Raw genomic sequence first — 144179 nt, 5'->3', positions numbered from 1 at the left:
GCTTTTGGCATAATTCGGTTGCTTCCATGCCCAAATTCGTATGTTCATTCATTTTTGATTAATTCATTTTCAATTCTTGTAAAAAAACACAAATATATCCAAACTTACATTTTTGTATACCATAAAAAGACGCATAAACACAAATAATATAAAGGAGCCAGCAAAGACCACTGCCCTTTTACAGGCTGAGATTCACGGCTCTGGGAATGATTTTTGAAGAGGGGATGTTGGTTTTGAGGAGAAAAAATGACAACTAAAACAACCACATAAAATATAAGGTTTTTCCTACGAAATGAAGGTGATTTTGGTGAATGTATACTTTTTTATAGCATACCCATCCTGATTTAATTAATACTAGGGTGCTGCACATGATGTATAACATATTGAGCACTGGAGACGGCGGAACATTAGGCTCGGACAAAGGAAATGGAGGGGCACCTTTCGTCTGCGAAACAAAAGGTGCCCCTCCACCTCTCATTGTATGAGCCTAACGTTCCACCGCTTCTGTTGAGCACCTCCTAGATAAATTCAGGGGGTGCTTCAGGTTCCCCAACAATCCCCGCTTCGCAGGGTTCATGTTTGGCTCTAATACCATGATAAATTATACAAATTATAGAGAGAGAGAGAGAGAGAGAGAAAAGGGGAGGGGAAGGGGGTGGGTAGGTAGGTGTAATAATTTCGCGTAAAATTGATACATTATATACCCAAGATTTCTTCATGATATATGTTTTTTATTTTCGTTTAAATCAAGTATTGAATCCCAAGTGATCTATCAAAATATTTCACTGATTTTCGTGAATTCTGATATTTTAATAGTGGAATTTACAAGTAATTAGCATGTCCCTTGTGATGTGAATGGGCATCCCATGTAATTTTCAACATATCATGTAAAAAATTCTTGGATGACAAAAGTATTGGACATAATAAATGATCCAACTTGTCGTTTACTGCATTTGAAATGTAATAAGTGTATTATTGAAATGTGTAAACGAAAAAAAATGTTCAAAGCGATTATTTGGATAAGACTTCGTATGAAATATATTAATATTGTTAAATAATTAGTCTACCCATACAAAGAGTTGCTTTGAATTAAAAGAGAAAGAACAATCATGCAGAACACTGAAAATATCAACGTGGGATATAAATAAGAAAGTTAGGACATTTTAAATTGCTTAATTGCTTAATTTCACGAAAATGGTATATTTACATCCTGGTTGGTATGAAAATGGGGAGAATTAAGATTTCATCCACTCTTTACTTTAAAAAAAAATCATTACATGGAATATTAAATATTGAAATTTTCTCCCCATTCACATGTGAAACAAAGTTTTATTCCTCCCTGAATCATTGTTTTAACATTATGTGGATCAAACAAGAGAGTCCTTACCGTCAACTCTGTAAACTCTGAATTATTTTACAATTGAAACAATAAAAAAAACCCAAAGAAATAATGTGTGAGGGACATCATCAACTCATATTTGCATACCACTGAGTTATGTATACAATTGTTTTGTGAAAAATAATCGAAATTTTAAAATGTCATAACTTTCTTATTTCATATCCGATTTTGATGAAATTTTTTAGTATTTATGCTTTTTTATGTTTCTGTATATATTCAAATCAGCTTTTTTTTCTGGGGTGAACTTAACCTAATTTCATTATTTATATTCATACAGAACGATGAGACTAATCTGCTGCCTCCTGGCGGTCACTGTGGCCTTTGCCTCCGCGCAGACTGTGCCCAATTTCAAAAATGGGCGAAAGGTCATAGTTCACCTGTTTGAATGGAAGTGGACGGACATCGCCGCTGAATGTGAACGGTAGGTTAATCATACCCAAGTCTCAAGCTGGAGGCCGGCTTGTTGGGCGCTGCTGCATGCACGACCTTTGGACGAAGGAAAGGTACTCCTAATTAAATAAACAATTATAATGGGGGCCATACCAACGCGTAAAGTACGTACACGCACGCAGAAAAATCTCAAAAGAACGCGCTGTAACTTTATAAACCTATTGATATCAACATGCACACCCCTCCAACCACTGTGGATATTACAATGTGGCCACCAATGGCAAAATATTCCCAGGATGCCACACTGTGCCCATCAACTGAATGCTCTTCTAAAATTCGAAACATATTTTATACAGTATATAGTTCCGATGTGCAGTGGCGTAGCTACGGGGGGGCCTGGGGGGGCACGTGCCCCCCCTGAGATTTGGTGTGCCCCCCAGAAAAAATTGGCAGAGCAAAAAAAAAGAAAAGAAAAAAGGGAGAAAGCAGAAAGAAAGAGGAAAAGAAGAAAAAAGACAGAAGAAAAAAGAAGAGGAGGAAGACGAGTGAATGAAATAATGTGAGGGGAAGACTTGCAATAAAAAAAATATTTTCATGTTACTATATAGAATTTTTGCTGGCGCTTCGCGCCATAATTGCCTGTTCGATGGGATTCATATCTTGCTCAATAGGCTGATGTGGAGCAAGTTTTGAAGTCAATATGCAAAACATATTTTAGCTCGGACATCGAGCTTTCATTATTTTTTTTCATTTACAAATTTAAGTGCTCTGTAAAATGTCCGTTTTATGGTCTACATATCAGCATTTTAAGCTCACGCTGCGTGGTCACATTGTTTGATTTGCCAAGTTTATATTGTCTACGTGTATTCCATAATGTTCCATTAAACAAATGTATTCAGAATGCCCAGATTTTAGGTCTAAATATAAAACATGCGCGATAGCCTGCATGTTCTTTATATTTTCCAGTTTTACATCAGAATATCAATAATTGTCTGCTCACGCTTCACGATCGCATTATTAATGATACCCAATTGACTATATCCTATTTATGACTTACAAAATATGAATAGAGTGTCCTGCTTTTAGGTCTAAAATCTCAATTTTCTTCCTATTGCGCTTCGCGCTCGCATCAATTGTTTAGTTACATACCTATCCCATTAATTAATACAAAACGTGTTTAGAATGACCTTTTTTTAGGTCGGAATGTCAAAAAATTTGCTCGCGCTTCGCGCTCGCATTATTGAAATATATACCGTCTTCGTGGTTAACTGTAAGCAGTCCTTAACAGGTCTCTTTTCGATAATGCTAGAACTGTTGATAAAAATTCTGTTCGTGCTTGGGGGTACATACGAATCTTGTTCAGGATTACATATAACATTGCCCAGAAAATTAGATTTTCAGGAAATATACATTAAAGTAAAAAAAATCGCTCGCGCTTCGCGCTCGCACTTTTATAAGGCTTATGAGATTATTTTATGTTTATGTTCTGTTATAAGAATAAGAATAAGAAGTGAATTATATTTGTGAAGATAATTTCTGGCCTGGTCCCCTATTGGCGAAAGTCAGATCCTCCCTTGTGGACACATAGACACACACCGGAAAATGGCCGGTGCTCCCCCCTGAAAAATCAAGGAACCCCCAGTGCCCCCCGGGAAAAAATTCCTAGCTACGCCACTGCCGATGTGGCCAAACTATGAAAATGTCTTCCACTCTGATGAACTTGAACTTTCACTTGACCTTAGAATGGGAATGATTAAACTCTAATGTGTACTAAGAAAAAAATATTCACAGTTGTCACACTATAAATGTTTCCACTGTTACTAAACTTACGAATCTAATGTGGACAAATATCGAGGGATTTTCGACATTGCGCATTTTTTAAAGTGTTCCCTCATTGTGATTTATATGGGGATGATATCTAAAATTCTTAATAACATCGTTCTGATGAGGCTAAATTGTGGGTGATTTTTCACAGTAAGAAAAAACATATTAGTATTGTCACATTGTGGGAATATTACCACTGTGACTAAACTGGGGATAGCTACTTTCTTACGTTGACGAAATGTTTTCATTGAAGGAATTTTTTAAAAAGTATATAAAGTGTTGCCTTATTGTGTGAATCAGTGGCGTAATTACGCCCTCGGTTGACATATATTGGAATATGTGAATATATTAAGTACGCTGTGAAATGCTCAAATTCAACAGTTTGAAGATATTTTGATACTGTTGACACCTCGACAGTGTAACTGTTCATAGTGTGTTCACACGGTCGACTAAGTGAATTCACATTGTTGAAATGCTCAAATTTATCAATGTGACAGTGATTTTACATTGTGTTCCACACTGTGGCTCACACTGAGTCATTTCCAGTAGGGATAGCACATTGTGAATAATATGATATGAGCTCGTATCACTCTTGGTATTTTCATCATTATACCAGTGTTGTAGTCAAGGCTCAAACCTCCAAGGCCAAGGCCAAGGCTTTAATACCCAAGGCCAAGGCTTCAATACCCAAGGCTGAGGCCAAGGCATGGAAACCCAAGGCCAAGGCCAAGGCCTGAAAACCTCAAGGCCCAGGCCAAGGCCAAGGCATTTCAATTGTTAAATATATAGAATAAGACAACAGTGCTTAGGCAGTAGACATGACACACAGGACCAAATGTATAAAAGGTGTGAGTGAGCGAATTGAGCGAGCAAAATTTTTGACCCTAGTACATTTAAAACGAAAATAATTTCATGATAGATCATGTACATGTAGACATAAAATTGAAATAAATATAAAGTTACCTTTGTACATTTAATTATTTTTCTAGGCTATTCACATTGCAATACTTATTTTTACCAAGGTGATCTGATCTTGGCATGCCCATTCTCAACATAGGCCTATGTCTTTTTTCCTCTCCCTGGGACAGGGGAGGCAGAGTGTTTTTTTTTTGGGGGGGGGGTCAAAACCAAAAATGCAATTACAGTATATGTCAAAATGAGAATTTTGGTGCAAACAGATATTTTCAAAATGAGATTTTCGACTGTGTTAAGAAGTTGTGTGTTTTGTGGAAATTAAGTTCAGCAAAGCCCTTTTTAAGTGATTTCTAATTGATAAGACAGATATTTTGATTTAGGCTTTAATTTCCGCTATAGAAAGCATAGCGACCAAGCGGTTTTGAAAAAAAAATCAATTTTGAAGTTGTAAAACTCGATTTTTTTTTCAATTATGGTGCTAATCACTGTTAAAAGGGCATCCTTGCGAGATAGATGTAATAAGAAATTAAATTTAAATATTCCGAGCTGTTTTTGTAATCAAGAAAAAGGTGTGCATCATACTAAACAAATTAACGCGAGCGCAAAACACGAGCTGAAATTTTTACTGACCAGAAAAGGAAGCTGTTCTGGACTGCATTTAGTCAAGTGACTTATAAATAGGATATTAGGATACATAAGTCACCAATCAAATAATGCGAGCGCAAAGCGCGACCTCAATTCCGACCTGAAAACTGGACATTCTAAGCATTTTTTGTGTAAATGGAATGTGTTTTTCTGAGAGCACAATCCAAAATTTCTTGATTTTGGAACCTAAAATTTTGCTCTGTATGCCATGCTTGGCCCCTCAAAATTTTTGGCTCATCATGCCATTGATGCCATAGCCCATTTGGAAATGACAAAATTGAAGTTTGTGTTCAAGTTTACTGAATCTTTTCAGAATATCATTAAGACTTAAAAAAATCTTGTTTGTCAAAGAAAATAATACAAGAAAAACCCTAATGGAATAGAAATCAACCTTGTTATCATTCTTTAGAGTGAGCTATTTTAAATGTATGAAAATTGTCAAAATTGCAGTCAGATCTGTCAGAATTATTTCTGTCATAAAATCACTATAATCAGTGGCGTACCGTGGGTCACGGCATGGAGGGGGGCACCAGCAAAAATTTTGAGTCACCTAGTGAGCGCGCAAAGCGCGCCCAGTTGCCAGGTATACTGACCTAATAGAGATATTTTAAGGACAGTGCCAATAAACTGATATGTATCTCACTGGTCAAATAATGCGAGCGCGAAGCGTGAGCTTAAAATTTTTGATATTCAGCCCTAAAAAGGGACATTACAATCAATCTTTTGTAATCATGATACGTACCTGTCTCGCTAAATAATGCGAGCGCGAAGTGCGAGCTGGAATTTTTGTAAATATTGACCCCAAACAGGAAGATTTTAAGGAATATATTTTAGGAATCTATTAAGATTATACACATATCACCATAGTCATCTAATGGGAGTGCCAATAAGCGCTTGCTGATTTTGTTAGAATTACATATATACATGCACATAAAGCACTTGTAATCATGTTTAACATACCCATGTCACTAATCAAATCTTGCGAGCGCGAAGCGCGAGCTGAAAATTTAGGAAATTCAGACCTGAATAGGGGCATCATTTTAAGGCTTGTTTGTAGGAATTCACGAAGACCTTACGTAGTTTACTATAAACCAAATGATGCGAGCGCGAAGCGTGAGCTGAAAATTTTTGATATTCAGATCAGAAAACAGAAAAAGGGACATTTTACGGACTCATTCTAGGAATTGATGGAGAGCAGACATATTTCACCAATCCACTACTGCGAACGTAAGCACGGACAGAAAATGTTTTATATTAAAAATGGGGCAATCACTTAAAGTATTCATGAAAAAGAAGCATACTATTGTACATGTAAAACAATAACTCGAAGTGCGAGGAAATATATTTGGTAGTTTGGTGTATATTGACTTGAAAACGGGAGGTTTTAGTACAACAGGATTATATATCTCGGTAAACAGACAATGCGAGCACCAGGAACAATGAAGACATATGCCCTGAGGAAATTATGTTTCATAAAGTTATGAAAAATATGTTTCTTATTTAAGGTAACATAACATAATTATAACATTATAATGAACAATAATGTCTCCTTTCCCACTACGTTTCTCTTCCTTTCTCCCTCTTTTTCTCCTCCCCTTTTTTTAGTCAGCTGATGGGGGGGGGGGGGGCACGTGCCCCCCGTAGTTACGTCTCTGACTATAATCCTAATCATAATTATTATCATTATTATTGATATTGTCATTATCCTTATTAGTCATGATTACAACATATTACCAATAAATGATATTAATTTTCATCACTTCTCTTTGTTACATAATTATGTGGTGATAATTGCAATTGATGGCACTGCAAAGTACACTTACTGCTGATGCTACTGCTGACTGGTAGTATTTAGTGTCAGTAGATATACAGAACAATTGAAACATTTATAATTACTTATATAAAACAAATGACAGTACAAAATACAAAATGCCTTGAAAAAGCCTTGAAAATGCCTTGAAATTTCAAGGCTCAAAATCCTCAAGGCCAAGGCTTTGAAAAAATAGGCCTTAAGGCGCCTTTAGGCCAAGGCCGACCATCAAGGCACTACAACACTGCATTATACCATTGTTATCATTATCATCATTGTTTATTTTCATGAAAACAATCATTATTGATACATTCAATTTTGTTATTTATTACGGTTTTCCCAATATCAATGTTTTATTTTGGTCTCAGTTATCTTGGAATGTATGGCTTTGCTGGGGTACAGATTTCTCCTCCCAATCAGCACAACGAAGTCTGGACACCATGGCGCCCATGGTACGAGCGTTACCAACCCATTGGGTATGGTTTGGACAGCCGAAGCGGGAGCGAGTCAGAGTTTGCGGACATGGTTCGACGATGTCGAGATGTCGATGTCCTAATCTACGTCGATGCCGTCATCAATCACATGGCAGCATGTAAGTATTGTGGTTCACGCCCACTTGGTTTACAACTAGTTTGCCTATAACGTTGGCTAATCCCTCTTTGTCTCCTATCAGTTTGGTCTAATTACTACTTGGTCTAACCCAGAGATACCGTGGAATGTCCAGTGGAATATGGAGTAGAGTCCGTGGAATTTAAGACCACGTGGTTTAAACGCCGACCAATAAACGACCCCCGTTACCCTTTAATGAACTCACCCCTCCACACCTGACCTCACTTCACACTTAACTTTACTGTCAACAATACTATGCTTACGGACCCTACGGTAACTATATATTCTATGCTTCGTTACATATTGACTTACCATTTACCTTGCATGTATAATTTATTATTTTTTATAGACTATAATCACTTATCTCCGTTATATATTGCATTGCATTGTATTTACCATTGTTATTAGTAGATCTATATTTTGTATTTTATATATTGGTTTAGATCCTGATGAAGGGCATGTGCCCGAAAGCTTGATGAAGACGGGTATTGACCTTTCTAAGGCCCTCTTCATACTACTGATCTGAAATATATATATATATATATGTGTCTATACATGTATCATTATTTTGTACTTTATTATAAATGTAAAAAATAAATTTAATATTGTGTTTGGTTAATTTGCTGATTTCGGTGTAACATTACAATTTTATCATATTTTTTCACTTGCGGAATTATGGGGGGGAACAACATGCTTACCACCCATATATTTTCATTGGTGGGGCGATCGCCCGAACCTTCCCCTCCCCTCCCCAGGATCGACGCCTCTGGTTAGGCCTAAAGTAGGGCAGAATTAAACGTTGTACTATATTGTAATATATGTGTTGGATTATTTAAATAATAAATGATGTCATTTTTCTTTTCTTGCAGTTGATTATTACTTCCCGCTCGTTCCTTACCACAGTACTGACTTCAACGTTCCAAGTGGTAATTGCAAGACCGGAAACGACATGAACTATGGGGACGCAGACAGCGTAAGAAACTGCGACTTGGTTGGTCTGAACGACCTCCGTTTCGGAGCCCAATGCGACTATTATACCAACAACAAAGTTATCGAGTATCTTAACAAGATGATCGATTATGGTGTTGCCGGTTTCAGGATCGATGCTGCCAAGCACATGTGGCCCGGTGACCTGTGGGATATTGTTGGAGGGTGAGTTAAGCTCGGCGAATAACACATGACGTCGGCTTTCCGCAAGAAGGGACTTATAGGGCGCACGTGCGCAAAACCTACATTTCTCGAGTAAACGCAAATAATGTTTTGACCTTATATTTGTGCTTTTAGCAGCCAGTGTATTATTTTCTGTATTAATTCTCACACTTTCTTATAAAACAAGATTTTTCTTCTTAATTGATATTAATTTAAACCACTCTAAACGCTTTGCAATCTTAAGAATGAATACTGTACGGCCTTTTCCGGGAAGAAAAATCCGCAATGCACTGATCAAGTTCCCGGAAAAAAGTCGCTGGCGTGAATGCGTAATCCAGTTCCCGGAAAAGGGACGCATCTATGTGGGTAAAGCACGTTGGAATATTTATGCTTATTACGGCATATTGACATCACATTCAGGTTCGAGAATATAGGACCAGAAGAAAGTTCATGACATGCTTTTTCCATCTCAGCAATAAATAAATTATATAAAATGTCGATATGTTCCTTCTTGCGGGAAGCCAACGACGATTCGTTCCGACAAGATTATCAAGGAAATTGCAATATTTTTTGTCGGAATATTTACTAAATATTCCCACAAAAAAACTTAACAATCAGATTTTAGAATAGTAGTAGGACTTCTGACATTGGAATTCCAGTCTATATATTTCGAGCCTCTCTGTAGGAACGAACAAAATTCCATTCCAAATCGTAATGACACACGTTACCCTTGCCTGCGACCTGAAGTCAATTTAGACTTTCCCCCAACCAAAGGGCTACCAGCAGAGCAGAATTATGATTTTTGTCCTTCTGTCCATGCTGATTGCTGGTCAATATATAGTATTTGCCCTAATAGAGTCATCAACGAGACCTTGGGCATTATCCACAATGTCCTCAAGAATGCATCACGATTTAACTGGAATATCTGGTTGTCTATATACTTACTTGGTTAGGTATTACATTATTAACTATTGGGTTTGTTGTAAATTGACATGATTATAACATTGTTGTTAACTTGATTCGACTAAATATTAACTGGAAATTACTTGTTTGTTTGTTTGCATTTATTTCTGCGTTCAAAAACACAATACAAAATTATTTATAATAACAAAATACAAAATAATTCACAATATAAACAATGTGGTCATATTACATAATAAATACAAATAAGGATGTGAGGATAAATTAATCTTTTATAAATGTAAACATATATATATATATACATATATATATATATATATATATATATATATATATATATATATATATAATGTAATAAATGAACGCAGGAGACCGCCATCGTGAGCGGTTAGGCTTGAATTGATGGCGGCCTCATAAAAGAATTACTTGAATTGACGAAGTGTAGGTTGTCAATTACTTGATTTGACGAACAGTCGAGTTAAGTACTCGACTTTACGAATTATTAGGTTGTTCACAACTTGACATGACTATTGGGTAATTATTTACTTGACTTGACTATTAGGCTGTTGTTTACGTGATTCGATCAGCTATTGTCAATTATTTGACTTGACTAACGATGAGGCTACATAATTTGACGAACCATTAAGATTTCAAGAAAACATTAATTCACTTAAAGAACTCCAAGGCCGTTCATTATTTGATTTGACTAACAGTCGGGTTGAGGTTGCTGATTACTTGATTTGATGAACTATTTGGTTGTCAATAACAAAATCTACTTCACGTAACGAACTTTTATTTTAGGTCGTCGATTATTTGACTTTAGTTGACTAACAATGAAGTTGTTGATTACTTGACGAAATGCTGGATTATAAAAAATACATGACTTGACTACGTATAAGATTATCAATTACTTGAACCGACTATTGAATTATCAACTACTTATCTCGACTAGCCGTTAGGTTGTCAAGTACTCGAATCCCTGGCGTGGGGATGCCCTTCCCAACACAAAAAACCCCATCACCATTAGAAAACTGAACAATGGAGTAAAGGAAAGAAAAAGGTTAATGCATGTTTTTTCTATAATGTAAAAATCAATTTAAGCAAAAGGAATTTCATTTTTGAGAGGCCTTTCAGAAAATTTTGTTACACTCGGCATATTGTGTTCCCTTACCATTTTTGGTACATTACGCCATAGACCTGACTTGTATAACCTGAAGGTGAATATTCAGACAGAGAAATTTATTCAGTGCCCTTATAAAGTTTGATAAGTCTCTTTTGGAATCAGTTTATATATATGAACTCGTGCTGACACTTTCAAGATAATTATCTGTGATTGAAAAATCATTAGTTAGATCATCTCCGGTGGAATTATTTGTTACACATGTAGTGCATGGAACAAAACTGTTTTTCTGGTCGCTTAAGTTTTTACCTTTTCAAAGCAGAAATAACATTAATGATGGTTTTCGGACGCAATTTTTGAGGCCTTCATTAAAATAATATGTGATATCAGAGACACAGGTGGCAAATTGGGACCTCACAGCTGAGATGATTTAATGCGTCGAATCAATGATGCCTGCTATCATATGTTCGAATTATATATTTTGTTATTACGTCCCTTATCTTTGTGTGATTTCCACAGACTTAAGAACACATGGGATGGCAGCAGACCCTATGTATACCAGGAGGTTATTGATCGCTCAGGAAGCGAGGCTGTTTCAAGCAATGAGTACACCGGCATCGGCGATGTCACCGAATTCAAATATTGCGATAAGATAGTAGGCATCGGTCGTGGCAACAATTTGGCCAAGTATTTTAGTAACTTCGGAGAAGCGTGGGGTATGATGAACACCGATTGCGCCTTCGTATTCGTTGATAACCATGACAACCAGCGCAGCCACGGAGGCGGTGGCGACATCCTAACCTACAAGGAGTCGACACCCTACAAGAAAGCCCTGGCTTTTGGTATGGCGTGGGATTACGGCACCTTCCGCATCATGAGCAGTTTTGAATTTTCCGACCCCGACTCAAGCCCACCGGCTAACAAGGACGGATCTACCCAGTCACCCTACATCAATCCTGATAGTACATGCAGCGGGGGCTGGGTCTGTGAACATCGCTGGCGACAAATCCGCAACATGGCGTGCTTCCGTAATGCAGCTGGTTGGGAGCCTGTGCAGAACTTTGTGGACAACGGTAACAACGCAATCGCCTTCTCCCGAGGAAGCCGCGCCTACTTTGCGCTCAACAACGAGGGGTACACAGTAACCGGAGACGTTTACACCGGTCTTCCTGCTGGCGAGTATTGTGACGTCATTTCCGGTGACCCAACGAATTGGGGTTGCTCCGGAAAGACTGTCACTGTGAAAAGCAACGGTAGGGCCTGGCTTAGCGTCGACCCAGGCGAAGATTCAATGGTTGCATTTCACATCGGGGCTAAGGCCGGAAGCGGTAGTGGATGCAGGTGGTAGAATCAGGTTTCATCAGGGGAGTATTCCATGAAAGGACTTGTCAGACATTTTATCCGACAAGTCCAGAGCTCCATAACACAAAGGTTTGCAATCAATCGCTAAATTCCAATGACCAATCAAGATCATCGTTGCATGCGTACTCTGTTTGAAGTACTGACCGGGACCCAATCAGTGCGGTTCTTTCGTATTTGCAATTCATCGCTAACCATTGTGTTACGGAACCCTGGTTTATCTGGCAGTTACCATAGTAGCTAGTGGTTCTCAGTGAATTGAATGCAGGTAAAGTTGTCAGATCTGACAACCTGTCGGGTGAAAATGTTGATGAAACACTCCCCTGAATGCTACTCTTTGATTCGATCGCTTTCACCTCAGCAATCCACATTGTACCAATCATAAAAAGGGTTGTTTAATTGCAAAGCAGTTGAGTTACTGTAAGATTAACAAAAAATCATGCAAATTGCCAGGAAATGAAAGAAAACTAAATTGAAAATGATATAATATACTTGGCTGATTGGGAACAAACACATGCATATCTGAAGAAGGATTGAAGAAGTACCGAAAATGACTTTCACCTTTTTTTAATTTGGCTAGCTTTCGAGTGGGATTCGTGGTCTATCATTTCCATAGGGTTATACATCAAACCATACATCAAACTATAAACCAAAAAATGATGTGATTAAGAATACTTGGAATATGAATAGACAGTTATTCTTAGCGAATGCAAATATGTACCAGTAAAATCTTTTCTGATTTAAATGTAAGAAATGTATATCATTATCACACAGATGTCAATGCTACCAATACTAGCAAAACAATTGAATACTTAGGAATGTTAAAGAGCTATTGCGCATTCTTTTCCGTATTTTGTTTAATCATTCTAGTGTCTCTTATTTCAAATCCAATGAGCATGTGCTCCTTATCAGGACTGCCCTTGGCATCGGATATACAATACTTGTTAGTATAGGATGACGGCATCCTGTCGATGATAATGCTATAATTGCTAGGACATTAATGTGGTATAACCAGTTGTGGTAGCTCATTCAATATCTTTGGTCTTAGATAAAAAAAGACCGAACACCACATTCACTGATCATAGGTCATGCTGTACAATTGAGGAGGGGGTTTGGGAGTATAAGTTTTCATTAGTTTCGTCGTTCAATTTAAACATTAATATCTAAAAATACGTAATAACTTACTTTATTGAGAATTTATTGTTGTAACCCACAAGAATCTGCTCGATCAAATAAATCTGATAATTGATTACCCTTGCAATTGCCGTTTGTTGTGAGTTTCTTGCGTTCTACATTAATGAACACTACAACTGTTTGAAAAGAAGCATTCGACAATATATAGCTTTACAGTACATTCATTTACACCGATCTAGCTGTATACTAACCAATGACGATGAGCTTAGAAGTGCTGAGTCCTATACCCTTCCCCCACCCGTAGATCTGCTACTGTTCAGCTATCATCAGTGATCCTCGTCAGCAGGAGAAGAGGTTCTGGAGTTTGATACTTGTACCTCTAGATATTTTGTTACCTGTACATAAAGGTCATTAACTTAAATTTGCTATGTAATGCATCGATCGATACCATATTTTCAACCAAAAACTACTTTTGATAACAATTTTCTAAGTAAAAAAAAAGATGCGTGATTGCCTCATAATCAGGTTTCATTGTCAGATTTCATCAAGGGTTCTTGCCCAATCTGAACTTTCTTTATATTACCTATATTGAGATGAATGCAATATAAATTTAATTGTTTTGGAAAATTTTGTGCTGAAATCTGCAAACATGAGTTAGCCTCTGTCAGAAATATTTCTAATTCAATTGGGGCAAAACGGACCCATTGTTGGTATACCGAGGCCAAAGTCGTCCTTACCCCTAAATGACCTTCTGGACATAACACACGCCGCACAGTGGGCCAGAATGAACCCAAAGTGCGACAAAACCCTTTTTTCACATATTTATACGATTAAATTTGGTAGATAGGGGTAATTTCACCCGTAGAATTCAATAAAAGTATTTTCAAATATCGATGACGTCATTAAAATACTGTTTTCTGATTGGCTGTTAACATTTGAGAAGAAATTACATGTTTCTAATTTTACAATAATTTTCAAATTTTCAGAAACTAGTTTTAGAGAAATTTCAGCAATAAGGAAGCATATTAGCAAACAGCAAACACATAAACAGGCAAACAAACAAAAAAAAGTCTGTGCTCGGGGTACAAACAATTCAATTTGTGACTTGAGTATCGCTTAACCCTAAAAAGACTGGGGGCTGATTCAGCCCCCCCTCGACATTTTTCGCGATAAATCCGCCGCGCAAAATTTTTTGACCGCGTCGCTCACTGACTTTTTACTTTCAAGTCTCGGGCAACTTTTGAGACCAAAATTGTGACCCCCGGGTACTCGGTTCCGAAATTACGCAACATTTTGTAAGTGCATGCAGACCCCAAATTACTCAAAAACGTGAATTTGTGTGCAAATCCAATGCAAATAGTGTTTTCAGCCAAAATTCATGAATGTATCATTATTTTTCCTTTTACTGCTTAAAATCAATTAATTAAGCCCCTGACAATTTACATTGAAAAAACAATAAAAAAAAACAAAAAATCGAAAAACAAAGAAATACATAAGAAATTTAGAAAACAATAGAAAACATAAGAAAATAAATGTGATGTTGAAATTTTTTAAAAATAAATTTGATCAGGTGCCTATCTAGAGTATGTGAAACAAAAATAAGCAATTCAGGGGCATTATTTTATTAATTAGAGCAAACTTATGGTTTTACGAATAAATCAGCATCATTAATGAGACATGAGATTTTTTGAAGAATTTGATGTTATAGTTTTGTAGGTAATGCCAAGGGTAATGCGTGTGCCAATTTTCGTCGCGATCGCGCGATCGACGGCCGAGATCATAAGGGGGGGGGGGGGGCTGATTCAGCCCCCCCCCCCGTCTTCTTAGGCGTCGAAATAGCCCAGTCTATTTAGGGTTAAAGAGGGCGCCCTACCATGAATCCGGAATTGTAAAATTTAAAGTGATATTGTAAAAAAATGCAAAGGGGTATTTTTATTCAATGGGTACAATGATTAACCACACCTACATGAATTAAAATGGATTGATGCCAGTATTGGACAGTGAAATCTTTAAAATAATTATCCCAATGATAAATAATAGAGGCCGGGTCCTCTGCAGGTTAATCGGTACAAGGCCTACCTATATATTTCACCAAGAACAGCGTATACAAAGTTATTCCGAAACAGAGTCTCTCTCTGTTATCTCAACAACCATTATGTCTTTGGTGAGAGGATCTTTTAGCATACATGTACTTTGAACATCAGGAGGAAGAGGCTGTGCTTGTTGTACTCTTAAAAATTTGCTACTAATCACAATGTCACTTGTTACCATTAGTCTGTGGAATACATATAAAGTCAATAAGAGTCATAGACCAATCAATCCTTGAAATGATAATATGCACTTCCTTCTTGATTGATTTTAACAATAATTTATAGCAAATTTAGAATGAGCCAAGAGATAAACGAATTCATACGTGTATGTGAAGTTACAAACCCTTCATTTTTTTTTTTTTGGGGGGGGGATAAATACTAATAATGATAATGCAACTTTATACATGTATAGATCCCACGTATCTGTCATTTTCATTTTTTGGCAGAAAACTGAGTGAAACCAATCACATCCCTAGTCATGTGTGTTATAGCGATATACAGTAGGACTTGCTTTATGATAGCGATATACAGTAGGACTTGGTTTATGAACAACAAAACAAATTAATAATCTTACCCGGGAATCTTACCTTAAGAATTAATCTTCTCAGAATGACAGCATATATGAAACACGGGATGGAACAGTTTGACATCAAAATGAAGTTGTTTTACATGTATTACTATATAGTTAGTGGAAGTGGAAATGACAGCTTGTCTTAACGTATGTTTAACGAAAATATTCTAGGAAGATACCAGTCTAAAGAACCAGACACCTGAGCCAGACACCCCCCCCCCCCCTCTCTCTCTCTCCCACCACGCGACGGTGAGTTTCACAGAGATACGGTCTTATACGGTCCCGAAGGGAGCGGGGAGTTTGTTTAATGTCACCCGCAACGTTCGGCACGCGCATAATGGGACACTAACTTGGAACGACTTTTTGTGATAAATACGGCGAACATGTGGTTGGAAAATTGGATATATCTCCAGAAAATGCACGTATCTGCAGCTAAATTTGGTATCATTGTAAAGCATGAACTATAACAAAGACCGTCATGGTATTTATAGCGCAGCAATCGGCAGCAATTTGTAAAAGAAATGCTCATGAAAAAAAAAATTGCTAAAACCCCCCATTGTCAAATGGTTTCGTCCAAAATTACCTCTGAAGGGATCATCATTTTATCTTGAAAGTTTATGATCACTTAAAGCAATCATTCATCACAAAGTACCGTGAATTAGAAATAAATTAAGCTATCCGTTTTGTTGAAACAGTGAAATATCTAAAACGTGTCATTTTCACATGCGGTAGCCGTAAAGGGTCATTTTTCCGGTAATATTGAATAAAATGGGCAACTAATAATCAATTTCATGGAGAAATATTGTATGGAGACATCCTACAGGTTCTTATCTTTGCTTAGAACATGAAAAATACAAGATTTGTTTCATGACCAAAAACCAGTTTTGGCGCACTTTTGCTCTCTCCTGGCCCACTGTGCGCCGGTGCAGTCAGTCGGCAAGCCCCTGTGTTAATGAGCAAATGGGCAAGATTTATCCAAGTCCTCTCGTGGCTGAATTCATGTTCCTGCAAAATCTCGTGAATTGTGAGACTTTCTTTCTCAAAGAATTTAACCACTTTCTCCTGGAGTAAAATTGATTATTTTTGTACCATTGGGCAGAGTAAATGTTACTCTTTCATATTGGTTATTTCTTTTGAATAAAATATTTTGATAAATAAGTGAATTTTTTACCAGAAAAGATGCATCAAACAGATTTTTCTTCCTCTGTTTTCACTTGCAAATTGTGCAACATTTTGTGTTTTAGGTACCAACATTATTTATATCATCAGAAAGCTCAAACTCTATACTTTCTTACAATGTCACTCTTGATATGTGGCATCTTTTAGATGGGTCAGCAGCCAGCTTTTTCCATCAAGATGCAAGACGAGATTTCTAAAATTTCTGAGTACCATAAAATCCAGAGTTCTGATTGGCTGAATAATGTTTTCACAACAACAGGCGCGGGTGATTTGAAGAGATTACCACATGGTGAGTGTGACCTTGTAGAGGCCCAGTGTGGGAACATTGGAATTTGCGTGGGTGTGTGGTCTCTGTGACCAATCAGAGTGCAGTATTCTTGTTTTTGAGCTGCTAAATGTACTTGGCCTATGAAAAGCTGACTGCTGACCCATCTAAGATACATCTTCTTATACAAATTATATCATATTAAAGCGTAGATCTTCAGCTTTATTATGATCTAAAAATTATTTGTGCTCAAACAGAAATCAAGTGTGAAAACAACAACATTTGTTGCATGAAAAAAATCATTTTGTTTCATGTTTTATATCAAAAGTTTTCCCTATATTACAACACTTTTTAAAAATTCCAAACACATGACCTGAAAGAATTATTCTTCTTTACAAAGATACCAAAAACATGAAATTTGGTTAATATTTAGAGCAGCAATGGCAGAATAAAAAGAGGTGTTTTGGTTCGCACCAAGCTCATTAATAATGCAAAAACCCTATAGTCATGAATATCACTTGGATAAAATAAGCTACTTTTTCAGGGCTTGCCGACTGACTGAGTGACCCTACCGAAACATAGGTAATTCATATATAACTCGATAATCTATGCTTTATAACAAACTCGCTCAAAATAACAGAAATGGAAATAGCAGTTTCTAAAAAAAATAACCCTAAGGTCTATACACCCTAAACAACATCAGGTACCCTTCATTTTGTGTTCACCACTGAACAAACGACATATTTTCTCTCCTGAAAATGCAACTTTTGTCAGGTCCTTATTTTTGAAGACGAATTATGCAAAAATTTCATATAGGCACTGTGCAGGCGATTCACGGAGATAACGGGTTGGATTTCTCTAACCCCCACTTTCCCCTATGTCGACATGGCGAGACAAGGTACCTCGCCAAGTTGACATATGATATTTCATATGTTGACATTGCAAGATACCACATCTCGTCATTTTAGCATAATAACGTTTTATGTCTACTTGGCCAGATAAATTTAAAAAGAAGAGGATAGGGTAATTTTTTTTATTGCTTCTCAAATTAGAAAGAAAAGCTAAGATGTATTTGTTGAAAAGTGATGAATTAAAACAGCAATCTTAAGTCCTTGATTTTTTGGACGAAACTGCCATTCCGGTACACCATTTTTCAAAATAGACCTCCTCGTTATTTGTTATTTGACAGGCATTATCAATATATTTACCTTGTTCTTGAATCCTCTGTACATCGCTTAGTTCAAACTCACCTATAATAAACAATAGTAATAGTTACATTTATGTAGCGCTTTATACATTCGTTTCCAAGCGCTTTACATTGTAATTATTATTACCCTAGTCATAGGATCCATCGCTGTTCCTCGCATAAAATGCAATATCTGCACTTCCTGGGGAGCATCCTGGCCAGGCAACCGTTTATCGGTGCACACGTGCCAATCTAATCACATTGACGTTCACGACATACCGGTACCCATTTAACACCTGGGTGGAAAGTGACAAACGTGGATAACTAAGTGCCTAAAGTCAAAGGACATTAGCGGCATGGGCATGATTCGAACCCTTGGTTTAAGAGTCAAGTGACAGAACCACTAGACCAAGACACCTTTGCATGTGCGTCATCAGACTTTAAATGTCAGGAAAATGCAATGTATGATCTGGGGCCCATACCACAAAGTTTTTTTTTACAATTGATTTCATTGACTACAGTGAACCAATTTATCGTTAAAGGGGAATCCAGCCTTGGCCATAGAATGTTGTGTTGGGAAGGAGAAAAATGAATTAAACAGAATGGTGAAAGTTTGAAAGAAATCGGACAAGCAATAAGAAAATTATAGCTGCTTTAAAATTGAGATCACTAATAACATGTATATTTCAAATTGGCAACTGGGTAAGTAAATTATGACAAGGGGCAAGGACAACTTTCCCATAGGCCATGTACTTTATTATCAGGGATTTGTGGTTTTCTCCTAAGTACCCATTCCCCTGGGGTAGTAATCTAAATATATCCCAGGTAGTATATTGTTTAATGTCCTCATGAAAGAAAAATGTAATTTGAAATAAGACTTTTGGGGAAAATGACATTTTAGCCATAATATGTATTGGAGTACATGGAAGAGTAGTCCTTGTAGTCTGGTCTGTTAGCGTCAAAAATGCCCTACTTGTGGACACGGTGGACAAAAGCATGATTTTTTCTCCAGACCTTTGTTTATGTATAAGAATTAAGAATGGGGTATGCTCCAAAAAATCTGGCTGCAGGAACAGTGAAAAAATGGGTGAAAATGTCAGAATTTATGAGTTCAGATTTGTCTGATATATAGACTAGCGCTAGTGCAAAACTCAATGGCAGTGCATTATTTTGCATTGGATTAGTTCTTGAATTCAGACCCTTTTTGAACAGATCTTCTGTTTGTCCTCGCATCTCAAAACACCAAATATTTAAAGCAGATGCTAAACAAGCCGAAGGGTGACGGTGGAGGGGGTTGAATGTTGGTGTGTATGTACATATTTTGGTCTTGGGGGAAAGATGTGCAAGACACAGTTTTTGCATGTGTTGGAAATTGTGTTGCCATGGTAACAGGGGATCATTGCAAAAATAAGGTAAAAATCTTGCAGTTGGAACTACTTCCTCTGTTTTCATCCGATTCTCATGAAATTTGGCACACACATTGGTCTTGAGGTGAAGATGTCTAAGACACACTTTTGTGTGTCTTTCAGAAATCTTGTTGCCATGGTAACAACATATTATATGGTGAAAATTGGGGAAAAAACTTTACAATTCAAACTGTTTCATCAGTTTTCAATCAATTTTCATGAAATTTGGCACACACATTGGTATTGAAGTAAATATACAAGGCACTTCTTGTGTGTGTTTCCAAAATTGTGTTGCCATGGGAACAACATATTATATGGCAAAATTTAGGTAAAAACCTTTCAATTTGAACTACTTCATTAGTTTTTTTTTTGTTGTTTTGAACCAATTCTCATGAAATAATTATGGCTCACACATTGGCCTTGAGGCAAAGATGTGCAAGAACCTTTTGTCAGAGAGTGCATTGCCTTGGTAACCACATTTAGCCAGAAATATGGGGAAAACTCATTGTGGATCAGTCTACTTCTCAGTTTTCAGCCTGTGCTCATAAAAGTTGACACAAATATTCACTTTTGGTAAAGATTCATATTCAGTATTAAAAGGGAATCAAGCCTTGGTCATAATGTTGTGTGCATGGAAAAGGATAAAAATAAGAATGGTGAAAGTTTTAAAGAAATCGGACAAGCAAAATAAAGTTATGGCTGCTTTAAAATTAAGATCCCTAAGGCTACTAGTATGTAGAATTCAAATTAGCAACTGGGTAAGTAAATTATGACAAGGGGTGAGGCCGCAAGGACAACTTTCTCACAAGACTAGTACTTAGTTATCAGGATTTTTGGTTTTCTCCTAAATCCCTATTCCATTGGGGCCGTAATATAAACCCGGTAGTATGTTTATATCCTCATGAAAGAAAGATATAATTTGAAGTAAAACTTAAAAAAAAAAGAAATTTTAGCTAAATTATTATTCCAGTACATGGAAGAGTGGTCCTTGCCTTCTTACATCACTATGACATCCAAATGCGGTCAATTTGAAGTCTTCATGGGTATAGTGATTACCAATGTTTATAACTTTAATATGTTCACAACTTTGTTACGGTTTGTCCCATATTGTTCTAAACTTTGACCTATAAACTTGTCTGATTTTTCATTTATATTATATGACCTTTATAACGTCATATAATAGCGCAGGGTATTAATCACCTTCAATAATATTTATAGGCTTTTTTTTTTGGGGGGGGGGGCGGAGAAGGTCCTTAAAACTGACAACATAAAAATATAGAAGGTTAAAGGCCATGACCATGAGGAACTTATACACTCTTAAAAAAACAACCCTTACATTTTTTATTGGGGGGGGGGGGGCTTTAGAAAATTGCCACATAAAGAGTAAAAGGAAATTATAACGACTAGGAACTTAACCCACCCCCCCAAAAAAAAGGGGGGAATCCTTTACACTTCAGCATATTAATTTAAAGCCTCAAACTTTCTGCTTTGAAAAAAAAATGTTTCCGGTGTCCAATTAATCAATGTTTTATTTGAAGCATGAAGCAGGGGCTGTCACAGAAATATACTGAAAAAATTAAATGAAAGAAAATATAAGGCTAAAATCTATTGTGCACATAGGTATATTTTTGATATGGTACATGTATGTTACTGAGTCATGGATTTGCAAGTGAATTTCTAAAACAAGTGCAGAGATTTTTGTATATATTTATATTTCTATGATTAGTTGCATGATTACACTTTAAAATATGTCAGAAAAAATATACTTAGAGAGAGACAGGAAACAGGAGATGGCATGGTGAAACTCAAAATCAAGAGTGATGTGAAAGTTAAAAAGAAAGAGTAGGAACGGAATATGAATATGAATAAAAGACTGAGTAGGAGAATATAAATAAACAATGGTTAATTGGGTACTGTAAACAATTTTTTTTATCAAATCAGAATGCATTAAACTTCAAATGAATGGTCTGAAGTACAAAGGACTCTTCTTACCTTTGAAGGGGGGGGGGGCATTTTCTGCTAAAAAGTATACCAGCCCCCTATTTTGCGGGGGGTTAAGTTCCTAGTCATAATCCTTTAACTGTCATTTTTATGAGGTCACTTTCTAAAGACCCCCCCCAAAAAAGAGTAATGTCTAGCTTTGAAAATGCATTGACCCCTGAGGGACAAAGGTGTAGACTGGTTTGAGCATGGGGAAGTAGAACTAAAAGTGGTATGGGGAGGGGTGCACATCTTGGGGAGGTGGAACTAAGGTTTGGAAAATCAGCTGTTGAAAGTAGAAGGGGTACACATTTTGTTTTGCTTGCCAGTGTTGGAACTCCTCTACTTCAGCGAAAGGTTTCATGTTCACCCAGTGTACCTCCAGCCTATATGCCCTGAAGGGGATGCGTTTTTTAAGAGTGTTTATCATTTTTATGTTTCTTATGGCCACTGCCTTTAACCTTCTTTGATGTCAGATTTAAAGGACTAATCCTGCCCCTTCCCCCCAAACCCAGAAATATTAATGAATAATGAAGGTGATTAATACCCCCACATTTTAATGCAGAGAAGACATTTAGAATTTAATATGAATCTTTACCCTAAGATGAATATTTCTTCCAATTTTTATGAGCACTGACTAATAACAGGGGAAGAAGTTTGATCCACAATAAGTTTTCCTACATTTCTGGTTATCATATGTGGCTACCCTGGTAATGCACTCTCTGACAAATGCAAAAAAAAGGTTCTTGCACATCTTTACCCCAAGGCCAATGTGTGAGTCAAATTTCATGAGAATTGGTTCAAAACTGATGAAGTAGTTCAAATTGCAAGTTTTTTACCTAAATTTTGCCATATGATATTTTGTTACCATGACAACACAGTTTCTGAAACACACACAAAAAGTGCCTAGTACATCTTTACTTCAATACCAATGTGTGTGCCAAATTTCATGAGAATTGATTGAAAACTGATGAAGCAGTTTGAATTGTAAGTTTTTTTTCCCGATTTTCACCATATAATATGTTGTTACCATGGCAACAAGATTTCTGAAAGACACACAAAAGTGTGTCTTAGACACCTTCACCTCAAGACCAATGTGTGTGCCAAATTTCATGAGAATTGGTTAAAAACAGAGGAAGTGGTTCTAACTGCAAGATTTTTACATTATTTTTGCAATAATACGCTGTTACCATGGCAACACAATTTCCAACACATGCAAAAAATGTGTCTTGCACACCTTTCCCTAAGACCAAAATATGTACATACACACCAACATTCAACCCCTCCACCGTCACCCTTCGGCTTGGTTAGCATCTTCATTCAGATATTTGGTGCATTGAGATGCGAGGACAAACAGAAGATCTGTTCAAAAAGGGTCTGAATTCAAGAACTAATCCAATGCAAAATAATGCACTGCTATTGAATTTTGCACTAGCGCTAGTCTATATATCAGACAAATCTGAACTCATAAATTCTGACATTTTCACCCATTTTTTCACTGTTCCTGCAGCCAGATTTTTTGGAGCATACCCCATTCTTAATTCTTATACATAAACAAAGGTCTGGAGAAAAAATCATGCTTTTGTCCACCGTGTCCACATAATTTCGCTAACTGACCAGACTATTGCCTTACATCACTATGACATCACATAAGCGGCCAATTTGAAGTCTCCATGGGTATAGTGATTACCAATATTTACAACTTTTAGAAATTCATAACTTTCTTGTTATTTGTCCAATATTGTTCAAACTTTCACCTACCAACTTGTCTGATTTTTCTTTTTCTTATAAAAACAAGTTTTTATTTGGGTTGGATTCCCCTTTAAGCGTGTGATCAATGTGTAAACTTTGTGTTACGGGACAAGCCACCGCAGTTTAACGACTGGTCTGTTTTTGTTCAAAACACTGAGTAAGAACCAACCACAGTTGTTCATTCATGTTTCATCGCGAAACTTAAATGTTCTAGGGCCCCGGATAGGTGTGTATGTGTGTGAGGGTATGTGTGTGTGTATGGTGTGTATATCATGTGTATTGGGACACTCGAATAAACTGCCAGTAGAGGATTTATATACAAACTTAACATTTAAAAGGATGACACCCAGCGAACCAAGGATGGTATTATTATAGGAGTACAGAAAGAAACATCGATTCCCACGTAGTGCACCTCGGCTGTATAGAATTCAAGTAATACCCGATATCCTGCATGCTAAAGTGATCGATTATGCGAGAACATTACTTTAAAAACAAACCATAAAACAATAGTATTACCATAGAAACACACATGATAACTTGGAACACAATGACATTAACTTTTAAAACCATACTAAATTTACCACTGGGAATTTACAGGGATTAGTAGTACATCTAAAACAACACCAACAGATTGATGTCAGCAAGGTAAAACAGTCAAAAACCACAATAAACTTTCAATGGGTTCACTGTTACAAAATAATAATATTAACATTACGGCAAAATGTATCTCATAATTATATTTTCATCATGAAAAATTTTGAATGTCAAAATTTTTGAGGGGGGATATTAAGCATCGGGCACAATTTTTGAAGAGTTGCAAGAGAGCGTAGTGAGCTAGCAATTTAAAGAGGGGATACCAAAAAGTCATTTGGCGGGGGGTATCTGAATTTCAAAAGGAAAACCACATTTTTTAAAACTTCAATATCTGCTCTTTAGTTTGATACGTCAATTACAGAAAATTGTCAAGAAATAAAAAAATACTGGTTATTTGAAATAAGGCTTGAATGCCAATAATTTCATAAAATGAAGAGGTTTTACAGGCTAGCGTTCAAACTCAGGCACTCGACACTCCGTTTTGTTGACGATCAGCCATGCATTAAGACTTTTGTTAACCATGCGATAGCTTCTGTGGGAAACCGATGAAAACACGTTTATTTAATGATATTATGGAAATACAAGCATTGTTTCGAGGGAACGTAACTTTCTTACTTCTTGACCATTGTTTGTGATTAAGGTATCAAATAAAATAGCAGGTATTTAACTTTTTAGGCGTGTGATTTTCTTTTTGAAATTCAGATCCTTTCTTCAAATTGTTTTTGCTCACTCATGCGTGAATAAGGAATAATCTAAGTAATATCAAATGAAAGAGGAGATTCTAAGCTTTACATTGGTAGGTCATTTGTCTATTGTATTTGTGATTAAGTTATGATAAATCATCGTTTAATTCCGGTTTCGTTTTTTTTGCTGGGACGCACTCTATAATATAAATATTTTGACATGAAGAACGGCTCTCCATATTTCAATGCAACATGAATGAAAGAGCGCCCTCGTCTGTTAGTGGAGAATAAACCGTGACACAAATAAAACAATCTTCACCCTCACTAATGCTACTTTCACATCAAGGTACGGTTTCTGGGTATGGTCGCTGCGACCGTACCCAGCGACCGATGAAATCATGATGTGAAAGCATTTCTTCGTACTCAGCGTCAGATTGTAAAAAAAAAGAAGAAAAAAAAACTATCCATCGCTAATAACGGTCTGAGAGGTACTTTAGCGACTGATCACATCCGATGAGAGCTTGATGTGAAAGCACATCGTACTCAGCGGCCGATCGAAATGCAATGACCACCCATTCATGCCCACGCGCTATCTCTACTTCCGCTTCCGGCTCTGGGCCAGACCAAATTTTGACGGCGGTGTGAAAGCACGTCGTGGAAGCGTCGTGGTGTAGCGGTTCTGACTCTCGCCTTGTAATCAGAGGGTCGTGTGTTCGAATCCCACCATGGCCTATTGTCCTTTGGCAAGGCGTTAATCCACACTTTGCCACTCTCCACCCAGGTGTTAAATGGGAACCCGGTAGGATGTGAAAGCCTATATGTAGTATGCCTAGCAATTGAGTCTCGGAACTCTTGTTGGAATGCTACCCAGGGAGTGGAGAATGGGGAATACATTGTATGCGGGCATGCAAGGATCCGATGACCGGGGTAATATGTCTGTAAAGTGCTTAGAGACGTCGTTCCGATGTATTAAGCGCTATATAAATGCGGATTATTATTATTATAATTATTATGATTGGAGCGTTGTGGCCCAGTGGATTAGTCTCCAGACTTCAGAACTTAGGGTCATGGGTTCAAATCCCACATCGTTTTCAACTTTGAAACAAAAAGTACTTTTTAGAGGGAAAAATACAAATTTCAGCTCCAAAATGGTGTGAAATAGAAAAGTGCTTTTTACACGCGCACGTCTTTAAATGAAATAAGTAGATAAGAATAACATTGTTAGCCCAGGTATGGATCTTCATTCTTGTAGTTTTTTACATGGTGGATGCATAAGAAATGTGTGGATGCGACATTATCGCATTAGGTTAGGACTGGGGTAAGTTGAGCAAACCAACATGGGGCAAGTTGAGCCATGGTAATTCTTATGGTAATGTTTATATATAAAAAAGAGAAACCTTAAAAATCCATCGATATGCAGGCAGAAAATAGCAAATTTACCTGACTCTTCTTTTCCTTTTAGAGGATGTTGGTATATATAGAGAATAAGCAAGTGAAAAGACTTTAAATAAAAAAATGACAAGGTGGTTCTTCCCCATGCATTTTGTACATAGTTGTTTGTGGCTCAACCTACCCCATAGATGGGGCAAGTCGAGCAATTTGACATCTCTTTTTTCAATGGTGACAGTAACTTTCAGTGTGTGGAAGACATTTATATATAGGTGAAAAATATATCAGAAGAATTAGTTTTGAAGGCAAGGTAATTATTTCTTCAAGATCATTAATGATATCAATTCTAACATGCAAAAAGCAAAAAGTGTCACAACTTACCCCACCTTCCCCTACCAATCGACCGTATCTTGATGTAAAAGCAGTATAAGTTGCTTTTGGATATGGGGCCGCCGGAATTTTTTTCAGTCATATTTTGCCTCATGTGCTAAGCTGTAATTCTAACAAAACCAGCAAGCGCTTTTCACGCTGAAGAAATCAACCAGTCGCACTTGCTCTCTATGTAATCTGCTGACGAGAATGTGGAACATTTTACGTGGCAGTGTCCCAACCTCGACCATCTCCGTCAAGTGTTTATTGGCAAAGTTAAGGACTGCCTTGTGGACTTCCCATCATGTGTCGATCTATATGTCAATGCCAACCCACAGGACTTTACTCAGGCTACCCTTGTACCATTTCACTCTTGTTTGCCCAAAGAAGTGCACAATAATATACTTCTATTATCTCTCTTTTTCCTCCACAAAATTGACGTATTCCGTTCTGATAGTGTTCAAACTTCCTAAGCCAGATTGACAGTGTATATGGAACAAATCTGTTTTCCTTGGACCCTAGGAATCTCCATAATAGTGGAGGGATCAGCTATAAAGAGAGAGAGAGAGAGCTCGCATTAGATTACTATGATGAGATACGTATGCTCTTCATGAATTCCTAAAAAATGGTCCTTAAAATGTCCTGTTTGGGGTCAATATATATCCAAAAATTTCAGCTCCCGCTTCGCGCTCGCATTGCTTGTTTAGTGAGACATGTATGTATCATGATAACAAATATTTGATTATAAAGTCATTTTTACGTCTGAATATGAAACAATTTCAGCTCGCACTTGGCGCTCGCATTACTTGATCAGTGAGACACATATAAGTTTAATGGCACAGTCCTTAAAATATCTCTGTAAGTTAGGTATTAAAACCTGGCAATTTTACGCGCATCGCGCGCCCACTAAGTGTCTCGAAATTTTTGCTGGTGCCCCTCCCCAATGCCGTGACCCAAGGTATCTAAATAAACCTTGCGAAGCGCAAGCTGAAAATTTGTGCTAACCTGACCTAAAATTTGACATTCCAAACACTTTGATGGTGCCCTTCCCCAATGCCGTGACCCATGGTACGCAACTAGGTCTGTACATTACATTGGCGGCGGAAGCATACAAATTTAGGGGAGGGGGGAGGGGGACAGAACAAATATTTTCACCTGTATTTTCCCAGTCGGTTGATAAAAGCTGTTTAAAAAACATATTTTTTTGTTTAAGGGGTAAAGTCTGTAGTTTTAAGCACATCTTAATTTTTCTTACAAACATGATGAGCTATTCAACAAAACAGGCGCATTTACCGGATTTTGCACCCCGTGTGCAATTGTGTACTTTTGGAGAAAAAATGCACCCCTCATGAACAGGATAGTATGTCAATAAACCTTTCATGCAAGCGCAAAGCACACCCTGTAAACTTTTTGATAACCTGACCTAAATTTTGACATTCTAAGCACTTTGGATCATCGAACAGGATGGGTATCTAACGATTTATGCGACCGCGTAGCGCAAGCTGAATTTTCTTTATATTCCAACACAAAACTGGAGATTGATTAAAGCACTATTGTGACGACGAACAAGATGGGTATCTATCTACACAATTGATGTGAAAATGTTTGATATTCTGACCTAAAATTTAGACATTCTAAGCACTTTTGATAATCATGAACAGAATGGGTATCTAAACTAAAAATTTTATGCGAGCGCGTAGAACGAGTTGATCATTTTTCATATTCTAAATCACCCCATAGAGAATCTACAATTACGATAGTTAACCTGTTCTCATCATAGGCGGCGGAAGCGGGGGGGACGGGGGGGACGTGTCCCCCCTAAATTTGAGGAGGAGGGGACGGTCCCCCCTAAATTTGTAGTTGATGATGACCTTTTTTTTTTTTTTTTTTTTTTTTTTTGCTTGTCAATTTATTTTCCTACGCGTCCCCCCTAAAATTTTTAGGTTGAGAACCTTTTTTTTTTTTTTTTTTGCTTGTCAAATTTTTTTCTTGGGTTGTCCCCTCCTAAAATTTTTGGCTTCCGCCGCCAATGGTTCTCATTACCTCGCAACACTCCATCTCCATAGATTTTGGGGAAACGGAACACGCCCGGGTCTCTCCATAAATTACGCCATATATCATATATAGAAAAACCGCTCGCATCAAGGATGGTTGTATTCATCAACGGATGAAACTGATAGAGACAAGGGACAAATTTGTAAATCAAACAAAATAGTTAAAGTTATATTTCCGAGCTGAAATGTGTTTTGTGTAGGTTGGCATCAAAACTTGATATTTAAGGTCGATATTGAGCAAGATAATTATGTAAAACACCTAACAAGCAATGCGAGCTCGAAGCCCTAGCGAATTCTATTTTATGGTGACATGAACTTTTTTTTATTTCCAAGTCTTCCCCTCATCTTTTTTATTCACACGTCTTAATTCCTCCTCTTATTTTTCCTTTTCTTCTTCCTCATCTCTTTTCCCTTCTTTTCTTGATTTCCTTTTTTTCCTTCGCCAATAGGGGGGCCCGGACCCCTCGGCCCCTGGATCCGCCTATGTTGCAACATTTGCACGTGCGCTAGCGAGCAATTGTGAATGCGACTTGCTCGTGCACTGGTGTTAAATGGTCGCTTTTGTTGTCCGACAGCCTTTCTGCGATCTTATGAGATATATACCAATTGATGCCTGTTGCAGCCTGCCGTGCGACCAAAAGGTCGAATACCAATTGTGAACGGGGCTTTATATAGGTTTGGTTGTATGGAAACCAACCGAAATTACAAAAAACGCAGTCTCCCGGGTCATTAAATAGATAAATTTACATTTCGGTGTAGCGCAGCCATCGATTTCTTTTTTCGCCATGTGCAGTCATGCAGTCAACATTAGCTTAATTAAATTCTCGACATGTTCGCTTGATTGGTAATGACATTGCACCAGACGTCTCTGTAATAGCTACCATAAAGAGAAGAAATGATTATCATATCAGCCACAATTGAGACATTGATAACTCCATGTTTTCGTGCGTTCTAGTTGTAGGTCCTACGCTAAATCTAACCTATGAGCAGATAACAATGATAATGATAATAATAATAATAGTAATGATAATAATAGTAATCAATAACATTATTATTATATACGCCCATCTCACTCAGAAAATAAGTGTATAATCCTATTAACAATATTAATAGCAATAATTAATAATAATAATAATGATGATAGTTAATAAAGATAATAACAATAATGATAATAATAATAATAATGATAATAAATATAATAATAATAATAATAATAATAATAATAGAGGGCGCAAATCCTTACTGAACGGACGTGTTAAAAAGTTGCTCCCGTATTTACCCATCATTTAACTGTTTATCTCACGATTTGTGGAAGGAAATTTCATCAGCAGATGCAATACAACACCAGAAACCCGATGGAGTACCGTGATTAGCATTTAGAGAATAATTAGGACATATATCCGTAAGTTTCATGATGTTTTTTTATCGAGATTTCAGAGAATAACAATAATGATAATAATAATAATAATGATAATAAATATAATAATAATAATAATAATAATAATAGAGGGCGCAAATCCTTACTGAACGGACGTGTTAAAAAGTTGCTCCCGTATTTACCCATCATTTTACTGTTTATCTCACGATTTGTGGAAGGAAATTTATATCAGCAGATGCAATACAACACCAGGAACCCGATGGAGTACCGTGATTAGCATTTAGAGAATAATTAGGACATATATCCGTAAGTTTCATGATGTTTTTTTTATCGAGATTTCAGAGAAAGTTGTTATTCGAGAAGCGCGCACGATAACAAGTAGATGATACTACGCTGGCTTGATGGCAACCATTATTACGCGCTACTTTGAGTGACGTAGAACAATGAAAGGAGGTGATTATGATGGTGGAGAACCGAGATACTTTGGGAGATAAAGGGTCCAGCTGAACAAACTTTTTACACTCTAATTGTAAAGTTCCAGGGTAACGCCAACTCTTTTCCCCGAACCAGGGATACGGCACATATCACTCATGCAAATGATGAATACAGATTTGAATACAAACGTTAACGGCGAAAACGAGAGTACTAGCTTGCATAGTTCGCTCGCGCCCGGTATGGATTATGTGGAGGCTCAGGCAGGATCCAGTCGTCAATCTTCTACTGGACCAAAAACTTCAACAAGAAGAGAATGGAGCAGAAGAGACAATATGAATGTCATGGAATGTTATTATGAGAGCAGACCTGACCAGGAAAGAGTCTTTTCCCAACCCCAACATCAGAGCAAAGACTTGCAGATCAGGTACGTGTGATCCAAAAGAATGAGTTACTGACTGAAGTTGAGAGGGAAGGGATCAGAAGAAATGTCTATGAACCTGTGAGAGATGAGCAGGAGGAAGTACTCAGACCGGGAAGAGAAGAGCAGACAGAAGCAACAGCTCAATTTCAAAGAGAATTGGATCCAACCACTAACAGATTTGATGAAGAGCAGGAAGAGATAAAGATGATATTATTGGAGATAAAAGAGGGGTTAACACAAGGAGAGCGCCCCATCCCTCCTAATCTGAAGAGAATACCAAGAGAGAAACTTCTGATAGAAACTCAGAAAGTCAACGATATTATGAAGTTTATCAGTTCAGACAGTATTGGGGATACTAATGATCTCATATATGCTGGAGCAGTTCTGGTAACAGAGAGGTTAGGTGTAAGAAAACAGGAGAACACAAGGAAGCACTGCCTACCACCATGGAAAAGGAGACTCGATAATCGGATAAAGGGATGGAGGACAGACCTATCAAGACTGAGAGAGATAAACCTTGGCAAAGCAGATATCAATGAATTTAAGTACCTTGAGGAGAAGTACAGTATAAGAAGGAAAGGAAGACCGTCGTGGAGGAACTAAAACAAAGAATAACAAGCACTACAGCAAAAGTAAAGAGGTACACCGATCGAGTGTCACAGTATAGACAGAATTCCTTGTTTGAGAACAACCAGAAGAGGTTCTACCAAGAAATAAATGGAAATATGAAAGACGAAGTTCCACCACCAGATCCAGCTGCAGCAGTTGCCTTCTGGAGCAACATTTGGAGCCAACCACACAATCACAACCGAGAAGCTATGTGGTTGAAAACAACGAAGAATGTGTAACTATAGTTGCACAGGATGATCTGACCATCAACAAAAGCAAGCTAGAAAAGATCATTCGGAAAATGGCGCCATGGAAAACTGCCGGTCCAGACGGTGTGCAAGCTTTCTGGGTTAAAAGGTTCACAAATCTTCATGAAAGGCTGAGCATGCAAATGAGCGAGATTGTCGTGAATGGTAACCCCCCTGATTGGATGACAAAAGGAAGAACGGTTCTCATCCCAAAGGATCCTACCAAAGGCAACATTCCGTCAAACTACCGTCCAATTACCTGCTTGCCGATTCTCTGGAAGTTACTGACTGGCATAATATCAGAAGAAATATATCACCACCTGGACGATCAAGACATACTACCATGGGAACAGAAGGGATGTAGAAAAGGAAGTAGAGGAACATAAGAACAACTATGCATCGACAAAGGAATTATGAAAGACAGCAAGAAAAGAAATACGAACCTCGCAATGGCATGGATTGACTACAAGAAAGCATACGACATGGTTCCGCAATCTTGGATCATCGAGTCTATGGAAATGTTGGGGGTAGCAGACAATATCAGAAGGTTCCTCATTACAAGTATGGCGAGATGGAGAACTAAGTTAGAAAGTAATGGTGAAGTGCTTGGAGAGGTGGGTATCAAGAGAGGAATCTTTCAGGGAGATAGTCTATCTCAATTGATGTTTGTGATGGCAATGACACCATTAACTAAGGTGCTCAGAAGATCCAGGCTATGATACGAGTTCAAGAGCAAGGCAAAAATCAACCATCTATTATACATGGACGATTCGAAGCTGTTTGGTAAGACAAAAAGTGACTTGGAGTCTGTCATCAACACTGTGCGGATCTTCAGCGAAGACATCGGTATGCAGTTTGGGTTAGATAAATGTGCAATGATTACTCTCAAGAGAGGTAAGCCAGCCAATGACAACAGCTTCCAAATGCCGAACGGACAAGAGATCAGATCAATCGAAAACGGTTGTAGCTATAAATATCTGGGAATACTAGAGGCAGATCAGTTAAAACATCAAGAAATAAAAAAGAAGATTGAGGCAGAGTATATCAGGAGAATTAGGAAGGTGCCGGGAAGGTGCTCAAATCCAAACTGAATGATGGAAACATGGTGAAGGCTGTTAGCAGTAGCGCTAGTGAGATATGCTGCTGGCATAGTTGAATGGAACAAGCTTGAACTCGAACACTTGGACAGGAAGACAAGGATGCTGCTAACTATGCATGGGATGTTTCACCCAAAGTCTGATGTAGATAGACTTTATGTGTCAAGAGAGAAGGGAGGACGTGGTCTGGCTGGAATAGAGGAGACTGTAAGATATGAGGAACAAAGCCTATACTGCTATATTGAAGGCCAGATGGATACTATCATGACTGCAGTCAAAGAGTCGATGAGGAAAGGAAAGGAAATGACAGCGAAACAGATGAAGGCTGATCAAAGGAAAATGAGACTGGAAGGATGGAAAGAGAAGGTGATGCACGGACAGCATTTAAGACAGACAGAGGAGTTTGCTGGACCAGAGAGTTGGCAGTGGCTGAAACGAGGAAGTTTAAAGAAGGAGACGGAAAGTATGCTAGTTGCTGCTCAGGACCAAGCAATTAGAACAAATTACCGAAGAGCCAAAGTTGAAAAGGAGCATACATCTCCCTCATGTAAAATGTGTCATGACAAAGACGAAACGGTGTCTCATCTGGTGAGTGAATGCAGCAAAATGGCACAGACTGAGTACAAAGGAAGGCACGACAGAGTAGCAGCTGCAGTTCATTGGGGTCTGGCCAAGAAGTACCATTTACCCCATGCAGAAAAATGGTACGAAAATCGGGCAGAGCCTGTAGTAGAGAACGACGATGTAAAACTTTTATGGGATTTTAATATCCAGACAGACAAGGTTATTGAAGCTAGACGACCAGACATCGTTCTCTTAAGGAAGAAGGATAAGGAATGTCTCATCATAGATAATGCGATTCCGGGAGACTGCAGAGCTTGGCGTAAAGAGGAAGAAAAGATCCAGAAGTATAACGATCTGGCATGGGAGCTGAGAAGGATATGGAAGGTGAAGACGAAGGTGGTACCAATAGTCATCGGAGCCCTAGGAACAGTGACATCAAGACACAGAAGCTTTCTGGCTGTTCTAGGAGTCGAGGTGTCCTTTGAAACGATACAGAAGGCAAGCTTGCTTGTAACAGCTCATATCCTACGGAAGGTCTTGAATTAGAAAAGAGAAGTGAACAATGAGAAGAGGACCCATTTGATAGAATATAGAACAATAACCCTAGATTTCTGGAAGAAGTCCGGTTGCTGTTTAATATACCAACAGAACATCAAGTTGTGGACAATGGAAATAATAATAATAACAATAATTGCGCTATCTATCTAGATATAATCTATTCCGAGGCGCATTATTATTTCCACCAGCTTTAGCGCAAGCAGCCTTTTATCGCTCAGTGCATTTCAAGGAATGAATCCTGCCGGGTACCCATTCACCTCACCTGGGTTGGGTGCAGCACAATGTGGGTAAATTTTCTTGCTCATGTATTAAATCCTTTACAGGAAAGGCCATCTTTTAATTGATTGTTTGAGGTCTAGGGTCCACCTGCAAAAGAGGGGTGATGGGCAAAACTCAAGGGTCGCACGTGTCCCGAGTCCTTTAATGCTCAGATCGGACAGGTTTCACGACAACTTTCGTTTGATTTTTTGTGTTGCGATTGAATACATCACTTTCTGCAACATGACCACCTGGTTCCAACTACTATACACGCCCATCTCACTCAGAAAGTATGTGCATAATCCTATCACGATTAAAAAGCCAGACAATACCCACGAAAAAGCACACGAATGGAAGAGCACATTATTGTATCAATCCATTATGCTATTGAAATGAAACATGTTGACGAATAAATATAAATTTGATTGAAAATGCGCTTGTTAATTTGCGCTGAGATCAAGAGAATTAATATACAAGAGGCATTTGAATCTTTATTAATAATATGGATGGTAACATCAATGAACAACATTCAGCTGTATCTGTTTATTCTTTATTTATCTATTAATCTATTTTCTTTTTATTTATTCTTTGATTGATAATTCATTCCTATTAATTAATTCATTTATATATCAAAACTTTCCCTTTTTCATTATGAATTAATTTTTGTTTTTGGCTTGTTTATCAATCTATTTATTTATCTATTCATTTAATTTTGTAAAATTGTATTTGATTTGTATTATTTTATATTACTTTGTATTATGCTTTTAATGGAAATGGAATAAGGAATTGAGTTGAATTGAAATTGAATGTTTGCATTGATTTAGATATGCCTTTTAAGGAATTTCTTAATTTCTTTATTGATTCATTTATTGATAAGGTTATTATTACCAATGAAATAGCATTGTTGAAAAATACCTCATTCACGGGCAAAAATGCCATGCTGCGTATCGAACCAAGGAGTTTCACGTGTTTAATCACGGATACACACTTGACCACTACCACTAGACCAATGGATTTATATACACCATCCAAAACATCACCCACGCACACCAATATCCACCCACTCACACGCAAACATCGACCACTCTATTTACCTTCTAACACACCATCCAATACACAATTCTTTATTTCATTTATTTTTATATTTCTCATTGACATTCCAATTGACATTAAAAAGCAGCAACAATAATGCATAACTATTAAAGTATAAACAACTGAGAAGTAGGCCTATACAATCAGTCGAGTGACAAGGTAAAAGCTTAATTTAAGTCAGTGAAATATGATGGGATCTACAAACTGTAGGCCACGGTTGGATAAGTTGTAATTAAAGGGATGCTCCAGGCTGAAAATATTTATATCTGAATAAATAAAGTAAAATTCACAGAGCAAAATGTCGAAAAATTCATCAAAATCGGAACACAAATAACAAAGTTATTGAATTTCAAAGTTTAGCAATATTTTGTGAAAAAAGGTTATATGCACGTCATCATAAATATTCACTAGGTAGGCTGATGATGCCACATACCCACTTTCCTTTTTCTTATGTTATTACATGAAATAATAATTTTTCATTATTTCATACATGTGTGAATAATGTATCCCTTATAACATGTATAATGAAACAAGTTGCAGCAATGAATATCTTAGCATTCAATCAGTTGTCAATCATTTTTGTTTAGGTCTTGAGGAAAAAAATGAATAAACCTAATTTCATATAATAAAACACAAAAGAACAAGTAGGGATAAGACATCATCAATATGCTCATTCAATGTTCTTGAAAACATGAATAGAACTGTTTCATCGGAAAATGCAAATCTTTAAAATGTGATAACTTCGTTATTCCTTGTCCGATTTTGTTCAAATTTTCAGTGTTTTCTTTGTCTGATTTTTCTTTATCTGTTCAAATCATATTTACGTCAGCCTACATTATCCCTTTAATTGAGGAAAACGGATAATCTATGACCTCAAATAAGTTATACAGAATTTATACTGAATTTTCATTTAAATACAGAACAAACGAAAGAAAAATGTTTTAAGATATAAAATTGACCGATAGGCAGTGGCGTAGCTACGGGGGGCCTTGGGGGCACGTGCCCCCCTGAGATCTGGTGTGCCCCCCAGGTGCCCCCCCCCCCAGAAAAAAATTAGCAGAGCAAAAAAAAAAGAGAAAAAGGAGAAAGAAGAAAAGAAAAAAGGAAAACAAGAAGAAAGACAGAAGAAAAAAAAAAAAGAGAAGGAAGACTTGCAATTGAAGGAAACCTTCGATAACGAGCTTTGCTTTCCAGAAGGTTCCTATTTCATTTCAAAATGTTATATTATATTTGGCTTTACTTTGTAACTTTGTTAAAATTTTGGAATGAATAAATTCGTTATCAATCAATCAATCAAATTAAAAAACAAATCTTTCATGTTACTACATAAAATTTTTGCTTGCGCTTCGCGCCAGAATTACTTGTTCGATGAGATTCATATCTTGTTCAATAGGCTGTTATGGAGCAAGTTTTTGAAGTCAATATACAAAACATATTTTAGCTCGGACATCGAGCTTTCATTATTTTTTTTCATTAACAAATTTAAGTGGTCTGTAAAATGTCCGTTTTATGGTCTACATATCAGCATTTTAAGCTCACGCTGCGTGGTCATATTGTTTGATTTGCCAAGTTCATATTGTCTACGTGTATTCCATAATGTTCCTTTAAACAAATGTATTCAGAATGCCCACATTGATTATAGGTCTAAATCTAAAACATGCGCGATAGCCTGCATATTTTTTATGTAAAATGTACTTACATTATCCAGTTTCACATCAGAATATCAACAATTGTCTGCTCATGCTTCACGATCGCATTATTAATGAAACCCAATTGATTATATCCTATTTATGATTTACAAAATATGAATAGAGTGTCCCGCTTTTAGGTCTAAAATCTCAATTTTCTTCCTCTCGCACTTCGCGCTCGCATCATTTGTTTAGTTACATACCTATCCCATTTATTAATACAAAAATTAGAATGACCAATTTTTAGGTCTGAATGTCAAAAAAATTGCTTGCGCTTCGCGCTCGCATTATTGAAATATATTGGCGTTTGCAGTAACCATCTAGTTACATACAAATCTTGTTCAGGATCACACATAACATTGCCCAGAAAATTAAATTTTCAGGAAAAAAAATACATGAAAGTAAAAACAAAAATCGCTCGCGCTTCGCGCTCGCACTTTTCATAAGGCTTATGAGATTATTTCATGTTTATGTTGTTTTATATAAGAATAAAAGTAAGAAGTGACTGATCAGGGAAAATATAGGTGAAGATAATTTCGGGCCCCGTCCCCTATTGGCGAAAGTCGGATCCGCCCTTGTGACACAAACACACACACCGGAAAAATGGCCGGTGCCCCCCCCTGAAAAAGCAAGGACCCCCCCCAGTGCCCCCGGGAAAAAAATCCTAGCTACGCCACTGCGGGATAGGCCTACCCACCGACACACACTCACCTGTCTTCATATCCCAACACATACTAGCTCTCACAAACACACCAACCGACACGCACACATCTATCAGCAAACACACGCCTACTTGTACACTCTAACCCACTCATCTCACAGAGCAAACACAACACCAGTCCTGCCCATTGACATGCTCAATCCATCTGCACCACTCAAAACTAAACTATTGATGCGAGCGGAAAAAATCGAGATATACACCTAAAGATGAGACGCTCTATTTAAAATAATGATATGCAACATCTATATAGCGCTTTGTACAAATGTTTCTAAGCGCTGCATACTATTACCCTGGCTTTAACTCGGCTATCCTGATCGGGCACATCAAGCATTCAAGGAATTCCTTCCCACCGGGTACCATTTACTACACCTGGGTTGAGAGTGGCAAGTGTAGATAAACACCTTGTCAAAGGACGTTAGTGCTGCGGTGGGATTTGAACCCCGGACCTTGTGGTTCAAAGTCCGAAGACTTATCCACTGAGCCACAACCCTCTATTTATGGTTTGTATCATGAAAAGGATGAGTAACTGGAAATCTTCCTACATTAATAATGCGACCGCAAAGCGCGAGCAGAAATATTTTGATATTGTGATCTGAAACTGGATAATGATTTAAATAAAGAAAAAGCTGCGGATCTGAATAAACATGCGCGCACATGTTTCAGATTTCGACCTAGATTCTGGGCATAATAAAATACTTTTTTATCATGAAAATCGTTAATTCGAGCGCAAAAGCGCGAACTTAAAATATTTGATATTCCAATCTGAAAAGGGGTGAATTTAAGCTTTGTATTACAAGTACCTTATAGGAAAATTGTGAGGTGGATATGGATCATAGTTGAAAAAGACCTGATATGTTTCATAATTATTATTTTGATATTTGACATAGGACCGGGACAATCTAAGAACATTATGTCATGATATAAGAAAATGATGAATATCTTCCTATTTCTCTTACTTATATAGCGCAAGATGAAACTTGTCGATATTCCATTCTGAAAAAGGGACGATTTGATTATCAAGTTAATATCTTATTTCTCACTCTAATAAGCCTAATATAAGAGAGCAAAATCTGTTGATATTATGGCCTGAAAACTGGACATTTAAAGCATTTTTGTAATTATGAATAAGGTGCATGTGTTAAAGTGATTGGTTAACATTGGTTTGACTTTAAAAAAATCTGAGCAAGAAGGTCACACTTGTCACCTGTGTCTGTGATTATGTTCCAAAAATGAAGCCCAGAAAAAATTGCGTTCAAAAATGATTATTTAGTGCTTCAAAAATTGAAATATAAAGTGACCGGAAACACCATCTTAATTTCATCCAATACACTTATGTGTACTGTTTAGGTGTCTATAAGACGCCTAATTACAAAATCGGGGTTTTCCTTGTAGTTTTAGCTTTTTATTCTCAATAATGGTTGTTTTCAGGGTTTATTAGTTCTTACACATGCACTTGTACACATGTTTAATCTTGGTTTGAGAATTTTTTAAATCGGCTGCTCACAAAGTTAAACAATACCTTTAATATATTTTCATTAATCAATGCGAGCGCAAAATCGCGAGTCGAAATATTGATAAACTTTCATGAAATGGGGATTTGAGTAGTTTGTTATAGATTTTATATTGAGATATAGATAACTCACCAATCAAAATGTGAGCATGCAGCGCTAGCTAATACGTTTTGACAATCTGACCTGAATAGCGTTATTTTGAGAACTTTATGGAATACAGGAAAGTAATAGGTATATAGGCGTGAGCAGAAAATATTAATATTTAGACCATAATACAGAACTTTTTAAATAGCAATTTAAAAAAAATCAATCTGTAAATCAAAGAAAATAATGAAAGTTCGATTTCCGAGCTGAAAATAATTTATGTTTCATATATTGACTTCAAGATTTGATATTTTTCACCTAAAAAGCAATGCGAGCGCGAGTTGCCAGCGAAGATATAGTGACATGAAAGTTTTTTTAAAGATTATTTTCCAAGTCTCCCCCTCATCTTATTTTATTCACTCGTCATCCTCCTATGTTCCCTTTCTTGTTTTCTTCTCTCTTTTCCTTTCGTCTTCTTTTTTTCTCTTGGCCCCTTATTTCTATTTTTGTTGCTCCGCCAATAGGGAAGGGGCGGGGCCCCTCGGGCCCCCACCTGGATCCGCCTATGCCACACACAGAGACTCACATTCATCTTAACAATATGTACACTCACCATTCACTTTCCTCTCACACACAGACATGTTAATCTTCATTGCCTACTCTTCATCTCTTTAAAATACATCTTGGTCATATTGGAAATTAAACGCTGTTAAATCAATTATTAAATTAAGACCGTTTCCACGTTTCATCATCTTACCTTTGCTCATTTCTGTAATGAAACCCTTATGAGCAAAAGATACCTCTGACCTGACCAACCCCGATCATATAGCAACAGTCTTGTGTCCTTTCAAGAATGAGTTGTATTAGTGCGGAGATGCGATGTTCGAAGTATTTGAGTGGTAAATATTTGATCGTTCATGAGCGACAGAAATATCATGTACATCATGAAAACATATCCATCATCATCCCATCCAGCTACTATGTTGAACATGTTCAGGTGCCTTTAACCTGAAAGAATAGTGAACATTAATTGACTATAAGTTGTGGCGGCCGTTTGAAATTCAAGATGGTGGCCATCGATATAAAGAAGAATGACATACAAATTATAATAATAATAATTAGTTTAGTAGTTTAGTATAGTTTATTCAAACCAAAATCAAACACATTCATAGTAATGGTATAAAGCAAGACATCGAATATTTGATTAGGTTTGGGAACCCAGTGAAGCACAGCTTGTTAAAAGGGCCCCTGTAGCGATGAATAACATATCTACAATAAGTATAACTAACGTACAATGATGAACAATGTTATAACTTATAACTAACTACAAACAACCCCCCCCCTTCAGCTATACACACATACACGCACACACACATCACACCCCCACACACACACACTCACACGCACGCATGGACATATCATTCATGGCTAACTCCTCTTGACTCATGTACATGTAGTACCTGATTGCAATCTGTCAAAAAGGCGTTTTTTACATAACATTTTAAATCGAGATAGAGTCGAGCTTTTAATTATATCATTGGGTAAACTATTCCATTCTTTAACACAGGCTATTTTAAATGATTTCAAAGCAGTTTGGCTTCTTACTTCTTATTAAGCGTTTTTTTTAAAGTTACAAATATGTATTGAAGTGTTAAAAAAAATCTGTATTCTTTTTTTTTTTACAAAAATTACTTCCATACACAATGCTCACAAAGGTTATTCAGTACATACTGGTCAAAATGTGTGTTTTTTTTTTCAAATTCAAAATGGCTGCCCAACTCGTGGTCGAAAAAATGGTGGTGGTGGTTGTGATTTTTTAACCTGATTGCTAAGAAATGAATGCTTGTAAGCAAGCAAGTAGAGGACCGACGCATCGGTCCTTCGGAGAGGACCTTAAGCCGTCGCGACGCCTTAAGGCCCTCTCCGAAGGACCTGGTACTGAGGATTAATGCCTTACCATAGGGCACTAGCGCACCAAGTGGGAATCAAACCCAGGTCACCGGAATACGAACCCCCGCTCTACCGACTGAGCAATCGCGCCTCCTACTAATGTACGTCTACCCGCAATAAACCAATGGAACAATTTTTTGGCGGATTCAACATCCTCAATTAATTGTGCATTTGTTAACATAACGTGTTTTTATAAAACAGGACTCTGAGTTGTATTTCATCGCATCCGACATACACAGTAAAAAAGTTGTTAAATTATTTTTTCATACAACGTTGTCAATACATGTACATGAACCCAAATATATATATCAGAATCGTAAAAAACGAATTAAAATTGTAATTTTTCAATTTAAACATTATTTTACTGTGTACAATATACAATGATAGGCCACCATGTTGCAATGTCATATTTTATACGACAAGCAAGATTCCGATACATCATCATCGAGTGATCGATCGCTATTATACCGTTGCTATGAAGGAAGGGGTTTTGACCATGAAATTGACCCGCAATAAACCAGTTACTTCATTGTATCAATACAATATCTAATTTCCTCTCACCGACGACCGCCTTTTTTTTTTACAAAGGAGAAGGTGAGATGGAGAGAGAGAGAGAGAGAGGAGAGGGCCGAAGAGAAATGCACATGTGAAACAGAAAAAGAGGCATAATTCATCGAATAAATACAATATAAGTTGAGGGAAGAGACAGTATAGCTTGATTATAGGTACACGTTTATTAAAATGTTAGTGATATTTTGATAAAATAGAGAGAGAACTACGTTTGTAAAAATAACGAGATAGATATAAATAGATAAATATAGAGAAAGAATGATACAGAGAATGTGTGTATGCAAATACTTGCATATTAATACATGGGTGAATAGAATAGATAGATGAAGAGATATACAGAGACGAAAAAGGTAGAAATAGATAGAAAGATTTTTTTAAACAAGTGCACACCTAGTTACCATAAAAATAGTATTTCCATTTATTTGATTTGAAAACAGGATAAAAGAGCATTGTAGAATAAATGCCTTGCTCATGGACATAGGTGCTGCGGCCGGGGATCGAACCCCGGACTTTCCATGTATTACCAGGCAGCTTAGACCACTCGGTCAGGGCAATTAGATAGATCGATCAATAGATAGATAGATAGATAGGTAGAAAGACAGGAAGAAAGATAGATAGATAGACAGATAGACTATAAATGCATATATTGGTACATTACGTATAGGTGAGATAGAGAATTATTTGGTTGCATAAAGGAGATATAATTATGTTCGACACACATGCTGCGCACGAGGACTTGCCCAAAGGCTAATAGAAGATGTAAATACATGAAATAAGGGGCTTCTTCATTTTTAAATATTTTAAGAGCAATACCTGATATCTTTTTTTAATACTTTTGATAGAATAGTAAAATAACAGCAATGATACATTTTATCTTTAATAACATACACAAGAAATGGTTCCCTCATTTGCATGTTTAATGGGTATGTTTAATGGGTATATCATGGTTTTGTAATAAATAGGCGAAATTTGGAAGTACTGAAGATATATCTTTACTTTCGTACGTCAAATTCTGTATAATGTACTACAGTATGTTGGATTTATTTTCATTTTGTATGCCGATCAACATGTTTTGGAGAAGGACTTGGCATTTATACATGTTATCTGCAAAATACTAAAAAGAGGATATTTTAGGCTCGTTATTTCTTTTCATATTTATATAGTGCTGCCTCAAAACTGCAAAATGGATTCTAATGAATATTAGATCTGTAAAGTTGCTTTTAATTAAAAAAATGATTCAGTATGTTGATCTGGTACTCTCTACTAGAAAAACGACTTATCTTTCGATTTTAATGTATAAAATATAAAAATATATAGTCAATTGTCATGCAATTTTTTCCAATTTGTTTAATCTCACTTTCGACAAAACAAAGTAAAGTGGTCGTATATAATTACAATGAAAATTGCAAACGAAACTTATACAAACAATATGAATTTAGGCAGGTAGAATGCATGATGTTTTTCCATAAATATTACATATCAGCAAATTATCATAATCATTATAAAGATCTGAGAAAATGGCGGGATCCACAAAAAAAAGCAGATGTTTGTAGAGTGTGGACCCCCTCTAAATGATTACTGTAGAGTTACCTACGAAGACAGGCAAACAGGTTACAGAAGAGATACAACCTGAATAACAAAGAAAATAAAGAATGAAAATACACAAGAGGGATATGAAAACGAAAAGGAAAAGAGATAAAGGAAGATAATATAAGAGCAGGATTTCAACGCTGAAAAAAAGAAAATGTTAAGTTAAGGATGCATGAAATAGTGAATTTAATGGTGTGATTATTCATAATTAAGGGAATTATGACCTGCATGTTGAAAAAAATATTTTAAAGTTGTTTTCTTAAAAAACTGATGGATGGGCTGTTAATAATCTCTTCACAGAGGGAGTTCCTCGGACCATCACCTAACAGGCTACCCTGCGGGACTCCGCAATTTATATTTCACATAATTTTGATGTGTAGTCATTCAATATTACGTACTAACGTCTAGTGGATAAGTAACTCCCGAACCACTCCAAGGCCTTCCCACGCATCCCATAATGAGCGAGTTTACGTAATAATATATTGTGATTGATTGTGTCGAGGGCCTTGGAGAAGTCCAGAAAGATCCCAACCATATGTGAAGAGTTTTCGAGAGCATGCGTCACTTTGTAAATAAAATTTAATAAGGCATGTTTGTGTTAATGCAATTTAGGAATGATTAAAAGGGTCTACGCCCCCTTTCCTGTGTATGAATTACAATCATTAAACTGGCGAACACAATAGATGCATAGCGACGTCAAGCTTATGAGTGGTATTCCGTTGCTAAGGACTCTTCATCATTCAATATGAAATACGGGATGGGGAAAATTAATTCCTAGATATTGTGCGTGCAATTGATATATACACCAGCGCATCGCTCGCACATGGTATTGACAAAAAACGTCAAATAACTGTGTATCATTTCGATGCAGTATACCAACTCCTACGGTTTAACAGGAGAAACACTTTAATTCTATATGAATTTCATTTCATTGCACGCGTTACAATGGATATTTAATTAATGCCGCTGTGGTGTACGTGACAAGTGCCTTGTCAGTTAGGTTTTAGATTTTATTTTTGTTGGAATATATTCATCTAACTAACTGAGGACGTTTTCATTTTATTCAAGGATTTAATGAAATAGAGTATCCAGACGTTAAGATTTATTAAGATCATGAATTCTATCGTCCAATCGTAAGTACGAACATTCTAATATTATTTTTGAATAACATAAACTCCTCAAAAGTTTGGAAATCTGACTTTGATCGATAATCCCTCCTCGGGTTTAGTAAATATTGATGTGTGATTCATAGCAATGAATGGATCATTTAATTGTCTTTAAAATGATACCTTATATGATTATGGTTCACATGAACTTGCAGCGCCTTGAAATGTAGGGCAAGGTCAAAATTCAAAAGTTGCAAAATGACACAATGTTGAAAGACACTGTTCTATTTTGTCCGTGGTGATGATTGAGTTTCTCAGCATTTTCATTTGTTTTCATGCACCTTAACATCAATATTAACATGGAATAAATAACACCTCTGCGCAAGCAAACGCATAAACAAGCAAACATGCATGGCATTTCAACCATGGGCATTTCAAACCGTTTTACTTTAAAATACAAATGTCATATTAGGTAATTTTATTTATTGAATTGTGTTCCTTAAATATAAGATTATGTTATATATATTTTATTATGTCTTGCAGTATTTTCGACCTTGTTATGTTGTGAAACGGAAAACAATAAATCAAATCAAATCAAATCAACCATGACTCAAACCATGTTATCTCATAGAACCATCACTGCATTAACCACATCAAAACATCAAAAATGAATAAGCAGGGGCTTGATTTCATTAGATTTTCATCTCTTTTGACACAAAGAAACATGTTCTTTATTGACCCTTCATTACTATTTCTGATCGTATTTGCAGCTTTTTTAATTCGGACCTCATCCAACATTTGTTAATCCTGCTCATTTCGTGATGGCATGATCACAATAACAAGCATGTATCATTTTAAACAGAATTGAATGATCTTTTGAATGATATCAAATATATATAGTGTAACATTGGGAGTTGGAAGAAATTACCGGCCAAACTCAGATTTCAAAACTTTTTTTTGTGGGGTTTAGTTTTAATACAATGCAGAGAGAAATCTAATAATCGATTCAAAATAAAGATCACATGAACGCAGGCAAGTGTATAACAAAGCAGTACAAAAAATCTCTCAATTCATTCAAAGTTGACACAATTGCAGTCTAAGTTACTATGGGGGTTCTGGTAATAGTTTAACAATACATATCATCAGCAATTATATAGGGTATATTCTACCCAAAATGATACGATGACAATTCAAATTAATGATTTAGTTGATGTTTTGATATTTCTTTAAAGTCTATTTTTTTACTACATTTATTCACTTCTAATAGGTCTACTCAGTAGACTTGTCTATGGTACGAAAATTGTGACCAAATTAAGGGCATTTGCCAATTTGACTTACTGGTACTTATCTTCAGAGTTTGATGAATTATTCTTTAATTATAAAGCCAAAGATCTTATTTTTGTATAAGATTAAGATTTCCTGTATTATGAGGATAGGCAGTGGCGTACCATGGGTCACGGCATGGGGGGGGGGGCACCAGCAAAAAAATTGACTCACTTAGTGAGCGCGCGAAGCGCGCTGTCGCCAGGTATATTAACCTAATAAAAACATTTCAAGGACACTGTCATTTTACGAATATGTATCTCACTGATCAAATAATGCGAGCGCGAAGCGCGAGCTGAAAATGTTTGATATTCAGACCTAAAAAGTGACATTATAACAAACTTTTGTAATCATGATACGTACCTGTCTCGCTAAACAAACAATAAGAGTGCGAAGCGCGAGTTGAAATATTTGTATGGATTGACCCCAAACGGGGACATTTTAAGGACTATATTTTAGGAATCCATTAAGAATATAAATCTCTCACCATAGTCATATAATGCGACTGCCAAGTGCTTGCTGATTTTGCTAGAATTACATCTAAACACATGAAGCACTTGTTGCAGTCATTGTAATCATGATTATCATACGCATCTCACTAATCAAATACTGCGAGCGCGAAGCACGTGCTAAAAATTTAGGAAGTTCAGAAGAGAGAATTATGAATGCACAAAGACCATACGTATTTCACTAACCAAATGATGAGAGCGCGAAGCGCGAGCTGAAAATGTTTTATATTCAGATCAGAATAAGAGGACATTTTAAGGACTGATTTTAGGAATACGTGAAGAGCAGACATATCTCACCAATCCACTCATGCGAACGTAAGCACTGATAGGAAATGTTTTATATGAGACCTTAAAATGGGACAATCACTCTAAGAAGTCATGAAAAAGAAACATATGTCACTACATAAAACAATTATCACTCGAAGTGCGAGGAAGTATATTTGGTGTACTCAGTCACTTCGCTCAATTAAAGTGCATGACACATTTAACCTACACCTTAAGACTTATTTGTTCAAACTTTAATACCTTCACAACTACATCTATATACACTGTATAATTATGTACATTTTCTAAGAAACAATTTTGTTTTGTATGCATTTAAAGTACACTCTCTGACATCACACGCTGGTCTGACTGGCTTCCTATGGGGGCTGGTGCCCTTGTTTGCTAGAGCTCCTGTGAGTACTGAGCTGACCGGGCTTGCCCCTTAAATTGTCAATGTACGGTGCAGCAAACACAAGGGCACCAGGCCCCACCAGGATGTAGCTGGTAACTTCAGTGGTGGTGATGCAGGATGGTACTTGTAGTGATTTAAGATTTCTATTTATATCTAAGTAGCTGTTTGTAATGCACGTGTATAAAATTTTGTATCCAAAGGAACTGTTGCTGCGCTAGCGCCATGAGCATCTCTGGACGGTGTGTACGCTCAATAAGACATCACTATTTTTACATTGACTTCAAAACGGGAGTTTTTAGTACAACAGGATTACATATCTCATTTAACAGACAATTCGAGCACCAGGAACAATGAAGACATATGACCTGAACAAATGATGTTTCATAAAGTTGTGAAAAGATGTTTTTTATGTAATATAACATAATATAATTACAATATAATATAAAATTATAATGAACAATATCTTCTTTCCCACTATACGTTTCATTTCCTTCCTCCCTCTTTTTTTCCCTTTCCCTGTTTCCCCCTAGGCGATGGGGGGGGGCACGTGCCCTCCCATGCCCCCCCGTAGTTACACCACTGAGGATAGGTATCGATCTGTTAAGTATTATGACAAAAATCTATTGAACGCGGCTATTGACTGAATAAATAATTGCCTGAGTTCAGTATGTTCCATTTACATTTTGGTGCTAATTTTGGTCTGATAAAATGACCGAAGTTTAAAAAGCAATGAAAGGAAGATCGTGAAAGACAATTTTTTTAAGGAGCAAATTAAAATAAAAAGAATATAATCACAACAGCAAAAAAGGGAAACATGCTGATGTTATCATTTTCAGTAATTTTAAAGTAATATAAGGATTCATCAAAAGAATGTTTGGTCATTGGCGGCGGAAGCGGGGGGGACGTGTCCCCCCCTAAATTTGAGGAGGGGGGGACGGTCCCCCCTAAATTTGTTGTTGATGACCTTTTTTTTTTTTTTTTTTTTTTTTTTTTTTTTTTTTTTTGCTTGTCAATTTATTTTCGTACGTCCCCTCAAAATTTTTGGGAACCTTTTTTTTTTTCTTGTAAAAAAATTTTGGGTTGTCCCCTCCTAAAATTTTTGGCTTCCGCCGCCAATGATGTTTGGTCCTTCGGGGCTGGGTAAGGATTGAAAAATAGTATAATCGAAAATTTATGTAAATCATTTCCTCTTAAGTATCAACAAATGACAATTTACAAATATCAAAAATAGAATAAAATAAATTGTGACAGGGGCGACGATAGTGAAGATGATGATTAGAGAGGGGAAAGAAAGAGGAATAAAGAGAAAGAGAGTGAGAGAGAGAAAGAGAGAGGGTAAGGGGGACAGATGAACAGATATAGAGAGAGTAAGAGGGAGAGAGGGAGAGAGAAGGAGAGAAGGAATATCAGAATATTACAACAGGTAGGAGGTTGATTACTTTGACGTCAATGTATTGTACACAATTAATATTTAAATTGTGAAAGTCGAAGATATTAGAAAAGGTCTTCACATCAAATATCATAATAAATCTCCTCAAAACTGGTATCAATACATGTATTATGATGACGTCACGTTCTTAGCAATCTAGCGTTGATGAAAGGGATCGTGCCAAATAGCAGAGGCAGGGGCGACTGTTCTTCTTCCATATAAAATTTTTCAATCAGTGAAATGAAAAAAGATGAAAAAGCGAGGGAGAAAAAGAGTTAGAAACGGAAGAAAGAAGGGAGAAGAATAACCAAAATAGGTCTTGTAACTCTATAATTCAATTTAGAAAATAATGACGGCATATTTAGGCCGTCTTCCACCCTAATGCAAATATCCCTTTGTATACTGTAACTGCTTGATGGTACATAACGTCTCATTCTCCCTTTTCACTTTACAGTGACAGACGAATAAAGTGGTTGGGTATAGTCTTTGTTACTGTTGTTATTGAAAAAATTGAAGAAAAAATATAAATCGCCCCCAGGGACCTGGGAACGATTTTTTCAGTGGGGGTGCTGAAAGCTCTCCTCAACGGTGGGGGGGGGACACAATTGAGTTCTCCATAATTACACACACACCTCTAAGGGCGCACACACACGCACACACACACATATAGATTGAATAGTTGAATACTATATACATGTATATATAATTATGACAATGACAGTTACTTCTTAGATTTCTTCTTATAAAAGAACATAGATACATAATTAGAGAACTCGAGCGCAAAGCGCGAGCTTTTTTTTGGGGGGGGGGAATTTATGTATTTTGTCCTGAAAATTGAACATTTTGAGCAATGTTTGTGATCCTGAACAAGATGCGTATGTAAAGGCTGCGAACAAGCATTTTTTTTCAAAAACGCTCTGGTCGGATCGAAAGGGAGGTGTTATAAGGACTGTTTGCAGTTACCCATTAAGACGATACATATATCAACAATCAAATAATGCGAGCGCGAAGCGCGAGCTGAAAATTTTGACATTCCGACCTAAATACTGGTCATTTTAAGCAATTTTTGTAATCATAATCAGGATAGGTATATAACTATACATTTGATGCGAGCGCGAAGCACAAGTGGAAACAAAATTGAGATTTCAGACAAAAAAAACACGAGACATTCTAAGCTCTTTTCTAATTATGAAGAGGATAGGTATATGACTATACAACTGATGCGAGCGCGAACTTCGCGAGCAGAAATAAAAATGAGATTTCAGGCCTATAAAAGGGACATCTTAAGCATGTTTCTAATCATGAACAGGATAGGTATACAACTATACAATTGATGCGAAGCGCGAGCGGAAACAAAATTGAGATTTCAGACAAAAAAAGAGACATTCTAAGCACGTTCCTAATCATTCAGAGGATAGGAATATAACTATACAATAGATGGGAGCGTAAAGCGCGAGCGGAAACAAAATTGAGATTTTAGACCAAAAAAGAGACATTCTAAGCAATTTCCTAATTATTAAGAGGATAGGAATATAACTATACAATAGATGGGATCGTGAAGCGCGAGCGGAAACAAAATTGAGATTTCAGACCCCAAAAAAATTCTAAGCACTTTTCTAATCATGGAGAGGATAGGTAAGTAACTATAAAATTAATGCGAGCGCGAAGCGCGAGCGGAAACAAAATTGATATTTCAGACCAAAAACGAGACATTCTAAGCACTTTTCTAATCATGAAGAGGATAGGTATATAACTACACAATTGATGCGAGCGCAAAGCGCGAGCGGAAATAAAATGAGATTTCAGACCTATAAAAGGGACATCTTATAAGCACTTTTCTAATCATGAACAGAATAGGTATATAACTATATACAATTGATGAATTGATAAGAATAAAGATTTGATCAAAATCCGACAAGGAAATCAAAGTTATTGCATTTTAAAGATTAGCATTATTCCGTTGAAACAGTTTTAAGTATGTCTTCATTAATATCCAATGAGCAAACTGATGATGTCATATCCCCACTTGTTCTTCTGTATTTCATTATATAGAATTAGGTTTATTCAATATTTTCCCTTCAAGAACCAAAAACAGTTGAATTGACAACTGATTCAGTCAATTAGGTATTCTTTGCTGCAACTTATTTCATTATAAGGGAGACATATCATTCACACTGGTTTGAAAAAATTGAAACAATGTTGATTCCATGTAATAACACAAGAAACAGGATAGTGGGAATGTGACATCTTCAACCCACATGGGCGGAAATCCCAGAGGGGACAGGGGGACACAATATCAAATGTCCCCCTCCTATTTTTGGTCTTTCATTATGGAGAAAAATGCATCACTTCACAATCGAAATAATACATGTATTTTTGACTAAATGACCTTACATTTTGGGTGAAAACCTTTTTTTTAGGGGGGGGGGGCTTGTCAAATTTTGTTAGGGTTAAAATGACCTAACATTTACCTTTGGGGACAGATTTCCGCCCATATCAACCCACCTATTAAATATTCATGATGACATGCATATCACCATTTTCATAAAATATTGCTGAAATTTAGAATTGAATAACTGAACTATTTGTTATCAGATTTTCATTTATTTATTTTGATAAAGTGTATTTGATATAAATATTTTCAGCCTGGAGTACCCCCAAAAGCTGCGTATCTGAATAAACATGCGTGCGCGTGTTTAGAGTAGACCTAGTATAGTATCTGGGCATTCTAAATACATTTTTTATCATAAAGATAAATAATGCAAGCGCAAATTGCGAGCAGAAAATATTTGATATTCCGATCTGAAAAAGGGTGAATTTAAACACAATTTTAACTACTGTGTCGGAAAATTCTGAAGGGGGTGGGTCTACAAAACGTCGTTCATTTTCATTACATTTCTGTCATTTATCATACCTACCACTAGCTGTCCAGGAGGTGCTGCCTATGGAAAATGACATGCAGCACCCCCAAATTTGGGGGGTACTTCACCCCCAGCCCCCCTCCCTGCAACCCTGCTTCCCAGAACCATGGGGGCAGGGTGAAAAAGACTGAAATTTGATTTCTATGTCTGACTGTAATTGTTTATACAAAACACGGGCGTTCGGGCGCAAACACTTAATTCGACATAAAACCGGGAAGTTTCAAGTCCAGCCACACCCATGTGTCCCTCCCTGCTATTGATTAGTGTGTAAACCAAAGGGTGTAAACTATGGTTATACGTATCGCGCGCAACCACGTCTGTATCGGGGTGCCGGAGCTTGATTGAGTCGCGTTATAGGTATGATAGGAGCGATGTTATTGGAATATGTGAAAGACTATGTAAATGATTTGCGATTTTTGGATGTGATAACTATGTACATTATAACATATCAAAAATATACAGGGGGAACCTGATTTCGTGGGGGTGCTGCCTATGGAAAATAATACACGCAGCACCCCCAGGAAAATTTCTGGGGGTGCTTCAGCACCCCCAGCACCCCCGCTTCCCAGGTCCCTGATCGCCCCCCCCCCCTGTATTAACATCACAAAGATCTCGATTGGGAGTTTTAGTGACTTTATTTTGTACAGCTTCTCCATCATAGACTATACAGTGCGTATCAAAAAAACGGGACAGTTTTGAAAAGTCTGTAAAAAAAATTATTTCAAATTATTATATCTATATTTTGCTCTGAGATCTTATTTTTGAAATGCCATTTAAAAAAAATAAATTTTATTCATGCTTGAGCGAACACGTGACGTTTTTGTCGGGGGGGGGGGGGGGGGGTTCAAAAGGAGGCTTGCGCCAAAATGGCAGAAATGAGAAATTTGATGATTAGACTTTTGGCTAGTCAGCAGACTTCCTCTTAATCTTTTCATTATCTTTGCCATAATTTTCGAATTATGCTGTCAAATTTCATTTACAAATTTATTTATTTACCTGAATTATTTTATTTTTAATAAAAAGAAGACTTTTTGTCAACCCAAGTTAGAAGATTTGCATTATTAATTGGGAGGATTTGTAATTATTCAAATCCTTTTATCATGTGAAACAAAATATGTTATGGTACCTTTAAAAGACATGAATCCTATTTTCAAGGGTTATTGAATCCTTCACCAAGTTTAATTGTGTGCTTGACAGGACAAACAGGAAAGGATTCATGTCTTTCAATGGCAATGGTGTATTGAGTCAATTTTGAAGGAGCAAGATATGGCAGATCGGGTAAAATGTAATAAAAAGTTGTGAAGCGAGCAAGCAAACGTTTCAACTTTTTTATTAAAATATCAAATTTTGTGATTGTGACATAATAGTCAGAAAATGATATCATATTCATTTTCTATGTTTTCTTTTATTTTCCTTTCCACTTTTTTTCTTGGTCATGATTTTTTTTTTTTTTTTTTTTTTTGGGGGGGGAGCACCCCGAGCCCCCACCCATCAGTATGCCACTGTTCAAAGGCACCATAACCTTTGTAGCAACGCAATGAAAGGATTTGAAAAAAAAAACACGCTCTCCCATACTTCGGTTTAAAAAAATGTTCTTGCCTAAAGAAGGAATGTTCAAATTAGCTAAAAGAGAACATATTAAAAAGAACAAGACCAGAAATATTCAAGCAAATAAGTAAATTTTGACCGCATAATTCGAAAATTATGGCAAAGATAATGAAAAGGTTAAGAGGAAGTCCGCTGATTAGCAAGAAGTCCGATCATCATATTCATCATTTTATAACATTCTGTCGCAAGCATCCTTTTTGACCGCAGACAAAAACATTCTGTGTTCGCTTAAGCATGAACGAAACGAAATTATTTTAATGGCATTTGAAGGATAAGACCTCAGAGCACCTATTTGCACCAAAATATAGAGATCATAATTTGAAACAATAATTTTATAGACTTTTCAAATCTTTCCCGTTTTTTTTATACGCACTGTATATATAATAATGTACGCGGAAAACAACAAATTTTAAAAAATATTATAATGCATTAGTTATTTTATTCATTGCATATCTTCGTATCAATGTTACAATGTACTTTTAGATTACACCCTGTACTATCACACCTTATAAGTAATTGAACAGAAATTCCTGCTGGTTTTTCTCTCTTTTTATCTCACTTTGCTCCTGCAATTCTTTCCCAGTTTGTAAATCTCGCTTTATACCAAATCTCAAAATTATTCAGAATGAAGACTAAATTTTTCAATTTTGTCTTTGTTTGTTTCATTTGTTTCCAATACAGTTTACAAGATTTTGCCGATCAAGGAACATGTGGCGAGAATTCATCCAAGGAACGTTGCAGGCATAGATGACCAACTGCGACATACATCAGCGTCATAATAGACGATGGCGGGCAAACCGCTAAACGCGAACGAACGTGAACTGGTGCGCGCCGTCGGGAACGAAGACGTTGATGCCGTTCGTCGGCTCATCGAAGAAGATGGCGTCAACGTCAACATTCAGGATTCTTTACAACGGACACCGATCATCCGAGCGTGTTTCGGTAGTGACAGGTCAAGCCGGGAGGAGATAGGCAAGATCCTCCTGGACAATGGAGCCGATGTTAACTTGGCGGACCGACACGGTAGAACAGCTTTGATGACTGCTTGCATGGAAGATGAAAAAGAGGACATGGTCGATCTTATCCTCTCAGCGAACAAAGTCGATGCTAACCGTATGGATGAAAATGGCAACACCGCCCTCATGCATGCCGTCATGATCGAAAATGTCGAGGCTGTTCGGGTGTTTTTCACTCCAGAAAACAAGAATAAGGTCAACACTGATATGAAAAACTTCGAGGATAAGACCCCACTCCTCGTGGCCGCTAAGCAGCAGAATACCGAAATTTGTGAGATTCTTGTACGTGAAGGCAATGCCCGTCATGATTCTATACCAAGCTTCTTCAAGCAACATCTACCTGAGGAGTGCCATGACGAAGACACAAAGAAACCACAAGATAAATGGGAAGATTTATTCAAGGGTTACCGCGACAATTCAATGGAGCCAAACATCATGCAGAGGTCTTCTGGTAAATGGAAGGAAAAGTCGAAAAAGAAACCGAAGGGACCAAAAAAGAAAGTAGAAAAGCCACCTGAAGAAGAGGCCGAGGAGAAACCTGATGATGAAAAAGTCGATGAGTCACCTGGAAAGAATGTCAATGATGAAATCAAAGATTCAGTGGAGAAGAAGGAAGAAGCTCTGAATCATTCCGATGCCTCGGAATCCCAGCCTAAAAAAGAAACCTCTATGGACAATCAACTTTTCCTGAAGATAGACCCTGAACGGAAAGAACGAAGTAACTCCCGCCGTGGGTCTGGCGGAGAGGAGATTGCTCAAGAAGCAAAGAAAGAACAAAAAGCCATCGCATCAACAGTGGTAGCTAGAACTGCCACATCGGCAAAGACATCGCGTCGCGAAGCCACAGATTCCCCTTCTCGAAAGAAGAATGAGGTAGTCGACGTGAAATCATCGGAAAAGATAGAATCTTCGTCTAAAGTAGAAAAGAAATCAATCGAAAAGAATGAATCAGCCAAAATATCAAATAAAGAACATTCTCAATCAAAGACAAAAGAAGATATAACAAAAAATACAACAGCAATAAAACAAGAGGAAGTACAAAATAGGTCAGAGATCAAAGAAAATGAAGTTTACGAAGTATCAACTACTGAAAATGTAAACTCCCAAACAGATGCAAAGGAGCAAGGTAAAAACATTGCTACCGTAATCAAAGCGGAGAAAAAATTCAAAAAGAAGAAAGAGAAGAAAAGTGATGTAGAAGACATATCGAATAAGAAAACAGAAGAAAAGAAAGCCAATGTAGAAGTCATATCAACAACCGAAAATGTCGTTACTGAAAGTAGAAATGAAGAACAAAAGAAAAATATAGCCACTGTTATCAAAGCAGATAAAAAGTTTAAGAAAGGGAAAAAGATGAAAGAAGAGACAACCGATTCCAATACCACAACCTCGACTGTCAAAGGAGAAAGTCAGACAAAAACGTCTCCGAAGAAAGTTGTTGAGAAAACGGAGAAATATGAACAGCGAGAAGAGATTGGGCCTGCAATACTTACATCTACCGTAACCCAGGTTCATCAAGAACAAGCCAGTGTTACCAACCAGAGAGTCATTCATACAGAAGAACGCAAGCTTATCACAGAACAGAGGAAAGAGCTTGTACCAGAACCCGAGGAAGCATCTGCTGAAAGGAAAAGGTCATCAAAGAAAGAAGAGCATGATACTATGAAAGCAGTTGAAACTATAAAACAACAGAAAACAGAGAAAGTCGTCAAAGAGGAAGTTCATAAGGAGGTCATTGAGAAAGAATCCGTTCCTGCAAGGGTCCAAGAAACAAAAGTTCTTAAGGATTCACCGAGGCACAAAGACTCGACGCATACAATAGCATCATCGGAAAGAGTACTCGAGTCTCGTCAGTCAAAGAAAGTACACGACACCACCAAATCAACGGTTTCTCTACAGAGTAACTCGTCCTCGACGAAAAAGAAGACGAGTCCTACATCATCCATAGTGGATGTATCACGACCACCAACGGTAAAAAGCACAAGGTCAACGCAGTCCTTCTCGAGCAGAGCAACAAGTGAAGGTGATAACGTGTCAATAGCAACCACGGAATCATCCGTCAGGAGGGGGGTGTGGATCCGTCCTCCTCCAGACATGATCAAACTTCAAGAAGAGGCCGATGAAGCCTCTTTAAAATCTGGAAAGAAAAAGAAAAAGAAAGTGAAAATCAAGAAGGAAGACCGGCCGGTCTACGAGACAAAGTCAGGTCGGATTATCCGTCCAAATGTGTGTGGGGATCCGCAATACACGAATATCCAAGCGGCAAGGTTGAAAGTTGTAGCTGAAGAGGAGCCGAAGTATCACAAAGAAGCAGATGGCGGCAGGCTTGCTGGTCCATCATATGAGGATGTTCCTCGGAAAACAAAACGTAAGCCAAACTCCAAATCTGGAACACCAAACAAGAGCTAATTCATCAGTAACCATTTATACCGGTATTCTTATCATACACATGAAAAAAAATATTCTACTCTAAGCGTCGTAAAATAAGCCATGACATAGACATGAGAGAGCTCTTTCCCAAATGGTTTATTATTGTGTAATATATTTTACCAGACATTGAGGTCAGTGGTAAAGCGTTCGCCTAATCAACAGAAGGTTGTGGGTTCGATTCCCGGTCGAGTCTTACCGAACACTTATTCATAATGTAGTGAAGGACTTTATTACTTTAATATTGGATAATAGAAATAATAAACTATTATCTTAATTAAACCCATGTTTTCATAACTAAATTGGATACCCCAAGATATAATTGAACAATATTCTTACTTGTTAAATTCTTTTTTGTTATGCATGATTTTGCGAGATTATGAAAAATTAGGTGACACTTTATTTACAACACGGGTCCATTTCTAGCAATTAAATGAATAAAATCTGTGAGCATAAGTTGGCTTCATTTTTAAAAAGGAGGTAAGGGTAGATATGAACTCCCCACCCAACACGTGCCCATACACATTTAGGCCTATATCTATCTCTTTATTTATTGATTGATTAATTAGTTAAATGAGTATTTGATTAATCAACCAATCAATCAATGTCTTGCTTCCACGGGGCTTTTGTAGATTTATGTGAGTGAAACACTAATCAAAATCAATTAAAACTCGATTCATGTGAGAGATCACAGGATCACAGAGAAGCATACAATACAAATCCTTTGAAGAAGGTCTGGTGAAAGAACGTGTCATGCATAGCGTGATATAATTAGTCAAATAGCCATTTTGCACTGTACAGCTTGCGCATGGTCCATGTTGAATCAAAGGCGGTGCCACAGGGTGGGGGCAGGGAGTAGTTGCCCCAATATATTTTTAGGTAACTAGTAAAACAAGGGGGAGATGAGAAAGAAGGAAAAGGATGGAAAAGGGGAAGATCATAAAACAGAGTATTTTGGGTCGTTTAGACCCATACTACTCCTTTTTTTAAATGACGTCCAGTTCAAGTTATGTCGCCCCCTTCCCGGTCCCATATGAAAAATCCTTGCGCCGCCAATGCGCCAGTCTGTTCGCCCTTACTGATTCCAATCACCTTCAGGCGAGTTTGAACCAATGTAAGAACTAAGGCGCATGGCGAAAGGTCCTTCACCTACAGTGCCAAGGCCCCCAACCATTTGGAACCCCCTCCCCGGTACTCTCCGATCACAAAATAATCCTGGAATTTTCAAATCACAACTTAAACATTTCTCTTTATTGGAGCATTCAAATAGGCCTCTCCCAATACTTATTCCTTACATGTATGTAACTGATTAATGTAGATGTTGTATAAGTGTTATTCTAAGTAATTCCTAATTTTGTATAATTTTTATTTCTGTAAAGCGCATCGAGAGTCCTTTCAGGTCTGAAATGCGCTATGTACAGACTGCATTATTATTATTATTATTATTATATGCCTAGATATCGTGTATTGTGTATCATCATTTTAAACATAAAATCAATGAAACAATATCAGGTGTGAAAAGATGAAAAAACATGAAAAATATTCAGAAATCAGAATTAAAATTTGTAATAAAACAGAGAAAACACAAAAATATTGCTTAAGTGAATAAATTTAAATTATTTGCGATCGTGGTAATTTTAATCGAGGGAATGGACTCCTATAGCATACATTAATTCATTCTTTTTTTAGAAACTCACCAAATGAAATTAACACGTAGCAAGGCCGTGTGTCATGCTTACATGATTTGATTAAACGATTAAATTACTAAAATGAGAAACCACCAGACTAAGAATTAATCCACATTCATTGTGATCTTGAATGACAGACTGAACGTTGCCATGACGACTGACAAAGCGTTCATCTAAGCTATTGAAACTCTGTATTGTCATACCTCATTGGAGATACCTGCATACAAAGTAATAATGCTGAATATTTTAAGAATATTATTCATTTTGCAATGAAAAGCGATTGCTGTAGTATAAATGAGAACGGCAATTAAATTTTGAAAAATTCACATGAATATGTTTGATTATATGGTATATCTTGGCTATTTCAAGTTTATGTAGCATTTGTATTGGATGGCAAAATTTGAATTACAAAAAATATGGTCTACATGTTTATTGTCACAAGCGGTATTGATATTAAACAAAAATGCTTGTTTGATTTTCACCTTTTATTCAAATTATTTTATTCTTATTTCACATCCGATAGGCCTTTTGAGGGTATTTTTTTAGTGCTGGACTTTTCATATTTAGTTCAAATCAATAGTAATTCGCTGATAGAAAAACGATTATTTTGTTCAGTAGTCATACAACCATGAATATTTTCAATTTTCAATTCAATTCAATTTCAATTCAATTTATTGACCATTAAAAAGACATCAAAAATATTTACAAAAATAACATGATACAACAAATTCAAAATATAACAGGTTACAAGTTTCTTAACGGTCAGGGCCCCTAAGAAGCAAGACTGCTTATACCCGGGGCCCTACAAATATACAAATAATATAACTGATAAAAAAGGTTATAAACAAATACACACACACTTTCACACATCATCACACAATGCAAAAACACGGGAGATAGAACAGAATAGAAGATAAGACGAGATAAAAAAAGAAAATAAAATACTATTACAGGGTGGGATTTGAATTCTTTAAATAATTGAACAAAACTTACTTTGAAAGTAACTTGAAACGTGAGAGTGTTGTGCTGTTTTTTATATCAGAATTGAGAGAATTCCATTCTTTCACCCCGATATATCTGATGGAATTGCGAATAAAATTAATTTTAGAAAAAGGAATACGATAGTTGTTTTGATGTCTAGTAGAGTAATTATGAATTTGAATGAAACATTTGTGAAAAATTTTCTGGAATTTTCTGGTTAGTTATTTTTCAGAAATTGTTTTAAATAGAAATTCATTAATTCTCACTTTAATCATTTCAAACGTTGTCTATTATACTATTCTTGAAGTTATCTTTCTATGCACATGAGTAGTTTATACAATGTATGTGCTTGTTATGTAAAGTTCGTGCAATTACTCAAACTCTCGGCTGTCCTAACAATTAATTAATCTGGGTCCCGTAACACAAACGTTAGCGACTGATCGTACGTTTGATTTCTACGATTGATTGTACATTGTAGTCAATGCAATCAATCGTAGAAAAATATTCTACGTCCGAAGCTTTGTGTTACGGGACCTAGGTCTCCTGGGGCCCGTTGCAGAAAGAGTTGCGTTTAAACGCAAGTAAAAAAAATCAATCGCAAGTCCCAAATGCGCGCTGTTGATTGGTTGAAAATCAAGTTGCGCTTGATTTTTAGAGTTGCGATTGATTGCAACTCTTTCTGCAACGGGCCCCAGCTCAGCTAAAGAATGACAAACTGTTGTAATATATTCTCTTCTCGCATTTTTCTTGCGTGACAAGAGAGTTACGTTTTAATTTCTGTATGTATTATCTAAATAATTCGAGGTCCGTCCAGTAAGATACTGTACCATTCGATGGTATCAATGTGCCCAATTAATATGTAACCAAAAGGAAAATATATTGATAAAAAGTTATGCCTTCTGTATATACAGTAGAACGGAAATGCTGAATGTAATCATATAGATACGATGTAAAAAAAGTGTGCATGGTCTTCTTTAAAGGACAAGTCCACCCCAACAAAAACTTGATTTGAATAAAAAGAGAAAAATTCAACAAGCATAACACTGAAAATTCCATCAAAATCGGATGTAAAATAAGAAAGTTATGGCATTTTAAAATTTCGCTTATTTTCAACAAAATAGTTATATGAACGAGCCAGTTACATCCAAATGAGAGAGTTGATGACATCACTCACTCACTATTTCTTTTGTAATTTATTATATGAAATGTGAAATATTTTCATTTTCTCGTCATTGTCGTGTGAAATGAAGTTTCATTCGTCACTGAACACATGGAATTCCATTATTTTAACATTTTGTGCTTCAGGCAAGGAGGTCCTAATCGTCAAATTCGTAAAAAATGAAATATTGTATAATTCAAACAATAAAAAAAGAAAAGAAATAGTGAGTGAGTGACATCATCGACTCTCTCATTTGGATGTAACTGGCTCGTTCATATAACTATTTTGTTGAAAATAAGCGAAACTTTACGAGGAAAAAGAATATCCTGCATTTTTTCTTCCAACTTTTGAAATAAATGAAAGGTATATTGATAAACGTATCACAGTATAAAATGAATACTAGCTCCGTCTTTCCCTAGTTATGCATTTTTTCATATTTAGTGAATCAATGTTTATATTTCAAGTTATTATAAACGATTAATGATTTGTTCAAATCCGATTAGTAAGGTTTATATCTCTACATCTTATTATTTTGGTGGTATGAAAACGGGTCTCCTTAATAATTGTTTTATTTGCAAGAGTCGATCGATTATATATTTTATAGTGGGATTAATAATTAAAGATTGGGGCTCTATAAATTACATTGTAATCTTTGTTATTATTATCATTATTGTAATATGTCAAAATTTTAAACATTATTAATATGATTTCATCAAACATAGTGTAGGGTCTATAGAGACTGAAATATATATCAAATTTTAAATTCTTTCGCCTTAAGAATGCATAATGATATACAGAGAAGCACTGTTTATTGTATTTTCTTTTCTCATACGATTTAATTATGAAATAATTTAATTTCTCGTTGTTCTAGTTTAGCAAAGCTTATTTACATACAACTTTAGTGAGTTCGAATAATACAAGTATAGCTGTAGCAGAGTAATGATTTGAATATAAATAAATTTCCCGTATATATTACTCCAGAGCGGCTTGGCTGATATTACACAATGTGTTGAAATTATACAAGTGCACTTATGTATGAAAGACGCCCCCCACCCCGGAGATTTTTTTCCGAAAAATACAAGAGTTTGTGATTCGACGAAGAAGTTAAGAATGACTTAATCTCTTACCTTTTTTTCTTGTCCTTTTTTCAGAAGTTGGTGTTCCTCTTACCTACCCCCCCCCCCTCACGAAAAAAAAATCGAGGATACACTCCTTGACCAACTATTGCACTCTCAGAATTTTGTTTTACCAACCCGTAAGTTGGTTAATATATGAACTGACCAAGCGGTTGTTAAAAAAAATCCATTTAGCATGCAAGTGTTTATTTTTTTTAGAATCGTTAGTCGGTTCAGATTTGAACCAACTTCAAGTTTTGTTAAATAATTTCTGAGGGTGGAGAATATCGATATTTCTAGAGTAAAATTGTAACATGAACTATATATTTATCTAGCATTACTGTTGACAAATTCATAGCCTATAATGTAGTCCTAGGCATTGTCCGTTGTTAATGTACTGCTTCCATTGTTTTTCAAGATTTATGTTAATGATGGTATGTCTGCTTGTGATATTTGGTGACTTCTGTTTAACCCTGTCTATTCCTGGCAAAATAAATGATACGACTATAAAACAGAATGAATTTTTAAGTGCTTGTCTTGGCTTATTTCTTTACGTGATCCATCTGAAATGATCTCTATAAAGGGCCGCCGAACTGTTTTGAAAGTCGGGGATGACCATGCAAGTAGAATGCCTGTGTAAACAGCTCTTAATAATGCAAACATGACGTTGTCATACGAGCCAAAGACGACAAATGAAAATTCAAGATTTAATTAGTAGGCAATGTGTCCACATATGAAATAAGCATAATAAAGCCAGATATCATTGATTTACAGGCTGTTAATACAAAATCAGCAAAGCATTAGCAAATCTATACAGAATTAAAATTAGTAGCCCTACCGTATCAAAGCACCCGCCCCAATAAAAAGATGATTTGAATAAAATGAGAAAAATCCAACAAGCATAACACTTATACAATCATTACATCATTATGGAGAGACTGGTGGCATCATCCACTCACTTTTTCTTTTGTAAGAAGAAAATAAATGAAATATGAAATAATCTTATTTCCACAACGATTAATTCTTCCCTGAACGTGTGGAATTAGCATTGTTTGATAATATAAAAGGTTTAGTCAAATTGGTCCTTAACATCAAATCTATATTATATATTGTATAATTCAAACAAAAGAAATAGTAAATGAAGGACATCATCGACTCTCTCATTTGCATGTCCCTGATTGTGCGTATCAATGTTTTGTGAAAAATAAGCGAAACTTATTTTACATCCGAATTTATGCTAGTTTGATTTTTCTATTATTATTCATATATTCATAATATTCATATTCATATGCTGCAGACATATTTTACCACCAAAAACACTGTCCTGCCGAGTTCCTACGTCGGGAGTTGCCATAAACAGAAACATTTCCCCTACGGTCGCCTACGGCAAGTCGCGTAGCCGTTTTATCTGATTTAATAATAATAATAACAATAGTGTATATTTGTAGAGCGCGCACACCGTCAGTAGATGCTCATTGCGCTAGACGAGCAACAGTTCTCTTTTACAATGGAAAAATGAGATTTTATAGAAATTTATATAACTATTACAAAAGAACTATGAACAAGCACAATGTAAGAATAATAATTTCACATCTGCTTCATTCACCCCAACCCATCCAACAGCCCATCATTATGCGGAACCCAGTGCTCTCTATAGCTGCCCCGTTCACTGACAATTTAAGGGGTAAACCCAGTCAGTACATAACTCACAGGAGCGCTATATCTGAGGACACCGGGTCCTACATGAACAGCCAGTGAACGGGAAGGCATGAATCATCTTTCTTTTAATCATAAATGGAATACAACAAAATACATTTAAAATCAGTTACAATTATCATGTTTATCGAAACCACCCATTTTGCTGGTACAAAAAAAAAATGTTAAAACGACTGATTTCGACTCGCCGTAAGGACCGTATCAGGGAAAATGTGACTGTTTCATTAGCGCGGCTATGGCTATACCCGATCTTTGTGAAACACCCACCTGGGTGGGCAGTGGCAAACTTAGATAAGTGCATTGCCAAACGACGCGAGTGTTGCGGTGAGATTCGAACCCCAGACCCTCTGGTTCAAGTCCAGGGACTTATCCACCGATCCACAAACACCTCAATGTTGGACTTATAACAAGTTTTAGAATGAAAATTTGAGTTTCAATAAAATAAGCTTGATCCACTGGCAAGGCGACTGTCTACCCTCATCGCAGCTTTTTAATTATTTCATGCAGGGAAAAGAATTATGTGGGTGGATAGATACCCAGTTAATTACTGAGTGATCTTGTATGTTGCATTACAAAATTACGACGCTGCTAACCATGAGAGAAATAATGATGTATTGTACGAGCGACGACTGTATCACAATGAAATGAATAATGTAAGTAATTATCTCTGCACCAAAGCTCTTTTATAGCATCTCTCCAAATAAAATGATGCACTGTACTCCTTTCTAATTTAATTGGAGGCCAGACGTCTATTGATTCGATGCAGGGTAGTATTAATTGATGGGATCAATAAAACATAGAAGAGGAGCACTAGGAAGGGAGGGATTCGTCAATATTTTTGTCCGACAAGTTGTCAGAATCTGACATTTTTTCTATAGATTTTGATTGGCTGAGAGGCACTGTTACTCCGGTAACCGTCGGATAAAATGGGACTTGTCGCATAATACACTCGACAAGTTCTTTCATAAAGCGCTCCTTTGGTATTTGCATGACTTAGCTTCACAAGCCAAGACAATAAAACAATAAAACTTTTCGGCAAGGCATTATACCTGCAGTTTGTTATTAACTGTAAGCAGGGGCGGATCCAGGATCCCCCAAATAAGGGGTCACATTTTCCCCCAAAAAACATTGACAAGCAAAAAAAAAAAAAACAGGTTTTCATAAAAAATCTAAGGAAATTTCTTCCACGGAAAAAATGACAAGCAGAAAGAAAGAAAGAAAGAAAGTAAGAAAGAAAGAAAGAAAGAAAGAAACAAACAAAGAAAGAAAGAAAGAAAGAAACAAAGAAAGAAATAAAGAAAGAAAGAAAGAAAGAAGAAATAAAGAAAGAAAGAAAGAAGAAATAAATAAAGAAAGAAAGAAAGAAATAAAGAAAGAAATAAATAAAGAAAGAAAGAAAGAAGAAATAAAGAAAGAAGAAAAAAAGGACCTCACTTTCACACACTCGTGTTTTGACCGCATATTTACATTAAGAATTCTAATTATGCCTTTTCTAAAAGGGGCATGACAGGCCGGCTGTGCACCCTATCCTGGATCCATCAGTGACTGTGAGAGTGGAATAACTCGTAGGAAAAATGGCCCAACCATACTCCTTAATTGTTCTTGGTACTGTTTATACTTTTTTCTCGTTCTCTTCTTTCTATTTTTTCTACTTTTTATTTCTTTTCTTTTTCCTTTCTGTTCTTAATCATCTCTTTCTATTTTGCACGTTTAATTAAAAAGAGAAATCAAAATAAGATTTTGGTCAATTTTTTAAGCAAATTCTGAGCGTACAGGGGGCGGGGGGTTTCATGAAAAAAAAAATAGTCGGAGGTTTTCTACGACTAATTTCATTTTCCCCGACAAATTCAGCATCTCTGAATATATTTTTGTCAGCTCTGACTATTTTAGTCAGGCCAAAATGTTGATGAAACACCCCAAGTTAGATCTTGGAAGAATTTGGAATAACGTACCGAAAAATATTCCTGAAATTATCATTGACCATACTTTCAAGAAACACCTGAAGTCCCTTTTCTTTAAAATGCATGATCTTTTAAGTATAATTGCACTTAATATATTCAATGTTTTAATTAGTAAAACGCCATAGAGGTTCTTAATATGAGGTATTAACCCTGCTGAAAAGAACACAGAGACACACAATGTAATCCACACTGTGTTCGCATAGTGGACTCTGTAAAAATATTATCCACACTGGTAAAATGCTAAAATTCTGTATTGTGAAGATATTTTCACACTGTGGACACCTCTACCATGTCTACAGTATGACCAGTGGCGTAACTACGGGGGGGGCATGAGTATTACTGTTATGAGTGTGTTAGGTGTGATTCACACAGTAGAAATGCTCAAATTTAATATTGTGAAGGTGATTGCACATTGTTTTCCACACTGTGAACCCACTGTGGTACACAGTGGGTTCTTCCAGGAGGGTTATTATCATAGATTTATGCTGTTTATTAATCATGTATTTTCATCTTTGATCTGCCCGTACGGTTACACCTTTATCATGAGAGCAGTTAAGCTTCTTCTCCTAGCTCTAGTCTCTTAGAATGTTTTTCTTTCATGCGTATCTCATTAGGGATTTAACCAAACGATGCGCGACGGATTTAAGAACAAAGAAAATGTATTAATTGTCAAATGTCCTTCATGACAAGGAGCCACCAAGAAGTCTTTGTCGAAAATTGGTGAATCAAATGGCAGACTTTTTGTCCTGGACTATATTATAGACAAAAGTCTGTATTCTGCAAATTTTTCGGCAGCTCCGAAAATCAGGACGAAACTGCTGTTCTTGTTCACCAATAGACCTCCCAGCTGTTCTTTGTCAGTTGACGGACAATTTCAATACATTTACTGTAATCTTTTTTCCGTCGATCGTGTGTCCTTAGCGAAAGCTCTCTCCCTCTCTCTGTCTTTCTGTATCTTTCCTTACCTCCCACACACACACTTACACAACACACTCTCTATCCTCATCTATTACTCCCTCTGTCCACACCTTTCTCATTTTTCCACTCTCTCAGCAACGCGTATTCAGAAATATCAAATTATTTTGATTACGTTATACAATTGTTGATAAATTAGTAGTTTCAGTGTCTGATATCAAATAATCTACAGCGTATTGTTTGTGAAAATTCGATGCGAATGTCAATTAAAGCCTTTGTTTTTATCCTGCCTTGTTGCTGCATGGCACAAACTATTATACAAACATATTTTTCTCTCAACTTCGTTACGTTTGTTTCTACCCGCCCCCCCACCCCTTCTCTCTCTCCTTCTTTCTCTCCCACCCCCTCCCTCCCTCTCGCTCTCTCTCTTTCACAGCGACGCAGCTATGTCCAATAAAACCGGCTCTTTAATAATGATGGATGGGGGGTGATTTGTTTTGGCATCTAATTAAACACAAATCGAAAGTAAAGAAAAAAAAAATTCAGCTAGGTCAATCTTTAACAAAAGCTTTATCCTTCCCAACCCCGTTCGTGTGCTTTCGTAATCTTGCCTGATTGCTCATGGTCTATACATTTTCAATACATAAACACTTTCTCTTGTAACAATCGTTTTAGAGTCTCTGACTTTCGTAGTAATTTGTTATAAAGGAGTCACACGACTTTTCTGATTTTAGTATAGGATATGCATATGGGAAGAGAAGAGAAAATTTTCAACCGAAAACCCCCGAAAACAGTAGAGAGCGGGAATAAAAGAGAGAGAGAGAGGCTTACACACTAAAACGCTGTTTAATCGTTTATACAAAACTGTTTATTTTACCTTACAGTATAGTTGGTTAAAATAAAAATTCAAATTCTTAAACATAGTTTGATTTTTAATATTCAATTTTCAATAAATGAAGCATGGCTGTTTAAACAACGGTATAGGCTTTAGTAAACATTGTTGGTGTATATATAATAGATATACATACCAGTAAACGTTTCAACAGGATATATGCTCTTCTTCATCCTCCAGCGGCGTAGCAGGGGTCGATGGCCAGAGGGGGGGGGGGGAGGCGGGGGCGGCGGCAAGAGCCAAAAATTTCCCTCTCATATCATGGTATGAACAGGCGTAATGGTGTAATGAGGAAAAAAAATTGAGAGGGCCAGCCTATCAGTGCGTATGTATATATCGGACAGAATTTATCTCTAAAAAAAAGTTGCGAGCGAAGCGAGCGAGCAAAATTTTTGACATTTTATCAAAATCCAATGTTGTGATAGATTTTGACATGATATCCAGAGAATAATATATCTTCACTCTTCTCTCTTTCCATTTTTTGTGATCAGAATGCCACTGTGAACAGGATTCTTTGTGGCAGTATACGTTACACAAAAACGAAGGACGCAGTATGTGCTAAAAAGCTGTCCCGAGCGAGCGACATCATCATGAGAATCTAACTTTGAGATATGTATTTGACAATCAGAAAATAGCACAATGTTGGATGCTGTCCATCTTTCTTCCAGCTCTTTATTTTCAATCTTTGAAGCAGCCCGGTTTTTTTTCTTGTCCCTTTCTTTGTTTTCTAATTTAGTTTTTGACTAAGTCCATTCTACATTCGTTTCCGCTAAAGCTGTTTGCCACTGTGTCATCTTTTAATTTATTTCCCATCATGCTATATTGCATTATTTACAAGTTTCGGAATGATTTATTCTTTCTCAAATGCTTTTCTTTCGTTCCTGTTCCCGCTTTCCTTCCCTTTTCATTAAAAAAAATCTTCGTTTTCTCTTCATTTTTCCTTTTCTTGAATTTCCCCCTTTCCTTGCATGACCTTTCCCTTTATTTCTCCCTCCCTTTTCTCCAGTTATCCCCGGCGTTTTTATTTTCCCGATGAAATTTGCCAGAGGAGCTTCTTTCAATATTGTCTTCTTCTTCCTCTTAAGCTAGATCTTCCTCTTCCTCCTCGTCTTCTTCTTATTTCTTCTTCTCCTTCATTTTCATTTTATACTATGTTTAAATTAAAGGTGTACAGCATCGACTTGTTTGCATAATATGTTGTGCACTCATAACATACGTCCGCTCCGTATCTGCGCACGCGCGACTTTTGATATTCGATCATTAATTTATGCAGCAGCAAATGGATTTCGAAAAGAGCGCGGAAAAGCTATTGCAAGGTAGGTCCAAATCTTGTTTATTACTATCAGTATTTATCAATAGATGTGAACATGGTGATGTTGCCCAGACATTCCAGTGTGTGTGGTATTGACTATTGTGAATCCTTAATTCTAGGCCGGACTTAAACTTTTTACCTGGTCCCATACGTTTATGGTGGTGTGAGTGTGACCTTAAATTCGCGCATTACCTTTTTACGCACTACTCACTACCGTCTAGGGGCCTAGGCCACTCACACATTGTACGAGGTTAGTATGTACTAACCTCGTACAATAGACTGTGTTTGACCCTGGATTTCGAAGTAGTCGGCAAACATCGCTTCATTGCTGAAGTAATATTTGCCGAAGCTCCTTCTCGCTACGCACCGGGGCTCTTGCCGGTAAGTAGCAAGAGTTTTTTGAATATAAAATAATAATAAAATAATAATCCGATAAAAAAAAGCACATTTTGCTTACCTCGGCCTCGAAAGTGACTTCGCTTGTCTCTTCCACGGAAATACAAGGAAGCCCGTTGGTGGCGCTAATAATTTCACAACCTTGATTCAGCTCCTCGGTAATTTTATAACTGTATCTAAATTCTTTGAATGCGCAATCCTCATGATTAATTTACTAATTATGGGCACCAATTAATGAAATGCCTTCAAAAAACATAATTAATGATTATTATTGGTGATGATAACACTCATTTGCATTAATTTAAAAAGATGACTGATAAAAAAAAAATGAAAATAATATACGTGCCTGGAAAGAAACCAGCAGTACAAGCTTTGACGAACGTCAATAATACGTATACGGTGTACCAAAGTCTATACAATGAAAAGATTGGACACTTCACGGACTTTGCGTAATGCCTTGCGTCGATATGCGTGTAAAATAGTGTAGGTGCCTATTCTTTCCCTTGTCGTGTCTTTGATATGAATATAAATCGCGCGCCCTCTTCAGGAGAAAATTGATATCAACGCTGTCTGATTTCTATCTCCGTAAAATCTTCACTAAAGATCAAGAAAATATACATATTTTTAGAAAGAAACTTCAAGGAGAAGTCACGGAAGGATCTAAATGATTCGGTAAGTGTCATAGCAGGATGTGGAATGTTTATTTAAACAAAATATTTTATGTGGGCAAAAGCCCACTGTATTTTCGAAGTGTAGTGGTGTGTCGCGTGCGTATGACTGATAATCCTTCACTCGCGAGACGATATGAACCCATGGGTGGGCCTAGGCTAGCGTAGACGTAGGCCTAGTACCGTAAGGGCACTAGTATTCAACCCGTTTGGAGAGTTTCCTCAAATATATAGAAACATAGAATTTACCTGAATTTCAGACCCGTCTTATTTCTAAGAGCAAATGCTGGTTATTCTTTTTCCGTTATTTTTTTCTTCAACCAGTCGGCTGTGTGCGCGGGCGATCGAATTATACGGCGACGGTTTTTTGCACTAGTATTCAACCCGTCTGCACTAGTATTCAACCTAGCGATGAAAGATGGTCCTGTCTCTCAATCTGCCCTTGTCCCATCCGACTATGGACTAGACCATTTGAGATGAGACCAAACAGGGAATTAATCAAAGCCAGAGACTTACATAGATCTAGATCTAATTTACCAATATAAACCCTTTTGAGATTTGCTATCTATCCTCACTAGGTTGAATGCAATTCAGTGCAAAAGGCCATCGGCGCATAATTCGATCCTACGCGCATACAGTCGACAGATTGATAAAGAAAATACTGACAACAGATTACCCTGGCCCTGGAAATAACAAAGCCAAGGTATGAAATTAAGATAGTTTCCATATTTCTAAATATTTTTGGAAATATGTCAAAATCTTTGAATTATGCCGGGTTGAATACTAGTGCCCTTACGGTACTTAGTAGTAGTATGGTTAGACAAAAAATCTTCGGTCTCTGTCATGTTGGTTGTTCAGCTGAACTCTGTTGGCTTCACTCACCAAATACAGAAACCGAAGTTCTAGCGCTTTCTGTACAGGGCCGGGCCAGGGGACCACTCATCCTACGAACGAGGTCGAGGTTATAATCGTTCTTGGCTGTAGGCCTATGCCTTCCAATTGTAAAAAATTTCCATCGCTTATTTTACCTAAATCCATTGTCCTAATCATCGCGAATCCGTTCATAAATGAACTGATGCGTTGCATCAAAATGTTATTCTGACGGAAATGACATTAAAATTTAAAGTCATCAATATTACAATATAAAAAAAATGAATAAAAACTCACCGATTTCTCTACGTGAACCTCATCCAGATGCCTCCTTCTTCTTATATTGGTTTGAGTGGCGATTAGTCATATTTGACTATTGTCGCCATTTACTCTTAAAAAATCTCACTTCTCACATAATGATATTATTACCAATAACATATGTGAAATATTTTTCATGTGCATCCTTCTATTAGAAGACAGTCTCTGTAATTTTCTGACCAGTGGCTCTACTGGCAGACTAGGGGCACTGCACAGACTCTTTTGAAGGGGATTGACTGTATCATCCTTAATCATTTAACAATAAAATGATTAGCCTTTGGTGCTATATACAGTATATTATTTTATAATTGTATTATACATGTACTTCTAATTCACCGTCATTGATTTTATTCACAGTTAGAATCTAATTGTATGTCTTGACTTCTTTTGTAGGAATGGCATGGACTGATCTTTGACATGCAATTGTGATTAAAATTGCATCTGAACTAAAGTTCATTGAACCGTGTAGATGAAGAAGTTGTCATGGGGGACATAGTTCAGCAGGCACAAATGGCAGGGTAAGCCTTTATACAATCCTTGTTTTTCATTTGCTTTGAAGGCAACATGGTTGGGATGCATTGTGTGCTGGCATGCCAGGATGAGCGGGGTAATACCTCCAAAGTCCTTGGAGATGTTGTTCCAAAAAGTGCTATATACATTTTACTGTCAAGATGATTATTAATCATTGCAGATTTGTAGCCAAAATTTCAATTTTTTTTCATTAACAAGTGTACACCTAGTTACATGTACCAAGAATGTGTATGGCACTTTCATTTATTTGAATTCAGGATTAAAGGGCAGTGAGTATCGTTGATTAGATGCCTTGCTCACGGGGGTAGGTACCGAGGCCGGGATCGAACTCTGGAATTTTGGGGTACAGTCAGGTGCCATAGACCACTCGACCAGGAGAAAATGGAAAATTGTGATTTGTTGCCAATCGTTCATACAAATTGTTCTTGCAACAAAGGTGTTGATCAGGCAAAAAATTGTTTGTTTTTTTCATTTCCATTTTGGGGATTACTTTTCACAACCTACTGCCTAAATATGCAATATTGAAGAAGCATTAACATTGCAGTACACGTATGAGGATTTTTCAGGGCTATTTATTTTATTTTCAAGGGATCTTCTAAGCATTTGGGGGAAATCCCCTGGACCCTTGTGTAACGCAAAGGTTAGCGATCGATCATACCCTTGATTTTCACAATAGATTGTGAAAATCACAATGTGATCGATGCAATCAAAGGTATTGATGATTGCTAAGCTTTACGTTACCAGCTCCTGAATAGGATACTCGTGAGAAGACACTGGTAACCTGTTCTGAGCCTTTGAATAAAAGTGATAACTTCCATGAAATCCTTGCATTTGATTGACTTTTTCACATTGTTACCATTGGATGGCAAAGTTACCAGTAACTTTTTTATGCAACTGGGGCCTGTCTGTAAAAGGGTTGAATGGGAAATCATTGTCTGATATTTTGTCTTTTTTTACCAGCCTCTTTGATGGATCGCTGTCATCTTGCCAGGCAGAGCTACAGGAGTTAATGCGCCAGATTGATATAATGGTCAACAACAAGAGACTGGAGTGGGAGGCTAGCATCAAAGCCACAGAAGCCCAGGTCAGGCAGAGAGATGAGGAAATAGTCACCATCAAAATGGCCCTGGATGCAAAAACAGCAGAGGTGAGTCCAGAATTTCCTACCTTCAAGGGATGTTTATATGTGTAATAATGATAATAATATTCAACTTCTCCCTTCATTCCTCTGGAAACTTGATGTTTCTGGGCAGTATTCCTCATTTACATTTTTTTGTTTTGAAATGTTATTCCTTTACGCTCCTTTATGATATTTCTATGTGTATATTAATTGCCATCGTATTTAGCACTTCTCTGTACATTTCCTTTTTATCTTATTAATTGGAAAAAATAAATAAATTGATTTTTATTGATATTCCAGCCAGTCATCGTGTGAGGTGATCATAATGCTCGGCAAACAATGACTTTCATGTCCTGGGAGCCATTTCATAAGGCTGTTCATAAGTTAAAAGTGACTTTAAGAAGTACTGGTGATCCTTTCTTGTGGTTGAAGTGATATTCACCATTAAAGGAAACCAAAACCCAAGAAGAGAAGTAATCTTATTGGAAAGAGTAAAATGAGAGGAACAATTAAAAAAAAGTTTCATCACAATTGGTTATGAAATAAGCAAGTTATGGGAGTTTGAAAACTCTTGTTGTACTTTCTATGGGCATCCTCAAATTCATTGGCAAACATGCTTCAAAATGGCTGATTTTGGTTTCCTTTAAATGATCATTGGTGATTATTTAGCCTATGTAAGAAAGATTCACAAGTTGTTACACAAGTCGCTCTTAACTTTACATGAACAACTTTATGAAACGGCTCCCTGAGTGGAGAATAACAAATGTACATGTAGTTTGATATCTTGCTTGGTAAATGATAACATTACTATTGCCCTTTTGCTATATCTCTCAAGGCACTATATAAAGTGCCTGACTGACAGAATGATTGATTAGATTCCTGACTGGATGAATGACTGACTAAATGAATGGCTGACAGACTAAGTTACTGGTTAAATCAATTGAAAAAGACAAAAAAGGGAATATAATAAGATATGAGTGTGACATGTATTTAACTTTTGTTTCTCCCCACCAGACCAATCAATTAAATGACTGACTGACTTTATAAATGACTGGATGATGGACTGAATTACAGATTGAATTGATTGAATTTAAAATGAATACAAAAGATAATATGAATTCAACATTGGTACTGTTTCTCCTTGCCAGACCAATCAATTAAATGACTGACTGACTTTATGAATGACTGGATGATGGACTGAATTACAGATTGAATTGATTGAATTTAAAATGAATACAAAAGATAATATGAATTCAACATTGGTACTGTTTCTCCCTGCCAGACCAATCAATTAAATGACTGACTGACTTTATAAATGACTGGATGATGGACTGAATTACAGATTGAATTGATTGAATTTAAAATGAATACAAAAGATAATATGAATTCAACATTGGTACTGTTTCTCCCTGCCAGACCAATCAATTAAATGACTGACTGACTTTATAAATGACTGGATGATGGACTGAATTACAGATTGAATTGATTGAATTTAAAATGAATACAAAAGATAATATGAATTCAACATTGGTACTGTTTCTCCTTGCCAGACCAATCGATTAACCCATGAACTTGGCGGAATGGAAAGGACTCAGAAAGAGTTGGTCACCAAGTATGAGCAGCAGGTTGATCAGCTCAGAAGAGAAGTAAGCAAGTTTTATTTTTTTTTTATTTTGGATTAGCATTTATTCAGATTTGCCAGCCATTGTATTCTAATTGTGATGATAATGTTTTTTTTTTCAAAGAATGTCTTTTGTATTGATAGTGTTGTTGGTACATTAATCTAGATTTTTGGAATAATATTTATTTTTTTTATCACTGAATTGATATGTCAAAGGACGTTTGACCATGCCTTGAAATAAACCCTATAACAACTTTGTTTTGATGGGTAAAATAAGCATAAGAACAGAAAAAATATAGAAAAATATACATGTACTCTCCAAGTGAATTGTCATTACTGCAGCCACAGCCAACACATTTATGGCTATAATTATAAAACCAGAGTATTAGATATTTTCAAGATAAGTTTAAAGAAATATTGCAGGAGAAGAGAGTAGAAATTAAAATACGATCAAATGTCATCAGTACACGTCGCACCGGCTGCTATCATTCGTATGGTTGTATCCAGGCCTCCCATGATCCTTCATGTACCTGTATGACTCTTTTTTGATAAAGTAGATAGCCATTTAATCAATTCACTAGACTTTGTTTCATGATCTTTCCCTCAATTAAGAACCGGTACAGCATGTAAGTGGCATATTTGCTCTTAGCCAACTTTATGAACTAATGTCAAGATGTCACTAGCCTGATACAAACCATTGATAATACATGTAGATTTCAAGAAGCTGTGACCAGACCTTCACCAGTTATCTCCTTTTCTCATTTTCAGATGGTTGCTCTGCAGAAAAGTTATGAGAAGCTTCAGCGTCACCATGGAAAACAGAATGACAGTGTGGAAAAGGTTAAAGAGGAGTCGGAAATCAAGCTGAGGAAAGTTAGGGTTGACCTTAGGATGGCAGAAAGCAAGATAGAGGTATGTGATCATTATGGTGAACAGATTGGTAGTGGAAAAGGGTCAAAGGTCAGAGGACAAATTGATGAAAACTTAGTTAATCCTAGGTTGGCTGATTCAATGTTATGATTGAGTAGAATTTGAAAAAGGGTTACATGATCAGGAATTTTCTGGAGTAAGGTCAGAGTGCGGCAGCAGTAGTAGTGAATTCACCAAAAAATATGGACAGTGTCATTTCTACAAAGGTATAGATGCAAAGTTTGCAGAATCGAAATAACTTTTATGAATTCAGGGTATAAGGTTTTGATCCGTCACCACTCTACCATGGATAGCTGATGATATTGTTTGTTGGGTACAACAAATTTAAGATTCAATATTCAAGATGGTTCTTTCCTGTCTTCTAGGGATATGCTATTGCAGGGTCTGTACCTCCACAAGCAAATTCCTGATCACCTACATGAAGCATCACTTTTGTTTTTAAAGCTGGGATCTGTATTGGTTCCATGTCATTTGCTCCAGTGACGATTACTCCGCTGCAAATTCTACACATTAATGGAATGACCAACTTTAACCCTGAATTTAACACTATACCCTATCATAAACCTAACACTAAACCTGACATAAAACCCTATTGCAACCCTAACCCTAGATGAAATAAGGCCCGGAGCAAATGTTTTGTCACCTCTGTATGTAGGGAAAGGAATGTCTTGAGCTTGATGTTGTTAAACGTTTTGTTCGTGATAGGATTTTGAAAGCCAGGCACATCAATGGGATGTTCAGAGACTAGCATACAAGAAGCAAGTGGGAGGATTGGAAGAACAAAGAAAGAAACTGGCAGAAAAATGCCAGACCTATCAGGTGAGTTATCTTTACTAGTCTATATACAGTCCATTACAGAAAAAATGAAACTGAGAAATATGGATGATCTGTTATGACTGGTAGGTTCAATGTTTTAATAGACTATTTAACGAACGCAGGGTACAAACTTTGTGATATGATATGTTCTATTTCTCTAAATTCATTGAAAATTTCTCAGTGGGAGAAGAGCCAGTAAAAATGGAAGCAATCAAACTATGTTATTTCCAACCATCATTAGATCCTTAATTTGTTTCCTTCGTTTTGCATTGAAGCAAGATGCCACAGCCTACAAACACCAGTTAGCAAAGCGTCAACAAGCTCTAGACCAGAACGATTTGGACTTCAGGGCCCGGATTGTCCACATTGAAGGGCAACTACAGAGGGCTCAAGATACTTTAGATGGAAAGAACAGCACCATCCAGCGGCTTGAGGAACTGTTGGAAGATGCAGGGAAGACAAAGAAAATGGTGGAAGATGAGAATCATCAATTATTAGAGGATATTGGAAGGAAAGAACATCAAAGACAGGTCGTTATGATCAAATGATATAAACATGCCACCCCAAAACCAACAATAAGTTGCCAAAAATTAATGTAAATTTTTTTTATTTCAGCTTGAAATTAAATATATTCTATGCTTTAAAATGATAAATAAATTGTCAACATTAATCAACAATAACCCACACACTTAGTACTTGATGGAATGCAAAAGTAACTCAGCAAGACCTTGAAAAAATATGGAGAAAATAAAGTTACTAGTTAGCTTTCACTCAAGCATAAGATGTGTACACTGTGGAATTATGGTGAAACTTCCAACAGTCCCTCAAAGCTCTCTTATTGTCTCTTTTTCAATTTTTGATGAGAATAATTTAGTACTCTTTCAGATAAGCTAACTTTTTAATTTTTTTTTTTTTGAAGACCAATTGCCATTTTGGCTTTTTTTTTTATTTACAGAGAGCCTTTCCTGCCAACTTTTTGTTGGATTTTGGGTGGTTGGTCACTTATTCAAAATTTTCTTGTGTAAAGCACTCACCGCAGCATCTAGAGATACTGTATATTGTGTCAGAGTAGAAGAGCAACAAAAACCTGCTGCAAAACCTTTTAAAGGCTGTGTTTCAGTGACACCATTTTATAAAACAAATAATGCACTTGCCATGTCATGTGTAAAAATAAATGGAGTGAATGCTTGGTTTCTTTAGCTTGGGCATACTCTTCAAAACACTGCTGTACATTGCAATACCTATCCAAAGGTTGCGGAATAGTTTTGAAAGGGGCGTGGCTGATATTGCATGAACTCATAACCCAATCATTTTTATGTTTTTGCACCTTGAAAAAAGTTGAAGGGCTGAACCCCCCTCCTGTTTTGTGGTCCTTGTCTAAAGAAACCTTGTGTGCCCTGTATTATTGTGTGTACATTATTTGTAAATCTCTTGGTTAATCCATATAGAATGGTCCTGTATGATGTTAAATCACATAATGTTTCAAGTTAACAATTCTGATCCTTAGATGCTTTTCCTTTTCTTTTGATATATTTTCGTGCAATTTAATGATCCTAGCCTTTTACCTTTATAGTTTTGGTTTTGTATGTGACTATTTTTATAACAGATGTTAGAGTCCGAGGTCAGCTCTCTGCAGAAGCAACTAGAGTCTAAAGAGGGCACCCTTCGCTCATTTCAGATAGAGACAAAGGATCAGATGGCTACACTTGAGAGCAAGATCCAGTCAAGAGAAGCCAAACTGAGGTATGGTTCATCTCAGTTGAAACATTGAGGATTGGTCTATCCCCGCTGCAACTGCAAATCTTTTGTTTGGTCTCATCCAACGTGGTCTAATCCTGGTTCTTCTACAATCAGAGCGTCTATTAACCATTTGGTCTAATTGCCATTCAGCCCATGAATGAATTACCATTTTGTCTAATTTCCTAGTTGTTAGGCTATGTACCCATTTCAACTAATATCCCCTTGGTCTATCTAGTTAGATGACTGTTTATGAAGTGAAAAATCCACTACACTTGCTATAGTGACTGAGGTGTCATGCCTCCTGTTCATTTTCATTGATCCTGAGAGAGGGAAAAAGGTGTTGACCCTAAAGGCTCTAAGGATTATGAACATTTGTGGTGCATGGAATATGAAATGTACAAATTTAATTTTATTTTATTGGTTCATTTTCCATCCAGGAGCCATGAAGATGAGAGTAGAATGAGGACAATGCAGGCCAGCGAGGAGACGTCTAGACTACGGGCTCAGCTCCAGGACTCACAGAGGAAGATCCAGGACCTGATAGAGTCTGAGGCCAGGCTTAAGATGGAGATCAATAGACTGGAGAACAGGTAAGGGCTTGTTACAGGGATTCTTATTGGATGATTGTCAAACCTTTGTACAATACTAATAAGTATCAATAGTTTTGATTGGCTATTCCATGATGGCAACCTGGTGAAAGATGATTGGAATTTAGCATATTAATGGTCACAGAATAATTTGATTTCTCTTCCTGTGTTTGATACCAGGCTCGATGATGTACAGGGTGATAATGTGTCTCTCAACATGGAACTCACAGAGAGGATAGATGAATTAAGAAGACTGGATAATGTAGCAAGGCAACAACACCAAGTCAGTCTCAAACAAAAGGTAGGGAATTTTCATGAGAAGAAATTGAAATGCAGTGAAACCTGTGTTTAAAGACCACTCATGAAGAAAAGAAAGTTGGTCTTTATGAGCAGGGGGTCTTTAAGGATGGGATTCTGTAATAAATGAAATGAAATTCATTAAGAATATAAAACTAAATGAAATGAAATTTGAAAAGAATGTAACTAAATGAAATGAAATTTGAAAAGAATATAAACTAAATGAAATGAAATTTGAAAAGAATGTTAACTAAATGAAATGAAATTCCTTTGATTATAGCCAAAGTTTGTGATCAAAGAATTCTCAATCTATTTTATTTCCTGGACACAGAACCAGCTGGAGGAAGGCATAGAACGCCATCTTGATGCCGAACTGAAAGGGATGCGACATGAAATTGAATCTCTGACTGGCGCCCTCACGCAACGAAATGCAGTAATGGATACTCTGAGGTCACAGCTCACCGTGACTGAGCAACGATTGCGAGAAGAAATTGAGAGGAAAGAGAGAGCTTGTAGTGAGCTCCAGGTATGGTGATCTATTATTCCACAGGTTCATTAGTCAGCAGGAGAGCTGGCAACCATTACGTGTTTGCCATAATTGTTACTTCTTTGCAATCAAATTATGGCCCTAACTTCCCCCCCCCCATAACTTACAATATTATTTAATAGAAAAAACCCAACAAACTTGTATTTATCGGGAATATTGTCTCTATGTCATAAAACTTATGGTACACAAGTACGACTATCAAATATTAGAATAATGAATAATGCTATTAGTATTCAACATTTTTAGCTTGCAATACATGTATGTTTCTAAGCGCTGCATAAAGTTTTCCGGCTTTAACATAGATGCCCTTATTGGGCGCTGGAATATTCTTTGAATTCCTTCCTTACGAAGTACCGACTCTGGGGACAATTGCTCCGCTATAAATTCCACACATTAATCACATAAAATGTGAATGCTTCAGTGGGATTTAAACTCTGGAATTTAAATCCTGGACCTTATGGTTCAAAGTCACGACTCATCCACTGAGCCTCAATACCTCTATGACTAATCTTTGCATTTCTATACCTGTAGATGGCTAATGCAGAACTTGAAGCTTTGCGAGTTGAGAACCGTTCCCTTCAGGAATCTTACATACATGTACAGAGAACTATAGGAGGACAAAGAGAGATGGCAGAAGGACAGTCAAGGGAAGGAACTTTGGGACAAAGGGTTCAACACCCAAATCAAGAAGTTAGTAGTCTCTGTAGCACTGTAAGGGATTTCAATGACTAGATTTAAGTTAGATTTAAGGAATCTTACAACAAGGACAAAGGGTTTAGTAGTCATTGACATTTAATTAAGAAATAAGTAGTCTCTCTTTAGCACCATAAAGGATTTTTGTGAAGATTAAAGTCAGATTTAAGGAACGTGGAACTAGGACAAAGGGTCCAACTGCCAATGGCATTTAATCAAGAAGAAGGTAGTCTAGTGTATGTAGTGTATAGCACCATTTTTAAGATTTAAATAAAAGTTAAAGAGCTTTGGGATCAAGAGGCTGTTTCATAAAGCTGTTACAAAAAAGTTACAAATAACTTTACAAACGACTGTTCTTAGGTGCTAAGTCACCTACATGGGGATATCACATAGCACAAGAAAAGGTCTCCAGCCGTTCGTAAAGTCATTTGTAACTTGCAAACAGCTTATGAAACATCATCCAGGACAGAAGGTTCAAGACCCAATGGCATTTAATCAAGAAGTAAGAAGCACATTAAAGGATTTCCACAAGACATGACTCAAATGTAAGGAGCATTTGGGCAAAGGGGCTGTTTCATAAACTTGTATGTATTAAGTCACACATGACTTTATGAACGACGGGTGATCCTTTCTTGTGTTCAATGATATATCCCTGAGCAGGTGATTTTGCACCTAAATGTGAACATGCTCCATTTGCTCGTAAAATTGTGTACAAGTTTTTGAAGGGCTGTATGACATATGCCCAGGACAAGTTTTGTTATTCCCTTGTCAATACTGTAAGTGTCCTTTTTATTTTGTTGTTGTAAAATCAAGGTTGATGAAAATGTGCTACAGAGTCAACTTGCAGCGGTACAGCATCAGCAAAAAATGGCCCAGTCCAATAGTCTTCCAGGCCAAACTCTCACTGGCATAGCAGCACATGATAGGAGGAGGTCCAGTCCTAGTAGATCCAGCCCAAGATCTAGTCCAGGAAGAATTAGGCCAGGTCTGGATCAAGCCAGGACTAGACAGTTCATTGGCCCTCAGGATAGAACAGATCCTGGACCTCTATCCAGTCTGACTGACAATTATGCAAGGTATGCATTCTGTTCAAGTTTCAATACCAATGAATACTGACCACTTTGACAATTAGTGGTGTTTCAATTGTTTCTCCTAAATAGATTGACAGATAAAGAATACATAAAACAGACAGTGTTTAATTAAGAATGTACGTAAAATTGATTAAAGAAAAATTAAAGAACACAATGGCTAATGAGGAATAAACATTGTAAGAGGCCAACCCATAAAATTATGTGTACATACTATTACACTTTCATGTCACAATGAAGAAGACAATTTAATTTTTGGTGCCAATCATTCAGCTTTATTAACTTGGTAATGGGATAAAATATCACAGATATCCGACCTTATCTTATGTTGATGGATATGAATCCCTTGTAACACTATTGTAGGATTACACAGACACATGTGTTTTTAAAAAGTAATATAATGAAATAAAAATATTTAATTAATTTCAAACTGTACATTATTTGTTTTATGAATGCATTCAGAATGTACCAACAAAACCACCTAGCAAGCCCTCACAGGAATACCCTAGAGAGAACGGATCACCTAAAAGAAAGTAAGTAATGTCTCTTTTCTTCTTGATTTTTTTTTCTGAAGAAATATTCTTGAAACAGTGATTCCATCCTTTTAAACAAGGAACAATCACTTGTTCTTTTGTACTTTGAAATGTACTTGAAATATCTTGTTTTTCCCAGTTTGCTGTAATTAATGTAAGCAGTGGTTTGATGACTACCTTAGAATATATTTAAAATCCAATGCTACAATTTAATTCATTTCAATTTTATTTACATTCTCAATAAAAAACATGAATAACATACATCAAATACATAAGTAAAACATTGTCACAACATACAAATACGATGAAATAAGATATTCCAAAAACAGATAACTTACATGAAAACAGATATTAACGCATACATTCAAAATAGCGTAGTTATACAAACTTTAAGGTCAAGTCCACCCCAGAAAAATGTCTGTTAGAATAGAGAAAAATCAATCAATCACAACACTGTAAATGTCATCAAAATCGGATGTAAAATAAGAAAGTTATGACATTTTAAAATTTCACTTATTTTTCACAAAACACTTATATGCACAACTCTGTGATATTCAAATGAGAGTCGATGTCCCCCCACTCACTATTTTCTTTTTCTTTCGCATAAAAAGCATCAGTTAGGCAGTTTTCCTATCACCGCTCGTGATTGATAATGTTATCCATGGTGATTGGCAATAGGATAGAAGCTCTAACCATCCATAATCCCTTTATCCTCCTCAGCCCCAGATTCAGAGATGATGCACTCCCTTGAGACCGGCTCCTTGGAATCAGAGGAATCTCCTCTCCCGTCTCCACCCACCTTTGATAGTATCCTTGGTCATGATGATAAGATGGAGGAAGGTAGCTCATCCTTTGAGGTGTCCAGTTTATCAGACTTGGGTTTTATGCCAAAAGATATACGAAACAATGTAAGAATAGTTATATGTACATTAAACAAATATATCAGGCTTCGAGAAAGTATAGTGGAATTATTTATCCGAGTTTGGTCTGGCATTTACTATTTGCCCCGAGGGAAATATAGTAGTTTTGCCAGTCCAACCGAGGATTAATAATTCCTTTATACTTTCTCGAAGCCTGATATATATATATGCTTTTGAATGAAATGCCTGATATATTTGTTTTATATCCTACTTTAGATAATTTATAACCAAAATCTATGCACTGAGCTTGCAAAGTCCGGTTACCTACTTTTCTCAGAGCCACCGCGCTCAGCGGAACGCAGATGAGTGCCTGCGCCGACGCATCGCAGGACTTGCCCGGGAGAGAGAGCTCGCTGGCCGGTGTGCCCGAGAATTTAGCTAAATATCCAGTTTTTGTCTCACCTGCGAAGCAAAGTGAGACTATAGGCGCCGCTTTTCCGACGGCGGCGGCGGTGGCGGCGGCGGCGGCGTCAACATCAAATCTTAACCTGAGGTTAAGTTTTTGAAATGACGTCATAACTTAGAAAGTATATGGACCTAGTTAATAAAACTTGGTCATAAGGTTAATCAAGTATTACTGAACATCCTATTAGAGTTTCATGTCACATGACCAAGGTCAAAGGTCATTTAGGGTCAATGAACTTAGACCATGTTGGAGGAATCAACATCGAAATCTTAACCTGAGGTTAAGTTTTTGAAATGTCATCATAACTTAGAAAATATATGGACCTAGTTCATGAAACTTGGACATAACGTTAATCAAGTATCACTGAACATCCTGCATGAGTTTCACGTCACATGACCAAGGTCAAAGGTCATTTAGGGTCAATGAACTTTGGCCGAATTGGGGATATCTGTTGAATTCCCATCATAACTTTGAAAGTTTATGGATCTGATTCATGAAACTTGGACACAATAGTAATTAAGCATCACTGAAAATTTTGTGCAAGTTTCAGGTCTCATGATTAAGGTCAAAGGTCATTTAGGGTCAATGAACTTTGGCCGAATCGGGGGTATCTGTTGAATTACCATCATAACTTTGAAAGTTTATTGGTCTAGTTCATTAAACTTGGACATTAGAGTAATCAAGTATCACTGAACATCCTGTGCGTGTTTCAGGTCACATGACCAAGGTCAAAGGTCAATGAACTTTGGCCGAATTGGGTGTATCTGTTGAATTACCATCATAACTTTTAAAGTTTATGGATCTGATTCATGAAACTTGTACATAAGAGTAATCAAGTATCACTGAACATCCGGTTCGAGTTTCAGGTCACATGATCAAGGTCAAAGGTCATGTAAGGTCAATGAACTTTGGCCATGTTGGGGTTTTTTGTTGAATAAGCATCATATCTCTGTAAGTTTATTGGTCTAGTTCATAAAAAGTGGACATAAGAGTAACCATGTATCACTGAACATCTTGTGTGAGTTAGAGTAGTATTCAAAGTCAGCACTGCTGCTATATTGAACCGCGTGATGCAGGTGAGACGGCCAGAGGCATTCCACTTGTCTGAAATAGTGACGTCAGAATATCGGTATAGCGAAAAACATATCGAGGTTTGACTTCACGCAACATCATAGTTGAAATATATGTGGTCACATGATGCTATTTGAACCAATCACTATACAGGATTCAATCTATGTAGGATATAATATAATCTATAGATTGTAACATAGTCTACCAGAGCTGCCAAGTAGTGGGTTTTTGTCTCACCTGCATAGCAGAGTGAGACTATAGGCGCCGACGGCGACGGCGGCGGCGTCAACATCAAATCTTAACCTGAGGTTAACTTTTTGAAATGACATCATAACTTAGAAAGTATATGGACTTAGTTCATGAAACTTGGCCATAAGGTTAATCAAGTATTACTGAACATCCTATTAGAGTTTCGTGTCACATGACCAAGGTCAAAGGTCATTTAGGGTCAATGAACTTAGACCATGTTGGAGGAATCAACATCAAAATCTTAACCTGAGGTTAAGTTTTTGAAATGACGTCATAACTTAGAAAGTGTATGGACCTAGTTCATGAAACTTGGACATAAGGTTAATCAAGTATCACTGAACATCCTGCATGAGTTTTATGTCACATGACCAAGGTCAAAGGTCATTTAGGGTCAATGAACTTTGGCCAAATTGGGGGTATCTGTTGAATTCCCATCATAACTTTGAAAGTTTATGGATCTGATTCATGAAACTTGGACATAATAGTAATCAAGCATCACTGAACATTTTGTGCAAGTTTCAGGTCTCATGATTAAGGTCAAAGGTCATTTAGGGTCAATGAACTTTGGCCGAATTGGGGGTATCTGTTGAATTACCATCATAACTTTGAAAGTTTATGGATCTGATTCATGAAACTTGGACATTAGAGTAATCAAGTATCACTGAACATCCTGTGCGCATTTCAGGTCACATGACCAAGGTCAAAGGTCAATGAACTTTGGCCGAATTGGGGGTATCTGTTGAATTACCATCATAACTTGGAAAGTTTATGGATCTGATTCATGAAACTTGGACATTAGAGTAATCAAGTATCACTGAACATCCTGTGCGCATTTCAGGTCACATGACCAAGGTCAAAGGTCAATGAACTTTGGCCGAATTGGGTGTATCTGTTGAATTACCATCATAACTTTGAAAGTTTATGGATCTGATTCAACTTGGACATAAGAGTAATCAAGTATCACTGAACATCCTGTGCGAGAGTCAGGTCACATGATCAAGGTCAAAGGTCATGTAAGGTCAATGAACTTTGGCCATGTTGGGGTTTTTTGTTGAATAACCATCATATCTCTGTAAGTTTATTGGTCTAGTTCATGAAAAGTGGACATAATAGTAATCATGTATCACTGAACATCTTGTGAGAGTTAGAGTAGTTTTCAAAGTCAGCACTGCTGCTATATTGAACTGCGTGATGCAGGTGTGACAGCCAGAGGCATTCCACTTATTATCTTATTTAAAAGGATTTTGAAGCGGAAAGTGACACTAAATAATAATCTCCCCTAGAAATGTATAGGATTTTTAAATTTGTAAGAATGGTTATTTTTTGTATGTTTTTTCAAAATTTTAAAGGAAGGTACTATATTAGGCCTTTAAATTAAAAAAAAAGATTTTTTTTTTCACAGATAAGATTTACAGCCCTGGTCTACTCTCTGTTTGGTCTCCTATCACATGATACAGTTGAAAGTCCATCAAGTTAATTTTCACTTTTTATTTGTTCTTTCCAGAGACCACCATCGAGGGAGTCGGTTGGAACACGTTTCCTTCGGGAAGACCAGAAGCACCAGGCAGAACTGGAACAGATTCTCAGCGCACACGTTCAGGATCTGGAACAAAAGACCACGGATGCTTTGGCGAAACATTCCCAGAGACTAGCACATAGGAACATAGACACCTGATGTGCGATTCTCCAATTGATTAACTAGGAAAGGCGATGATGATATTCTTTGTTGATGAATCCGGCAAATTTGTTCTTAGCCAATGAATCAAATGCAAATATTATAGTTCAGGATCCGGAACAAAAGACCACAGATGCTTTGGCGAAACATTCCCTGATGTGCGATTCTCCAATTGATGGACTTGAAATTCCTCGTCAGTAAATCTGGCAAATTTGTTCTTAGCAAATCAGATGCAAGTATATAGTTCTGGATCTGGAACAAAAGACCACAGTTCCATTTCTCCAACTGATGGGCCAAGAGAGCCGGCCTGAATTTTTTTTTGTCACTGATTTTTTGCAACTTAGACATTGTATCAGCAATTTGGCTTGCCTTTTTTAATTATTCCATAAGCATTCCCGTCTTATACGTCTTTATGAAACTGTTCCATGACATTTGATCTTGCGACAATGGGTGATTTCAATTTCAGTGTTGACCTTTTGGTATTGGGTCAATTTTTACACGATTATAACACCAAACATAAAATAAAGATGGTCCCGTAAAGTCACTCACTAGTTGTTGAGATGTCAATATTGTGATCTCGATCAGTTTTACAAACTCTGAATAAGTTTTGGAGCTAGGGGAAGCATTCCAAATTTCAACATTGACACCAAGGCCAACACTGGACTTGAAATCACCCAATGGCTCCGCTTATGAATTCCACACACTAATGAAATGACTAACTTCAACCCTGAATGTAACACTGTACCCTAAACCTAGTAAACCCTACTGCAATGCTAACCCTACAAGAAATAAAGCCTGGAGCAATTGTTACAGGAGCAAATGTTGTGTAACCTTTGAAACATTGACCAGAAAAGACTATTTGTAGAGAATATGATGGTGTAAGTTGAAAGGTTAATCTATACAACTCACTGAAATCATTGAAATATTGGTTTATGTTATTGACTTTTGTAAATTTCTTGGATTCAACAAAAATGGATTGATGTTAATAGTAATTTCTGTGTGCTTCCTAGTTTGAATTTGAAATTGGAAATATTCATGTACATATATGATACTTTTTCATACCAAATATATTTATTGTCACTGTACTGTGTAAATAAAGATTTCTATTAAACAATTTCAGAAAACCATGCTCTTACTCTTAGTAATATTGTTTCTTCTTACTGTACTGGGGATCTTTGGAATATTGAGTACATGAACAGAAGAATGACACAGGTCCACGATTGATAATTTTAGTAAATAAAAAATATAGTGAAAGTAAGGATGTTGGTAGGTTTTTCATTTCATTTCAAGCACTTTTTGTTAAAAATTTAGGGATTTATATTACATACATGACTGGCTCTTATAGTAACAATATCCTGTGTTAAACTCAAACTCAATTTGGTCAGAAATTTTACTAAGGTCGTCCTCATATCCGTATACTCTGTTATTTACAGAGTGATCACAAGTTTGTTGGTTTGGTTAATTTATGTTTTGGCTGTACAAATAAAAACATCAATTTTGATAGAGTTCCCTCTCTCTATCACTTCCTGTTGCAATTTTTTTAATCCTTTCCGTATTAATCTCTCCTTTACTCACTTCCATCATTCTTCTCTCTTCATATTCTCTTTTCCTTTCCCAATATATTCCTTCTTCCCATCTCTCTTGAATTATTTTTTCTGCCATTGTTCACTACTTTCCTTGTTTAGTCTATCCCCTTCCTACTGTCCTTACCCTACCATCCTTCCTTTTTGTTATTTCTATTATTAGGGAAGATATCTCAAATTCTCTGCAATTCACCTTAAAACTCCTCTCCTCACACGATTTGTAACTACTATTCCAATGGGTGTTGCATGAAACTTACAATCAATTGCAAATCAAAGTTGAATAGATCATAAAATGAATCATGCCTTTAAATTAATCACAAATTTGAAATTGATTGCTGGTCTGTTTCCTGGATCTCAAAGTATGAATTTCATTGATTAGCTTTAGTCAATATGACCTTATCACTTGTAAATTTGCAACTGAAATTTGTAATTGTTTGTAAAATGTTTCTTGCAACATCCGTCTAATCAAGCAGCAAGCAGAATCAAAATTGACAAAATGAGAATCGGTTCTTTTGAAGTAGTTTTACAATCATTTTAAAAATTATATTTTATTGACTATATATAACATTTTCTCATATTGTGTTTCTCATACTTGATAATAACAAACATTAATAAAAACAAACATAGTACTTAATAGAAGTATGAGAGCAGCCTAGTAGTCGCATGGCAAAGACAAATAATGGATTTCATATTCTACATAAATCAAAACATGTATGCTGATTGGTTTAAATAGCATCATGTGACCAACCATATTCTCACTATTTTGCGATGATATCGAAAATGAAACGCCCATCGAAGAAAATGCTATTCCGTGACGTCAATGATGGTATAGTCGACTATTCCATCATCGATGTGACGTCACAGATTATGATGGCGCAAGCACTAATACGCGTTTCACGTGGCCTCAGGAAAAGTAGGTCAGTCAGCGCAGCTGGTTTGGTTTAGAATTAAAAAAGGATGAACTACGAGTACAAGAACTAGATTATCAAGATCTATATATTACTCAATTAAAGTAGGATATAAAATAAATATACCAGGCCTTTATTTCGAAAGTATTGGAGGGAATAATTCATCCTCGGTTGTACTGGCAAAATCACTATTTTCCCCGAGGGAAAAAATAGTATTGCCAGTCCAACCTCGGATGAATAATTCCCGCTGTACTTACTCAAAGCCTGGTATATTTGAATATTGAAAGAGTGTCACCAGGCAGAGTCTAATGCAATGATAGGTTTTAAAAAATCCACTGTAGAAAGCTTCAGAAAGTCAAATATAAGAATGGAGGCTCCTATCCCTTCTAAAATTTTGTTTTTCCCAAGTCATCAGGCTGCCTTGTCCACACCCCATGTATGCACTTTCTCCACTAAGGGGAAATATAGGGAAGATATCTGGTGGCTTTTATACTTTCTGGCAGATATTGTGACTTTTCTATCTTTTTTCAACCATTAGTTTTTTATTCCAGGGAATCTAACTATGCATTACAAGCTTGGCTATTCCCTCCTACACCACGTCTCATTATATACTGTATGGTGTGCCTATAGTCTCTGACGTCATGGCTTCTTATTAAGAATGTCCATTCTGATATACACTATCCTTCCAACTTGATGACATCCACTGACGTCATGATTGCTTTAATAAAGGAGATATCCATTGACAGGATTCATTCAACCTGCTAGATTTCTGAAGAGCCCCTATGACGACTATTCCTTTGACAACCATTGCAGTCAGGACTGCATTAATACACATACCAATATACCCAATGACAACTATCTTGAAAGCCTGGTCCACACCTTAAACCCTTTAGATTTTTGGCTTGCATTCAGTTGTGTATTGATTGAACGCATATAAATGCCGTCCAACACAACGCAACAAAGTAAGCCAATACAAAGTCAGTATCCAGACTAATGCAGAGGCTTTGTGTTCAAACTCGCGCAAGTTTGAAATTTGTTCAAACATACACAGCTGAACGCAACCAGAACCCATACGAGAAAGGATAAACAACATCAAGCAGCGTGTACGCAGGCCAACTGCCTGGCTTGCCTCCCTTGTGCTTGCATCACCTTGTTTACTGTGTTCAGTGTCATATAAGCTCATCCATAAGAGTGCGATTGCTGCAGAACATTTTACTGCATAGTAAATAGCTCACATAGCAATACACAGCAAGATGCAACGGTGTGAGCCAGGCTTAAAAGATTGTGTTTAAACTATTACATGTAATATGAATAATATGCTAAGTCCAAGAAAAGGTCACCCTCGAAGGCAAAATTTCATCTTTAATTTAAGAAGTTATCTTTGGTGGGGTAAGAAAGCCCAAAAGCTGAATTTTAAAATTTCATTAAGAAAAATTTGATAATATGCATATTTATGCTAATTTGGGGCACCTAATTTGCATAATTGGTAAAATGGGACAATTATAAAAAAACTCATAGAAAATAAAAACAAAACTTGTGAGATTTAGTCAGGTGGGACATGGACCCCCTAACATCTTATTACTTTTTTGGCGAAAAAAGTGGTGTCATCTAATTAATTATGCAAATTAGTTCTTGTCCAAGGATGGAATGTCTCATACGTAACATTTTGAGGATGTTTTTTAAAGTTTTTTTTAATAATACAAGACCTGAATTGTAGCATCTCTGTGAAGTTCTAATTTATAATTTTGTATAAAAATGTTATACCCCAAAAAGTTTCAAAAATAGACTTTACCTTTTAATTAAAAGTTAATTAGAAAATTGCTACGTATGGGACAACATGTTACTTATGGGACATTTACACACAATGTCAATGGGGAGATTTGTGTACAAAGTGAATGGAAAAAAACGAATTTCAAGAGTGCTCTAAAAAGTGATAATTTACCTTTTCTTTAGTTTTCAAAGTCTGATTTGTTATGAATACTGATTAATGAAAACAATTGAAGCAAAAAAATTGTGAACATGAAAAAATATGAAAAAATAGAAAACAATAGAAATACATAAGAAATTCATGAAACCATAAAAAACAAGAAAAAAAATGTTGAAATGGCTGATTTCCTTTCAGTCATATCAGATATGTCTCAATAGAACATTTTAAAAGACAGAAACTCTTGTTATTTCCATATTTTAAATGATTTCAGTTTTTTGAATTATGGGGAAAATTGTGTATGTTCTCTATGGGGACAAAAAGTCCCATACGTAACTGTCCCACACGTAACTGTCCCACACGTAACATGTCATTAATTTGTTTAATTAGAGTCTGTAATTAGAGGGATTTTGCTTATGACATGAAACTTGTCTTAGATATACTAGAGTAGTGTGACTTCTATCATACTAAGTTACAAGTTGTGAAATGAAATACTTTCAGAGAATTCTCAACATGAAAAAAAATGTATTAAAAATTGTCTTTTTTTCTGCGCCTCATACCTAACAGCCCATCTTTTCTCTCTAAAAGGTCAAGGTCAATGTTATATGTCACCATTTTTGCATGATTATTCTTCTCCTAGATGTCTACCATCATGAGGGTATTCAATCTAATCAAAGTCAATTAACACTATTTTTCAGGTCATTAAAGCCTCTGAAATGTCCCATACGTAACACGCGCGAATTCTTGGACTTGCCCAATAATCATAATATGCAAATTTTTATAGCACTTAAAACAATGTTTCTAAGCACTGGATACTATTGACCTGCCTTTAGTATGGCTACTCTTGTCAACCGCTCAAGCATTCAAGGAATTTCTTTCTACCAGGTACCCATGTACCTAAACTGGGTGGAGAGTGGCAAAAGTAGATAAATGCCTTGTCAAAGGACGCGAGTGCCTGTATTGGGATTCTAACCCTGGGCCTTGTGGTTCAAAGTCTTGGACTTTGGGCTACAAAAATTCCAAAGGTCCATAGATCCTCATATGAAGAAACAGCATTGTCGGCAGGATTCACGTTCATGAGCTACCAGATTTGAGTTCTTCCATTAATTGTTTCTTTTCTCGTTCCATGTCCTCAATAAGTTGCATGTTTTTTTCAAGTCTGTTTTCCAATGTCTGCAGTAAAGGCCCTGTCAATCTCTCCAGCTGGTGACAAACTGATTTTGTGTACACTGAATAAGTAATGATGAATGATGGAGGAGGAGAGGAGGAGAAAAGAGAAGGGGGAGAAGGAGAGAGGGAAGGAAAAGGGCAAGGATGATGAGAAGGGGAAGGAGAAGAAGATGAAGAAAGAGAAATAGGACAATAGGGAAAAATGCAAGAGAAAAGGAGGAAAAGAGAAAGAATAATCATATTAATAAATCATATCAATTATCATTTCACACATAAACAATTCATTTCCTAGTCCAAATTTAAAAACAAGAGTGTCGCTAAGTTGAGCACATAATACGCCTGGAAGCGGGAAATGACAAGCAAGAAAAGTGGAAGGTGGCAACTTCACCTTTGACCTTCTGACCTCAAAATCAATAGGCTTCTTGGGATACATGCTAGTATCAAATTATACACACCAAATGATATGAGCTGAGGTTAAGGTAAACTGAAGTTATTGCATTTACAAGGAAAAGTTTACAGACGGATAGACACCGAGCATGATACCATATTACGTCCCGTAGGACGGGCGTATAATAATAATCATTAGACTGGTGTAAGGAAGCTCAGTAGAAAAGTGATCTGATAATAATATCCTAAACTGTATATCCTTGTCTGTACGGCAAAAGGCAATGATTTATATTCTTGTATCAGTGTTTGACTATAATAATTCATAATGTATGTTTGTGTAATATGTATGTTCAAAATACCATGCAAATTTCAGTTTATCCTCTTTGGACATTTGGACAACTATATGTATAAAGACAGTTGCCTTCTTACCTGCTCCATTGTGTATAGCTGTTAAGAGGTGACCTTGCGTTGCCTCACTGGCCTTAGCATAGGCTTCTCCCTCTTCCATGGTCAGTATCCGTGGCAACTCAGCTAACGCATCGAGACACGCCCGGCCAAAGGTCTGCTGTGGGATGATATGGAGGGCGATCTCCAGCCGCTCATACCTACAGAAAGAGGAAATCTATTAAAGGAGCAGTCTATCCTGAAAAAAAGTTTGTTCTAAAAAACATCAGAACAATAATTTAGAATATTGGTGAAGGTTTGAGGAAATTTATAATACAAGATTAAGAAAGTTAAAGAACTTTTTAAGATTTTGATTTGTATTTTGTGACATCGTGATATCTATGAACAGCTGCTTGATATGTTATGTACCGGTAATATAAAATCCATCAATATTGTTTTGTTCATGATAACTAAAATTTTTCTTCTTTTAAGAGCAGGTGTGCAATAATTTGTTTAGAATGGATAAAGTAAAATGAGAAAAAGAAAACAGTTGATTTGATCAAAATTGGGCAAGAAATTGCAAAAATTATGACATTTTGAAGTTTTTCATGCTCTTTTGGAAACAATTCTAATGCATGTCCAGATGAATTAGCAATGGGCAAGCTGATGATGCCATATGTCTAAATATTCTTTCACATTTTATCATTCGAATTTTGACTTCCAAGAATTAAAAAAAGATAAATTAATGACTACTGATTTACTGAGTAAGATAATTATTGCCGAAGCTTATTTTGTTTGGAATATCAAACTCTTTGATGCCCCCTCAAGACTAAATCTGTGAGGGCATACAAATTATGACATCATACTTTAATACCCTACATGTACATGTATGTAGGGAGCTTTATACTTCTTGTCCATATACAATAACTTCTGACTTGGGCAAATTGGCCATACTGCTCAAGGATAAGAAGAGCACGCATCATGGTGTTGTGTTTCAACAGATAAGTCTACAGACTATGCGGAAGGTTAGAGGTTCAAAACCTACCACAGCACTCAAATCCTTCTACAAGGCTTTATCTACCTTTGCCACTCTCCACCCAAGTGTTGTGAATGTGTACCGAGTAGGAAGGAATTCCTCAAATGCTCAACCCCAAGATCAGCGTAGCCACGATAACATCAGGTAATTGTACACGACATAGCATGCAGTGCTTAGAAATCTTTTCATCTTATTATCATTATTATTGTCATACTGGGTTAGGTTGTGAAAATCTGTCCCAGAGAAAAGGACACTGGGATTCCCATGTCTTTTTTTCTTCAAATTCATAGTAAGAACGTAATAACAATTGTGAATCTATCTCTGAAAACAGGTTTTCTTTTCGGTGGGATGCACTGTAGAATGCAATCGAAACTTACTGAGGTGCCTCTCCTTCCGGGCTTTGGTTGATAGACTGAAAGCATGTGACTTGAATCAGACCTTGATTGGTAGAGTTATCATCATTGAAACATGAGAATATCAAACCCACAAAACATTCATCAAGTAACTGGTAAGAGGCTTGAGTTTGAACATCTAACGGGTGCAAACAAACGACAAGAAATAGATGGAGTTATCATTATTACATGAGAATATCAAACCCACAAAACATTTATCAAGTAATTGTTATAAGGCTTGAGTTTGAACATCTAAGGGGTGCAAACAAAGAAAGGGAAGAAATAAAACTAGTCATATATACACATGTCAGCCATCTAGAGCACTTTCTCATTTGAAATTTCCTATGTTTATTCCTTTTATTTACTTTCTAAAATTATTTCACTCAAGTCTTTCAATTACTTACATAAAATAAACATTAAAAAGTAGATTAAATTCACTCCATATTTGTGAGGAGCTGGCCTTAAGCCTATGGGAATGGAAAAAATCAAAATCAGTGGGTTAAAGATCCATGCCACGAAAGAAAAGTTTAACATAATCGGTCTGGCTTGAATGACCTCAGCACATTCCTCACCACCCCACCCCCTTCATTAGTTTTACTTTACTCACCAACGTGTGAGGGCCACACTGTGATGTGAGGATGCGAATGATACCAACCAACTACCCTAAGCGGTCTACTCATCTCTCGGGCTAATCTGTTCATATGGCTGTCAAGGAATGTCAACATTTTTCTGAAGATGCTATGAAGTCCATGTGTGACAAGCCACCTAAAACAAACAATATGCTGACAGAGAAGGTACTCTGTAAATAGCCAGAATAGAAATTGTGCCTTCAAAAAGCTTTTATCTGAAAGAGTAATTCTTCTTTACATTACCAATATTTCAAGTTGCAAAAGTGAATAGAAAAGAATATAAACACTTGGTGGCCATTTTATTGGATTCTGTTCAAACATATTTTGAGATCGTTACCATAACTGGCATTTATGTTTCAAACTTGATGTTGAAAGGATATCTCTGCTTCTGAGGCTGCAAATGAGAGTTGCTCTGGAGATATTTCTACCCTGTCTTTCCGTTTGTCAGATCTGCGTAACATGATGACAGATACAATATGAACAATCTTATTTGTATCAATCTGTAATGAAAAAAATAAGAAAACAAATGGGTAAAATACCAAGGATATAAGCCCTCCCCCCCCAAAAAAAAAAAGAAATAGGCCAAGAATACTAACAATTACTCATCTGACTCAAAAATAAAAATTAATAAATTACCTCTGTGGCCTTTCACCCTGGACCTCATGTCCAATCGTATCATAATGAAAAGAGAGAGTTCAAAAAGATCTAGAACTAACATCAGATAGATCCAATATCACATCATAATAATAAAGCCATATTGACTGGCTTTGGGGCGATACGACAAATATCGCCCAAACTCTATTCATATCACCCGAGTCATACGAGGATGATTTCAATCTAGTGAGAGTGATATATGTCCTTTCGCTCCCAGGTAAGTCAATATTGCTATTATCAACCATATCAAACATGTAGAGCAAAAGTTGTGAAAATGTAGATATTTTAAAGTTTAAGAATGGGAATCTATGTTGAGCAGACATGTCCTCTGAATTTTACCATTGTGACATTACGTAATTAACATGACGCGTCCCTGGCCTGGGGACGCAGTATCCAGCCCTTTGTCTCATCTTGACGTACGGCACCGCGTGGTTCAAGGGTGCGTACAAAAACGTAGAATACCCAGATGTTAGCTCTGCCTGATTGCCCGCTACATTTCCATGCATTTTCCCAAAGACTTTCCTGAGCGGTCAATAAATTTTGTCCGTGGGTAAACAAATTGAAAATTATTGACAGACCACTTGATCCAAATCTTAAGCAGGCAATGTATTAAAGTCGCCTTGCTCAGATATCTGATACGGTTAATAATATATATCTAAAATTTCTTTGCCTAAAAGTGATAATTTTTTTCAATTTTGTGTATCTATTGCATGCTCTTAACGATACTGTTACTGGATTGAAAAAACAAACCACTTGCACAGCACTTGGCAGATACCGGTAGTGTAGAACGGATAGTGGAGCTTTCGTCGCTAGTGGGCGTGTACATTTTGCTTTTTACATGACGTCATCCAGCCACTGCCAAGAGCAAATTTATGAATGAAAATATAGTAAGCATGCGCAGTGCACGCCTTCCATTTCCCCACACAGTATTCCATAAAAATAAGTACTGGTATGCAATTCTCTACTACCTCGGACCAAAATCGACCAAGAATTTCACTTTCCTATATTTTAAACGAATTATGAAAGGTATTCTCGCACTCATTCAATGAACAAGGTTATGATATAACCTTGTTCTCAGTTACATCTCCATGTGTGGCAAAATAATGGTGGCACTGTTTGGCTTAATTTCTCTTTTTTTATGGGACAAATGCTTGATTTTCTTACATTGTCAGTTTTCATTACAGCTATTCATCATGCAACTTGGCTCTTATGTAAATTTAATTCTTTAAATTATTTTTTTCTTAATTAGATATAGAGATTGAAAAATAATTTTTTTTTGCCATATTACTTTCCACCAATAGAGGGAGTACACAAAAATATCCCCCAAATTTAAGTTTTTGAGTGCTCTGGTGAACACAAAAATTATTACCAAGTTACTAATAAAAAATAAATTGCAACAGTATGGAAATCAGTAATATTGGTCACAAAAGTGATATTTTAATGATTTTTCAAAGTGTGTGCTATGTACAGCATTGGCATACCATAGTCCTACCTGTAGATTCCCCACAGGTAAGATGGTTGCAGTGAACAAGTGTATTCTTGGAGGATCTATTTTCTCACCGATACCAAACAGGTAAGCAAATTTCTATTAACGCTTGCTTTTCCATCAAAATATTACGAATTGGCGTCGATATGGCATCGTGTTCGTTAGAGTTTGTAGAGTCTATCACAACGTGCAAAAGTCAATTGACTCCCGGGTTTCTGAGCGTTGCGTGAATATGCATGAAATTGCAGAGTCTTGATAGTGTTCAATCGATACTGGAGCGATTCGATCATGAACCAAGACCGCACAAAGTCCGAAGGAATTATTTTTCATGTAATTATTCACATAGTCCGAATCGCTGTATGGAGACAGTCTATACATTGTACACAGTCTATGAACGATTTGCCACTATGACTTGCCCACAGCAAAAAACAACGCAGCAATCTAATTTTGATAAATTGAAGAGATAACTTAGACAAACAGATGGAAAATTATGTGAAAGTTTTAAAAAAATATATAATTGCATGAATATATTTTCAAGACAAACATCAAATGTATTAGTGACTCTTATTGGAATGTGAAACACTCTTTTTTTGTCACTTCAAATATTAATGCAGTTTCCAAATTTGATTATTTACAGGATTTTCAACAATTAAAATAAATCTTCAATTCAAAAAATCAATCAGTGAAATTTCAACAGCCCTCCCAACAAAAAACTGCCTAAAAATAAAATAAACATGATAAACATGATAAAGCAGGCTTGTCTAACTCTAAAAATAAAACATGTAAAAACTAAAAAGAATTCGACTCTAGGTCTACGTACTAAGTACGTTCGTTAGTCAGATCTAGAGAACGATATGTTCTTCACGATCTTGTCTTTTATGAAATGAGAAATCACATCTCAAAAGTTTCCATGGGTGTGGCTTCCTGTATGCTGTAGTACATCTGTGTCTATGAAGAGTGAAATATTATTTTTAATTAGGCCTACACAAATATCAACGTATGGGACAATGCATAAATAATAACCCACCTCTCCGATGCATAAACCCATAACTTCTTCTCTCTCGGTAGAAAATGCATGGGTGAGGCACACCATAAAGGCATCAGCCGCAAGGTATACCCCCGTAGCAGTCATTTCCAATGGTTGATAGCACTTTTCATTAAAATTTCTTCCGTGTAGATTTGACTTTCTTCGAAATTCGGCTATCGGAGCTGATCACTGATCTCGAGATCTCCACTCGTATACCGTACCCGTACCGGTACCGTACTCGACTCGACTCGACTCAGCTGCTGATAAGCTGAGCGTCACGTTAGCTAGAGGGCCTTGTTTTCTTCGTGAACCGGTTTTTTTTGTGGGGGGGGGGGGGAGTTGCCTCTAATATAAGAAGCCCTCCTCCCCCATACAATGATTAGGATTTATTATTTTTGCATGTGGGATGTGCGGGTGTGTTTATATATTTTTTCTGTATTATTTTTCTTAATTTCTTTCAGTGAAGTGGAAAAGTGAATGGATTAATTTATTCATGGTACCTTGATGTTTTATTTATGAATTATTATGCTGTATCATTTATGAAGTTATGAAATTGATGAAGTCAGTTTATGTTTGTATTCACTAGAAGCAGCAATAAAAGAATACTTTAAAACAAAACAAAATATCACCAGTGCTTGAAATCTGATAAATATAGAAAATGAATACTAAAACTAAAACTAGAGAGGGAGATCGAGAGGGGGGGGGGGGGGGGGGGGGTGAGCTCTTAACTTTACTTATTCTTCTTTGAATGATTATTTTTATTAACTCGTTTTCTTGTTGTAAGTTTGGATTTTTGTACCTATCGAAGTTGCTGATATACAGTGTACTTTAATCAAGTTCGTTTCAGGAACCTTGGTATTTTTAGTTAATATTTTACTATTGTAACGGTCGGGATAAGAAACAATAGTGAAAAAGGGGTAAGAAAAGAAATTTGATTCACAAAGGAAATATACCATCGCTATAAAAGTGGAATAAATTGATGGATCTAAAACGCTTGGACACTCACAACAGCCTTGCCTCTGAAAAAATAGGATTCAGATACAAAATTATTTAGCAGGGGCCGCGAAACGGATATGAAAGTGTGTGTGCGGGGGGGGGGGGGCTGATCACGCAAAAATCACAATCTGATGGTCATTTTTACGTTCTTGTACACAGTTATGAAAAAAGTGGGGACAGAAGCTTTCAGCCCCTCCCCGGTTCTTAAGGTGGGAATATGTTTGGGTACTCGAGATCGTCGGATCGAAGCAAAACCTGTAACAGTAATTTTTAAGGATCGTTTTGGGATATTGATGGAGCACAGGGTCCAACCTGCATAGGCAGCCGAATAATGCCCCTTCCCCGCATTTATCTTCTCCCAAATAATTGTACACCATTTAGTAGTCAATCTTTGCAGGGGGATTTTTGCTATTTCTTGCTTTTCAGTGTTATATTCATTAAGTACTTGAAAGGCCAATTTAAGGGTCAGTTCACTCTCCCTGATCATGATTCTCCCTGAATAGCAGAAACTTCCGTTAGTTAAAACATGGAAACCACTATCGTACTTACGCACAGTAGACTGCCCCCCCCCTGACGAGCTTGAAATTCCTTTTTTGTCCCCCTGACGAGCTTGAAGACCTTTTTTTTTGCTTGTCAAATTTTATGGCGGACGGTTTTGCCCCCCCCCGTGAAAAATCCTAGGTACGCCACTGATTGAAACTAATACTAAACAGTGTTAATCTTACAATTTTCTTGAAATGCATTTTCCTTTTGATTTTAGTCTGTAAAATAGTGGCTTCGTGGATGTCTGGATGCATGAATGGCGGTCATACCTTACTTTGGCGCAAATTTGGCAAATAAAGTGCTCAGACCTGACTACTCAACCTTTTCAAGCGTCAACATTTCGCAACAACAAAATGTTAAAAAGTAATTTGTATATATATATCTAGGTTTTCCAGGTCAAATATCCGCCGTATCAGAGCAAGTGTCCTATTAGGTATTTCAAATGTCCCATCAGCCAGACTTATGTCCTCATAGATGAAGAACGTGTCCTTACAGAGAAGTCAAGTGTCCGCACAATATAATTTATTTTCAATGGTAAATCAAATGTTCATCTTGAAAATGAATTATCCGAATAGGTAAATAAGATGTCCATGTAGGAAATTCACATTTCCGTTCAATAACAATTGTTACATAGTCATGCATAAATTAAGGCATCAAGTCGTACATAGGTCAATTAAATATCGTTTGGGTAATTCAAATGTTCATTTGCTAATGATCCTGGAAATGGATTGGAATTTTCTTATAATGTATGACATATGCACACATCAAATATCGAAATTCTGTTCAAAAGGTAAAGATTATTCAAACAATAAGGTAAAAACAATTACAAATTGGTTTATTGAAAAGAAAAAGGGGGAAAATACTTAAAAATTTACTGCAAATTTTAGCAGAAAAAGCATGTTTTATACATGTCATACCGAGAGTTTAACATAGCTAACGTTTTTATTTAAAGGAAAATGCATTAAAATATATGTCTAAATATTTTTTCCAATTAAACACTGACAATGCAGGCATATAGTTATATAGGGTCCAAAAGCAAGGTAATTGAACAATGATAAGAAATAGATATGAAAAACCCCAAATGGAATCATTATTTAAAACAAAATTATGACATAAATATTGTTTAAAATAAATATGGGATAAGAGATACTTTTAATAACTCAAGATTAGGTGAATAATTATTTTTTTAAGAACAAGAATGCGAAAATACTACCCTGTCCTCATTGGCGGATCGAGAGGGCTTATCAAAAACATGAAAAATAATGCTTCTAATCGGGCTAGATACGCCACTACCAGCCCAGTCTAATCAAATCGAATTAAAATAATCAATCAACTCCAACATTGAAAACTACATCGTCTAAGACCATGAAGACGTTTCCCTGAATTACCAAAATATAATGAAAATATTTTTAAAGGCATTCAAGGTTGTTGCATGCTAAGATGCGCCAGGTAATGCAGATTAGAGAATGAAATAATCTAAACTTTACGAATTAACATGCATTTTCATGAAGAGATGGTTTAGCATAATTATGTGGCACAATTCATTCATCTTAAGGTTGTATATGCATTCATGATAATACAGACATATTAATAGAAATAATTTTCATTTGCTCCGGCAAACTGAAGGTTATTACATGTTTGGGTTGACTGAGAGACTAGGGAAATTTATCTATAAACTGATACTTAAAAAGGATTAAACAATAATTATTTTAAAGACTTAAATAGGTTTCATAATCGCAAGAAACAAACAATGTTCACAAATGATAAGGTTTTTTTTCATATGAATTATGGAATTTATACCATGTTAAGATTTATTCTGGGTTTGGTCACAATATTGTATATTTATATCATGAAATAATTTTGTAGGACTTAATATAATGCTTTGTGTTCACTAAGAATCCTATAAAGATTTACTCCGGGCTTAAATATATCTAAACTTTGAGTGCTATTCACCATGAAAACACTGAAAAGTTTATCAAAATATGAAAACAAGTATTTCTAGCAAATCGTGAAAAGAGTTACATACACACCGTCAAGAATATGCAATACATAGGTGAGCTAATGATGTCATGTCCACACTTTCATTTTTTTCTTATATGTTATGAGATCAACACTTGTGTATAATATGTCTCCCCTGAAACAGAATAAGTTGTTGGGATGATCATCTTACACACTAAATCTGTAGTGAATCCAATTACTACATGTATCATTATTGTACAAAAATTGAATAAATATAATTTCATGTGATAGAATTAAAAATAGATAAATGAAGACAGGACATCACCAGCTTGCTCATTGTGTATGTATATATAATTATATATATATATTCATAAAGACGTGCTAATAACTGTTTAACCAAAATAATGCCGAAATTTAAAACGTTGTAACTTTGTTATTCCTTGTCACACTTTGTTGTAATTTTCAGGGTTTTATTAAAAAAAGAAAATCAGCATGGAGTATATACCTTTACTCAATATTTACTATGTACTCAAAATATTACACGTAGTATTCCGGAACACTCTGAAATAATTTAGATGACAATGAGATTTTTAATTCAGAAAACAAATTTAACGTACAATTACTTACAACCGCATCTGTTGAAAGAAATCATGAATCATGATAAACCCACCGGAGATAGACTTGGCTTACCGATTGCAAAAAAAGACTGGTGCCACAAATCTTCGAAAAGTAAGTGTAATTCTGATTTTCATAGCTGCCCACTCCAAATAATTATGAAGCAAAATATGAATAAGCTATCAGAATATTGATGAAGCTGATCATTTACAAACCCCGGTTACAAACATGTGATTTCTCGAAATAAATGAAATATTGTATCTTATAACCGGTGCACATTTTCGTCCTCTTTACGTTACAACCGATAGGAACTACTTAACCATAATCACTGAATGTTGGTAACGAAATGAACCCACTTGTCATCAACGTTTTGATAAAAACAATTTGACACAGATGAACATGACCTATTACTTATAAATTGAAAACCATCGGCTGTTCTGATATCAATGTTTAGTGGTTTTAATCTTCCCTTTGATCCGAGGGCAGACGATTTGTTTGAATAGGACCATTTCAAATTTCTAAAAAGTTACAATGGAAGTCCCACAAGATTCCGTTTGTCGACGATGTTTTTTTTTATCTACATGTAGTACATCAAAATTTATTAATAATGGCACTGTTAATTTGTCATATATATTATTGACGACACTACTCTTGCAAATTGCATTATTTTAGTCCATAATGTAATCAAAATTAGCATTCTATAATTACGGGCTTTTCTAATGCCGATCCAACGAAAGGAATTGAAAATATTGAGCTTTTAAAAGGGAAGGGTAGGCATAGCCACTATGATACTAAAAGAGTTATTATGTAAATAGTTAAATCCATTCGACTCCGTCTCAATTTTGGATGTAGGGTAACCACATCAGAACTGATATGAACATCTGTCTCGCAAATATCCAAGATTAGTATGCGGCGAGTGATGCGATACAACATTTGGATTTAAAAAGTTGAGATTTATCTGGTAACGGATACTTCGAGAAAGAGAAGAAAGAGAAGGTATACTTAGGGGTAATTGAATTTTGATTAATACCCCCAAAGTGTTCCTAATAGTGAGCATATGTATCACTTTTACCAACCCAATTAAACATGGTCTCAAGCTCTCCTCTCCCGTTTATTCTATCTGGGTCAACCTTAAGTGTTCTAAGCTTTTCTTGGGTGTTCCGCATTGCTATTGAGTCTGTCTCAGAAAGTGCCTTTGGTGACATCCCAAATGCCTTGGCCACCATCGCGTGAATAGGACTGACCTTGTCGCTGTTGTCCGACTTATCGGATCTCGTAGATGACTGGCGGGAATCGGACCGCGATGGGGCGGGGGAGACGTCATCATCAGATGATATCGACGGAAGTCGGCTTTCTAATTCGCTGATCATCTCTCGCGTCTCCTGCTTCCGCGTTTCCAGCTTTTCTTTAGACTTGTGATCACGATAGGCGGAGTTGAAGTACGCGGTCATCAGCAACGCCATGGCACGCGCAACGTCCTCTCTGTCGCAAACAACAACGTGACACCGCGGGTTTTTCTCTTCTGATTCGCTTCTCGAATCCGTTTCGCTGCTTCCGTTGACCTGCAAGTCACTTGCGCTGCTTCGACGTCTCCCTGACTCCGCCACAACCCAAGCAAAAACGCACCCATAGCCTTTGTTCGCCATGCAATACGAGATATTCCCTAAGCTGAACTGATACTGATGGTTGGTGTTTGGACGCGTATCCTCCATGAAAATCCCATGAGGACCAAGGGTGATGGAAACCCTCGGGAGCTTCTCTGGCCCGATCTTGTGAGCGCGTTTCCACAGTGCATGAACGGCTTCGACGACAGCAGACGGCTTTATGGCGTTGGAGACTTCAATTTTGCCCAGATAGGCGACACGAAAGACGGGGTCATCAGGGTGTATCGCCAAAGTTTGCTTTTTATGTTGAGAAAACATCGTGGTGATCCTCAAATATTGTTTTGTTCTGATAGTTTAACCCGCGACTCTCATTCTAAACATGAACAACACTCCACTGGGTTTAGCAGCAGTTCGATCGTCATCGTCCACTCTAAAGTAATCTGAAAATGAAATAAAATTAAAAGAATATGGATGCAAACGCCTCCAAAACACATCAACATCTGAGTCTGAATTATTGGCGTTGGGTGGCCATCTATGTCTCAGGATGACCAGAATCACGTGACAGGAATCTAAGCACACCGGAAGATTCTCCCGCTTATATAGACTTCGAATAAAACGGGGAACAGTTTAGTGATTCTATGAGCGAATAGACCACATCTAGGGCCAAAGCACATGTGCCAAGAAACGTCACTTAAACTATTAAAAACTTTCTATTTTTCGATAATGACAAAGGGGACGAGGAAAATTTGACAAGCAAAATAAAAAGAAAAAGATTTAAACGAAAAGGGTCCTCGCTTTCAAGGGGGGGGGGCACACTTGTATTAGAATGGCACTTATTATACCGGCACGGGCCGGATGTGCCACCCGGATTCGCCAGTGTGCCAATCAACTTTTATGTATTGGTAGCATTCATAATAATATCACAATAATTATAACGACAAACTTCCTTCATGTCATTGTTCAAGTAAGATGGAATTTGCATTGATATTTCAAACCACATTCTTAACATGCTAACTTTTATGGGGGGGGGGGGAATGATCGAAGTACAAAATAAATCTATATTTATCAAAGACTATCTCCATGCACATGGTCATATGTCAAGAGATACTTGGCGTCAAGTTTTCTCTTCACGAATAAAATACTTCCATAATGAGGGCAAGGTTCCGAAAATTCACATCATCATCATTTAAACAACAACAGAAATCTTCCAGTTTTCAAGGTAATTCAAACTACTTTGAAATAGTTTGTATCTTGTAAAATTTATAATAGTTATATAGATTTATTACCGGTCTTCATGTCAAACATTTCGTCCGCGAAAAACTTGGAAAGCAAAAAAAAATAGAAAAAGAAAAAGAAGGTCCTAACTTTCAAAAGGGGCACACTTAAGGGTAAAACGCATATTTTATATTATACAGTTTTATTATTGCTCTCAAAAGGGGGCACGGCTACTGGTGTTGACATATTCTAGGCCTACCTTATTCAGTCTCGGTGTTGTATTCCTTCTTCAGCGTTTCAAAAATTTGACGTTACTGGATACACTGCGCATGTCAGGGAAGTGTAGATTTAGCGCCCTTTAGTTAAAACAACGTATGAAGACAATGGCATATTAATCAATCAATGTGCAGAATTCAATCGTAGGGACTAGTAAAATATCTGAAACACTCACCAAGTTAGGAAAGACTAAAACAGATTATATTCGAAACAAAATTTTAATAAAATTCGAATTACCGACATGTAAATAAAAGACGTGATCGACCTGAATGGCAAGTTGTGAACGGATTTTGCTCAGAGATCGACTTTTTAAAAAAAAAAATCCATCTCGAAAACGTCGATCCTCATCTGAAAATATAATTTTGATTACCGCCATTAAACAGTATGTAGCACAACTCAAGTTGCATATTCTAATTTGGTCTTAGTGAGAAAAGAAAAGTCTATTTCTAGATGTATCGATGTTAAATGAAGTTTTGGTTGCTAAACTTAAAGGACAAGTCCACCCTAACACCAAGACAAAAAGTTTATTTGAATTAAAAGATAAAAATCAAACAATCATAACAGTGAAAATTTCATCAAAATCAGATGTAACAAAAGAAGTTATGACATTTTAAAATATCGCTTAATTTCGCATGACAGCAATATGTACATCCTGATCAGTATGCAAATGAGGAGACTGATGAAGTCATCAACTCACTATATTTCTTTCGTATTTAATTATATGAAATATGAAATATAATTTGCTCCTCACTCTCAAGAGAAACACGATTTATCCCTCCCTGAACATGTGAAATTTGCATTGTTTAAAACTATATATGGTTCAGTCAAGTTGGTGCTTATTGTCAAAAGTAAAAGAATGAAATATTGTATAATTTAAACAATAGGAAACAAAAGAAAAAGTATTTTTTAATGAATGAAGGACGTCATCGATTGTCTTATTTGCATATCACAGTTTTGTGAAAAATAAGCGAAAGTTTAAAATGTCATTACTTCCTTATGTTACCTCCGATTTTGATGAAATTTTCAGCGTTTTGCTCGTTTGATTCTTCTCGATTTATCAAAAATCATCATTTTTCTGGGATGGACTTGACCTTTAATGTGTACTCTTATTTTCACCAATGTTTTGTGGAAATTTAAATATTCAATTAAATCTTCAATTAATTCATTCTTTCATTCCTTTCTCTATTCGTTCGCTCTTTCACTCATTCATTCTCCCAAACATTTATGCATTTATGCATCCATCCATCCATTCATTAATCCAATCATGCATTCGTTCATTTATCCACCCATCAATCCATTTATTCCTCCAATCATTCAATCCATCCATCCATCCATTTAATCACCCGTTCATCCATTAATTAATTAATTAATTAATTCATTCATTCATTCATTAAATATACCCGACACCTGATTACACAAAGCAGTGTATACAATATTTCAACTAAAAGAAAAACCTTCCAGAGTTTACCAAGTCCAACTTGCATTCGAGTACATTAACATAATGTAAATTATGAATTACTGATATGTACAAAAACAATGAATTATTTCAAAAAGATTTATGTGGTAAACAAAATCTAAATTACTTACAGTTTACAGTGAAGCCCCTCTAGCACTATGTACCACCTAAACATAATACCATCAAAATGATATCATTACCCAGTTAAAATCATTGCTAAAACAATCGATCAGTGCGGTCTGCATATCGACCGATCTAGCCTGAAAAAAATCTTTTATATTTGCAAAGGGCATTGGTATTGGATTGTGTTGGTACGTGTTGATTGGTGTGTGTAATATTGGGGGAATGTGTGTATATATGATGCATTGCGTTGGGCGTGTACCACAAATATTTTAAAATAAAGTCAAAGAGAGAAATGGAGTGTATGTTGTTATATTGGGAGCATAAGTGTAAAGGAGTTAATGTTTGGAGTACAAGAAATATTTTGGAAATTGATTAAATAAATAAAAAAAGAAGAAAATTCGTGTTGGTACGATTAAGTGTGAGCGATATTGGGAATATAATGCGCAGGAGGGGGGGGGGGGGGATTGCGTATTGCGACGGATGCATTCAACAAGTATTTTGAAACTGGAGTTAAAGAGAAAGTGCCATTTTTACACTTAAAATGGAGGGTCATTTTGTTTCATCGAGTATTCTTGATATTTTGTATAGAATCGTCTTGGTGCACAGTATTAAGGTTGATCGTACTTCATTATCGAAATCAATCTTATTTGTTTTGAAATTAATACTAACAGTTCAACTTTATAAAAGTTACCGTGACACTTTTATTCGCGCAGGTTGTTCGTCGTCAACATTATCATAACTACCACCACCACAGCCACAATCGATCACCATCTTCATTTATAACAATGCATCATCATCATCACCATCATCAACACCACCATCATCAACATCATTACTACATGTATTATTATCATCATTATTATCATCATCATCACTGTCATCATTACCGTCATCACCATGCACCACTACCACCACAACCATCATCATCGTCGTCTTCATAACATCAGCCACATCGTCAACAATACCTACATTTTATACTATTTGGTATTGAGCAAAATGCATCCATGCATGACATTATAATCACGATAATATTGAGAAATTTGGAAAGCCCGCCCAGTTAAATATGATCCCTGAAAGTATTATATTCTATATATGTTTTATTTTATTATTATTTGGGTCGTAAGAAGAATTCTTCTCACCACAGAGAATCATTTCACGTCGGATTTTTAGAGCTCGGTGTATTTTACCGTGAAATCGCATGAACAATATCACAAATAAAGCTTCAATAATTCCATAAGCTTACTTCACGTCTTCCAATGCAGTTATCCTCTCTTTTAATAAGTGGATCGATGTCTGTGTATTCGCCCTTATCGACCCGCAAGCGGGAGTCTGCAACAGGTGTCACTGGCGTTCTCCCTGGGAGTGAGGTTAACCTACAAACATACATGGTAGAGAGAGGCGAGGAAGAAGTGAGTGGGGAGTGAGGGAGAGAGAGGGAGGGGACGAGTGAGAGAGGGGGAAGAGAGGAGCGTAATTGAGGGTAGGGGAGGGGGAAGAATCAAGGTGAGGGATAGATGGGGGAGGGGGATAAAGAGGGAGAGAGAAAGAAAGAATGATTTCAATCTATAAAGGATAACTTGAACCAGAATACAACATCATTTTGGCAAGATAAAGAAAGTGGTTTAAAAGTATGTGTATCTGCATTCTTAAAATGAAATATCATGTCAAAATAACCGTAGGCATATATCACTTGTCTATGTGCGTCTGGGCTATAAGAGTTCATTGCAGAAAACGTTGCAATAAAACGCAACTCTAAAGATCGAATGCAACCTGAGTTTCCATTAAAAAATATTTAGCCCTACCCCCCAAAAAAGAATCACACCAAGAAACAATGACTCATTAAACTAGCACTTACTTCTTCCTCTTAATTCTCTTTTTTTTAGATTGAGACACAATATTCACACAATGATATATTTCACCATTCTCTCTCTCTTTCTTTCCTTTTCTCCCTTTTTTTCTAGGTCATGATTTGTTATGGGGTAACGGGGGGGGGGGGGGGGGGGGTAAGCGCCCCAAGCCCATCTGTACGCCACTTGTGGTTGCGACAAATCTTTCATAAAGGGGCTTTCACATTTATTGCTGGTGCGATCGTTAATTTGAAATCATTACAATATAAATTATGTTGCACACAATTACAACAGTTGTAATCAGTCGCACCACCAAATGTGAAAGGGGCTTGTCCGTTGTTACAACTACGTGTGTGTATTTGAATTTTGTCTTAGATCAATCATATATGATTATTTACGTCTGGGACCGACCTTTAACGTCACCGTCCGAAAGCCGTGACCAGGGCTCGAACCTCTGCATCAATTTGTAACTTCCCCACACCTTGGATTACAGGCGCACGCCACAAAGCACATTTATTTGTTCTTAACTGTATGATTCTTAGAAAACACTTTAATAAACCAGTGTTGGTCCTGTATGCAGGGTTATCGGATAATCGTACGCTCGATTTTCACATTGAATTGTACATTAATTGTACAATCGATCCTTTCTTTATATTCAATTCAGTTTCATCAGTCATTGAGCTATGGGACATGCTTTTTTTCTACATATCTATATATCTATATCTTAACACATACCTTTGTGAATTTTCTGATTTTTATATTTTGATGAATGAATTAGGCCTAGTTAATTAGCCGCTTGTAATGTGAATATGTGTCATGTTATGATTTCTGTACAATATTTTGGTACTATGAATAATTATTTGTGAGCTATCACCGTGTTTTCTTTAATTTTATTGTAACATCTGCTATGTACTATTACTGAAAAAATCAGAAATACCATTACAAAACAAAAAATGTAGTCAAAGCAATTAAGCATTAGGGACATTCCCTGATGATAACTTTGTGTGATACGAGACCCATGTAAAATCAGACAGCAAACTAAAAGGTCGAAATCGAACAAGTTCACACAAACAAGTGGTTTACCTTATTTTTTGTTCCTTCAGTTCAAGCAAACACAGATGTACTAGGGTGTGTCTCCAAGAGGTTTTTGAGCGTTTTCAAGTGGTCTCTTGCGTCCACAACACGCCCAGTACTATGCTCAGGCTACCGCATCACAATCTTTAATACCGCGTTAGAAATATTTGCCACAAGCTCAAAAAATTAGAAATTGCATGCCCCTCTTTATAGGATACCCAGCTCGCATTACGTCCTCCCTTGGAGCCTCGACTGGTAATAATAAAGTCACACTTCATTAATTGTAAGCAATAGTAATATCACACTTCTATTTTCATCTTTTAGTTACTCTGAGATATATGTGTTGAAAACATTCTTTTGTATAAACATACTCCCTTTAGCCCTTCTTCATTCACCCTTTTGCAGCCTTCGGGTTTGTGTGACTATTGCCAAACACAAAGATCTCTATTGTAAACTTTTCAAAGCAATGAGATATTGAGGGGGTGCTTCTTTGTTATTTAAAACGTTTCATGGATCGACCGCCATCGACAAAAGATCATAGGCTTGCGCAAATAACACTACGTTATCCTAACTTGTCTTGTCTTATGCTCTGTCATGCATATATGCTCTCGTTTCATTATGCGTACAGCTTTTATCGTCAGTAATATAAACGAGAGTGGCGTCAATGAATGACGGTGGGGGGGGGGGGGGGGTGAGCGGGACAGTCGTTGGGCTCTTCATGTTAAATCAAGTTCTGAGGTAACACTCTAAATCTGAAATGTCTTTTAAAAGAGAATGAAACCCTTCAAACAAATTGACAGGTATATCACAGAAGAAAAACAAAGCAACAAATCACCAAATTTTAAGAAAAAACTGAATGAATGATAAGAAAGTTATCAGTATTTAAAGCTTAAAATTACTATTGTTAAAAGGACATCCTATTGGCAATTTGGTCAAAATTCAAGAAAGAAAACTCCAACCAGAGTCACGCAGTTGGAGTTCGCGCAATATTTTATTCAAATGCGACCATGTGATGTCACACTTAAGTATAAAGCGCCCCCACTTTTTTCTGGTCATATTTTACTTAAATTTTCCACTTTATCAAGTCTATCCGTATTTCTTTAAAGTGACAACATTTATAGATGTTTCATGAACTATATGGATAAGAGGTTATACCAGGGGCGGATCCAGGATTTTCCAAGGGGGATGGGAAACATTTTCCCGATGAAAATTTAACGAGGAAAAAATTTAGGTTTTCACCTAAAAATTTAAGGTAATTTCGTCCGCAAAAAAAAAAAAATGAGTAGCAAAAATAAGGCCCTCGCTTTCAAGGGGGGGGGGAGGCACACTTCGGTAAAAATAGGATATTTACATTAAGAATTTTGATTATGGCTCCAAAAAGGGAAGGCACGAACCCCCCACCCCCACCCTGGATTTGCCCGTGGATTGTATTATTATTAGAATGAACAAAAAAAAGGAAATTTGAGGGTATGTATTCACTATAAAGGAAGAGAGCAAACAAATTGAGAAGCCAAAAATGAATAAAACGGTCCTTGCTTTCAAAGGGGGTGAGGGCACACATCGGTAAAAATGGCATATTTAAATTGAAAATGTTGATTATGGATCTTAAAAGGGGGCACAATCTCCCCCCCCCCTGGATCCGCCTGTGGTTTGTACTAAACTCCTCAAAAAATGTTTTAAAATCCGGCTTTGATCGATAATCCCTCCTGTGAATTGATCATGTAATTCTCTTTAAAATGATACCCTACATGATTACGATTATCGTTCACATGGAGGTGCAGTGCCTTAAAATGTGGGGCAAGGTCAAAATTCAAAAGTTGCAAAATGACACAATATTGAAAGTCACTGTTCTTTTTTCCGACGTGATGAGTGAGTTTGTCAGCGGTTTCTTTTGTTTCATGCACCTAAACATTACCATGGAATCAAACACATCTGCACAAGCAAACACATAACAAACAAGCGTGTATGGGTATTTCAAACAACGACTCAAACACATAGAACCATCACTACATAAACCACGAAAAAACATCAAAAATGAAGAATTAGGGGTTTGATTTGAATGGATTTTCATATCTATATAGACACAGACAAAAAAATCATATTCTTTATTGACCCTCCATGACAATTTCTGCTCGTTTTGCAGCTTTTCAATTCAGACCTCATCCAATTAACACTTTTGAATCCTGTTCTTTTCGTGAAGGCATGATCATAACAAGCATGGTATCATTTTAAAGAGAATTAAATGATATCAAATATGCATTGTGTAAAATTGGGAGTTGGGAGAAATTAATGGCGAAACTCAGATTTCCAAACTTTTTTTGAGGGGTTTATCATTAGAGTGAACAAAAATAGAAATTTGAGGTTATATTTTCAGTGTAAAGAGGGAGAGTTTTTCATGTGTGCCATCGCTTATCCTTTCCCAATGCCAACAGAAGGATCTCCAGTATGATCGGCATTCAAAACTTTCTCTTACTCAATAATTGTCCTCAACTTTAATTGAACTCATTTTGTGATATTCCTGTTTCTTGAAAGAAATGTCCAGGGTTTTATTCTGCTTTTAAAGAAATATTTTATGATCTGGACAGGAGTTCTCATGGTTTGGACGTGACATTACTCAGTTAGGAATCATTTTACTGAAATTGGTGAAAATTGTTGAGTTGAAACTTTCAATTGTCAGTAATCGCGATGTACACCAACCGTTGTGTTGGCTTTATCAGGCGATATCGTTGAACAATTTTCACCAACTCCAGTAAAAAAATCACAACAAACTAATTTTACAAGTCGATTACTGGATGAACCATAATATTCATGGGTCTGGACGTGACTTCAAATAATTAACTGCATTTTTCATAACTCCATTGATCCGTTATGTCCTTGGATGAATTCCGTTTATAATTTCTTAGTATGTTCCATTCGTTTTTGTTTTGCACCCATTAAAGCTAACGTGATGCCCAGGTGCGGATGGACTCTCTCTATTTCTAACTTTCTAAGAACCCAAAGTTTGCCAAGTTTATATTAACCTGAAAACACCCCTCATTATGCATCTTCGGCCTTTATATTTCAGGAATAGTTGTTTTAATTATGATGATCTATCTCCTCCAGCTAAACTCCCAATCCCTTCCTCGTTCACTCTTGCTGTTACTTTCTTTCTTACTCTATTTCTCATATAATTCAGGGAGAAAGAAGTACACAATGCTGTTTTTTTTTCTTTCAAAATAATCCTACAACATTGGTACATTCTCTCAGAACAAAAACATTGTATGATAAAGGAAAACAATCATATTTTGTTGAACTGTTAGAAGTTTTATTGGACAATGTGCTACGTTGTGACGAAATTGGGAAAAAGGCGAACGTAACGTGAACATATCTCAGATACCCGAATATCCACCATATACTCAATGAATGCCAATTACATTCTCTCAGCCTCTTCCAAGCCTTGTTCTTATAACATGCAAATCAGTTATTTCATTCAGAGAGGGACAATTATGTGGTATTTTCCTTATATTCTTCACATTTGCCACACCTACCAGAATACCTAGGGGTGCTTCCTATGGAGAATAAGACACGCAGCACCACCTAAGAAAATCTTGGGGTGCTTGGGATTGAGCACACCCAACTCCCCCGCTTCCTTGGGCCGTCGTATAAACAGGAGCGAGTCCTAGTATTTTAGAGTTTTCATGGGAGGGGGAGGTTCGAGGTGACATATACATGATGAATTGTATTGTATTATTTTTATTTTCCGTCAATTTGATAAAACAATATATTATATTAACATTTACAAAGGAAATTTGAAGTTGACGGTCATAAACACAACAGCCGGGAAATTTTGTATATTCATATAAATACGTATATCATAATCGAATTTGAATACTTGTCTCATTTTTTTCCCAAACTTTTCACTTTCACCCTTTTTATTAAGTTTTGAAATAAAACGAAAAATCCTTGAGAAGCTTAGGCCCGGTCTACCCTTTAAAGCTACACAGTATTAATGATCTGTAGCATTGTATAATCATAACACAGAAAAATGTATATCACATGTAATTAAACAAGATAATATCATAATTTGGTAACAAAACAATGCGATCAAACTGTCATTAGTAATAACGCTAAAACTATTACCGAAATCGGGAAAGTTTATTGAAATATCCTTAACTTTGGCAAATTGTGTTCAGAAAAATGAAACCGTATGTTCATCGCATAACCTTAGGGGAACTGAACACACACAAAAAAACAAAAAACAAAAAACGTATAAACGAATCAAATAACGTAGGCTGGATATCAGCAATAAAGAAAGATTGATTATTGCATTGGTTAAAAAAGACATAAAGTGAAATTCACAATGAAATATAATGATCAACTAAACGAAACTTTATTTTATCTCTAGCTACGTACATAAACGTCAGGAACGCGGAACGATAGATGGAGGGGGGCGGGTTTGAACATGCATAGAGTCAGAAATTGATTGTCATCTTAACGATTTAAATCATGCTGAATGGTGGCTGAATACCCTTTTCTCGGTTCCGCGACCTCTTAAGGTAAGATGGTAAAATACATGATGAGATGGTGAATTACCTAAAATGATTGTCAACATCTTTCGAGATGACTAATATTTCATTGTCATGTAAATTAAAAATGATTATCTAGTGTCAAAACAGCATATTATACAAACATTTCAGTGGATATAGGAGAATTGATTGTCGATTTGCACCGGAAATAATGGTTAGTTATGAATTAACGCCACGTCTATCAAGATTTACACAACATGAATATGACTACATGAACAATTACACTTCATTCTCAGATTAGATATGCAAATAAAATTGAATCACAAATATATTGGGCGCATTTTGGCAGACTGAAATGTTAAAATATGTTACGTAATTCTTAACATGAACAAAAAAGAAAACATGTAAAAAGAGATAGACCTGTCATGTCGTAGACATGATATGTCTACCACGTCGTATCATGTCGTAGACATGATATGTCTACGATATCATTTTTTGGTTAAGAGGACCCCATACATAAAATTTTATCATTTTCATTGCTAAAGGAATTCTATGTTTTCATAAAATAGGCATCCTGCTTGATCGACAGTGTTTTCAAATAGAAATAAAACAATATTTCACATAGTTCGACCTCACAATATGGGGCATGAATAAATATGATATAACTTTTCTTTTATCCCTGATCGGGAAATAATCAAAGAAGGCTGATCAAGTGATGGAAGAAAACATATTTCAGTATGAGCCGCACATTTTATAAGTGTTATGGTGGCTCAGTGGTACCCCGCCCACATCATGAACAGGAGGTCATGGATTCGATCCCCGACCGAGTCATACTAAAGATTTACCAAAAGGACCTTCTGTCTTGTTAGGCGCACCATGTAATGTTTTCAGTATGGAGAAGGGTGATCATTAAATTATTACATTTGTTGGGCCTTCTGAAAGAACAATTTATAGGAAAAGGCTTGAAGTGGCTCTTCTGAGTAATAAGAATTATCCTTGTTATATTCATTGGGAACACTTATGAGATTGTCAACGCATTACGGAGTGTTATCGTTATACCTTCCAAAGTGCAGTAGCAGGTGTCGAGCACTGATGTCGGATGCAAGAAACAATATAAAAAGTTTAATATCAATAAATATTTTTGAAAAAAGATGTGACATGACACCTTTTGTTGTTCACTATCTCCAAGGACTCCAACTGTGAAGGTCTCCGTGTTGGGTAAAGTTTCTATGCGGCCCTCCTCGGCACGCCTGAAAGTAGTTGGAGTCTCCGATTTTCCGAACCGGAGGGGCGCTGTACTTTGACAGTTTAGGAAGGACCCGACAGAATGATTCCGGATAGAGATCCGGGTAGACCCTCTCTACCCGGCCCTCCCTCCGCCAGGCGAAGAACTCGTTGTAGAGGTTGTCGTTCTTGTCGATCATCTTCAGGTAGTCAACGAGCTCTTCCTGGGAAGCGAAGTCACTGAGATGGACGAACGAGTTTGGCGGAAGGAGACGCTCGTACGACTCCCGTTTGCCGCCGTAGACGATGGGTACCAACCCACTCATGAGACTGTTCACCCACACCTTCTCACTGACGTACTCATCGCAAGGTGCGTTCTCAAGAGCTAGATAGAACTTATAAATCTTCTGTTGCTGGGTGCAGATGGGAGATAAAGGTGGAAGGCATGTTAGTTTGCCGCACCTGCCGAAGGTATCGAAATCCAAAAGCTTCTCTAGATTCCGCACCCATTCCAACCGCGGCCAGAAGGTGTTATTACAATTGCTGGCTGTCCAGACTACAAGACTAGTCTTATTCTCTGCGTAGTTGATCATCTCCGTGTCCGTTGGCACACCAGGAACGTACCTACCGTACGGGAAATAAACATCGCTGTCAGAGTGATAGGTCATCGTGTAGTGGTACTGGATGTCTTTGATGGTATGGTCCCAGTGGGTCATCATCAGCGGACATTCCATGGCGTAGAAAAAGACCTTGACCCTCTTTGGAAGAATCTTCATGAGTCGCTCGGAGAGTTTAGGCATCTTATAGCGCAACTCCTGGGGAACAAGGTTAATCAGAACAGCGTCGCTCCGTGCTAAAAATCGCTCGTCCGCCGTCGGCCTAAGGGCGACATCGCACCTGTAACCAGGACACTCAACAAACATCGATGGAAACTCTCGGCGCTGCACAATCCGACTATCGTAGTAGGAACTGTTTACATCCTTCGCTTCTTTGAACGCCTGTTCTAGATTCACATACTCGCGCCAGTAATGGAAAGGTGCCATGCGAGGCGCATAGATCGACAAGTATCTAATGCAAGTCTTTTTCGTGAGCTCTTCAGGTGCCTGTTCAGCGGATCTCTCCCTTTTTGCAACGGTCTCCCTTTCTTGTTTTTCATTACCCAGAATCTTCTTCTGATCAGTTGTTTTGTTAGTACCAACTGTGTTCTCCTCTTCCTCACTGTAATCATCTTCATTACTATTGCTTCCTAGATGTGCTAAGTTTCGAACGATTTCATTTAAGTTAGGGGGCTTCAAAACATCTTCTGCATTCAACTTGTCTGCTCCGATCTGCGGAGAGTTAATCAGCGAGGAAACTTCCGAGTGCTTCTCCGATAACTCGGCGACATCTCGCCTTTTGTCAGAGTCCCTTGTCTCCTTCCCTAGGGGCATTATGTAACCGTTCCGTACAAGCAGGAGGAATACAGTATGGAAAACGAGGCATGCCAATATGATAACCAGTCCTGATTTGATTCCTATCCGCATGTTGCACATGTGGCGAAGGGTCCGTCGTAAAGACATCGTGCTTCCACCCTAAGTACAGACAAGAAGAAAAAGAAAATGGCAAGAATATTGATGATAATAATTCATTAAGGTGACGACACGGTAAGTATGCGTGTTTCACCATTGGGAATCATACAAGAGGGATACATTATCAACAATATCAATTAAACACAAAAATGATAAAAAGAATATAACATTTTAATAAACTGAACATGTCTCCGTGTTCACACTTCATCTTCAGCCTAAAATCGTAAACAGAGTCATTGGCGAAGGTGAATTTAATTCAAAAGAAACGAAAGGACAATTATGTCAGTGATAAGTAGGGGGGGGGGAGTGATTGAGTAGGGGGTGATTAAAGTCGCCTTGACAAATTCGGGTCAGTTTAATTCGCCTTGTCTCACAATCTTTGTATTCTTGTGAGTACATTCCTCAAATTTTCCTGATATCCAAATTACATAAAATAACAATGACCCTGTTTATGATTTTAGGCTGAAGATGAGGTGTAAACCTTGAAAGATGTTCTATTTATTAAAATGTTTTTTTCCATTATCTTTGTCTTCAAGTTGATATTGTTTTGTTATTTTGGAAATATTAATTAAGTTTCAAACATAAGATTTTGTGAGAATTTGGTCCGTTTTGGGGAACCAGGACACCCTCTCCACAAGGTACTGTACAAACATTGTAATTCGAATCGCCTCACAGTAAAAGTAGCACAGGTGTAATGGTAGCAGTATAGAATAAACATGGTTGGTGGTGGTGGTGGTGGTAGTGGTGGTGATGGTGATAGAACTATCTTCATTCGAATATCACAGTGATAGCTATTCACTATATTGTAAATACGATTTACGGCTTTCAACTCGGGAAATGAGATCGCATTGATCGATCTATCTGATAAGTAAAAAAAATATTCATTGTCTACAATGATTTGTTATTACGACCCTAAGTATGATATATTTTCGTTTCGTTCTGAAAACACTATGCGTATTGATACTTACATTGCAGTTCTCCATCTTGATTTAAGCAGTTATAAAATTATCCCAAAAAATATGAATCATTTGCTCTATTCCCTTTTACCAGTAACCCGCGCGTCAGGACTTTCTTCATTGATTTTTACACAGATCTAAGAAACTCCCTTGGATATGCTTTGAACTTCGGACAATTCTACATCCAAGCTCCGAAGACCATCTTCAGACATAGATGACCCGACTAATATAAAATTATCTTTGAATATCTAGAGGATAATATCCGCAAAATAGGTTGTTCTATAAAAGCCTCGTCATTCAGCATCGGGAACAAGATCATCCAAGACGAACCTCTGAGGAACAAGCGGAAGTTTGCAACAAAAAATAATACAGGTTGATTTAAACGATTGTGCAAAAGAATGTTTCTCGTGTCATCATAGAAATCAGACGATCCCTTTCACTGATCGAAGACTGCACCGCAAATTTCAGTAGCAAGCATATGATCGTCTATAGCATGTCTAGGTCTGTTTAACATGTACAAATAACCCTCTGTAGGCAAGCAAGAGTCCTATACGCTTCGGTTTGTGGACATCGGAACCTATATCCGAGGCGGATCCAGGATTTACAAGGGGGGGGGCATAAAAAAGTGTAAATAAAAAACAAGGGTTGTGACCATTTACCACTTAGGGAGAATTCTCATTTAAAAAGACAAGCATAAATTAAGGAAAGGAAAGAAAGGCGGGAGTGGTATAGCAAAGCTTTCTAGTTGATCCATCCCCTCAATTCCATATGCTCTATTTCATAAGTACTGCTTTTCCGTAAAATGCCAATCCCAAATGCCAAATGCCAAATTTGTATTCCTGATACTACTTTGTATTATGTTTGAATAAAGAAATGAATTTGAATTTCACTTAAGCCACCAAGATCGTTCCGCAGATGGAGCTAAAGTAGGTGAGTAAACTTAGTATGACGAATCATTTACCTTCTGCTTGAATCTGTTTCTATTAAAACTATAACAAGTTTCTTCAGTTTATACAATGGCCAACATTACAGTATTTGTTTTTGTTCAAAAGTGCCTACAAAATGACAGAGTGTTCTGTCGATGTTCTTGAACTCGAATACTTTCATTTGACTTTTCGGTTTGCTTTGCTTTTTTGGGAAATGTTCACCAACTTATTCAAGAAGTGGTCCGAATTCATTTTCCCCTTTTTTTCAGACATTTATTATTTTGGCTTAGTCTTCAACAAGACTTTTATAATTTGCATAATAATTTTTTTTTCTGCCACCCATGCATACTCTACATCCTACACTGTAAATTGCTAAATTTTTCCTGATTTTTTTTACCCAATAATTGTACGATACATATATTTGTTTCATTGAAATTAAAACAAATATTTAATTGAGTTTGAATGAATGGAATAAATGACCATGTTGTAGCTGACGAAGTCACACTTTTGCCAAAATTTGTGACAAAATTTATCATAAATTCTTGTCAGTAGGCACATGCATTTGCGTCAGTCACCAGACTGACCCCAGTGTAACAGTCCTTTGTTTACTTTCATGATCATCGAGAACAGTGAGTTTACCATCATGCATTTAACAACAAAATGTAGTAAATTCACTCAATGCGTAACATCTGTTACCCCAGTATGCCTATTGAAAAGAAAATCGGGTCACTTTAATGTAGGGAGCTGGTGAAAACGGGTAAATACATGACTTAATTAAACATTTAAAACTTAAATTCGAAATCGGATTCTTCAAAGAGAAGTCATACTTTGTTTAGGAAATCCGAAATGTCGACCCAGGAGTTCTTGCATGCCTTGCTCATACAGCTTACATCACGACCTATTTGATATGTTTCTAAAAACCTAATTATTATTCATGTTTCTAATCGTTATCGACAAGGGGAATACAACTTCTCTTTCTGACAAAAAGCACACCTTCGTCGTTTGGCAAGGACCAAAGAACGAGAGCAAACATGAGATTTAAATACCAATCTCCAAGAAGAATAAGGCTAAACATACTTTACTGTATGTAAATACTGTTCAGAATCAAAGGACGAGGTTTCTGATGAAACTTAGAAGAACGGGTAGTAATTCTGAGTGGCCCGTATTCTGAAGTCGGGTTTAACTTAGTCCATGGTCCAATTCTGTGCTAAAATCATGGGAAGCAAAACACGTCAGGATTTGGTTTACTTCGTATGTTCGTTATGTTTACTTTGCTTTTCACGAAGTCTTTCAAAGTAAAGACAATATTTTTTTTTCATTCACAGACAGTTATTAAAGAGTCAAATGAGCTGATGATTGAACTTCTACGTCTAGATATTTATGTCACAATTGGCTATCCACAGTTAAACCACATATGGGCCAAGTGATGGGATTTAAATATTAAAAAGTGAAAAATTTGGATCGGGGTCTACACTGTCCTTTTGGTCTCATCTCACCTGGTCTAATCCTAGTTCATCTACTAACTGCTTAGTCTAATTACCATTTAACCCTTTCAATATTTTGTCTTATGTTCATTTAGACTATACCCACCTGCACTCAACCCCCCCCCCCCCCTCCCCACAATCACATCATCAGGAGAGACCTGCGGGTCACAGTGATTCAGTTCGCTTTTCGCCTCACAGGCACAAACAAACGAATAATAATGGTGGTGATGATGATAATAATAATGGAAATTACTACTGCTACTACTACTAATTATTATGATATTAGTAATAATAATATTAATAATAATAATAAAAGATAATAATTACATAAAATACATGTCTAACACAAGACAGTTTACCATTATGATGATGGTATTTATATGAACCAAATTTGAATCTTGCCAAAGTAAGATAAATAGACGAAGTGGAAATAATATAATCTCAAGTTGGTAATCTATATACTATGTAGGCCTATACAGGCGCGTACGCAGGATTTTTGAAAGGGGGGGGGGGGGGGTTTCGAGCTGATTTTTTTTTAAATCTCCCGCCCAGTCTGTAAAAAGTGATGAGCGGGGGGGGGGGGGGAGGTGATGATTTTTTTTCCTTTTTTTCAGCGCTGCAAATAAGACAATAACATTTAAGTGGGGATGGGTATGTAACAGCGCGGTCATGACCCGCGAGCGAGCAGAAATGTTCTCGTTTTTGCGTTGAAAACATAACCTTTTTGTCAATGTTTGTTGGTATCATAGTCGATGCTACATGTCCTTCGCATCGTAGCACTCATGATATGGCCAACAGCGTAGCCAGGATTTCATTTTGGAGGGGGCGGTAAATGCACGCGAAGCGTTCGCGCGCTCCCTAGGGGGTGGGTGCAGGGAGGGGGAGTTTCACCCTCCCGCGCGAAGCGCGAAGCTTTTAGTGTTTCATAAATTAAAATGAAAAGGAGCCGTTTCTCTTGTCTCTAGTACCTCCAGTTCGATTGACTATATTGCGATTTTGAACCTTGTTTTCAAAAGTGATTGTAAACACACAAAAGAGGTATACAATGGAGGAAATTAAAATGATAATAACTCCGCGCGAAGCGCGGAAGCTAAAGTGATTTATCAATTTTTCTTGCCATAAAAGGGGTCCCGAGAAAAGGGTATTCTCAAAGATATATTGAAACTTTCTTTGGAAAGATCAGATTTGATTACAAACAATTTAGCATCAGTGCATATTTTTAACTCGCAAAACAGAGGAGAAGATTGGTAGAGGAAGATATTCCTCCCCGCGATGAGCAATGAAACTCTGAAATTTCAAAGGGCGGACGTTTCATCAAATGTAGATATCTCTAATACCCAATCGTCTCTAATTCAATTGATTTTCTAAGATTATTGAACTTCATTACAAGGAAAATAGTGCGCATAAAGTTGAAACTTCTGTGATTTATTGAAATTATCTATCTATATAATAAAGGATGATTAATTTTTTGACTTATCCTGAAGCGCTTCATTTTGAATATAAAGAAACTTAAGTGTCATTCAAAATTTCAAACTGAGGGCGCAAAACAGGACAGGAGATGAATGTATACAGGGAAATGACATGAAGTTTAATACAATTTGATAATAAAATATTGTATTTTTTTATTTAATACAACACGAATTCCATACCTTCCTCTTTTTAAATTAGGAACCTGTTTGCCCCCAAATTATGGTTGTTTATAGTAATTAGCTGAAAAGCGGGAGAAGCTGACTTTATGGAGGTGACGGCAGAAACTGATATAAAGATTTTACCCGCTCGGAGCCGACCAGACCAGAAGTTGCGCGATCAATTGAAAAAAAAAGATAACTTCATACATTTACTTCGGCCTAACCTTACTCAAATTCATGCCCTAATGTATACAATTTTAACTTTAACTGGCAAGAAGCACATAGCTGAGGTAGAAAAAACAGGGTTAGAGAAAAGGTGGGGGAACAATGGAGAACTTCAATATTGTCATTTAACCGCGCGCAGCGCGGAAGCAAAATTCATATATGAATTTAAAGCAAGAAGAGTGAAGGAGTTTCTCTTTTGAGAAAAAATAAAGAATAAATAGAAAAAACACAAAGCTACCTTTCTTCCCTTTCCTTTCTTCACTTTTCCTTTTCTCCTCTCCTTTTTTCCTTTCTTTTTTTTATTTTTTGGGGACGATTTTTGGGGGCGACCGCCCCCCCTGGCTACGCGCCTGGATTAGAACACTAGAAACTTGAGAAATGTCATGAATAATTACGAGCGAGCGGAGCAAGCGAGCCGAAATGTTTGCGTTTTTCCGTCAAAACATACAATTCTTCTCAATAGCTTGTTGGTAATGATTACATATTAGTTGATGATACATATCCTTCTGCTCGTAAGTCTCATGATATGGCCTTGATCAAGAGACTAGAAACTTAAGAAATTTCATAAATGATTACGAGCGAGCCGAGTGAGCGAGCCGAAATTTTCGCGTTTTCTTGTCAATAGTTTGTTAGTAAATCAAGTATTAGTCGATGCTACATGTCCTTCTATTCGTAACACTCATAATACGGCCTTGAACAGGAGACTAGATACTTATGGAATTTCATAAATTATTACGAGCGAGCGGAGCGAGCTAACCGACATTTTAGCGTTTTCCGTCATTTTGGTTTTCATATTGGTAAAATATATTTTGTAAGAAAACGTATGTCTTTGTCTTGGTTCACTTGTATTCATAAGTATACATCATGATAATCATGTATGGCCTTGTTAATGGCGATACCGTGATCATGTCGGCGACATGCGGAAATAAAAGATATAATAAAATGGAGCGAGCGAAGCGAGCGGAAATTTTTTCTGTGTTTTTCGTCGGAAACATGAGATTCTGTTCATTATTGCTGTCATATACATTATTGGGTAGGGGAACTGTCCGTAACCAGACCAAGGAGTTATCAGGCTCTTGCCCGATAACTCCTTGACCAGATCGACCTCTGGGGAGACAAGCAAAAAAAAAAAAAAGGAAACGAAAAGGGGGGGGGGGGTTTGAACCCCCGAAACCCCCCCCTTGCGTACGCGCCCGGGCCTATAAATGTTGACCGAAACGGCAATCAGCCCAAAGTGTTGATAGACCGAATGTGTTTAACCCATGTGATATTGGACTATATCTAGCTTAGATGGAGACCAACTGCTTATAGACAGAGTGAATATATTCCTCTCAAAGTCGAGTCGACAAGATCGTGTGGTCCAGTGGTTAGAGCATTTGGCTCATAATCGGAAGGTTGTGAGTTCGAATCCCCGCTCTAACCACTGGACCACACGATCTTGTCGACTCGACTTTGAGAGGAATATATTCACTCTGTCTATAAGCAGTTGGTCTCCATCTAAGCTAGATATAGTCCAATATCACATGGGTTAAACACATTCGGTCTATCAACACTTTGGGCTGATTGCCGTTTCGGTCAACATTTATAGGCCCAGGCGCGTACGCAAGGGGGGGGGGGGTTTCGGGGGTGTAAATAGAATGTCAGGGCCTATCTACTACTATTAACAAAAGTGTATTATAATATTTGTTTATGTCATTATAGAGCCTTTTTAAGTTAGATTTATTCATAGTGTCTTAGCTATAATTTCTTTATTAATCGCGGGAGGCTACATACTTGTACTCTCTTGCCTTTAACTGCATATCTTTTTATAATCATCCAATCGAGAATTTAAATCATTTTCTACTACATAGGTAGCTTCGATTACCTGAAAAAAGATAAAGCATATTTTGCCTCATTGGAATTACAAGCTTGCAACGTGTCAACTTCATTTCCTTTTATGTCCTTAGAAGATTTTAGCGGCACCAGAGTAAAAGTGTTTGACGTGCATGATTTCGCTAATCTGTGGATAATAGCGGCTTAAATTAAAAGCAATTAAAAGCGAGGTCTTTAATGAGCAATTCTAATGAAATTTTGGAAACTCGAAACTCGAGACTCGAAACTCGAGACTCGATACTCGAGACTCGAAGTTTAGCAACACACGTAGTAGAGATAGTATACATATAGTCGTAGTATAGTTGTCTTAGTAATCGTATAGTAGTAGTAGTAGTAGAGGTAGCAGTAGTAGTAATAGTAGTAGTAGTAGTAGTAGTAGTAGTAGTAGTAGAAGAGGTAGTAGTAGTAGTAGAGGTAGTAGTAGTAGTAGTAGTTGTTGTTGTTGTAGTAGGAGTAGTAGGAGTAGTAGTAGTAGAGGTAGCAGTAGTAGTAGTAGTAGTAGTAGTAGTAGTACTAGTAGTAGTAGTAGAGGTAGCAGTAGTAGTAATAGTAGTAGTAGTAGTAGTAGTAGTAGTAGTAGTAGTAGTAGTAGTAGTAGTAGTAGTAGTAGAAGTAGTAGTAATACGTGGACTGGTGGTGGTGATAGTAGCAGTTGTATAGTATTTCTTTAAAAAATGATTGTTCTTATCGTAGTAACGAACATTCTAAATTGAAAAAGAATATATTTTTAAAAAATGTGACGTCGTTTTATTTTTAGAAAATTAAACGCACACCTTAAGGAATATAGGCCTATCTTACGACTTTTTATGTACATCTCCTCTGTTGTAGTTGTTCATACTATACAATTTCTTCACGTCAAAACTCCAGCTCATACCAATACTATGCCTATACACGTATACTAGTAACTTTATTTATATATACCTACGTTTTTGGAAAAGGTTTTAAGATCTCTTGAAGCGGTATCTATTCCTTTTACATGGTGATGAGATGATTTTTCCAAATTAGAAAGTACATCTTGGTCATCTGGAATCGAAGTGTGTATTTCTCCCGACATCTGCAGTTATATACCTTCCCATTAACCTGATCACAGACGTTTAGTCCAGCGTGTCGGTCTAGCTGATTTCAAGAAATCACATGTCAACTCCAAATAGTTAAAGCAGTAGCAATTTGAAGAATAACGGGTCTTCAATATTAGATGACCGACTTGAGTTTGTTACAAAGTAGTGATAATGCGAGTAATTAGAGGTGCACGATCCGTGACACACCCAAATTGTACAAAACAACGATGCATTCACCAAATTATGTGTATATCTTCTCATTATTATGTAACAGTGCTACAGCATATGAGGTGAGTTCCACTACTATCAAGTAGAGCGAACGCTTTTCTTTGTGCAAAGGCTTACCTGCTATTGTCCTTTTTAAGCACAAAAGGGGTGGTTTGGAGCAAGGAGCTTGAAAGCTCCTTGTTTGGAGGTAGCCAAGTACTTTCCCTGTTAGTGAGAGTGGGTGAATGGATCGGGGAGAAGTCGGGGGATCCTTCGGGTGTGGTGAAGGGCGTTCAGTATTGTTGTGCAGTAATTCGCACAGACACGTGAAGGTCAGATAAAAGTTATTCTCTCAATTGTTCTTCAGAACTGAAATAACATCATCATGATTATTGGCCCCGGAATTATCAAACATTATGTTGTTTTATTTTCTTTTATGCATGTTAATTTGACCTATAATTTCCTTTTTGTTTTTACTCTGGTATACTGCTAATTAATGTTCCTGTATATATCTCATCAGTAACTTCAGGTTGATGTTTTTTTCCAAATAACTTATATTGTGTTTTTTTATCGTAATTTGTTTCGTTATAAATTGGATTGTTTTGCATTTCATCAGTCATTTTATAATCAGTAATAATGAAAATAATCATAATGTCATATTTGCCCACTTCAGTTTCGAAAGCTACCCTCCCAGCGGGCCCTGCTTAACTTGACATCTATTCACCTGGCTTTAGCACGCGGTTAGCTTGATCGGGCACTCAAGCATTAAATTTTCAATCATTTGAAAAGTATTTTCAAAATTATATATATATTGTGGAGGTTGGCGTTTGTGACAAGATGACTAACTCAAATTTTGGAAATGTTCTAACAACTCTGGAGTGACGAATTAGTGACAACAAGATGAGTACCAATATTATCACACGATCGAGTTCGACGTTTCTTCAAGACTTTAATGACCATTGCAGTTACAATCTCTCACTTGAACTTGAACTGTTCAATCTGTAATTCAATGACACAGAAAAACATATACAATGTATCAGTTGTCAGTTAAAAAAACTGTCATTATGAAATAAACATGTCACCATAAATATGTAAACTTTGTATTTCTGAATAATCTAACTCGTATATAAACCCGCTCATTAGAAATGAATATTTGTCAGTCTCTGCATGATAATCTGACTTTAAACCTGTGCCTCAGTCTACAAATTCTTTATTTATCTTGTTTTTATAATTGACATCTGCTGTAATGACCTTGCATGTGTATGTGATGTATTTATCCAAAATAAATTTATATCTGCTGAATGCCCACAAAATATGCATGTCTTGCCTAATTTGTATGACATTCAGTCTTATTAACCCATAACATACACATGCACTGCCTGCCCTACACTGCAGTCATACACAATAGCTAACAAGCCCTTAAATTCCTAGAAATGTTTGAAAACAAAAGGTCACCTAACGTGCATTACGATAGCCATTCATTCATATACTGTTTTACTTGGCTGGTTTTACATTTCAAAGCTTTCTATGAAACACTTGTTATCTAAATCTAGCTTCACTTTCATCTATAACCTTCGGAAGCTCATACAAGTTGATACTTTAAAATCAGCTACATCTGCATGAAAAACGTAAATTCCATCATCAAATCACACAACGAAAAATTCATCAGAAAATCAAAAGAAAAAGGAGAACCCTCCGGAAAACATCTTTGTTTTGAATAATATTTTATTTTCTTCCTCTTTCAAATCAATAAGTTTACAATCACAATTCATATAAATAAAGATTCTTTGCATGTATACAATCAATAAACAATCAAACAAATAAATATATCAATATCAATGAGATTACAATTTTTTTTAAATGATTACAAATGAAATTAAACTGCCAAATTTCTCTTCTATAAGAATGTGAAAGCAGAGAAAAAAAACACAAAAAGACAAAATAACAACAAAAAAACTTTGTAAAGGATGACTTTTTTCCCTGAATAGAATAGAAATAATCTCTTTTGCACATAATTCTTGTACAAGAAATAAATTTTAAAAGGAATAAAAGATTATTTCAAAGGTTAATTAGAGGAAGATTATTATCATAAAACATCCCTACACACTCACCCTACCCCCATACCCCCCCCCTCATCTCTCTCCCCAGACACTCACACATGCTCACTTCAACTCACCACCACCCACAGCTCTCCCCCCTCTTCCCCGTCACAAAACTCACACATCCATCTACACACGTACACCCACACACGATGCATCCTACTCTGGTACAACTATCTGTATTTGAACAAATAAACAAAACAAAACAGAAACAAAATGAAGCAACCAATACATCCATAGTATTAAGAAAGGTGTGCATTGATTTGTTCCCATTTCCTTAAGTGCATCCCCAGCTTCCCCTTTTTAAACGCTATTTGATATTCCGTATCTCTATACTCTTTAACCAAATGTGTCACTTTCTGTACGGTTGGCAATATTCCCTGTTTTCTTGAACTAAAAATAATATACTTGATTACGAATATAATACAGTTTATTAAAGCTACTCTTGTTTTATTTCCAGATATCCCCATGAAAATTGTTTTCCAATCGTCAGTGCCAAGTTCATTCAGTTGAAATATTTTACTCATCTCTTCCCATAATCGCTTAACTTCAGGACAATAAAAAATAAATGTTGGTAAGTCTCAACTTCTTTTCTACAAAAGAAGCACAAATTATCTGTCTCAAAACCAAATTTAAAAAGTTCCCTTTTAGTGTACACAGCCCCTTGTAATTGTTTGTATTGAAATTCTCTGTGTTTATTGCATAGCATTGCACATTTCAGTCTCAGAAATACTTCTTTCAGTTCCCCCATTCCCAAATCATATTCGGATTGCCCATCTGTAACATGAAATACATAATCAATTTGAAAATTTTCAATGAAGTGGTCATATATTCGTCTAGATTTTATATCACATAGTTTCTGAACATGCCCACATATCATCAATTGAATTTCAAAGTTGTCTGTATCCATTTCTATAAAATCACATTGTATCCACTCTTCTGTTATTACTGAAAATATCTTTTGAATTTTGAGCAAGTTTTCAGATGAAAATTTTAGATTATACCAGTATGAAACTGGTCTTAATTGACCTACAACTATTATATCCGAGACTTCAACATGCAACTGCCGAGTGAAGGAAGACTGCCCTCTACGGGGAAAGTGCCTGACCAAGTCACACACGGCCAAAGAAATACAATCACAAAAGTGTATTTTGGCCTAGCAGGGGGAACTTTTAAAGAAAGATTCAGAAAATCGCACAAAATCTTTCCGAAACGAGAAATATCAAAACAAAACATAACTATCTAAATACATATGGGATCTACAAAACAAAGGGGAACATTACAATTAAAAATGGGCAATAATGAAAAAAAATCCAACTTGGCAATGCGGGGAGTGGAATTTGCAACCTATGCTTAGACCAGTGACGGCTCACGTCCCTGCTTAGACGAAAAACTCATTATCGCAACTCACGCGGGGTCGTGTGGTCCAGTGGCTAGAGCATTGGACTCATAATCGCAAGGTTGTGAGTTCGAATCCCAACTCTGCCATTGTCTCCACTTTGATAAAAAGGCCCAAGAGTGATATCTGTCGTCTATTACGTCAGCCACTATGACTGATTAACCTAGACGTAAATGTTTCCAAGGTAATTGGTTATATACCAGCTTGGCGTTTACCAGCAGAAAATGCTGTCCTGCCGAGTTCCTACGGGAGTTACCACAAACAGAAACAGAAAACAGAAACAAGAAAAACTCACTAAACCGAAGGTCCGAACTAATCAGTACATGCCGTCACAAAAGAAGGAACGAAGAAACGCCGGACCGTGAAATGCATCCATTGCCCCAACGGAGGGCCCCCAACAAATCCTGATGAGCCACCTGTGATCGCGAAACCATTGGTAGACCAGACGTGAGGAAAATTACTATATATATATATATATATATATATATATATATATATATAATCCCCTGAAAAAAGGTTTGGAAATCTGAGTTTGGCCATTAATTTCTCACAACTCCCAATTTTACACAATGCATATTTGATATCATTCAATAGATCAATTAATCCTCTTTAAAGTGATACCATGCTTGTTATGATCATGCCATCACGAAAATAGCAGGGTTCAAAAGTGTTGGATGAGGTCTGAATTCGAAAAGCTGCAAAACGAGCAGAAATAGTCATGAAGGGTCAATAAAGAACAGGATTCTTTTGTATGTGTCAATAGAGATGAAAATCCATTCAAATCAAGCCCCTGCTTTCATTTTTTATCTTTTGTTGTGGTTTATGTAGCGATGGTTCTGTGAGATAACATGGTTTGAAATGCATGTTTGTTATGTGTTTGCTTGTGCAGAGGTGTGTTTGATTCCATGTTAATGTTGATGTTAACCCTATCTAGGCCGGGGTATTTTGGGAGTTCCTATGGCGGGGGGGGGGGGGGGCTCCCAGGCCCCCCCCCTAAGATCTCGGCCGTCGACCGCGCGATCGCGCCAAAAATTGGCACGCGGGTTGTCTGGGACATAATCTACAAGATTGTGTAGTAATTTATTTCATGCGAATCGCTATTAAGTGATTATGCTAATTTATGCGTAATTAGTATGCGAAATCATACTTTTTCCTCTAACTCCCTAAACAAAGCTCCAAATGTACTAATTTTTGGTATAGAAACTCTTTGTGGTGTCCTTAGCAATGATACATGAAAAAAATTGTGATATCAAATCATTTTCTTATGTATTATATTGTTTTTTGCAATTTCTTATGTATTTCTTTGTTTTTTTGACCTTTTGTTTTTCATTGTTTTTTCAATGAAATTTGTTGGGGACTCTTCTGTGATCATAAAAATCATAACATGAATAAATTTAGACTAGCAAAACTAAAAATAATCATACATTTATGAAGTTTGGTTGAAAACACAATTTGCATTGATTTTGTACACGAAATCACGTTTTTGAGCAATGTTGCGTAATTCCAGAACCACGTACCCGGGTGACACGAAACTGGTCTCAAAAGTTGCGCAAGATGTGAAAGTAAAAACTCAGCGAGCGGCGCGGTCAAAAAATTTCGCACGGCGAAAATATCGCGCAATTCGTTGAGGGGGGGGGGCCTCCGAGGCCCCCCGGCCTAGATAGGGTTAAGGTGCATGAAAACAAAAGAAACCGCTGAGTAACTCACTCATCACCACGGAAAAAAGAACAGTGCCTTTCAATATTGTGTCATTTTGCAACTTTTAAATGTTGGCATCGCCCCACATTTCAAGGCAATCCATCTTCATGTGAACCATAATCATATCATGTGGGGTATTATTTTAAAGAGAATTAATGATCTTTTCATTGATATCAATTACACATTAATATTCATCAAAACCGAAGAGGGATTATTAATCAAAGTCAGATTTTCAAACTTTTTTGATCTTTATATATATATATATATATATATATATATATGAAGAAAATCTATCAAAGATTAAAAAGTTGTTAGGATCTAAAGTTTTCGATTTTTGACCTCATACGAGGAACTTCCCACGCTATAAAATAAAACATGCACGAATTTAATAATTTTTAACTTTTAATAGTTCCTGACGACCTATTTCTTTTTTTTTAATTTGTGTGAAATGATCTGTCTGTTGATACGAAGAGCTCAGTTGCAAAATGGGTTAGATTCATTTTTCATTAAATTTGATTTTTTTCTCAATGTATAGAATTTTAGTAGTTCTATATGATATAAAGACAAGTCGAATTTCCCGTTGGAAATTGAACAAAAATAAAGAAAAATCACTATTATTTTCAAAAGGGGTTAGATCCACATAAATTTTTTTGAAAAGATTTTTTCAAAATGTGAACACAGGTAGATATCTTTTATACCCAATTTTAAGTTCACATTGTAGGGTATCATTAAATAATAAGAATATTGCGATATGGGAGGATAAGTAAATGATTTTCTTGGAGTGGATCTAACCCTTTTTGCAACCATCTCTTCTGAAGAGCTCATTTGTCAAAAGGGGTTAGATCCATTTTTTCGTAAATGTCATTGTTTTTGTCTCAAAACCTATAGAGTTTTAGTCGCTCTGATGACAGCATAGAATATTTGAAATACTCATTAAAACGGGAATAAAAGTGGAAAAGAAAAATCAGCTTTTCATTCAAAAGTGATTAGATTCATTTGAGTTTGCTTGGGTTTGATCCACAATCAAAATTATTTAAAACATATATTGAACAAAATTAAGACGGGTAGATTTCTTTTGTACTCAATTTTATGTTCACATGATAGGGTAGTACATCATGACAATTTGGTTTCTCATAAGAAATATTGCAATATGGGAAAATAAGAAAAAACACGATTTTTCTCGGAATGGTCCAAAGAAGGGGATCCAACCCCTTTTGCAATCAAACTATTTACATACTGAAGGTAAATTTCCGGCTATTTTCTGAGAAAATAATATCCCAGTATTTTTTTACCATGCGATATGCTGGAAAGCTGTTCGCATATGACGTCTCAAATAAAATAAAATAAGATTCGTTTTTGTTTTCTTTGATGGTATTTCCTGAAACCTTCATTATTATTTCTGAATAACTTGTTCGGCTATTTTTACAATATAGCTTGTGTCATTGTGAACATGTGTGTGAGGGTGTGTGTGTGTGTGTTTGAGTTTTGTCAGACGTGTATCAATCATAAATGATTATTTACGTCTGGGACCGACCTTCCGAAAGACGCGACCAGGGCTCGAACCTCCAACCTCTGCATCAATTTGTAACTTCCCCACAGCTTGGATTACAGGCGCACGCCACAATGCCCAGTTGATATCTGTCCGCTAGATGGCGCTATGCTTCTCTCTAATCTGATTTGAATTGAATTCTAGAGCAAGACCTGTATAAAGATGACTCTCGATAAGGATCCAATCTGTGTTCATTTATTTATCCACTTCTATACCTGTGTTCAACAATATGACCTACTTGATAAATCAGATTCCCACATATCATTATCAGTTTAATAATTTTTTTTGTATGCAGTAGAAAGGATAATGGTTTCCAATTTGATTACATTGACACTACCATTTCCAGCTATCGCTTCTCCCTCCCTCTCTCCCCCTCTCTCCGCTCCTCCCCCTCTCTCCCCTCTCTCTCTCTCTCACTCTCCCCTCTCTACCTTCTCTTCATCCCCTCTCTTTCTGTCGATCCCCTCTCCCTACCTCTTTCCCCTTTTGAAATAAAACAGATGAATAACACTAAGCATGAAATAAGATATATATATATATATATATATATATATTTTTCGGCATAACCAATTTTTCCAAAGGGTAGATAGCTCTGGGGAACCTTGATTTAAGCTACGTCTACCATTGTTCTCTTCATCCATTTCTTTACAATATTTAAATAAAAGAGTTGCCAAAGCTGTTGTACATGTATAGCTTCACACATTTGTATACTTTCTCACATACGTGTACTGTATCGAAGCAATAGCTTTGATCCAGCTGAGGCATGACGGCTTGTCATTGTTCAAAACCCACCTTCACCCGACAAAGGTAATTGGTATAGTGTCGAAAATCTGTCTTTCTGACGGTCAATCGGATCTCGGTCGGCCTAGCCACTAGCCCGTCTCTGTGGTCTAGTGGTTAAGGCACCGGCGTTCAAAGCTGGGGGCCCGGGTTCGATTCCCGGCAGAGACATTTTTCGGCATAACCAATTTTTCCAAAGGGTAGATAGCTCTGGGGAACCTTGATTTAAGCTACGTCTACCATTGTTCTCTTCATCCATTTCTTTACAATATTTAAATAAAAGAGTTGCCAAAGCTGTTGTACATGTATAGCTTCACACACACATATATATATATATGATTTTATTGCTTGAAGAAAAATAAAGAATACCATAAATAAAAAAAACTGCACAAAAATAAGGATAAGATATGAAAATGTTGTTGAATAAAAGAAAACAACAACGAATCAAAATGTGAGAAGAAAGTAATAAGAAAAACCAAGAATAACATTTTGGAACAAAATTAAAGATGAATAAAGAATAATACAGGATAAGTTGATATTTTAGAAAGAAAACGAACATTCATGATAAGAGATCATAAAGTAAACAAATGATAACATAATAGCAATTGGAGCCGTTATCCTTCTTAGTGCACGCCCCTGTAACTTTGTGTTCCAGGAGATCCTGGGGGGACATCCCAAACGTCCGCGGGTACGATAGTCCGCGGGTCCGATATTCCGTGGGTTCTATGTCAAATAATATGACCTTCTAGAATGAATAGCCCTGGGCAATCGCCCCTAATACCCCTTTTCCACTAGGGCCAGGACAGCGTCAGGACAAGGCGCGGAATGTAATAATTACAATCCGCGACCCTTCCGCAACCTGTCCGGACATTCCTAGGAGTGTCCGCACGCTGTCCTAAACCCTTCCTGGTGTTCGGGAAATCAAAATTTGTCCGCATCCAAATTTTGGTCGAGACCAAAATTTGGACGCGGATATTGAATTCCTGACACCTTCGGGACCCTGTCCTGACGATGTCCTGATGATGTCCTGCCCTTCCTAAACCCTTCCGCGTCTTCCGGAAACCAACCGCAATCAGGTCAGCTTCAAGAAGGAAAGAAGAAGCCATGCGGAATGTTTCAGGAACACGCGGATTGGAATAAGAAGGCAAGCGGACAGTTTCAGGAACGTGCGGACAGGAATAAGAAGGCAAGCGGACTGTTTCAGGAACGTTCGGACTGGAATAGGAAGGCAAGCGGAATGATTCAGGAATGTGTGGATCCAATGCTAATATGTATGGAACGAGTACACAAGTAGCAAAAACCATTTGCAAAAGCACTAGATGGGGGCAACGGGATAATACAAGACAAGAAAATTACAAAAAGTAAAGAAGTACGGGGTCAAGGGGCCTAATTAGTATTTACTAAACAAACCTGAGAACCTAATATTTCAAGCAATGTTTTAAACATAATTACGCGAGCGCAAAGCACGATTTTTTTTTTCTGGGGGGGGGGGTTACAGACTTGAAGGAGGAATATTTCAAGCATTTTCTACTGATCTAAAAACTGGACTTTTCAAATATTTCTTGCAATAGTTAAGCTGGCAATGATGCGAGCAGATTATTTTGTTCTGTACTGAACATAAAAAAAGATTTTTCATGCAACGTTTGATTATGAACTTGATTATTTTAATGTACTCGACTGCAAAAAAGGACCGTATAAGCAGCGCTTGACTTTACAAATAGGACAAATATCATAACAAAATTAATAATACAGGTGTACTAGTAGATTTCAAACTGAAATCAAGTTTATGTTCCTATTACATTTTAAGCACTTTGTTTGATCATGAATGAGGTGTCATTAATAAGAAATACTAATAATAAACGAGAGCAAGTTTATAAATATCGCTTTTCTCAGAACGGCTCAAAACGATTTAAAACAGGGGCAAAACGATTTACCCCAGGATTCATTTCAATCCCGCATGAAAAGTGCACAGTTTCCACACCCTGGGAAGCATTCATTGCATTTATCCCAGCCTAAAAATGGCGCTGGCAAATTCAAGCATACAATAACTTTCGCTTCCAACCGGGTATCCATTTAGCACCTGGGTGGAGAGTGGCGATGTATGCAATACGTCTTGCCAAAGGACGGTTTAGACCGCGGTGAGAATCGAACGCACGACTCTCCGTTCACAAGGCGGGAGTCAGAACCACTACACCACGAGTCTTTACAAAAAAATAGGCCTTCCTAAAAAAAAGTCGTGCACAGAGCATGTTTCTCATAAACATAGAATATGAGCGCGAAGCGCGAACTTACTTCTTTCAAACATCAAGGACGAAAAAAAAGACGAAAAGACCTAAGTATTTTTCGTAAAAAATGAACAGCGTGCACAATCTTCTTATGATTAAACTATTGAAAGTATGAAGCGCGAAATGGACCATTAATTTTTACAAATTGAACTAGCTGAAACGCTGATATTCTCCCCGTCTGCAGGTCTGTCAATTTCTTCACTTTTCTTCCTTTTTTCCCCTCTTCTTTGGTTACTCCATTTTTCCTATTTTTACGCAGTCAATAGGGCGTAGCGATCGCATTCGGCCTCCTGGAATTGCCCATTTACATTTTCTTTCTTAGTCTATTTCAATTGGTACAAGAGGAGGCAAAGGCGATTAGACACTGGATTCACATTTTCGTCTAAAAATTAAAACTGATATTTCTAATCTTACACTTTCATAATCTCGACCAATTATTTTCTGTTCATTATCGCGATTTTCTTTTCCTCGATTCTATTTCACCTTATTTCTTTTGTGCTGTTTGTATATATCTTTAATACTGGGAGGGGTAAGCCAGCAGCAGGGAGAGGAGGGCCGCATCAGCACGGCACCCCCTTTTTCTTTTCCACCATATCATTTTTTAAATTTCCCTTTCCATTTCACTTATTTTTCTTCTGTTTGTACTTTTTAAAAGGGGGAGCAAGACCACCTCACCCCTTGATCCGCATGTGCCTGTCGAATGCAATTTGCATCCTAACTTCCTGTTTTCTTCCTCTGTTGTAATATATGATTATGTATTAATTTGTAGAAAAATCATAAGAAAGTAATATTATAAAGAGAGCCCGACTTTGCTATGAACATATGCAGTCTTTTTAAAGTTTCCTCAGTTGAAAAAAAAAACAAGATCGGAGATAATTTATTGCTATGTATAAAAATGCACAAAATCTGCTTTCAAAAAGTGAAAACTACGTTACACCGCTAACACACTTTCCTTTATCCTACATATTTCAACTATCAAATAATGCGAGCGCGAAGCGCGAGCCGAAACGAAATTCGACATCTCACGTTTTGTAAATCAGGAAAAGGATGGATAATATTTGGTAATCTGATCTGAAAGTGGCACAAGATTCGTATCTAAATAAACATGCGTGCGTATGTTTAGATCCAGACCTTGAATCTGGACATTCTAATTACATTCTTTATTGTGATATCAATAATAAGAGCGCGATGAGCGAGCTAAAGATATTTGATTTTCCGATCTAAAAAAAAGGAATTTAAGCGCAGTTACGATATGGATCTCGCTTAATAAATGATGCGAGTGTGAAGCTCAAGTTTATATTTTTATAATTATCATCATTATTTTATCATTACTTATATTTTGAGTTGCGACCGGGACATTTTAAGGACATTTTTTGTCTTCACATGACTATGATGACTATCTTCCTAAGCGAGAGATGAAACTTGTCGATATTCCATTCTGAAAAAAACGGACAATAATTATTAGGAAATCATGAAAATATTGCTACATTACTTATTAATCTAACGAGGGCGCGAAATCGATATTAAGGTAAAAAAACTGGACATTTTGTATATAGTCATGTGTCACACTAAAAATGCATTTATTTTATTTTATTTATTTTCCTCAGCAAAGCTTGCTTATTTATCTAAGTTTCACTCCACAGCAAGGTTGCTAAGAGACAAGGAGTAGATCTTATGCAAGAGTGAGTAGGAGATGAGAGAAGTGTGTGTGAGATTCCTTTTGCTAGAATTGAATTGCATTTCTATTGTGTGTTGTGTCTAGGGTGGTAGACTTGTATAAATCCCTTTTAGTGAGCTCAGTGAGCCTTTCTTTTTAAACAGCTGCTTAAAATACTTTGGGGAAATTGCAAAATTGGGAGGAGACCCCAGTAGCTTTCCACTAGTTTTCTAGCATTGCATCTTGGAGACTTTGTGTAACACACACCTATGCAATTTTGGGGCAGTCGCCATTTTATCTGCCATCTTGATAATTTTTGAATTTCAACTTTAAGCAGAAAAGCAGCCTTACTTGTTTGATATTGGCTGGAACTTATAAATACCTGTATGAGGTCAGATTTAGCAGAATATATGCTGTTATTTTATGCCTGAATAGAAGAAGCCATCGGTAAGTTAATCTGTGATTTCTTCTAATTCTTTTACAAAATAAAAATAAAAACTAAACAAAAAAGAAAAACCTTGAAAGACTTCAGAGATGATTTGAACTGTTGATGTAAATTTGTATAAACTTTATGAAATAGTTATGCACTTGTGAGGAAGAATATCAGTATCATAAAAGGATGTTATTTTACAAGTTTATGTGACAGTTAATTCAAACTTTATAAAATAATATTTATGAATGTGATTTGAACCTCAGAGTTATAGAATTTTCAAACAAGTTTTCATCAATTATAGTATGACATGAAAAATGAAAATAACTTCCGATGTACTTGTTAGGATATATCGTAGAGAGATTCTTGGTTTTGTCTTTAATTTTAGATGGTTCCAAGATCGGGATATTTTCCAACACCGGATAATTTCCAGGATCGGGACATTTCCCAAGGTCGGTCCGTTTAGGAGACTGGTGAATTATTAGTAAGCTGAGAATATAAAGCGCCGTCTTTGATGGAGTTTTTCGGCCAACAGATAAGTTATTATAAAGAACAGTGAGAGAGAAAGCAGGAGGACTTTTCTTTAAATGTGAACTCGATTTCTGAATATCAGAATGTCTAACGATTGGAGATTTGAGATTGAAGATACAGACATTAATTATGACTGAACAGTTGATTGATAGAAGTATTGATTTGAATTTGGATCCTTGTAAGATATGTCGGATGATAGTCTTGAGCTAGAGTTTGGAGAACAGCTCAAGTTTCAGGTGTTAGAAGATAAAATGTGATCAGAAAAATATATTAGGTCAGAGATACAAAATGGTGAAAGTAGAATTATATATGAAGGTGGATTAATGCAGGATCCTTTCATAATTTTGAATGTTTGGTAGTTATGATTGTGAAAAGAATGAAACAAAGTTAAAGGTTCAATTTATATTTTTTTGAAGGTATTGTTACAAGTGAAAGTGTAATATACTGAAACGTAAGTTGTTGATTAGATCAGTACAGGGTCTTTTCAGGGATACTGGAGTAAGAAACAGGTCGAGAGTTAGGAAGTTATAGATTGGATCAAATCAGGATCCTTTGCTTATTTTATGGTTGTAAACTTGTGAGCAAGAGAAATAATTTTCAGAATACTTTATCATTAGAAGGTGTTACATTTTTATTTCTCTTTTAAACTTAGGTTTTTTTTTCAATATTGAACTTCACAGAGAGATGTTTTGATATTGGAGGTTTTTTTTTTGTATACTGAAATAAATTGTAAATTGTGATTTTGTACACATTGAGTTTTACTTGAATTTTATTAGAGTCCGCCCATGTGACATCATGAATAGGATGCATGGGTTGATATATTCTTAACAAAAATAATGCTAGTGCAAACTGCGAGCCGGAAACTTTGATAAACGGTCATAAAAGAGGAATTTAAAATAATTTGTTACAATTGTATACATAACTCCCCAATCAAAATGCAAGCGAGCAGCTTTAGCTGATACTATTTACGATCAGACCATCCTAGATAGGGATATTTTTCCAAAGATTATGGAATACACGATGAGAATAGTTATTTGACAAATCAAATAATGCTAGCGCGCAGCACGAGCGGAAAATATTCATATTTAGACCATAAAATAAAGTAATTTTTACAGAAAACTATAAAATCTATTTGTAAATCAAACAAATTGAAAACTTAATGTCCGAGAAATGTTTTGTATATTTACTTCAAAACTTGATATTTTAAGCTCAATATAAGTCTATTGAGCAAGTTATGCATCTCATAGATTAGGCAATGCGAGCACAAAGCGTGAGCGAAAATTTAACATAGTGACATGAAATCCTCCCCCCTCATCTTATTTAATTCACTCGTCTCAAATTCCAAAAAGTGAGGGGACGCGTCGCCCCTGTCCCCCTGGGATGTCCACCAATGTATGCAATTTGATTTGAAATAAAAGAAAATCCTATATAGTCTTTGTAGTCGAAGAAAACCCAAAATAACACCCCTAAATTCATCAAAAAAATATATGAATGATAATTTTCATGGAGTATTCGCAAGTTGTCCGATTGTCCTAGTCCTTGAATTTACCACTCGTGACGTTGTCCTAAATGTCTCCGGTTCTGTCCTAATACGATCTGCATGCTGTCCGCACCGAACGCCGACAAATTTATTTAGATAATGTTGTCCTAGGACAGTCCCAGGAGTGTCCTACGACAATACGCAGACAGTCCTGGTTGTGTCCTAGGACAAGATCATTTACGGAATTTGGTTGCGGACAGCATGCCGAAATGACAAAAGTAGCTTCCGCAACCCTTCCTGGTCTTGTCCGCGCCCTAGTGGAAAACCGCCTTTATAGTTCATGGGGCCGATAGACAGTTAACACACAACAATAATTCACGCACATATTCAGTCCCCGCCCCTCCCCCAACTATACACGTATGCTCGTTCACTATTTCTCCGGAAAAGGAGCAAATTTTAGGGAAAATGGAAATATTTAAGCATTTCCCCCTACTTTTTTGTAATCAGGGGATAATTTTTACGCTTTTGCGGAGTAGGTTTGCGAAGTAGGATCCCGAATATGATCCCTCTTCAAAAACCTGTAATAGGGTGTAAAATTCATTCAGCTTCCCTTCCAAAATTAATTTTGACACGGCTTCCCCTACCAATAAGGGGTATCTCTCGGGAACAATTATACGTGTATGGTTCACACCCGGAGGGGGGGGGGGTTCAATCACATTAGTAGCTCCACACATAAACCAGGCGTGGTCCTAGAGTTTTTTTTTTGGGGGGGGGGTGTTCTGGGGCTTGAGAAATTTTCGACGTTGGTTTATTGTAATACAATGAAAATTGCCTATTGTGGGTAGCCTAATATACTGACCACGCAGCAAATTTGCGACGCCCAGGTACGCGGTTCCAAACTTACGCATCATTTCGTGAGTGTATGTCAGACCCAATATTGCTCAAAATCGTGATTCCGCGTACAATTTCAATGCAAATTGTGTTATTCAACCAAAAATCATAAATGTATGATTATTTCTACTTTTGTTGGTTTAAATGGACTTATTTTATGCTATTTATGATCACAAAAGGGTCCCAGACAACTTTCATCGGAAAAACAATAAAAAACAAAGAAATACATAAAAAAATAAATAAAATATCTGCATTTTTCTAGTTATTTGTTAGAAATATAAAAATTGATACTCTCACCTGTCCAAAAAAACTAGCATTCTACTAGCTATATAAACTGACTTAAAGGCAAAAATATACACACACAAAAAAAAAATTAGGGCAAATTTCATAGCTTATTCGCAAAAAATTATTTATAAATATATAACCAATTTATTTTTTTAAAATTTCACTTTACAGTCTTGTAGTTTATTACCGGCTCTATGCGCGTGCAAACGTTCGCGGCGATGCACAGTGGGCCAGAATGAACCCAAAGTGCGACAAAACCCTTTTTTCACATATTTATACGATTAAATTTGGTAGATAGGGGTAATTTCACCCGTAGAATTCAATAAAAGTATTTTCAAATATTGATGACGTCATTAAAATACTGTTTTCTGATTGGCTGTTAACATTTGAGAAGAAATTACATGTTTCTAATTCTACAATAATTTTCAAATTTTCAGAAACTAGTTTTAGAAAAATTTCAGCAATGAGGAAGCATATTAGCAAACAGCAAACACATAAACAGGCAAACAAACAAAAAAAAAGTCTGTGCTCGGGGTACAAACAATTCAATTTGTGACTTGAGTATCGCTTAACCCTAAAAAGACTGGGGGTTGATTCAGCCCCCCCTCGACATTTTTCGCGATAAATCCGCCGCGCAAAATTTTTTGACCGCGTCGCTCACTGACTCTTTACTTTCAAGTCTCGGGCAACTTTTGAGACCAAAATTGTGACCCCCAGGTACTCGGTTCCGAAATTACGCAACATTTTGTAAATGCATGCAGACCCCAAATTACTCAAAAACGTGAATTTGTGTACAAATCCAATGCAAATAGTGTTTTCAGCCAAAATTCATAAATTTATCATTATTTTTCCTTTGACTGCTTAAAATCAATTAATTAAGCCCTTGACAATTTACATTGAAAAAACAATAAAAACACAAAAATTCGAAAAACAAAGAAATACATAAGAAATTTAGAAAACAATAGAAAACATAAGAAAATAAATGTGATGTTGAAATTTTTTAAAAATAAATTTGATCAGATGCCTATCTAGAGTATGTGAAACAAAAATAAGCAATTCAGGGGCATTATTTTATTAATAAGAGCAAACTTATGGTTTTACGCATAAATTAGCATCATTAATGAGACATGAGATTTTTTGAAGAATTTGATGTTATAGTTTTGTAGGTAATGCCAAGGGTAATGCGTGTGCCAATTTTCGTCGCGATCGCGCGATCGACGGCCGAGATCATAAGGGGGGAGGGCTGAATCAGCCCCCCCCCCGTCTTCTTAGGCGTCGAAATAGCCCAGTCTATTTAGGGTTAAAGAGGGCGCCCTACCATGAATCCGGAATTGTAAAATTCAAAGTGAAATTGTAAAAAAAATGCAAAGGGGTATTTTTATTCAATGGGTACAATGATTAACCACACCTACATGAATTAAAATGGATTGATGCCAGTATTGGACAGTGAAATCTTTAAAATAATTATCCCAATGATAAATAATAGAGGCCGGGTCCTCTGCAGGTTAATCGGTACAAGGCCTACCTATATATTTCACCAAGAACAGCGTATACAAAGTTATTCCGAAACAGAGTCTCTCTCTGTTATCTCAACAACCATTATGTCTTTGGTGAGAGGATCTTTTAGCATACATGTACTTTGAACATCAGGAGGAAGAGGCTGTGCTTGTTGTACTCTTAAAAATTTGCTACTAATCACAATGTCACTTGTTACCATTAGTCTGTGGAATACATATAAAGTCAATAAGAGTCATAGACCAATCAATCCTTGAAATGATAATATGCACTTCCTTCTTGATTGATTTTAACAATAATTTATAGCAAATTTAGAATGAGCCAAGAGATAAACGAATTCATACGTGTATACAAACCCTTCCTTTTTTTCTTCTTTTTTTTTTTTTGGGGGGGGGGATAAATACTAATAATGATAATGCAACTTTATACTTGTATAGATCCCACGTATCTGTCATTTTCATTTTTTGGCAGAAAACTGAGTGAAACCAATCACATCCCTAGTCATGTGTGTTATAGCAATATACAGTAGGACTTGCTTCATGATAGCGATATACAGTAGGACTTGGTTTATGAACAACAAATCAAATTGATAATCTTACCCGGGAATCTTACCTTAAGAATTAATCTTCTCAGAATGACAGCATATATGCAACACGGGATGGAACAGTTTGACATCAAAATGAAGTTGTTTTACATGTATTACTATATAGTTAGTGGAAGTGGAAATGACAGCTTGTCTTAACGTATGTTTAACGAAAATATTTTAGGAAGATACCAGTCTAAAGAACCAGACACCTGAGCACCCCCTCTCTCTCTCTCTCTCCCACCACGCGACGGTGAGTTTCACAGAGATACGGCCTTATACGGTCCCGAAGGTAGCGGGGAGTTTGTTTAATGTCACCCGCAACGTTCGGCACGCGCATAATGGGACACTAACTTGGAACGTCTTTTTGTGATAAATACGGCGAACATGTGGTTGGAAAATTGGTTATATCTCCAGAAAATGCACGTATCTGCAGCTAAATTTGGTATCATTGTAAAGCATGAACTATAACAAAGACCGTCATGGTATTTATAGCGCAGCAATCGGCAGCAATTTGTAAAAGAAATGCTCATGAAAAAAAATATTGCTAAAACCCCCCATTGTCAAATGGTTTCGAACAAAATTACCTCTGAAGGGATCATCATTTTATCTTGAAAATTTTTGATCACTTAAAACAATCATTCATCAAAAATTACCGTGAATTAGAAATAAATTAAGCTATCCGTTTTGTTGAAACAGTGAAATATCTAAAACGTGTCATTTTCACATGCGGTAGCCGTAAAGGGTCATTTTTCCGGTAATATTGAATAAAATGGGCAACTAATAATCAATTTCATGGAGAAATATTGTATGGAGACATCCTACAGGTTCTAATCTTTGCTTAGAACATGGAAAAAACAAAATTTGTTTCATGACCAAAAACCAGTTTTGGCGCACTTTTGCTCTCTCCTGGCCCACTGTGCGATGGTGCAATCAGCAGCCGAAATCTGAGTGGGGGGGGGGGGGGTAAATTTGACCCACAGTATATCCTGGTCTGAAATAGCCCAGTTAAGATAGGGTTAAGGCCGTGGCTCAAAATAGGCCAGGATCTCTTCTCCTACTGCAGGAGTCTTTGTCCTTGGTATACAAACTTCGAGGGAGGGATAAACACTCATTACCCTTGTCTGGAAAAACACAGTTTATGAAAGAAAGTACTAAACTGTGATTGGTCCGAAAGAGTTTCTCATTACAAAACTTTAGTTTATTTTCAGACACATATGCAAGATAGCCCTATGGTATCATTTGCCAGAAGTGGTTATTCTTTGTTACTCTTTGTATCCATCTCCAGACAAGGAATAACTCAATTTATGTAAGGAACTCCTATGATGTGATTGGTCCAAAGAAGTTTTGTTATGTATTTCTTTAAAGACGCATCCCGATGCTTATGTAAGGTGGTCCTGTTAGATGATTGGTTCCAAGTAGATTTTCTATTTATCCCTTGACATCCGGTCCAAGATAAGGAATAATATAACTTATGTAAGTCAGTCCCGAATCAGGATTAGCTAGTGTAGTTTATGTAATTTTGGACAAGGAAAAACAAATGGTAGAAAATTCTTTATATATTTCTATGTAATAGAGTGTTATATTTATGTAATAGTAGTTTATAGATAGTGGAAGGAAAGCGAATTCTAGTCTGAAGAGAGTATCGCTACGAAAGAGAGGGAGACGTATATCTCAGAGCTGGTATTTCATTGCTCTTCTGTTGAACTATATACACATGTGTGTTGAAGATTCATCGTGAAGTCTTGAACCTGTAATAAAATAACTTCTCGCAAGCTTTTAGTCACGGGTATTTCTTTGCATCAAGGCGAGAATATACTTCAGCTTGGTTTCGTGACAGTTAGGTTAATCTGAAAAAAAAATTGCGAGGCAGTCTACTATATTGCAGGAGATCATAGACCTCTACCCTTTCATAAACCCATCCTCCAATTAGCCGCCTAAGAATAATGCGGATAATTAAATAAAACTTGCGTTCACAAACTCCGAAAATAAGCCGCATTATTTTTACGAGCGCCCGTCCTGAAAAAGGCGGATAATCGTCATGACAACTGGACACGCCCCCTCCGATGCGGTTGTGTTGGAAAAGGGTGACCTTGTGACCGCACCATGGCAATTATCCGCATTATTTGGAAATGCGTTCATAAACTCCAAATCTTGTCCCGATGCTGCTATTATGCGGATAATAGCAGCATCAAAATAATGCGGATAACTCTGGTCCTCCTCCAATTTTACGACCAAATTATGCTGCTATTAGCCGCATAATGCACTTGAGAGCAATAATGTATTCTGCATTTATACCCTTTTCATAAACCTATCCTCCAATTAGCCGCCTAAGAGTAATGCGGATAATTCAATAAAAATTGCGTTCACAAACTCCGAAAATAAGCCGCATTATTTTTACGAACGCCCGTCCTGAAAAATGGGGATAATTGTCATGACAACTGGACACGCCCCCTCCGATGCGGTTGTGTTGGAAAAGGGTGACCTTGTGACCGCACCACTACATAAGTGTAAACGCGAGAGGGCGGTATACTAATAGCAGCATCAAAATAATGCGGATAACTTTTGTCCTCCTCCAATTTTACGACCAAATTATGCTGCTATTAGCCGCATAATATTTTGTGAGGGAGCGTTTAGCGACCGGGTGATGAATGGAATA

At 36.7% G+C, this 144179-nt stretch overlaps 6 protein-coding genes across 9 annotated transcripts in view; 3 read left to right on the top strand and 3 right to left on the bottom strand.

Annotated features, from left to right (window-relative positions):
- The window catches only part of LOC121430344 (alpha-amylase 2-like), a 14778-nt gene extending 1385 nt beyond the window's left edge, over positions 1-13393 (top strand). The window contains exons 2-5 of the mRNA XM_041627621.1: positions 1677-1820; positions 7352-7575; positions 8462-8744; positions 11302-13393. Of these exons, the coding sequence (XP_041483555.1) occupies positions 1681-1820; positions 7352-7575; positions 8462-8744; positions 11302-12130 (1476 nt within the window). The 5' untranslated portion in view covers positions 1677-1680 and the 3' untranslated portion in view covers positions 12131-13393. The remainder of the gene's footprint in view (positions 1-1676; positions 1821-7351; positions 7576-8461; positions 8745-11301) is intronic.
- Positions 13394-44427: 31034 nt separating this feature from the next.
- On the top strand, positions 44428-58115 carry LOC121430402 (inversin-like). The gene is made up of 2 exons (XM_041627688.1): positions 44428-44700; positions 53821-58115. Exon 2 carries the CDS (start codon positions 53925-53927, stop codon positions 56562-56564), a length of 2640 nt encoding a protein of 879 aa, XP_041483622.1. The 5' UTR covers positions 44428-44700; positions 53821-53924; the 3' UTR covers positions 56565-58115.
- Positions 58116-68217: 10102 nt separating this feature from the next.
- LOC121429802 (centrosomal protein of 63 kDa-like) lies at positions 68218-85421 on the top strand. Its single transcript, XM_041627034.1, has 16 exons — positions 68218-68325; positions 70967-71091; positions 72065-72251; positions 73775-73870; positions 74614-74757; positions 75481-75594; positions 75867-76121; positions 77198-77334; positions 77769-77921; positions 78099-78219; positions 78547-78741; positions 79294-79452; positions 80269-80531; positions 81006-81076; positions 81797-81984; positions 85227-85421. The coding sequence occupies exons 2-16, from the start codon at positions 71057-71059 to the stop codon at positions 85395-85397; spliced, it is 2289 nt and encodes a 762-aa protein (XP_041482968.1). The 5' UTR covers positions 68218-68325; positions 70967-71056; the 3' UTR covers positions 85398-85421.
- A 5128-nt stretch (positions 85422-90549) lies between these two features.
- LOC121430132 (lys-63-specific deubiquitinase BRCC36-like) lies at positions 90550-97152 on the bottom strand. The gene is made up of 6 exons (XM_041627410.1): positions 96978-97152; positions 94191-94310; positions 93789-93876; positions 93167-93320; positions 91799-91974; positions 90550-91041 (listed from the first exon to the last, which is right to left on the bottom strand). The coding sequence occupies exons 1-6, from the start codon at positions 97080-97082 to the stop codon at positions 90887-90889; spliced, it is 798 nt and encodes a 265-aa protein (XP_041483344.1). The 5' UTR covers positions 97083-97152; the 3' UTR covers positions 90550-90886.
- Positions 97153-98947: 1795 nt separating this feature from the next.
- LOC121429890 lies at positions 98948-109095 on the bottom strand. 2 transcript variants are annotated; one of them, XM_041627147.1, is made up of 4 exons: positions 108695-109095; positions 107008-107137; positions 104169-104265; positions 98948-103134 (listed from the first exon to the last, which is right to left on the bottom strand). In XM_041627147.1, exon 4 carries the CDS (start codon positions 103010-103012, stop codon positions 102134-102136), a length of 879 nt encoding a protein of 292 aa, XP_041483081.1. In that variant the 5' UTR covers positions 103013-103134; positions 104169-104265; positions 107008-107137; positions 108695-109095; the 3' UTR covers positions 98948-102133. The 2 variants fall into 2 exon arrangements, with proteins under 2 accessions (XP_041483081.1, XP_041483083.1); XM_041627149.1 differs by lacking the exons at positions 107008-107137; positions 108695-109095 and adding an exon at positions 105773-105908.
- A 4448-nt stretch (positions 109096-113543) lies between these two features.
- On the bottom strand, positions 113544-124733 carry LOC121429568. Of its 3 annotated transcripts, none has more exons than XM_041626658.1 (2): positions 124477-124733; positions 113544-115985 (listed from the first exon to the last, which is right to left on the bottom strand). In XM_041626658.1, exon 2 carries the CDS (start codon positions 115971-115973, stop codon positions 114369-114371), a length of 1605 nt encoding a protein of 534 aa, XP_041482592.1. In that variant the 5' UTR covers positions 115974-115985; positions 124477-124733; the 3' UTR covers positions 113544-114368. The 3 variants fall into 3 exon arrangements, with proteins under 3 accessions (XP_041482592.1, XP_041482589.1, XP_041482590.1); XM_041626655.1 differs by lacking the exon at positions 124477-124733 and adding an exon at positions 123999-124444; XM_041626656.1 differs by lacking the exon at positions 124477-124733 and adding an exon at positions 116951-117110.
- Between the last annotated feature and the right edge of the window lie 19446 nt (positions 124734-144179).

This window comes from Lytechinus variegatus, chromosome 16, assembly GCF_018143015.1.
Source record: "Lytechinus variegatus isolate NC3 chromosome 16, Lvar_3.0, whole genome shotgun sequence".
Taxonomy (NCBI): Eukaryota; Metazoa; Echinodermata; class Echinoidea; order Temnopleuroida; family Toxopneustidae; genus Lytechinus; species Lytechinus variegatus.
Note: the sequence above shows the minus strand (reverse complement) of the source record. Positions and strands in the feature narration are given on the sequence as shown.

Coding starts and splice junctions, on each gene's coding strand:
- LOC121429802 (XM_041627034.1), top strand. CDS start 71,057: ATGGGGGACATAGTTCAGCAGGCACAAATGGCAGG. Junction 71,092..72,064: donor CAGCAGGCACAAATGGCAGG/GTAAGCCTTTAT, acceptor TTTTTTTACCAG/CCTCTTTGATGGATCGCTGT. Junction 72,252..73,774: donor TGGATGCAAAAACAGCAGAG/GTGAGTCCAGAA, acceptor TCTCCTTGCCAG/ACCAATCGATTAACCCATGA.
- LOC121430402 (XM_041627688.1), top strand. CDS start 53,925: ATGGCGGGCAAACCGCTAAACGCGAACGAACGTGAACTGGTGCGCGCC.
- LOC121429568 (XM_041626655.1), bottom strand. CDS start 124,127: ATGTCGGGAGAAATACACACTTCGATTCCAGATGACCAAGATGTACTT. Junction 115,986..123,998: donor TTAAAACCTTTTCCAAAAAC/GTAGGTATATAT, acceptor GTCTGTACTTAG/GGTGGAAGCACGATGTCTTT.
- LOC121430132 (XM_041627410.1), bottom strand. CDS start 97,082: ATGACTGCTACGGGGGTATACCTTGCGGCTGATGCCTTTATGGTGTGC. Junction 93,321..93,788: donor AGTGTGGCCCTCACACGTTG/GTGAGTAAAGTA, acceptor TGCACCCGTTAG/ATGTTCAAACTCAAGCCTCT. Junction 91,042..91,798: donor AGCTATACACAATGGAGCAG/GTAAGAAGGCAA, acceptor TTACTTATTCAG/TGTACACAAAATCAGTTTGT.
- LOC121429890 (XM_041627147.1), bottom strand. CDS start 103,012: ATGTTTTCTCAACATAAAAAGCAAACTTTGGCGATACACCCTGATGAC.